Source organism: Trematomus bernacchii, unplaced genomic scaffold (genome assembly GCF_902827165.1).
Source record: "Trematomus bernacchii unplaced genomic scaffold, fTreBer1.1, whole genome shotgun sequence".
Taxonomy (NCBI): Eukaryota; Metazoa; Chordata; class Actinopteri; order Perciformes; family Nototheniidae; genus Trematomus; species Trematomus bernacchii.
In genome coordinates this window covers 1,559,234-1,688,229 of record NW_022987786.1, presented here as the reverse complement: position 1 = coordinate 1,688,229, position 128,996 = coordinate 1,559,234, and the positions used below count along the sequence as shown (strand labels likewise).

General features: G+C 43.2%; 3 protein-coding genes, 1 long non-coding RNA gene and 1 pseudogene across 4 annotated transcripts; 2 read left to right on the top strand and 3 right to left on the bottom strand.

Annotated features, from left to right (window-relative positions):
- Nucleotides 1-815: 815 nt before the first annotated feature.
- Nucleotides 816-3,635, bottom strand: LOC117497569. Its single transcript, XR_004557432.1, has 3 exons — nucleotides 3,515-3,635; nucleotides 2,757-2,865; nucleotides 816-964 (listed from the first exon to the last, which is right to left on the bottom strand). It is a non-coding gene; the product is annotated as an uncharacterized LOC117497569 (long non-coding RNA).
- A 3,754-nt stretch (nucleotides 3,636-7,389) lies between these two features.
- LOC117497562 (gamma-aminobutyric acid type B receptor subunit 2-like) lies at nucleotides 7,390-31,905 on the bottom strand. Its single transcript, XM_034149532.1, has 19 exons — nucleotides 31,660-31,905; nucleotides 28,433-28,574; nucleotides 27,517-27,820; nucleotides 27,349-27,397; nucleotides 27,133-27,234; nucleotides 25,818-25,826; nucleotides 25,491-25,715; nucleotides 23,789-23,849; nucleotides 23,026-23,106; nucleotides 22,747-22,897; nucleotides 22,026-22,146; nucleotides 21,395-21,493; nucleotides 17,668-17,790; nucleotides 17,039-17,149; nucleotides 16,213-16,449; nucleotides 15,166-15,375; nucleotides 14,692-14,770; nucleotides 8,150-8,255; nucleotides 7,390-7,749 (listed from the first exon to the last, which is right to left on the bottom strand). The coding sequence occupies exons 1-19, from the start codon at nucleotides 31,903-31,905 to the stop codon at nucleotides 7,635-7,637; spliced, it is 2,571 nt and encodes an 856-aa protein (XP_034005423.1). The 3' UTR covers nucleotides 7,390-7,634.
- A 5,926-nt stretch (nucleotides 31,906-37,831) lies between these two features.
- Nucleotides 37,832-70,309, top strand: LOC117497561 (protein NLRC3-like). Its single transcript, XM_034149531.1, has 17 exons — nucleotides 37,832-37,965; nucleotides 41,285-41,333; nucleotides 44,478-44,492; nucleotides 45,195-46,658; nucleotides 46,713-47,052; nucleotides 48,617-48,790; nucleotides 49,260-49,433; nucleotides 55,732-55,905; nucleotides 56,377-56,550; nucleotides 64,883-64,926; nucleotides 65,122-65,162; nucleotides 65,812-65,858; nucleotides 66,322-66,539; nucleotides 67,426-67,682; nucleotides 68,129-68,245; nucleotides 68,359-68,500; nucleotides 68,999-70,309. Exons 1-17 carry the CDS (start codon nucleotides 37,849-37,851, stop codon nucleotides 69,313-69,315), a joined length of 3,864 nt encoding a protein of 1,287 aa, XP_034005422.1. The 5' UTR covers nucleotides 37,832-37,848; the 3' UTR covers nucleotides 69,316-70,309.
- A 10,164-nt stretch (nucleotides 70,310-80,473) lies between these two features.
- LOC117497548 lies at nucleotides 80,474-89,063 on the top strand (annotated as a pseudogene).
- Nucleotides 89,064-93,257: 4,194 nt separating this feature from the next.
- Nucleotides 93,258-94,890, bottom strand: LOC117497545. The gene is made up of 2 exons (XM_034149514.1): nucleotides 94,682-94,890; nucleotides 93,258-94,428 (listed from the first exon to the last, which is right to left on the bottom strand). The coding sequence occupies exon 2, from the start codon at nucleotides 94,417-94,419 to the stop codon at nucleotides 93,547-93,549; it is 873 nt and encodes a 290-aa protein (XP_034005405.1). The 5' UTR covers nucleotides 94,420-94,428; nucleotides 94,682-94,890; the 3' UTR covers nucleotides 93,258-93,546.
- Between the last annotated feature and the right edge of the window lie 34,106 nt (nucleotides 94,891-128,996).

Sequence of the window (128,996 nt, the reverse complement as noted above, 5' to 3'; positions counted from 1 at the left end):
CACACACACTCACACACGCACACTCATCACACACTCAACACACACTCATCACACTCATCACACTCATCACACTCATCACACTCATCACACATCACACACTCATCACACACTCATCACACACTCATCACACACTCTGACGTCTCTGCAGGACAGACTGTCTGTTGTTTCCCGCAGAGATCAGGAACACGTCACTGCACAGATTACAAAGAAATGCAGTTTCAAAGAGTCTCAAAAACTTGTTCGAATATTCTATTTCATCTTCCTAATGCACATTACTTTAATTTCTAAGTATATTTGTTTAAATGAATATTTGTACTTTTATTTTCTCTTTTTAATGCACAATTATATTTGTATTTTTTATGTTTAAACACATTTTTTGATTTTATTGGATCTTTTTAATGCACATTTTTCTTTTATCTTTTCAATTGGCATTATTATTTTTATTTCATATGTTTGTATGAATATGAAACCCACATGTTCTTGGGATAGAGTATTCTGAAGTGCCTCTATTCATCTCCAGTTTCTTCTAGATCATAAAGTCTTTGCAGCAGCACTCTGAAATCTAGCAGTACACGTCGCCCCCTGGTGGAAAAACAATCACATGAGAACTTTTTGGAGTCTCCCTTTAATTATCCGTTCATCAGAGGCGTGTTTATTAAAGTGTGTATCAGCAACTTGAAAGAGCTTTACACCAAACACTAAAAGCATCGCCACAAAAGACCCGTTCATTTAAAACACTCGTTAAAGAGCCGAGAGCAAAGCAGAAATGAGAACAAGGTGGGTGTGAAATAAAATAATGGAAGTCAAGGGCAGGGTGACAAATTATGGATCTCTTTATTACTGTCCCATCATCCTCCGAGATGCCAGGTGACAGTTATCGAAGAAGAGGCTGTAGTCGGTGCCGCCGACCCGCCACGAAGTCAGCGACTTTCTTCGTCCCCCGGAAATCCAGCGTCCGAACGACCTGGAAAAACAGGCAAATACTTAAAGAGGCCATATTGTGTTCCCGTCCTGTATTCAATCAATCAATCAATCAATCAATCAATCAATCAGTCAGTCAATCAATCAATGTTTATTGATATAGCCCAATATCACAAATGTTACATCTGTCTCAGTAAAGGTCACCTATCATGCTATGTTTAGGCAATAGCATAGGTCTCAGATATATAAAAATATATAAAAAACATGTCTATGAAGTGTTTTGCTGATACTACCAAACAGATCATTCTAGCCATGCCTCATATCCCTCTATTTCACTTCCTGTTTCAAAAGTGCTGATTTTGGGTATAAAGCTTTAAAAAAATAAATGATAAAAAAGAGGGGCGGAGCTTATGCCTGCTCATGCGGGAGATTCTACCGGCAGATACTGCCGTGATGAAACGCCATATCATGAATTATCAAGGATTATCTCTGAAACAGTATGGAGCTCAAAGGCTTTCTCTCTTGCCGGTTATACCACAAGGTGAGTTCCTTTTTATTTCCTGCTTCTTCACACACATGCTCTCCAGTACAGGTTAGCTCTGAGTGTTAGCGATGCTAATGTAAACACAGACCATATTACGTCCAACACAGTCGGGCATTGTTTCTGATAGCAACGTTTCTGATAGGGCCGTGGGTCCACATTTCAGATATTACGTCATATCGGACGCAAATCTGGATCAGCTCCGTTGTTCCCCCGTTTTTAGAGATTTGGGTACGGAGGAAAAGAGAGGGTTTTATTTTCTGACGCTGCGTGAGTTCCCTGACACACCGGGGACACGTAGTTATGTATAAATACATCAAAAAGTGCATTTTGCATGATAGGTCCCCTTTAAAGTTTGTACAGAATATCAATACGACAATACGCAGAGGTGGGAAATAGTGGAGTACAAATACTTTGTTACTGTACTTAAGTACATGCTTCTGGTATCAGTACTTTACTCCACGACTTGTTTTTCTTGACGACTTTTTACTTTGACTTCTTACATGTTGAACACAAATACCTGTACTTTCTACTTCTTACATGTTGAACACAAATACCTGTACTTTCTACTTCTTACATGTTGAACACAAATACCTGTACTTTCTACTTCTTACATGTTGAACCCAAATACCTGTACTTTCTACTTCTTACATGTTGAACACAAATACCTGTACTTTCTACTTCTCTCATTTTCCAAACAGGCTGGTTCCTTTAGTTTGAATGTGTGTTTGGTGGCGTGATCATTATTATTTAGAGTCATTGCGTGCCTATTGATTTGAACACGATCCGTGTATCCATCATTTCCTGGTCTTCTCTAAAGAAGAGGGACCAATGAAAACGTTGTCATGTTGCCGTTGTTCAGCATGGAAACATTCATTAGCTAACAATGACATTATTGTTCTATTAATATAAAGGGAGGTCAGGTACTCTTTAAAACAGCTGCTAGTTATGGGTACTTTTTACTGAAGTACATTTCAAAGTTCTTTACTTTTACTTGAGTTAAGAAGTTTAGTCAGTACTTCTACTTTTACCAGAGTATTTTTAAACACGAGTATCTGTACTTTTACTTGAGTAAAGGATGTGTGTACTTTTGCCCTCTCTGACAGTACGACCCCCTCTGTCCTCTGACCCTCACATCGAACAAGGAAACACTCCAGAAACCTGGAGGAGCAACAGAGGAGGATCCCTCTCCAGGAGGACAGACGTGAAATAGATGCCGTGTGTAAATTGAAAAGATAATACAAATACTATAAGTGTTAGTGCATGTAAATGGTCTGCAAAGGCTAAAATGTACCTGCCAGGCGGGGCTCATGTGCCGGGCGGCGACCACCACGGTGTTGGAGGAGACGCCGTAGTTTCCTCCCTTATGGACGAGCCACTGGGAGCCATCCGCCAGCGTCACTCTGAGACACACAGGAGAGACCATTATTATACATTCATGTTAATTATTCATCACGCAGCGCGGCAAGCTCAGCCAGCAAGAGAAAAATAATTAAGATTCATTAAATGTAATTAAATTAAAATAGAAAAAGTCATAAATGAACCCTAACACTTATGTTAAGTTCAGTTCATTATAAATGAAATGAAGTTAAGTAATAAATAAAATAAATAAAATAAATAAAATAAATAAAATAAATAAAATAAATAAAATAAATAAAATAAATAAAATAAAATAAATAAAATAAATAAAATAAATAAAATAAATAAAATAAATAAAATAAAATAAAAATTAAATTAAATAAAATTAAATAAAATTAAATAAAATTAAATAAAGAAATTAAATAAAGAAATTAAAGAAATCAAAGAAATTAAAGAACATAATTAAAGTACGTTTAAATGAAAAATAAATACTGAAAACAGGGGGGTGGGGTTATCATCACCATATCATAAAAGGTTCAAATGTGTTGTTGTTGCTCATTTAACATGTATTTTAAAATGTCACCTCTGCTAATAATCTCCATCTCTAGCTCGACTCGTTAGGAGTGGATTCCCCTTGGATTAAATAACCAGTCTGCTGTCTGTAATGAGGGGTGTGAAGAAGGGGTTCCTGACCTGACTCCCAGAGTGGCTGAGGGGCCCGATCCGCACAGACTGTCCGTCCAGGGGCCTCTTCAGACGCTCCGCCATGAACACCGGGGAGTTGTAGATGCGCCGGAGCTCTGACCCGAGAGTGTCGTAGCTGTGGGAGTGTCGTTGCCGCCTGAAACACATCAGTGTTCATCTTTAAAACAAAGCTCGTTCTTTAGAGTTTCAAGTTTCAAGGCTTTTATTGTCATGTGTACATATAGCTACAGTGCAGATATGAGATGGCAAATCCGAGTCCTTGTACGGTCTTCTGAGTCAGTCATTGAAGAGATCCGGATCATACGAGTCCTTCGAGTCATGAGTCATGTAGATCTAATCATATGCCCCCCCACCCCCCCTCTTTTCTCATGGACTGCTTAATCATTGCAGTACTGGTGTTTGTATGTGTTATATTTGTGTAAAGTGGTGTCTTTTGCTTTAATAAAAAAATGTTGATCACAAACAAAAAGGGTTATTTTGCGATTTTGCGAATCTGAGTCTGCTGTTGACTCGTGCATGACGACGAGTCTGGATCTCAGGATCTCTGGATCTGCTGCTATACGGTTACGGCTCTGAGTCCGCACGAGTCTGCTGTGTTTTGCACAGTGAGTCAGGATTTGCGAATCTGAGTCTGCTGTTGACTCGTGCACATAGCCGCGGGAAGTAGCTGCAACACCCCCTGTTGGCGAATGGTGTACATTTGAAAAACTTCATGTTACTGTTGAAATCTCTCCCCACTTTTGGCCGCACCCCCTAAGTAAAATGACTTCCCGCGGATATGCTCGTGCATGACGAGTCTGGATCTCTGGATCTGCTATACGGTTACGGCTCTGAGTCCCCACGAGTCTGCAGGAAGTGAAGGAAGTTCCCTTGATTCAGTGAGTCAGGATTTGCGAATCTGAGTCTCCTGTTGACTCGTGCATGATGAGTCTGCCTGGATCTCTGGATCTCTGGATCTCTGGATCTCTGGATCTCTGGATCTCTGGATCTCGGGATCTCTAGATCTGCTACGGTTACGGCTCTGAGTCTGCACGAGTCTGCAGGAAGTTTCACTGATCCGCGTCCCCTGAGCCAAACGATCACTTCTGGCAGCTATCCTACTTGCTAAAGCCTAGGCAGATGGACTGGGGTACGTTGTCATGTGATTTTACATGTTATAATGAGATCAGCGAGTGACGCAATTTATAGTTTTAATGTGTACGTCACCAGGTGTAGGACTCAAAGGACTCGGGTTAATGGAGAGGGGAGACTCGTCACGACCAGCTCATTACTAGGATCCGGGTTAATGATCCGGATGAATCAGGACTCGCCCATCTCTAGTATAGATATGACAATGAAGATCTGAGGTCACAGGCTCCTCCAACAGAGCAACACAATAACACAGATACAATAGTGCAAGTCAAATACAAGTAAAATAGAGACACCTTTATCCAGGTAGAAGTACTCAGATCTTGTTCTTGAGTAAAAGTAGAAGTACTCAGATCTGGTACTAGAGTAAAAGTAGAAGTACTCAGGTCTGGTACTAGAGTAAAAGTAGAAGTACTCAGATCTTGTACTTGATTCAAAGTAGAACTACTCAGATGACATGTACTCAGATTTCAGATCTGGTAGTAGAGTAACAGTAGAAGTACTCAGATCTTAGAGTAACAGTAGAAGTACTCAGATCTCTAGAGTAACAGTAGAAGTACTCAGATCTCTAGAGTAACAGTAGAAGTACTCAGATCTCTAGAGTAACAGTAGAAGTACTCAGATCTCTAGAGTAACAGTAGAAGTACTCAGATCTCTAGAGTAACAGTAGAAGTAATCCGATCTTGTAGTAACAGTATAAGTACTCAGATATTGTAGTAACAGTAGAAGTACTCAGATCTCTAGAGTAACAGTAGAAGTACTCAGATCTTCTAGTAACAGTAGAAGTACTCAGATCTTCTAGTAACAGTAGAAGTACTCAGATCTTGTAGTGACAGTAGAAGTACTCAGATCTTGTAGTAACAGTAGAAGTACTCAGATCTTGTAGTAACAGTATAAGTACTCAGATCTTGTAGTAACAGTAGACCTCACCCCCTCCAGAGGAAGCCTCCACAGAAAGCCCCAGCAGCAGCAGCAGAGCGCAGAGGAGCGTGATGCAGGAAGACATGTTGGATTATAATCTCAGGACACATTCAGGAGGTTATATACCCTCCTGCCTCTCCTCCTCCCTCTCCTCCTGCCTCTCCTCCTCCCTCTCCCCCTGCCTCTCCTCCTGCCTCTCCTCCTGCCTCTCCTCCTGTCGGCTCTGATCACGCTTTCTGGAAAGTCCCGCTGATATTCCTCCAACATCAACATTTGACTTGGATGGAGGCGAGTTATTTCCAAACTGCTGACAGTAAAAACCAGGATTTCACCACTCTTCTTGGAGAGGATTCTGTACATGCAGGTTTAGTGCAAAGTGAAGGACATACACCGATCAGCTCTAACATTATGAACACCTGCTTAATATCGTGTACGTCTCTCTTTTCCAAAACAGCACTGACCCATGGAGGCAAGGACTCCATTACCTCTGAGTGTCTGTGTTATCAGGCAACAAGACGTTAGCTGCAGATCCTTAAAAGGTCTCCTATTATGCAAAATGCACTTTTTTATGTCTTTTCTACATCAACATGTGTCCCCGGTGTGTCCCCGGTGTGTCCCCGGTGTGTCCCCGGTGTGTCAGGAGACTCACAAAGTGTCAGGAAATAAAACCCCCTCTCTTTTCCTCCGTACCCACATCTCTAAAAACGGGGGAACAACGGAGCTGATCCAGATCCAGGGCTGAAATAGAGGGGGATGAGGCATGGCTAGAATGCATGATCTGTTTGGTATTTTGAGCAAAACACTTCATAGACATGTTTTTTTATATATTTGTATATATCTGAGACCTATGCTATATGCGTGTAGAGGTGTGTGTAGAGGTGTGTGTAGAGGTGTGTAGAGGTGTGTGAACAGGTGTGTGTGTGGTTAACTGTAGCAGCCTGAGCTCGCTCTTTAGCAGATCTAAGGAAAGTAAACATTAAGGCGGTGTGCAAAAGGCCTGCTGCTCTGAAACAAAGAGCTCTACACCCCTGACTTTGAAATATAACTCAATGTATTTCCTGTCATTTCCACACTTTAACAGAACAGTCTGCAATTAAATGGTGGCCCACTTCCTCCTTTGGGCACTGGTAACTTTAATGAGAACTAACCCGTTGGCCCAACAATGTCCCTTCAGGGCCTCCGTAGTATATCAGTCACTCTCGCCCTGTTTCCTTCAATTCTTGGAGAGAACGTACATGCCTCTAAAGTGAATGGATAACCAAAAATAACAGCAACACTCTTGATTCATTTTTATAATTACAACTGCTTTTTGTAGTGTTATCTTTTCCTTCAGAAGTACACACATAATCCTTATGCTGACGACATGCAACTTTATGTAAGTCATTTTTAATAGTTTGCACTAAATGGATGAATTGATGTAAAGTTTTTAAGACACATTTACATTTCTGGCGGTGAGTTCTGCTGCGGCCTCGGCTTGTTGACTGACTGCGGCTCAAAGATCATGTTGACGTGGATTTCATAATACTAGAAATCCCCTGAATCGACCAGATGTTGATCCTGAGAGCAGCTCAACTTCACACGTGATTTAAAATGTCCATCCGTTTGTTTGTTGTCTGTCTGGGGATTTGTTCCTCAGGTCATTAAACAGGAATCATTGTTATAGTGGCCTTGAAGCTGAAACTACAATAAAATGCTGTTTTAGTGTTTAAATATTATATTATTTTCTGAAATGTCATGTTTTCTCTTTTGCCTTAAAAACATTTTGTGTGTGTTTTTGAAATGTTGATGTGTTTTCACCTTCATAAACGTCTGTCTTCTGTTTCATTGTTTATTACAAACCAACTTATCAATCAGACTCACTTTGATGGAGTAAAATACAAAGCCTTTCAATGTATCATTGTTTTTAATCCTATATATAAAATACTATATGCATTTCCATATATGATAAATATAAAAATAGAAACAGGAGCAGTCAGTCCCAGCTGCCACCTGATTGGTCGAACAATGCTGTGGCATCAGGAGAACAGGAAGGGGTCTTCAGGAGAACAGGAAGTGGTCTTCAGGGGAACAGGAAGTGGTCCTGCTGGAAGGTGCTGGAGCTGCTGGCGCTGACGCCGCCCGGCAGGTAGGAGAGATGGAGGATCGGCAGCTGAATGGAGAGACGCCTCTGCACGCTGACAGGAGACACCACACAACTGTTAAAACTACAAATCACACTAAAATACTAAACATCTGCAAAGGATATGTGTCTAACATCCATTCAGAATAGAATGGTGCAGGGATGACCTATTTTTGCAGGCCGACCCGGAGGTAAGCTGTAAGCACACTGTAGTTTATCGTATCATTTCATGTATTTATTGTCATGCGTTTTTTAGGTTCATTTGTATATTTAAATTTAAATCGTAAATAGTTGTTTTCCATGTTTGCAACCTCAAAGCGTATTCCTTGAATGTGTACGTACCTGGCAATAACCTTTATCCTGAAAATAAAATGACTTAATATTGATTGTATGTAATTGTAGACTGAGTGTTTCCTCCATCACCAGGCTATGAAGTGAATGTTCTTTGCACTCACTGTTCTGGGGAGTTGATGCTGTCGGGACTCGAGGGTTTCCCCCCCGAGTTTCTGTCCTCTGAGCACACCTGAGCTGCATGAGTCCAGCGAACACACCTGGCTCGACCTGCCGGAGGAACACACCGAGGAGAACTGTCATTATCACTGGAGAGAACAGTTTCCATCAGGAAGGAACACTGGAGAACTGTCATTATCACTGGAGAGAACAGTTTCCATCATGAAGGAACACTGGAGAACTGTCATTATCACAGGAGAGAACAGTTTCCATCAGGAAGGAACACTGGAGAACTGTCATTATCACAGGAGAGAACAGTTTCCATCAGGAAGGAACACTGGAGAACTGTCATTATCACTGGAGAGAACAGTTTCCATCATGAAGGAACACTGGAGAACTGTCATTATCACTGGAGAGAACAGTTTCCATCATAAAGGAACACTGGGGAACTGTCATTATCACAGGAGAGAACAGTTTCCATCATGAAGGAACACTGGAGAACTGTCATTATCACAGGAGAGAACAGTTTCCATCATAAAGGAACACTGGAGAACTGTCATTATCACAGGAGAGAACAGTTTCCATCATGAAGGAACACTGGGGAACTGTCATTATCACAGGAGAGAACAGTTTCCATCATGAAGGAACACTGGGGAACTGTCATTATCACAGGAGAGAACAGTTTCCATCATGAAGGAACACTGGAGAACTGTCATTATCACAGGAGAGAACAGTTTCCATCATGAAGGAACACTGGAGAACTGTCATTATCACTGGAGAGAACAGTTTCCATCATAAAGGAACACTGGGGAACTGTCATTATCACAGGAGAGAACAGTTTTCCATCATGAAGGAACACTGGAGAACTGTCATTATCACAGGAGAGAACAGTTTCCATCATAAAGGAACACTGGAGAACTGTCATTATCACAGGAGAGAACAGTTTCCATCATGAAGGAACACTGGGGAACTGTCATTATCACAGGAGAGAACAGTTTCCATCATGAAGGAACACTGGAGAACTGTCATTATCACAGGAGAGAACAGTTTCCATCAGGAAGGAACACTGGAGAACTGTCATTATCACAGGAGAGAACAGTTTCCATCATGAAGGAACACTGGAGAACTGTCATTATCACTGGAGAGAACAGTTTCCATCAGGAAGGAACACTGGAGAACTGTCATTATCACTGGAGAGAACAGTTTCCATCATGAAGGAACACTGGAGAACTGTCATTATCACTGGAGAGAACAGTTTCCATCATGAAGGAACACTGGAGAACTGTCATTATCACAGGAGAGAACAGTTTCCATCATGAAGGAACACTGGAGAACTGTCATTATCACAGGAGAGAACAGTTTCCATCATGAAGGAACACTGGAGAACTGTCATTATCACTGGAGAGAACAGTTTCCATCATAAAGGAACACTGGGGAACTGTCATTATCACAGGAGAGAACAGTTTCCATCATGAAGGAACACTGGAGAACTGTCATTATCACAGGAGAGAACAGTTTCCATCATAAAGGAACACTGGGGAACTGTCATTATCACAGGAGAGAACAGTTTCCATCATGAAGGAACACTGGAGAACTGTCATTATCACAGGAGAGAACAGTTTCCATCAGGAAGGAACACTGGAGAACTGTCATTATCACAGGAGAGAACAGTTTCCATCATGAAGGAACACTGGAGAACTGTCATTATCACTGGAGAGAACAGTTTCCATCAGGAAGGAACACTGGAGAACTGTCATTATCACAGGAGAGAACAGTTTCCATCATGAAGGAACACTGGAGAACTGTCATTATCACAGGAGAGAACAGTTTCCATCATAAAGGAACACTGGGGAACTGTCATTATCACAGGAGAGAACAGTTTCCATCATGAAGGAACACTGGAGAACTGTCATTATCACTGGAGAGAACAGTTTCCATCAGGAAGGAACACTGGAGAACTGTCATTATCACTGGAGAGAACAGTTTCCATCAGGAAGGAACACTGGAGAACTGTCATTATCACTGGAGAGAACAGTTTCCATCATGAAGGAACACTAGAGAACTGCCATTATCACAGGAGAGAACAGTTTCCATCATGAAGGAACACTGGAGAACTGTCATTATCACAGGAGAGAACAGTTTCCATCATGAAGGAACACTGGAGAACTGTCATTATCACTGGAGAGAACAGTTTCCATCATGAAGGAACACTGGAGAACTGTCATTATCACTGGAGAGAACAGTTTCCATCATGAAGGAACACTGGAGAACTGTCATTATCACTGGAGAGAACAGTTTCCATCAGGAAGGAACACTGGAGAACTGTCATTATCATAGGAGAGAACAGTTTCCATCAGGAAGGAACACTGGAGAACTGTCATTATCACTGGAGAGAACAGTTTCCATCATGAAGGAACACTGGAGAACTGTCATTATCACAGGAGAGAACAGTTTCCATCATGAAGGAACACTGGAGAACTGTCATTATCACAGGAGAGAACAGTTTCCATCAGGAAGGAACACTGGAGAACTGTCATTATCACAGGAGAGAACAGTTTCCATCATGAAGGAACACTGGAGAACTGTCTTTATCACTGGAGAGAACAGTTTCCATCAGGAAGGAACACTGGGGAACTGTCATTATCACAGGAGAGAACAGTTTCCATCATGAAGGAACACTGGAGAACTGTCATTATCACAGGAGAGAACAGTTTCCATCATGAAGGAACACTGGAGAACTGTCATTATCACAGGAGAGAACAGTTTCCATCATGAAGGAACACTGGAGAACTGTCATTATCACAGGAGAGAACAGTTTCCATCATGAAGGAACACTGGAGAACTGTCATTATCACAGGAGAGAACAGTTTCCATCATGAAGGAACACTGGAGAACTGTCATTATCACAGGAGAGAACAGTTTCCATCATGAAGGAACACTGGAGAACTGTCATTATCACAGGAGAGAACAGTTTCCATCAGGAAGGAACACTGGAGAACTGTCATTATCACTGGAGAGAACAGTTTCCATCAGGAAGGAACACTGGAGAACTGTCATTATCACTGGAGAGAACAGTTTCCATCATGAAGGAACACTGGAGAACTGCCATTATCACAGGAGAGAACAGTTTCCATCAGGAAGGAACACTGGATAACTGCCATTATCACTGGAGAGAACAGTTTCCATCATGAAGGAACACTGGAGAACTGTCATTATCACAGGAGAGAACAGTTTCCATCATGAAGGAACACTGGAGAACTGTCATTATCACTGGAGAGAACAGTTTCCATCATGAAGGAACACTGGAGAACTGTCATTATCACTGGAGAGAACAGTTTCCATCAGGAAGGAACACTAGAGAACTGTCATTATCACTGGAGAGAACAGTTTCCATCAGGAAGGAACACTGGAGAACTGTCATTATCACTGGAGAGAACAGTTTCCATCATGAAGGAACACTGGAGAACTGTCATTATCACTGGAGAGAACAGTTTCCATCATGAAGGAACACTGGAGAACTGTCATTATCACAGGAGAGAACAGTTTCCATCAGGAAGGAACACTGGAGAACTGTCATTATCACAGGAGAGAACAGTTTCCATCAGGAAGGAACACTGGAGAACTGTCATTATCACAGGAGAGAACAGTTTCCATCATGAAGGAACACTGGAGAACTGTCATTATCACTGGAGAGAACAGTTTCCATCATGAAGGAACACTGGAAAACTGTCATTATCACTGGAGAGAACAGTTTCCATCATGAAGGAACACTGGAGAACTGTCATTATCACTGGAGAGAACAGTTTCCATCATGAAGGAACACTGGAGAACTGTCATTATCTCAGGAGAGAACAGTTTCCATCATGAAGGAACACTGGAGAACTGTCATTATCACAGGAGAGAACAGTTTCCATCATGAAGGAACACTGGAGAACTGTCATTATCACAGGAGAGAACAGTTTCCATCATGAAGGAACACTGGAGAACTGTCATTATCACAGGAGAGAACAGTTTCCATCATGAAGGAACACTGGGGAACTGTCATTATCACTGGAGAGAACAGTTTCCATCATGAAGGAACACTGGAGAACTGTCATTATCACAGGAGAGAACAGTTTCCATCATGAAGGAACACTGGAGAACTGTCATTATCTCAGGAGAGAACAGTTTCCATCATGAAGGAACACTGGAGAACTGTCATTATCACAGGAGAGAACAGTTTCCATCAGGAAGGAACACTGGAGAACTGTCATTATCACAGGAGAGAACAGTTTCCATCATGAAGGAACACTGGAGAACTGTCATTATCACTGGAGAGAACAGTTTCCATCATGAAGGAACACTGGAGAACTGTCATTATCTCAGGAGAGAACAGTTTCCATCATGAAGGAACACTGGAGAACTGTCATTATCACAGGAGAGAACAGTTTCCATCAGGAAGGAACACTGGAGAACTGTCATTATCACAGGAGAGAACAGTTTCCATCATGAAGGAACACTGGAGAACTGTCATTATCACAGGAGAGAACAGTTTCCATCAGGAAGGAACACTGGAGAACTGTCATTATCACAGGAGAGAACAGTTTCCATCAGGAAGGAACACTGGATAACTGCCATTATCACAGGAGAGAACAGTTTCCATCAGGAAGGAACACTGGAGAACTGTCATTATCACAGGAGAGAACAGTTTCCATCATGAAGGAACACTGGAGAACTGTCATTATCACTGGAGAGAACAGTTTCCATCATGAAGGAACACTGGAGAACTGTAGCAGTGCATCGTCTGAAGGGTGTAAATGTATTCCTTAAGGCTAGCAGTTTCCATTTCATTGAATACTGCTTTCTATTCCTCCATCTTGTGACTGTGTAACTCCCTCTCTTGGATATCAGCATGTGAAGGACACTGTTCAGGAACTAGTTGATGCTCTGTATGTGATGACTACTTCCATTCTGGAGAGGATCAGAAATACATGGATCATGAGATTGAAGCTCAAGCCGGGGACCAGTACGATATTTGTGCGGGGAACCCCTACTATACATTTCAACACATTCTCACTCCCAACTCGGCCTATGTTGACGTTATGTCAGGGTCCCTGTCGTCACCTTCCAACGCAAGGGGGGGCGCCCTTTAGCGTCGAGTTTCAACTATCAGGGAGTCCCATTGACTTGCATAGAGCTCCCTGAACGTTGGTAATAGACGAGTTGGGATCACGGAGAAATGCTCTCCTCAGATCCATTCTCACAGCGTTTATCAACCTTTTTCTAACTCAATATCAAGCCACACTTATTGTGTTTACTTCTTTATTTTAATTGAATAATGTAGGACTTTTGTTGCTGTCAGTTAGGGGGAGAGTAGGGGCTCAGAAAACTGACATCTGTATTGTTTCATCGTTTTTTCCTTCTAATTTTGTATTCTTTTCTAAACCACACGCTGTTATTTACTCAACAATAACACACAATTATCCTTGTGTTTATTTATTTGTTTGATTGTATAATGTCGGACTTTTGGAGTCCGTCAGGACCGAGGGTCGGAGCAGCTCATAGTAGTTGCTTTAGAGAATGTTACACCCGGAAGTAAGCATTCTCTCCGCTTTGCTCAAACCCCGTGATTAGTCCTCAAGCTCTGTGATTGGATGTTTGAGTGTGCGCCGAGGGTTACGCCGAGCGTCGAACAGCACTTTGAAATGGGATGGAACCACGGCAGACTGTCCAAAACTGGATTTGAACGCACCCCGTCCCCCCCTCCCCCACCCCGTCCCCAGAACTACACATGCTGGCTATTGTGTGTTTCGCAACATGTTCTATGGCACGTCTCTACTGGGAATTGTAGTTTTAAAAGACGTTTTTGTATTTCCCATAATAAGAAGTTCCCAGTATTAAACTGTGTACACCCTGGAGGTTTAGGGGATAGGAAACACTCACATTTAAAACATATAATTAATAAATGGGTAAAAATGGCTTGTGTCCATAATGGGCAGCATTAATATATACCCACATGACAGCTAAGGTCAGAAGAGCTTTATTTAACAGCTGGTCTTATGTCTGTGACCCCTCCTGTTATTCATTGATAAGCCTGAAACATGCACTTGTCAAGGTTCAGCGGCACATTTTGTTCAGTTTTCTGAGCCCCTACTCTCCCCCTAACTGACGGCAACAAAAGTCCGACATTATTCAATTAAAATAAAGAAGTAAACACAATAAGTGTGGCTTGATATTGAGTTAGAAAAAGGTTGATAAACGCTGTGAGAATGGATCTGAGGAGAGCATTTCGCCGCGATCCCAACTCGTCTATTACCAACGTTCAGGGAGCTCTATGCAAGTCAATGGGACTCCCTGATAGTTGAAACTCGATGCTAAAGGGCCCCCCCTTGTGTTGGAAAGTGACGACAGGGACCCTGACATAACGTCAACATAGGCCGAGTTGGGAGTGAGAATGTGTTGTACATTTCTATCAAAAGACTTTGGGGTCTCAATATTTCCAGGTTCGCAGAACTAGACTATCAGTCATCAAGATGAAGTTTGCTCTGGTGTCTGACTCCATGTTTACCGTTGTTTCGGGCAGCGTGCTGCAGCCGGGGCTCAGAGTCTCTCAGCTGCAGGGTGAGGGTCTCTATGTCTGCATCCAGCTGCAGGGACACACATCGCAGGGTTAACACACACACACACACACACACACACACACACACACACACACACACACACACACACACACACACATACCATGTATACATCACTTCAGGGGACATTACATTGACTTACATGCATTTCCTGGAGACTTATCCTAACCTTAACCCTAACCAACACATGCCTAACCCTAACCAAGTCTTCACCCTAAAATTAATGATTCCCCTTATGGGGACCTCCACACACACACACACACACACACACACACACACACACACACACACACACACACACACACACACACACACACACACACACACACACACACACACACACACACACACACACACACACACACACACACACACACACACACCATTTGTCTCTGCATCCTCACCTGAGCCGTGTGACTCTTCAGCTGCTGGTTCAACCTGATCAGAAGCTTCTTATCCTCCTCCTCTTCCTCCTCTTCTTCTTCTTCTTCTTCTTCTTCTTCTTCTTCTTCTTCTTCTTCTTCTGCAGCTTCTTTTTCTTCTTCTTCTGCAGTTTCAATCTGCGTCTCTGAAGGCTTCTGCTGCTCGCTGTTTTTCACACATACTTTCCAAAACTGCAACAAAAAAAAAAATCCACAGGCAACATGTGAAAGGACTTCCTCTGAGGAGGTCCACTCACACGTCTTCTTTCACACTATAGTGGAAAGAAGACCGTACATCTTAAAGTAACAGTACAACAGGAGAGAGAGATGCACAGACCAACTCCAACAAAGTGGATCAAAAGTAGACGAGTTAATAAACAAGAGAGGAGAAGTTATGACGCTAATTTGAAGATAATGGTGATCAACGAAGTCATCAAACAACTGTCGAGCAGAAATATGGAGTTACTGAGAGTAACGTTAGAACAGGGATCACCAACTACATTTGTCCGAGGGCCAAAATTATTCCTAGAGACACTTTCGGGGGCCAGAGATTTTTATATATAGCCCTGAAGTTGGAGGTTGTTGACCCCGGGGGACGGGGGGGTGCTAGCATGCTCATGTACTGTCAACTCGCTCGCAGCCGGGCTACTGCGGAGCGCATAAAGCAGACTCTTCAAGCTAACGAAGGATCACTTCTTCTTCAGGGCAGGGAAGGCTATGCAGTACGCAGGCTACTGTCCCGCGGCTGCTGCCTCTCTGTTGGACTCCGGTACTGCACATTACTCACGAGACGTTGTAAAAAAAAATTGAGTGGGGGGCGAACGCACTAACCACTCCGCCAGCGCCACAGCGCGTGCCGGATGAGAGTGTCAGTTGATGGTCACTGCGTTAGAAGATGGCGAGCCCAATCAGTCATTCCACGGTCCGGAATGAAAAAGGTATTTTTCCAAAAATGAGTCTTGAAAAAAGGTCGTCTTATATTCGGGTCAATACGGTAAGTACACACATATGACGATAAGATGTTCTTACTCTGAGCTTGGGTGTGAACATCAGGCTGAGGATGCAGATGTTGCAGCAGAGGATGATGGCGCTGCGCAGACAGAAGTGCAGTGAAGGATTGTGGGTAGTGAGCAGTGAGGCTGCGGCTCCTGCAACACTGAACAGCGTCAGAGAGAACATGCTGAGCGTCAGAGAGAAACTGCTGACCTCCGACCTCCTGATGACCTCCGACCTCCTGATGCTCCACGCCACGAAACAGCCCAGACCCTGCAGGACACAACATGTAGATTCACTTGAGACTTTACATTTCAAAATAAGAGTCTCTTTATTTAGTTTTTATCTTAATTTGTGACATTTCAAAATAAGAGTCTTTATTTAGCTTTTGACTTCATTTAATAACATTAGACAAGGAGACTTTACATTTCAAAATAAGAGTCTCTTTGTTTAGCTTCTATCAACATTTAGTAACTTTCGACAAGCAACTGTGGCATTTCAAAATAAGAGTTGATTATTAGCTTATATATTAATTTAATAACTTCAGACAGTCAAATGTGGTATTTCAAAATAAGAGTCTCTTTGTTTAGCTTTTATCTTAATTTGTGGCATTTCAAAAATAAGAGCCTTTACTTAGATTCTTCCTTCATTTAGTAACATCAGCAAAGCAAAAGTGGATTTTCAAAATAAGAGTCTAATTCTTTTATATATATTTATTAGTGTCAATTCCAAATAAGAGTGTGTGTGTGTGTGTGTGTGTGTGTGTGTGTGTGTGTGTGTGTGTGTGTGTGTGTGTGTGTGTGTGTGTGTGTGTGTGTGTGTGTGTGTGTGTGCGTATGTGTGTGTGTGTGTGAGAACTGACCATCAGAGGAGCTTTGTACCCACAGAGTGCGATGGTCCACAGCTCCATGTTGGTGCTGGAGCAGGTTTCAGAGAACGGTCGGATCACAATGTCCTGCCCTGAAGACACACTCTGACACACACACACACACACACACACACACACACACACACACACACACACACACACACACACACACACCACACACACACACACACACACACACACACACACACACACACACACACACACACACACACACACACACACACACACACACGCACGCCACTGATGATGGCTGCCGTGTCTTTGGTTCCTCTCCAACTCTGCCTTTTTTTCCCGTATTTTTGTATTTTATTCTATATGTTGCGTTGTTGGAGGAGCTCAGGTCAGAATCATTTCATTGCCATCTCTACACTGAAGCTTATGAGCATATGACAATAAAACCTTTGAATCTTGAATCTTCAGACACTTTTTACTGCAACACAATTAGCCTCTGCAGACCATTGACATGCACTGAAACCTATAGAAAACTCTACAGGAGAGGGAGAACCACAGAAGAAGAACAGGACCTCTTAGTTGTAATTTAACTGAGGGTTGTGAACCCCTCCCTCTGCAGGAACCTGACCCCCCCCTCATGAGTTTGTTACCTGTTCTCCGTACTGCAGCTCCTCCCGTCTGAGGGGGTCCAGGATCTGCCAGGTGGATAAAAGGAAGGCGTCCATCAGGAGGAAGCAGAGCAACACGCAGAGAGAGCTCCTCCTCCTCTGATGCTGAAACACACACAGAGGTTGCCGTCCAATTGTCAGTTTCTCTCAGGAACCTTCCTAACGAGTGAAATGACCCGGCGGTGCCTCATCCATGATAAGAGCCATTTGTTTCTCTAGATCAGCGGTTCCCAACCTTTTTCTACTCAGGGCCCACGTCAGAATCTAAAAAATGTTTTTGCGGCCCACATTCAACCATAAACAATACGGAGACTGAATACAGTTCTGTTTGGTCGTTTCAAAACATGTGACACGTTGTTAATCCAGCAGAACAGACTGCTGTATAATGACCGTTGCTAAGGACTGTAATGACCGTTGCTAAGGACTGTAATGACCGTTGCTAAGGACTGTAATGACCGTTGCTAAGGAGGATCAAGAAAGAGAAAGGAAAGGAGGTTCAAATAAAAATGTGACACGTTGTAAATCCAGCAGAACAGACCGCTATAATGACCGTTGCTAAGGACTGTAATGACCGTTGCTAAGGACTGTAATGACCGTTGCTAAGGAGGGTCGAAAAACACAAAGGAAAAGAGGTTCAAATAAAATAAATCTTAATAATGAAAATGTTTCCACACAAATCATAATGTTTCTGTAATTATTTGGCGGCCCACTTGCAATGCCATCAGGTTGGGAACCGCTGGTCTAGCTAACGATCCGATTCTTTTGAACTCTTGGCTCTTTGATACGAACGAAGGGAACCGAGTCCTACTTGGTGAGAGCCGTTCTTTTTATCGTTGGTTCACTGCCTGCCATAAATCCACTCGCCTTTAAAGGAACTTGCTTTCCTGAATGCCAATTTGCCGTAGATGATGGCATAGCGCATCCTGCTTAAAGGGCCCATGTCATGGCCATTTCCACTGATCATAATTACATTGTTGAGGTATACTAAAGTAGATTTATACTGTGCAATTTTCCAAACTCACATTGGTTTCACATACAGCATCTCTGTCAAGCATGTGTATTCAGCAGTATTCACTTTCTCCACTAAACGACTCGTTGGAGCTCTTGCCCCCCCCTCCCTGTGAGCCTAGTGTGCTCCGATTGGTCAGCTCGGCCACTCGTTCTGATTAGTCAACCACCAGAGAGGCTGCGCCCATGTCAGTGCTTTTCCCGGCTGCTCTCAGCGTAACATCAGTCTTATCATGGCGTCGGTACAGCGGTATATTTTATATACATATATATTTTTAACTGTTGTTATAGAAGAGTGTGACGGCCCCAGGGCCTTTGTCTTACGATGGGATGGAGCTGAAGAGGCTAATCAGCACGATCACGGACACCTCCGGACACAGTCTCTCTCCAAAGCGGCTGCAGGAAGACTAACTCTGCGATCCTCTCAACCACCTATCTTTGCATTTACTACAATAAATGTGCCGTGGTTTTGTAAACTCGTGTATGTCTCCTTGTCTTTCCGTTGTGGCCTACGAGCTACTCTCATAACAAAGAGTAAGTTATTTTTACCCGTTATAAACTACTACTGTTTGATGAGAAATCAAATCATGGTTTGCTATATATGAATTCAGGGAAGAAAGGATAGGCCTACTAAGTATTTCCATTAAACTTTATTTTTAGAAATGTACAAAATGAACATAAATATACATATATACACACGGTATATCATTCATTCCTCCTCCTCGCATCTTGCCTGCGCACAGTCGGTGCGGTGCCTTTTAGCACCCCTCAGTAGTAGTAGAATCCCTTCCCCGTCATGGATTGTCCGCCAGGATCTGGCTGGACGAAATCAAATGCAAATCACAAAATATTAGAGAAACTTAGTTGTTTTAGATTAGTTAGTAGTAGTTGTGTAATGAACAGCTTGCCTGCTAATATGCTAACCTAGCTTTGTTTACCTTGGTAGCTAACACGATATGAACGTTAGCTTGGAGGAAAGGCAACTATAATGCAGTGTAATAAAACTACTATGAACAAAAGCTAGTGGTTCATATTAGGCTAGCAATAACGTGTTTATAATTGCAATCGTATACGGGTATTCTGCTACCATACAATGTAACTTGCATGAATACATTGTTTTGCGCTAGCATACAGCTAGCCTCGTTAGCTACATGCAGTATATGTACGGTCACAATGTACGGTAAATCACAGTACAGTATACTGTATGAGTATTCCGTGTGTGTGACTGCAGACATTCTCCTGCCATGACAAACATGTAAGGCCATCTGCTGACATTGTAGTTGATATATTTAAACGCTAGCAACGTAGCATCACAAAAATGTTTTTTCTGACCGAAACTAGCTCTAGCTCCGTGTGTTAGATCGCTACGCCAGCTATAATGTAATTACGTTTCGCGACTGACCGGCAAATCACCCGGAGTATACTGTCAATAGGTATTTTGTGTGTGAATGCAGACATTCTCCTGCTATGAGATACATGTATGCAAGGCCATCTGCTGATATTAGAGTTGATATATGGAAACTCTAGCAACTTAGTTAGCACTGTGTCAATGGCTTAGCAGTCCAACACAGTTTACACATTTAAACAGTCTTGTTTGATAAATACACAAATAACAATGCAAACTTACAGGTTGTATACCCAGATCTTCCCCTGCTCCAAACGGTCCAAACAAGCTGTGCATATCCGGCCTCAAACTGGGCAATGTTTTGGAAGCTTTCGTCTGTGAAATGCCGGTTCTTCGAACCTCTGGAGGAGGAACACGCCGCTGGTGTGGCCATAGCTCTTCGGGATTGGTCCATTTCGTTCCGGGTACCGCATGACATCATGCGGTACCCGGAAGAATCAAATGGGCAGTGACGTATCTCCAACGAGGCGTTTTGGGGAGGTATTTTCTGTGTTAGAGTTTTACTCGCTACAGGGTGTACTTTGAGGGTTTTGACTCTGCACACCGTTTACATGCATAAAAACCTTCATAACACACAAGGGGACGGGTAATAACCGGAAAAGCATGACATGGGAGCTTTAAGTAGTAGTTTGGCTGAGAGATGTAGCAAGTTATACATTTTCTGTGAGTAAAAGTAGATTTCTGGCAATACAGTCAATCATTATCCTGGTGATTATTTTGCAGATAAACCTATTAACCCCGCCCCCTTAAAAAACAAAACGGCTCTTTTGAACGGCGCTCGGAAAGGAACGGAGCCATAAGATCCGGCTCCCTTCAAAGAGTCGTAATTCCCATCACTATGAAAGGAGGTTTCAAACTTCCTTTATAACCTCCTTTAGCTTAGGAACCACTGGACCTCCCTAACCGAAAGGAGAGGAGAAAATGCTGCCCCACAATGCCTTGCGGCCGCGGCATTTGCCGTCACACAACAGTCGGCCGTTCACGGAAACAACCGATTATGACCGAGAAATGATATCATGAAAGTTACGGTGCTTATTAAGCATTTTAAAACGTATGTGGTAAGTTGCCAAAGTGCTTTGTTTTGAACGTTCATCAGTATTATAATCAAAAGAGAAATACGAACGTTAGTTTTTACTGAAATGATCAAATAAAGTCAACATTTCACAGTCTTTACTGAGCTGTGTGGGGTTTGTTCAACTTTTAAAAGATCTTTGAATGGTGATATACACAGTGATAGATGTTAAGGACTAACGTTATGATAAATCTTGTCATACGTATATGGATCTTGTGGATTACCGGGGGTTTGGTGCTGAGCAGGGAGTAAAGCCCCCAGGATCTGATGAAGAGCACCGCGAGGACCACCGTGTGTCCCAGAGAGAGGATCCACAGACGCACCTGCAGGGGGAGACATCCAGGTAAAGGTGGCATTTCAAAGTAAGAGTTGATCATTAGCTGGTAAATTAATAAGTAATAACTTCAGACAGTCAAATGTGGCATTTCAAAGTAAGAGTTGATCATTAGCTGGTAAATGAATAAGTAATAACTTCAGACAGTCAAATGTGGTATTTCAAAATAAGAGTCTTCATTTAGCTTTTATCTTAATTTGTGACATTTCAAAATAAGAGTCTCATTGTTTAGCTTCTATCATCATTCAGTAACTTTAGAAAGGCAATTGTGGCATTTCAAAGTAAAAGACCTCAGCATGTAGTTCATCAGGTTTAATGAAGACCCTCCCCCCCCCCAAAGAAAATACTATGTGTTAAGTTAAAAATGTCCAACAAATATCTGAAAATTAAGAGTAAAATATGTAAAAAAATCCAAAAGATATATTGTATGTCAAATATTCAAAGATACTGGTTCTCACAGGACGACGCGGTGATGCTTTGCTGCAGATGAGTTATTGTGAAATAGATATTCTATAACTCACGGAGCAGAGGGTCTGGAACACTTCTGGGGACAGCGACGCTCCGTCCAGCCCGGAGATCATGACGGAGGAGGAGGAGAGGAGGAGGCCGAGCAGCAGCAGCTCCTCCAGACACCCAGAGCACCTGCATTCATCAAACAAGAGGGTCGCCAAAGAGGGTCACACATGGAAATGAGGCGTTATGGGAGGCCTAGTTTTGGTGAATTTAGAGGAAATCTACAGACAAAGTTGGTGAAATAAACTCTTTTTTCTCAGTATTTTATTTTATTTTAAGAATTCGATTTTTTTAACTTTTTTTCAGATTTTGATGTTTTGTCAGAATTTGTTTTATTTACACAACATTTCTCAGATTGTGACATATTTTCAAAATATTACTTTTTTACTAGAAATGTAACTTTCTTCTCGGAATTAGATTTTTTTCTGAGAATAGTTTTTTTCTCCGAATTTGAAATGTCTGTGTGTGCGTGTGTGTGTGAGTGTGTGTGTGTGTGTGTGTGTGTGTGTCTGTGTGTGTCTGTGTGTGTCTGTGTGTGTGTGTGTGTGCACGCGCGCGTGTGTGTGTGTGTGTGTGTGTGTGTGTGTGTGTGTGTGTGTAGTTATGTGTGTTTGCGCTGGATGAGGGGGAAGAGGAGGCCGGTCAGAGCATGTGTGTGTGTGTGTGTATATGTGTGTGTGTTTGTGTGTGTGTGCATGCGTGTGTGTGTGTGTGTGTGTGTGTAGTTACGTGTGTGTGCGGTGGATGAGGGTGAAGAGGAGGGCGGTCAGAGTGATGATGATGGTCAGAGCTGCAGCCGAGGACACGATGCCGAACATCAGCAGGCCGACGTGGAGACGCTGCTCCAGAACCAGAGTCCGGTCTCTGGCTGCTGCCGGGCCTGAACAACACATCAGACTTTATATGTGTGTGTGTGTGTGTGTGTGTGTGTGTGTGTGTGTGTGTGTGTGTGTGTGTGTGTGTGTGTGTGTGTGTGTGGACGTTAAAGCCCAAAACAGAGGGTCTGACCTTTGAACCTGAGCAGGTGGTTGATCACTCTGAGCTGCTGGGTGGAGGTGTTGAAGTCTCCGACCAGAACCCCCCCGCTGCCTGCTGATCAATAAACACGATCAAACTCTCTTCGTCTTCTTTCTCCTAATCAATCGTCTTTTCATCAATTAAGCATTTTTTTATTTAGAAAATATAAAGTATGCAAAATATAGAATATTGAAATATAAGGTCGTTTTCCTAAAAAACTAACTTTTTACTAAGAACTTATTGGTCTCTCAGAATTTCACTGTTTCTCAGAATTTCATTTTTTTTTGTTGTTTCACTCGAAATTTCCCTTTTTTCTCAGAATTAGATTTCTTTCTTAAGAATTAGAGTTGTTTCTCAGATTTAGACTTTTTTGTTTTAATTTAACTTTTTTACTCGAAATTTTATTTTATTCTCAGAACAAGACTTTTTTTCTCAGATATTATTTTTGTCTTCGAAATGTCACTTTTTTTAATAAGATTTATCAATTTTTCGACATTTTTAAAATGAGGAATATTTTTTTTAATTGAAGTTATTCCTGAAAACTGAGGTGATATTTTGAAAATGTGATAATACACTTTTTTTTTTTTTTAAGTTTACAGTTTTTGTTATATATAAGTAACATCTGTAAAAAATGTCTTTTTTTAAATGAAGGTTTTGAAAACTAGTTGATTCCTCTGAAACATTTGGGATAAAACACACCTACAATATACACCTGAGATCTGGTCCTTTTAGTTGTTTTGATCAAGTGACTCACCTTGAAACTGAAGCAGCTCGATCGACGCCATCCGCTCCCCGTTCCGGAAGAAAACCGGACCCTGAAATATAGATTCATAAAGAAGCAGGTGTGTGTCTTACAGGTGTGTCTTACAGGTGTGTGTGTCTTACAGGTGTGTCTTACAGGTGTGTGTCTTACAGGTGTGTGTCTTACAGGTGTGTCTTACAGGTGTGTCTTACAGGTGTGTCTTACAGTGTGTCTTACAGGTGTGTGTCTTACAGGTGTGTCTTACAGGTGTGTGTCTTACAGGTGTGTGTCTTACAGGTGTGTGTTACAGGTGTGTGTCTTACAAGTGTGTGTTACAGGTGTGTGTCTTACAGGTGTGTCTTACAGTGTGTCTTACAGGTGTGTGTCTTACAGGTGTGTGTCTTACAGGTGTGTCTTACAGGTGTGTCTTACAGGTGTGTGTCTTACAGGTGTGTGTCTTACAGGTGTGTGTCTTACAGGTGTGTGTTACAGGTGTGTGTCTTACAAGTGTGTGTTACAGGTGTGTGTCTTACAGGTGTGTCTTACAGTGTGTCTTACAGGTGTGTGTCTTACAGGTGTGTCTTACAGGTGTGTGTCTTACAGGTGTGTCTTACAGTGTGTCTTACAGGTGTGTCTTACAGGTGTGTGTCTTACAGGTGTGTCTTACAGTGTGTCTTACAGTGTGTCTTACAGGTGTGTGTCTTACAGGTGTGTGTCTTACAGGTGTGTGTCTTACAGGTGTGTGTTACATGTGTGTGTCTTACAAGTGTGTGTTACAGGTGTGTCTTACAGGTGTGTCTTACAGGTGTGTGTCTTACAGGTGTGTGTCTTACAAGTGTGTGTTACAGGTGTGTGTTACAGGTGTGTCTTACAGGTGTGTGTCTTACAGGTGTGTGTTACAGGTGTGTGTCTTACAGGTGTGTCTTACAGGTGTGTGTCTTACAGGTGTGTCTTACAGTGTGTCTTACAGGTGTGTCTTACAGGTGTGTGTCTTACAGGTGTGTCTTACAGTGTGTCTTACAGTGTGTCTTACAGGTGTGTGTCTTACATGTGTGTGTCTTACAGGTGTGTGTCTTACAGGTGTGTGTTACAGGTGTGTGTCTTACAGGTGTGTGTTACAGGTGTGTCTTACAGGTGTGTCTTACAGGTGTGTCTTACAGGTGTGTGTCTTACAAGTGTGTGTTACAGGTGTGTGTTACAGGTGTGTCTTACAGGTGTGTGTCTTACAGGTGTGTGTTACAGGTGTGTGTCTTACAGGTGTGTCTTACAGGTGTGTGTCTTACAGGTGTGTGTTACAGGTGTGTCTTACAGGTGTGTGTTACAGGTGTGTGTTTACCGGTGTGTGTTACAGGTGTTGCTGTACTTGTGAGGGCCAGGTATTGAGAAAAACTACCTGTGTGGTCAGGACATTTATGGCTGTGAGGTTTATGGGCTTCAGGTGTGTGTTGTGGGAGTGGAACAGGTGTGTGCAACAGGTGTGTGTTACAGGTGTGTGCAACAGGTGTGTGTTACAGGTGTGTGTTACAGGTGTATTAAAGGTGTATGTAACAGGTGTGTTTCAGGTGTGTGTGTGTGTGCTCACGGTGACTCCCTGGAAGTGTGTGTGTTTCAGGTGTGTGTGTGTGTGTGCTCACGGTGACTCCCTGGAAGTGTGTGTGTTTCAGGTATGTGTGTGTGTGTGTGTGTGTGTGTGTGTGTGTGTGTGTGTGCTCACAGTGACTCCCTGGAAGTGTGTGTGTTTCAGGGCTTCCAGCAGCTTCATCTGCAGTTCCTCCTCGCTCGTGTTCTTCTGGACGCCGTATTTCTCTCGCAGCTTCACCGCCTCCATCACCTGCGTCAGGGCAATGGCCGCTGCCCACACAGAGTCGTAGGCGTAGCCGTGCAGGGGCTCGACCTTTGACCCCTCCAAGGTCATCAGGCGCAGGAACTGCTGAGGAGTCTAGAGACACGGACACGATTATCAAACAGGTGTGTGTTACAGGTGTGTGGTACAGGTGTGTGTTAGAGGTGTGTGTTACAGGTGTGTGGTACAGGTACGGGCGTCGCTCTCCTGCAGAACACATTTACATTTACTCTGAATTTAGTTCAGACTCTCCACGTGCCAACCTTTATATATACAGTCCATGGTGCCAACGTGCTGCACATTTATCGTGTGTTTTAGAGTTGAACTGTCCAAGGACTTTGTGTTTTGTTGTTCCTAAACTCTGAGGTAAATTGGTCAAAAAGCAAGTAGATAGCTTTTTTTCAACTTTCTTTTGGGCAACTTATTTTTTTACTTTAATCAGAGTTTTGTATTTAAAGGGGACCTATCATGCAAAATGCACTTTTGTACGTCTTTTCTACATGAATATGTGTCCCCGGTGTTCCAGGGAACTCACCAAGTGTCAGAAAACACAACCCTCTCTATTTTCCTCCATACCCAAATCTCTAAAAAAGGGGCTGCAACGGATCTGATAAAAACTGATCCAGATTTGAACACTGTCCTGACGTCAGGACGGTGGCGCTACGGCTATTGGGCCAACTCCACCAATCAGGAGGAGACAGCCACGGCCATTGCCGTTCGAAAGCGCTGGAGACGCTGTAGTACATATGCCAGGCCTGTAGGTGGTGCTGTTCTCACAGAATCTGCCCAGAGCTAAAAAATGTCAAATTGAGCGAAATGAGGCATGGCTAAAATGCATGATCTGTTTGGTATTTTGAAAAGAAAAAAGTATAAATATGCCTTTTATAGGTATGGTCCTACACTATATTATTCAAATATAGCATGATAGGTCCACTTTAATAATGATAAATATAATAATAATAATAATAATAATAATAATAATAATAATAATAATAATAATAATAATAATAATAATAGATTACCCAAGGGACCCAAGACTGCTTTACATGGTGAACAAACAAACAAGAAGGGAAAATAATAAAATAGATAAATAGCAGTAGTGGAAGCAAGGGGCTCTGATGGGTTAGAGGTCAGCGTTTTGTATCTGCAGCGTTTGGTTTCTGCAGCTTTTAGTAAACGCTGCGCATGTCTCCTCAAGTTGCTGAATGTTCTCTAAACGCTGCATGTGTTGTTGCTGAAGAGGTTTCTTCATGTGGAACCTTTGGGTTTTTATATCTGCATCCTTTCTGAAGCTGCAGCTCCTGATGGAAGAGGTTTGGAAAGCGTGTTTGCACCTGTCGACCACCGTAGAGGAGACTGAGTAGTGCTGCAAGTTCATTTTGTAAGATTCTGTTTAAATATATATAGTATTCATACATTGCTCCTATTCTAATAATGGCTAATATGTGTGCATGCTTAGCTCAAAGGGACCTAGTTAAATATAAATAACATATATTAAACCGTCCTCTGTTACCCTGATCTTCCTGAGGCTGCTGCAGGCGTCTGCAGAGAAGCTCTCGGAGGAAACGACGTGGACATCGGCCTTCAGCAGCTGCCGCGCCAGATCCCTCCTCATCTGACACACAGGGACAACATACACCAAGTGTGTGGGGGAAAGGGAGTGAGACATAGGTTGGATTGATGGGACAGTAATCCCTGACAACAAATCATTTCCCACATGTTAGTTCACCTCTGAGCGCTGGGCCCCCTCCTGAGTGAGGACCCCCACCCGGCTCCACCTGTAATAATAATAATAATAATAATAATAATAGATTACATTTGTATAGCGCCTTCCAAGGGACCCAATGCCGCTTTACATGGTGAACAAACAAACAAACAAACAAACAAACAAACACACCTGTAGCGCTGCAGCAGCTTCACGGCCGCCTGGTTCACAGCGCGGTCTGACGGCAGCGTGCTAAACGTGCCGTACCACTTCCTGTTGGACAAGAGGGGGGGGCGGGGCCGAGAAGGATACCTGAGGACAGGAAGTGAAGCGCAGGTGTGAGTATCTGATTTCAACAGTAAATAATAAGATATTGTGAAGTGAAGGACAGGAAGTGAAGGACAGGAAGTGAAGCGCAGGAAGTGAATATGTTGATCCTGCTGATTGTTACCATGGATGCTCATTGGCTCATGAGGACAAAATGGCCTGAGATTCTCTAGAGCAAAACGTCACAGATTACCCATCATGAGAGCAGAAGTACCCGTATGTAGCTCATAGAGCGCAGTTGAGTTTCACCTTAAGCCCCGCCTCCTGCCATTAAGCCCCGCCTCCTGTCGTTAAGCCCCGCCCCCGATCTCCCACTCTCAGCTCAGTAGAATGAATGGAGAGAGAAAATAAATCTGGATTCAGCTTTTAGTGCATTTTACAACTTTAAGGACCTAATGATTCTAATAAGGGCTATAAGATAGTTCATACTGGGTACTTTATTTAGTTTAAAAAAAGTATCCTCTGATTTACAGACGTCTCTTTCTCCCTGTTAGTCAATGGGAAAAAGTATTTCTGGGCCGGGTGACGTCACGGACTGATACGGAGGTTGTAGTACCGCCGTTTGGACACTAGGAATATTTTCCTCAGAGTCCGGAGCACTTCCTGGGGGCTTGGGCGAGAGATTTAACTTCTTTCAGTTCAAAGTATTTCATTTCCTAGAAACCCTTTTTCTGAAAGGTCAGTTGAATGAACCAGTGTCTCATTTCAGGACTTAATGCCTGGAGGAAAAACCTGCGACTCCTTACGAAGAATAACACGGGTTTGACTCGCTGAGTGTTACCTGCAGCAGGTGCAGAGCTGGCAGAGCGCGAGCGATGGTCCCCGTCACTGAGGGGCAGGACGCCCCCCCCAGCAGCAGCAGGAAGCGAGGCCCCCCCCCACAGAGAGTCAAACAGAGCTTTGAGAGACTCGCCAGAATCACACTGTGGGATGAACAATAACACGTTTATTTAGTATAGCACCTTTCACAGAGATATAATCCACAAAGTGCTTCACAAGAAAGAACAACAGTTCAAATGAAGACCACAGAAACATGAATACAATAACAACACGAGGCAGACATTAAGGTTAACATCAAAACAAAACACAGAGCATGTGGCGTCCTGAAAGAAACAAACACCAGAACAGAACACACACAAGTAACAAAAGCCAATATGAAAAGATGGTCTTCAGTAGTTTAAAAGCTTCTACAGAGACTGTCTATACCATATATGATATAGTATATAGTATATATAATATATGATATAGTATATATGATATAGTATATATCAGTGCTTCTCAAACTGTTGTCAGTAATGTAGCCCCTTTGAAACATTTTCTCAGCCAAGTACCCCCCTGACCGACCCCGAACATTTTTTGATAGAAAACGCCTACTTAAAGGGGACCTATCATGCAAAATGCACTTGTGTACGTCTTTTATACATGAATATGTGTCCCCGGTGTTCCAGGGAACTCACCAAGTGTCAGAAATCACAACCCTCTCTATTTTCCTCCATACCCAAATCTCTAAAAAAGGGGCTGCAACGGATCTGATAAAAACTGATCCAGATTTGAACACTTTCCTGACGTCAGGACGGTGGCGCTACGGCTATTGGGCCAACTCCACCAATCAGGAGGAGACAGCCACGGCCATTGCCGTTCGAAAGCGCTGGAGACGCTGTAGTACATATGCCAGGCCTGTAGGTGGCGCTGTTCTCACTGAATCTGCCCTTGCAAAAACAGAGCTAAAAAATGTCAAATTGAGCGAAATGAGGCATGGCTAAAATGCATGATCTGTTTGGTATTTAAAAAAAAAAAGTATAAATATGCCTTATATAGGTATGGCCCTACACCAGGGGTAGGCAAGTAAGTTTGGCCGTGGGCCAATTTTTTGCTGAGCCACAAGATGGCGGGTCAGAACATAATCAAAGCCTAATTCAAGGAATTGATTTTGGTAACAGGGCGCAGCGCCCCTGTTCCCCGGTTCAGAAAAAACTCTGATATCGCTGATAACCCTCCCCATCAACACTCTGATGCGCAGTCAGATCCGCTGATTGGTTCACTGATGATATAGGCGCCCAATCCAGAGCCTCTGGATAGACCCGCCCAAAGGGAGGCTCGTCGTCTCTAGCCCCATTTCAGTCCCATGTTAAAAGTCAGGGCTATTATCTGTATTTTAACAGACTTATCTTTTAAATTGAGGTGCATTTATTGTTCTCTTCAAAGTTTATTTTTTTCTGAAATTTTAGGGAGGATGGTCCTCCCTTTCTTCAATGGACGAGCCTCCACTGAGTGAGTTATTAACTAGGTAGCAGTGTTATTTAACATACTTTTATTCTGATAAGTATTGTCAAGTTCTCTGGGTTTTTGGCATTTATTTGACCACATTTGAGAGGCTTGAGGGGCAACAGAGGACGCATGGACAACTGGAATCCTTTTTCCTTTTCTTTATTTCAACTTTTCAAGGACACGTTAGGATTCTTTCAGGTTGAAAACCTTTAAAAAAATACAAAATAAATAAATTACAGCATGTTTTGCTTTGCAATTTATTTAATATATTATAACCTAAATTAATCAGTAACCAAGTATTTTACTCAAACTCAATGTATTTAATACTTAAAGGGGACCTATCATGCAAAATGCACTTGTGTACGTCTTTTATACATGAATATGTGTCCCCGGTGTTCCAGGGAACTCACCAAGTGTCAGAAAACACAACCCTCTCTATTTTCCTCCATACCCAAATCTCTAAAAAAGGGGCTGCAACGGATTTGATAAAAACTGATCCAGATTTGAACACTGTCCTGACGTCAGGACGGTGGCGCTACGGCTATTGGGGAATCTGGGGTTGGGCCACGGCCGGCCATTGCCGCTCGAAAGCGCTGGAGACGCTGTAGTACATATGCCAGGCCTGTAAGTGGCGCTGTAGTCTACCACAAAAGCAGCGAAGAAGACTTCCCGCGCATGGTTGCCAATGACTACCCTTCTGTTTATTCTCCGCTGTGGCTTTTGTTCTCCCTCCCCGAGGCAAGCACTGTAATTCTCTCCGGTTAGTCCACCAGCAGATGACAAACACCCACCTCTCCGCCTCTTCCAAGGAACGAGGGGACCGTGCGGCAGAGTTTCAGTTAGGTTTTCTTTCGCCGGTCAAGATGTCCGTTAAAGTTTAAATCTTCCGGACAAAATTAGAAAAGTGCCGGTCAAAGGTCTTCTTTGTTATTTATTGAGCTTTAAAACAAATGAATAACGACTCTATATAATAATATAAGAATAAAACACGGAGGACGGAGATCTCTTTTTCTCCCCCTCTTCTGACTTGATCAGAGCACGCTCCTCTCTCCTGCAGGGGGGCGTGGTCAGCTGCAGCTCACAGTATCAGCCCCCTGCAAAAACAGGGCTGGAGAACAGCAAATAGAGTGAAATGAGGCATGGCTAAAATGCATGCTCTGTTTGGTATTTTGAAAACAGAAACGTATAAATATACCTTATATAGGTATGGCCCTACAATATATCATTTAAATATAGCATGATAGGTGTCCTTTAAATAAGTACTTTAATTGACGTCAGTGCACCCCGCTGCCTGATTGTGCCTGTGCTGTATGTCATTCATTCTCAACATAGATAAAAGTACAATAAGCATTCTTCAGGTGTAGGTAGATTCTCTATTCGGACATTATAGCCTATATGTGCGACTGTCGGTCCTATGTTGTAAAAAAAAAAAAAAAAAAAAAATCTCAAAATATTTTTTTATTTTTTATTCTCAAAATTACGGGCCAAATATTATTGCTGGCGGGCCAACAATGGCCCGCGGGCCGCCTGTTGCCGACCCATGCCCTACACTATATTATTCAAATATAGCATGATAGGTCCACTTTAAATAATAACAATATAGTGTTGTTCCATCAGCGTGTGATTTATTAACTCCTTCGTGCATTACAACAAACTAAGGATCTTTATGCATGAAAAAAAAGAACATAATGAAAACAAATGTTATCTTATCAAAATGAAAGAGGAGGAGGTGACTCTGACCTGAGGGTGGAGCGGGTGCAGCTGCAGCTCGTAGTCTCCCAGGGGGGGGGGCTGTCTCTCCAGGTCGTTCAGAGCGAGGCGCACAGCAGGGGTCATGTTTCCCCCCCCCGCCCCCATCATCCACAGCACGGGGAGCGGGTGACGCACCTGAGCCTCACCCAGCCAACACCCCCCCCCCAGCAGGAGGAGGAGGAGGAGCTCCACCTGATCACGCTGCTCCATCATCTGCAGGGGAAGAGGATGCATTCTTTTTTAATCTAACCTTTTACCGTTTGGGTTACCTGTGTGTTCTCATCCTATCCTATGTTTGATTGTGTTTTTATTGTGTTTTTAGCTCTTCTTAACACGTGGCTTGTAGGGTCATTTATTATTTTATGATTCCTACGATGTTTTAATGTTTTTGTCAAGCACTTTGTGACTATGAAGCTTTCTCATTTCTCTAACTCCCCTCCGTGACTCCTATCCTCGACTCCTATCCTCGACTCCTATCCTATCCTCGACTCCTATCCTTGACTCGCCTCCGTGACTCCTATCCTTGACTCCTATCCTCGACTCCTATCCTCGACTCCTATCCTCGACTCCTATCCTCGACTCCTATCCTCGATTTCTATCCTCGTGTCTTAGTTCCTCAGGAGATGCGAGCGGAGGAGTCGAGGAGGGGAACCGAGGAGAGAGGAGGGGAAGCAGCAGGCGGTTAGAGAAATGAGATGTCCTTCAACATGGCGCGCTGACATCCATATCAGGGTCACTACCGGCAGGACAGAGGAGTCAAGGAGTCAAGGAGTCGAGGAGTCGAGGAGTCGAGGAGTGGAGGAGTGGAGGAGTCGAGGAGTGGAGGAGTCGAGGAGGGGAAATTAGAGAAATGAGAAACCTTCTATAGTATGTCTATGAAAAACATGTAACACAACGATACAACAAAATTATAATAATAATGAAATGAAACATGAGAATGATGAAACCGTACAAACTTATTTAATCCCACCCCCTAAATATATTTCTACATACAATATACAATTATAAATAGATGATATCATTATTACTACAATATATATATATTCATATATTATTCTATATGTCATATTATTATTCAATAAGCTCCTTAGATCACTTTTGATCTTACTGTATTTTCTCCTCGTAGCATGGTGAAGATAGAGAAGACGTTGTTTTTAAAGTGTGCTTTCTAAATGAAATGTATTATTATTATTATTATTATTATTATTATTATTATTATTATTATTATTATTATTATTATTATTATTATTATATATCCAGCTCATGTTCAGGTTAATATTATAAATATATACTGTATAAATGTTCTGTTTTATTGGACTTTCTTATATTGATATACATATTTACAATACAACAATACATATACAACACCAACCAGATAAACCAACACTAATCTAACCCAGTGTTTCTCAAAGTGTGGTCCGTGAGCGACCCCTAGTGGTCCGTGAGTATATTGGTAACATTTCACATTTGAAATAAATAAATTACAAATTCAAAGTGTTTCTCAAATTGTTTAAAAATGAGTAGTATCGGAGCAACAGAGCCACGCAGTCAATGAGTGCGTAAACAATGCTAAATAAATGGAACCGTGTAAATAATGAACTTAACAGCAGAGGTTAATGTCGTGCAGTCGAACTACATGCATTTTATTTGGCATTTCTCTCAGTAAAACGATCTGTGAGTCAGCTGAGTTGCCTCGGACATAAACTCCGTAATAAATGTAGTCTACATTTCATAAGAGGTGTAAAACCTGAGAGCATTTTAAATCACATGCTTGTAGAATCTGTAGCTGTATTTGTATTGTTGATTTAATGTGTGAACGATAAAGAGAATTATTGTCATTGTTAGGCTGTGATGTGTTATAAACTTAGGAGTGGAAAGCAGGCCGTGTGTTTCTGGATGTTTGGGGAGTCAGGTGATCCGTGTGTGCTTTTCATTGGTTAAGAGGTCCTTGGTATGAAACCGTTTGAGAAACACTAATCTAACCCTCAATACTCAAATAAAGCTCCAAGTAAATGCATTTCAGGAAGTTTCCCAGACATTCAGCCTTTATTAAGACGCCTTTATTAAGACGCCTTTATTAAGATGTCTGTATTAAGATGTCTTTTAAACACATTGTTCATTTAACTGTGGCAAAGCTAATGCATATACACTCACTTCCTTTCCTTTGGTATTCTAAACCCTCCATATGTTCCTGTCTTTAAGCTCATTGATATTAAGGTTTTAGACTGTAATCTAACTCTGAAGAGAACTCTACCTCGACACGCAGCCAGAGACGTCTCCGTGAGACAGGAAACTCTTTAAGAAAGCAGATAAAGACACATGACATCAATCTATAAAGACATCAATCTTACCTTTAAATACATATTTAAAATACATCAATACATTAACCAAGTAAACAAACACTAATCTAACCCTAAATACTCAAATAAAGCTCCAAGTAAATGCATTTCAGGAGGTTTCCCAGACATTCAGCAAGTTAAGACGCCTTTATTAAGATGTCTTTTTAACACATTGTTCATTTAACTGTGGCAAAGCTAATGCATACACACTCACTTCCTTTCCTTTGGTATTCTAAACCCTCCATATGTTCCTGTTGGGAGTCTTTAAGCTCGTTGATATTAAGGTTTTAGACTGTAATCTAACTCTACCTCGACACGCAGCCAGAGACGTCTCCGTGAGACAGGAAACTCTTTACATTACAAATATATACTGTATATATTTTCTATTTTATTGAAGTTAAATGCATCAATCTGGTGCACTTTGAGGGCAAAATTAAGAGATTTATGGATACAGCTCTCAACACTCATATGAAACAGAACTGTTATAATAATGAAGAGAAACTATGAAATAAGAAATTAATCAAATTAAAATGTAATTATCATATCATATATTATATAGTGTATTGTATTATTAAGTAATATCATACATTAACCCCATTATAGCAGATGCCACATTGAATGGATGAACACATTTATGCACTTTCTTATATTTAAATACATATTTACAATACAGCAATACATTAACCAAGTAAACCAACACTAATATAACCCTAAATGCTAAAATAAAGCTCCAAATAAATGCATTTCAGGAGGTTTCCCAGACACTAAGATGTATTTTTACGCATTTTCCATGTTATATTTAAGGTTTTAGACTGTAATCTAACTCTGAAGAGAACTCTACCTCGACACGCAGCCAGAGACGTCTCCGTGAGACAGGAAACTCCTTAAGACAGCAGATAGAGACACAAACCTTAGCTGTAGAGCGTGCTCTCTGACGCTGGCCTTCTTTCCTTTAGGAGATGCTTCCTCGTCTCCTCTCTCCTCCTCCACTCTGCAGGAAGCTGTAATCCTCCCTAAGCAGCTGAGCAGATAAAAGGATCAGCGGCAACACAAGATGTCACCACAGGCTGCACAAAGGGGCCAACAAACACAACAACAACAACAACACAACACTACATGTACTAAGCAGGAGGAAACAATATCAAGAAGTACTTTAAAAAACATCAACTTTATAACACGTGGGTAGCAGACATGTCACTCAGCATGAACAAACACATTCAAATAAAAGTAATTTAATTTGAGTAAAACCTTAAATACACTTACTTAAAGAGGCCCTATTCTGCTTTCTGTGGTGCTCCCTCCCCTGTAGTGTGTTCTATAGGTTTTAGTGCATGTCAATGGTCTGCAGAGGCTAAAATCCCAGTGTAAATCCCCCTCCCCCCCGCCTGAAACGCTTCCATTGGACTCCTTTGATTACTTACGGGACAAAGTGACATCATTATGGAATCGAGCGCTCCAACACATAGGTATGTGAGAGGCTAAGGGGCGGGACATCTTTGAGCGGTCGACCAATCACAACAAAGCCGACCAGCTAACCAATCAGAGCAGACTGGGCTCTGGTTGCAGACAGAGGGTGAAAAGAGGTGCTGCAGTAGAGACACTACATACTGATAAACACCTGAACATCAGCAGGAGAGGACTCTTTAAAGTAGAGACACTACATACTGATAAACACCTGAACATCAGCAGGAGAGGACTCTTTAAAGTAGAGACACTACATACTGATAAACACCTGAACATCAGCAGGAGAGGACTCTTTAAAGTAGAGACACTACATACTGATATACACCTGAACATCAGCAGGAGAGGACTCTTTAAAGTAGAGACACTACATACTGATATACACCTGGACATCAGCAGGAGAGGACTCTTTAAAGTAGACACACTACATACTGATATACACCTGAACATCAGCAGGAGAGGACTCTTTAAAGTAGAGACACTACATACTGATATACACCTGAACATCAGCAGGAGAGGACTCTTTAAAGTAGAAACACTACATACTGATATACACCTGATCATCAGCAGGAGAGGACTCTTTAAAGTAGAGACACTACATACTGATATACACCTGAACATCAGCAGGAGAGGACTCTTTAAAGTAGAGACACTACATACTGATATACACCTGGACATCAGCAGGAGAGGACTCTTTAAAGTAGACCACTACATACTGATATACACCTGAACATCAGCAGGAGAGGACTCTTTAAAGTAGAGACACTACATACTGATATACACCTGAACATCAGCAGGAGAGGACTCTTTAAAGTAGAGACACTACATACTGATATACACCTGGACATCAGCAGGAGAGGACTCTTTAAAGTAGACACACTACATACTGATATACACCTGAACATCAGCAGGAGAGGACTCTTTAAAGTAGAGACACTACATACTGATATACACCTGAACATCAGCAGGAGAGGACTCTTTAAAGTAGAGACACTACACACTGATATACACCTGAACATCAGCAGGAGAGGACTCTTTAAAGTAGAGACACTACATACTGATATACACCTGAACATCAGCAGGAGAGGACTCTTTAAAGTAGAGACACTACATACTGATATACACCTGAACATCAGCAGGAGAGGACTCTTTAAAGTAGAGACACTACATACTGATATACACCTGAACATCAGCAGGAGAGGACTCTTTAAAGTAGAGACACTACATACTGATATACACCTGAACATCAGCAGGAGAGGACTCTTTAAAGTAGAGACACTACATACTGATATACACCTGAACATCAGCAGGAGAGGACTCTTTAAAGTAGAGACACTACATACTGATATACACACGTGATTAATCGCATTGTTTTGATATGTGGATGTTGTGTCTCCTATGGATGATATGTGGATGTTGATCCACAGGAAGGTAGGGACGGGTTAAAAAACACCTTTCTTTGGAGTTTTATTTTGAACATTGTAAACAGATCTGTGATTAATTTTGAAAGCATTTTATTCTTCCTTTATCAGAAACATTTCAATACATTTTATTTCACTTCTATTTCATACATTCTGTAAGTAATTGTATTTTCTCTGATCTACATGTTTTGATATAAGAATACACAATTATTTTCCATGTTCCTAAGTTGTGGTCCTGTGTGTCATTGTGTTGGCTGCAGGTCTTAACTTGTTTATAGAGTTTGCTAAACCAATATCCTAAACAAACCTAGAATTAGAGTTAACCTTTATTGTTCATTTTGAGTTTGGGGTACCTTAGAGATTTAGACACTATAGATACTAAACTCATTATTGATATAATAGATCAACTACCACCAGGGAAGGTTCCATAAAGGGTTGAACATGAACCTGTTCAGCTGGTAATGAAACAAAGGGAGGAACTGCAGACAGGGAGGACGGTTGAAAATAGGAAGTCAGACTGCCAGATGCCATTTTACACTTCGACAGAGCAGGAGAACAACAGGGTGAGTGTTAACACCAGGATCTGCTTTTTAACACACTATTTACTCTGTTATACTGGATGTCAGAACATAATGTGTCATAAATATATATATTTCCTAGAGTCCAATGAGAACTCTTCAAATGTTGTGAACTTTTTTTATTTCCTGGTTTTTGAGCCTTCAGAGTTTCATAACATGTGACAGGAGAGCGGCCTGTCTGAAGTCTGACTCATTTAATGTGTTTTAACTTTTAACCAAGTTTATCATTTTATGATTGAAACAAGTGTGTGTGTGTGTGTGTGTGTGTGTGTGTGTGTGTGTGTGTGTGTGTGTGTGTGTGTGTGTGTGTGTGTGTGTGTGTGTGTGTGTGTGTGTGTGTGTGTGTGTGTGGTTGGTTTATCTTTCAGACGGGAGAAGATGAGTGATTTAACAGATGAGGAAGAGGATAAATCTCCAGTCTCCAGCTGTCTGTCTCTAAAGAGTGAGCGGTCTAAAGAGGACCCTCCAGACTTCAGTAATGAACCTGGACCCTCAGACACAAAGTAAGAGTTTCTACTGTAAACTGACCTGGGGCCTCATTTATAAAGGGATATACGCTCAAAAAATTGCGTACGCCAGTTTCTACGCAATGTTTGCGATTTATAAAATATTAACTTGATGGGGAAATGTGCTGTCCTCCACGCAAACTCTAACCCATGCGTACGCAATAAGCACAACAACGGGAGATACATATGTGGAAATAATACCATAAATAAAATGTTACCTCTCATTTATCAAATATGAAGAATTCACTTTCAAACATTGATTAAAGCCAATCTTAAAATGATTAAACAAACGCCTGTTTGAGACTCCTCAGTGCACACAAAAACATAACTTGGAGAAATAAATAAATACCGAAATGTTATTGATCACCCCTCGATTATGTTCACTTGTTAAGAAATGTATTCTCATAAAGGATGAGGTAAACGGAAGGATATAATTACTTTTAACTGACGCCGTTTTGCATTTCTATAGGTTGTAGATACGAGCATGGTTTTATATACTATCACGTTTAATCGTGTTTTATGCCGTTTGCCAAGACTTGATAAGTCGCTCGTAAAACACATGAGGTATGGAAACTAAGAACACCATATGTGGTAAATTGTACAGCTAATATAACACAACACATTGTATTTCCTTTAACTGGTGGATTATGGATATATAGTTGCTGATCGACAGCTGGAACACAAACCACCCAAATACAACAAAATAATTCAGATCCAGTCGTCATGACTCCACTCCGGAGGGATTCCCCCATCATTTCTTACAGTTTCTCATCAAGGGGGGGTGTCTCCTGTCCCCGGGACAAACACACTGCCTGAGGAAGGTTATGTGTATTATTTTTGTCATTAACCTTTTTCGGACCACTTATTTATTTATGTTGGTGACGATCCGACCTCCATGCTGCTACTCTGGTTCAAACTGCATCCACCAAACAATATGATTTATCTCGACCTCCCCACAATAACCAAAATCTGACACGGTGTGAGATGTCTTTTTTAGCTGTTCTGTTGTAATTTCCTGCGATCTTCTTCATGCAGTCAGTCAAAATGAATGAATGAATGGGCGTTTCTTTGACTATGTATAGGCAAATATGGGCGTTACGAGTCGATTGTGATTTATAAAGGGAAACAGGCGTAGGAAGTGCCGTACGCAAAATGTTTTGTGAATCGGAAAATGTCGGAACATTTATGTACCTATTTTTTTGCTTTGTACTACGTAAGCAACCTTCCTACATCAATCCTACGCAAGGCTTTATAAAAAGGCCCCTGAAGAGGATTCAGTTTTTAAATAACCTGATCATTTAAACTGTTCTTTATTATCATGTGTAGGGCTGCCCATGAATAAAGATTATTGTAGTTGACCGATAGTCGTCATTTCAGGCGATTATTCAACTAATCTTCTTAGATACCTGTTTGAACCAGAGACTGTCTATGGTACTAACAATTAAGGCTGCCCCCAAATAGTCAATGAATCACTAGTCGACTAATTAGGTCTTAATCGAGCCATTTTTCCTTAGTCGATTAGTTGAACAAAAAAATGACTATAAAGAAAAAAAAAAAAAGCTCCATACGCGTCAGCCGGAAACCCTCAGACTTCATTCAGAGTGGAGCCTGGTCATTAAGTTAATTTGGTCGGGCAGGACATCTAAAGTGTGGATCTTTCTGAGCGAGTAAAGGACGAGTCCCACAAGGTGACATGCAGACTACGACGACAACAAGTCTCCTCTATTTCCACGCCATCAGAGCGCAGCTTCCTGAATGCCGGCTTCTTAACAACACAGAGCTTCATTATCCCGCAACGTGAGTTACTTTCTCAGACTCGGAGGAAAACAGCTGCAGAGAGTCAGGCAGCAAGTATCAACATATATAGACCTATAATATATAATCATTCTGACCTCAGGAAACCATAAAGCTTTAATTTCAAGATGAGGGCTTTTTGCCGACGCTCATATTTTCAGTGTTTCCGTTTCCTCTGTCGTATTTATTGGGTTGTTATATTCCGAAAACTAAACTAAAGACTAAAAACTAAATGTCCTCTCTGCTTGTCCACACACACACACACACACACACACACATACACACACACACATACACACACATACACACACACACACACACACACACACACACACACACACACACACACACACACACACACACACACACAAAATAAGAATCCTTACCGGAGCTTCTGCTGTTTACACCGCTGCGTCCGTGTGCTTTGACTCTCATGCTCTCTACATTTAATTTATATTTCAAGGTTCATTATTACAGTTTTATTTTACATTTTATGAGAAGCACAACGTACCATGCTGTTATAATAACGCTCTTTATCAGCCTTTGAAACTGAAACCATTTTAAGAAAAAAAGAATAAGAAAATATATATATTTATAATCATAATGTATCATAAACGTGCGACGATTAGTCGACTAATCGCCTTAATTGACGACTATTGGTCGACTAGAAAATCTTTATTTAGCAGTGTTAGCCTAGCTTTAATCAAACCAGTTGAGAAAACATTTAAAATGTTTTTATGCTCATTGTGTTGGAGACAGAGCTGACAAAGCATTAACTCAGGCTTTTTACGAATCACTACATTACATTACATGTTACTTGTTAGATGCTTTTATCCAAAGTGACTTACATACTCAATACTGTGGACAATCCCCACAGGAGCACTTTGGGGTGAAGTGTCTCAGGGACACAACGACATGTTGACTGCAGTGGGGTTTGAACCTACACCAAGGCTCTATCCACTGCGCCACACGCCTCTCACTATCATGTTGTTATTTCAGCATCCTTTCCATATGTTTATTGTAATTAATTCACAGGAAGTTCTATGTGAATTGTGTTTATAATGCTATAGTGCACCAGGTTAATACAGCTGTGTGTGTCTAGTAGAGACAGGGAACATGTGCTCCTCTGGGTGATGAATCCAGACAGGATGAGGTTTGCTTTTATAATAATGTGAAGTGTAAACTATCTACCTGATCACTAAGATATATTATATCGAGATATAGACCTTTTTAAATGTTAAACTAGAATGTGCCACCTTGTTGTACCTTTGGTGAGAATCAGCTCCACTAATGTAAAGTGCTATAAAGAATGTGTTCATCTCCACAGAGGGAAGAGGAAGAGTGGTGTTCCTGTGGAGGAGCAGCTGTCCAGCTGTGCTCTGTGTCAGGACGTCCTGAAGGATCCAATCTCTACCAGCTGTGGACACTGGTTCTGCAGACAGTGCATCACCTCATACTGGGAGCAGAGACCTCCATCAGGAGACTCCTGCTGTCCCCAGTGTGGAGAAAGATCCAGAACCAGAGCTGGCCTGCAGACAGCCAGTCAGAACAGCTCTGTACGAGGTAAGAGGCCGTACACATGCAGCCTCTTTAGATCCGTCAGGGCGCTGGGTCTCTACTCTTGTATGAACTCTCATTGGCTCAGAGTGTCATCTGGTCTTCTTCCAGGCATTGTTTTCTGAAGTGTGTATTAAAACAGACAGCAGTGTTTTCCTAAGTAGAAACTCCTACTTAGTAGGCCTCCTGTTCATCTTCTTCTTCGAGTCCGTAGCAATCTCAGATGTCGTTCTGCCAGTATCGGGCACATGTCACAGCTGATGGGGTAGGTTCTGCCAGGTCTTCTGGACTGCACCGGGGGGCATCGGCACATTCCAGTAAGTGTCTTCTGTGGTGTAGTTCCACACTTTCATCAGTGCTTTGCACCTCCCCTGTTCCACACGCAGTCTATTAAGTGACTTCCAGGTAGTCCAGCCAAGGTCGTGGCCACTACCGAGGCTTTCCGTTGGTGTGATTCCTCTGTCCAGCCATTCAAGAGCTCGTGTGTCATGTATTTGCCATTCATCTTCCCAGATGTTGGTCCTTGCTGCTTGTTTGGTTGTCTGGAGGGGCAGGACTGTCTGCACAAAACTGGCTCTGGATCGGAGCCTGCGTGGGGGTGCTACGTGGCCATGCAAGGGGTGTCTGATGTCTGTCTCCTGTGTTCTCCGTTCATCTTGAGCGATACCCAGTCGTCTGATGTGTGGGGGAGAGATGCCGGCTAGCGCATAGAGGCACGGGACAGGTGTTGTCTTAACGCATCCCGTGATGATGCGGCAGGTGTCATTCAAGGCTGTGTCGACCAGTTTGGTGTGACGTGATTGGCTCCAGCTTGAGCAGGCATACTCTGCTGTAGAGAAACACAGGGCCATGGCAGTTGCACGGATTGTTGGTGGATCTGCGCCCCACTTGGAGTTCACTAGTTTGCGCAGGATGTTGTTGCGGGTGTTGATCTTGGCTTTGGTGTTCTCCAGGTGTTTCTTGAAGGAGAGTGTCCTATCCAGTGTAACACCAAGATACATGGGATGCGTATGGTTGGACAGTTTGTGGCCATCCCAGGTGACGCTCAGTTCTTTTTTAGCGTCTCGGTTCCTCAGGTGGAAGCTGCATAGTTGGGTTTTTGATGGGTTGGGTTTCAGGTGGTTGTTATTGTAGTAGCTTGACATTTCTTGGAGGGCACTTTCAAGGACAGGCTCAATCTTCTGGAGGTCTACTTGTTGGGTGGTGATGCAGAGGTCATCTGCGTAGATGATACGCTGGCATTCTGGGGGTAATGGCTGGTTGTTTGTGTATATGTTGAACAGGAGGGGGGCCAGTACGCTACCTTGTGGGAGGCCGTTCTTTTGGGCTTTCCACTTGCTCCTCTGGTCATTTAACTGGACGTAGAAGCGCCTGTTGTTGAGGAGGCTTTTGATGACTTGACACAGATTCAGGTCACCAGTCATGTCCAGTAGTTTCCTGACCATTGTACGGTGTTGGACAGTGTCATAGGCAGCAGAAAGATCTATGAATGCTGCTCCAGTTATTTGTTTTCCTTCAAACCCATCCTCAATGTGTTGGGTGAGGTTGAGTAGCTGTCCAGCACAGGAGCGGCCAGGACGGGAACCAGCTTGGTCTTTAGTCAGCTTGGTGTCTATGAGTGGCATGAGCCGTTGGAGTAGCAGCCTCTCGTAGAGTTTGTAAGTGATGCAGAGGAGGGAAATGGGTCGGTAGCTCTTTGGGGATGATGGGTCTTTGCCAGGTTTGGGGATTGCAACCACTTTGGCCTTTCTCCAGACAGGAGGGATGGTTTTTTGTGCCATACATGTGTTCAGCATCTCCAGGAGCCAGGTCTTTGCGTTAGGTCCCAGGTGCTGTATCATTTCTGCCAGTATGTCATCAATCCCTGCTGCTTTTCCGGGTTTCAGCTTACCCATTGCAGTTTCGAGTTCTTCTATGTCGAAGGGTTTGGTGAGAGGGCTGGCTGGTTGTGGTTGGTCTGATACCACTGTGCGATGGTGTTCTCCTGTGGGTTGGCGGCGGTGTTGGTTACGGCCGTTGGCCACCAGCTGTGATGCAACCGAGTTTGCTGTGACCGTTGTGATTATGGGTGGTGTGGTGTGGTCTTCGCCAAGACGGCGGATTGTAGCCCATGCCTTCCTGCTGTTATTTGTCATATTGGTGTTCTCTATCATTTCCTTCCAGACTTTCCTTTGTTCTTCTCCAACTTCACTGATTAGGGTCTCTCCAAGTTCCATGGTGGTAGAGGAGAAAGGGTCCTTTTTATATTCCTCATAGTAGGCTTTCAGCAGGTCGCTGGATGTTTCTGATAGCCCAGGAATATACTGTGTCTGGCATCCCCTGGGTATGTGACGTCTGGCTGACCTTTTTACCAAGTCTGTGAAGTTGGAGTAGTTATTGGGAAATGGTGGTATGTTAGATATGGAACGCTCTATCTCCTGTTGGAATGACAACCAGTCGGCTTTCCGTAGGTTGAACCTCCTGCGGAATGGGACGGTGGTTGCTTGGAGAGCGGATCTAACGGTGATGGCAATTGGCCGGTGCTGGGTATGGGTGATAGGGTCCAGGACTTCCTTCTCAGTTCTGGATGCAATGTCACTGCTTACGCATGCGAGGTCTGGGTTGTATCCTCGTTTCCATCTGGCGCTGTGGAAGGATTTGGGTAGTTTAGCGTTATGGATTAGGGTCAGGTGCTTGGACTCAAGCCAGGTCTCAACTTCATCTCCATCTTGGTTGTTGTTCTCATAGCCCCATGATGTACTGTGGGCATTGAAGTCGCCGATGCTGATATGGAATCTCCTCTTGCATATTTCTGGTAGTTCTGTGTACAGAAAAGGGGTTGCGGGTGGTTTGTAGACTGATGTGACAGAGACATTTGGGAGGGCAACTGTGATGGTTTCCATGTTTCCTTCCGTAGTGTGGGTCCAGACTTCCTCAATCTTGAGGTTTGGTCTGCTGAAAACAGCTGATCCATACTGTCTGTGTCTGTCTCAGCGACCAGTTTTCATTCCATTCATTTTTATAACTATTATTATTTTTGTATTGCTCATGCTCTTATTGTTATTATGTTATTATGTTGCATTGTTGGAGAAGCCTGTGACATACGATTTTCAACTGCATAATTACTCTGTAGCTATGTCAGATTGACAATAAAGAACCTTGAACCTTGAGGGATGGTAGGTCGGTGTTGTGCAGGGCCGATGTGGGTTTCCTGCATGCAGAATGTATGTCAAAACGATTGGCCATCATTGCCAGTATCTCTGCCTTGCATCCGGAGAAACCTTCGATGTTGATTGAGACGATTGACAGTTCGGGTCCAGAGAGGGGCAGGTATCTGTGACGCTGTCGAGGCATCTTCATCATTTGATTGCGTAGGTAAGTATACAGAGATTGGCCTACTGGCAGTATCAGATTATATCCTCTTGGATGTATATCTCATTCAACCAGCGTTTCCCAGGCTGCACCACGGGGAGGTTTCTGTATGTGCAGCCCCTCCTGTTCATAGCCTGCTGTGAGTGAAGACAACTGTCTCCCCTCTTTAAACAGTGACACCCATAGTGAAAAACTATAATAGGCCTTAAACTCAATTTACCAAACCACTTATGTTTGTATATACTTTTATTATATTCATTGTGGGTTATACAAGAATATATTTGATTACATTTGATTATATTTGATTATTGAATTGAATTCAATATTAACTTTCGTTTTCATTATTCAACTTAATATGGAAACCTCAACAAGGTATAGTGTTTTAGAGCATAGACAGTGAGCTGTTTTATAAAAATGTTAAACTCTGTCTGTTTTTATTGCTAGATTCTCAAAAGCATTTTCTTATTCTCATGTTTCCTTCTCTTTCAGCAGATAGTGGTCTGCAGGAGGTTTTAGATGAACATAGGCTCAGTCTGAGGAGGAGATGTGAACGTGTGACTGAAGGAACTGATGAAAGTGAAACCCTCCTCAACAGGATCTTCACTGAGCTCTACATCACACAAGGCCAGAGTGAAGAGGTTAATACCCAACATGAGGTGAGGCAGCTGGAGACAGCTTCCAAGAAGAAGACCCTTCATGAAACTCCAAAGACCCTTCATGAAACTCCAATCAAGTGCCAGGACATCTTCAAAGCCTTACCTGACCAACAGACTCACATCAGAGCGGTCCTGACCAACGGAGTCGCTGGAGTTGGAAAAACCTTCTCAGTGCAGAAGTTCACTCTGGACTGGGCCGAGGGTTTGGAAAACCAAGATGTCAGTCTGGTGATCCCGCTCTCCTTCAGGGAGCTGAACCTGATCAAAGGTGAGCAGTACAGTCTTCTCAGGCTGCTCCATGTTTTCCATCCAACCTTACAGAAGGTCACAGCAGAGCAGCTGGCTGTCTGTAAAGTGCTGCTCATCTTTGACGGCCTGGATGAAAGCAGACTTTCTCTGGATTTCAGAAACAATGAGGTTGTGTCTGATGTCTCACAGCAGTCCTCAGTCAACATGCTGCTGACAAACCTCATCAGGGGGAAGCTGCTTCCCTCGGCTCTCGTCTGGATAACTTCCAGACCTGCAGCGGCCAATCAGATCCCTCCTGAGTGTGTGGACAGGGTAACAGAAGTACGAGGCTTCACTGATGCCCAGAAGGAGGAGTACTTCAGGAGGAGATCGAGTGATGAAGACCTGTCCAGCAGAATCATCTCTCACATCAAGAGCTCCAGGAGCCTCCACATCATGTGTCTGATCCCAGTCTTCTGCTGGATCACTGCTGCAGTTCTGGACCACATGTTGACTACAAACCAGAGAGGAGAGCTGCCCAAGACCCTCACTGACATGTACTCACACTTCCTGCTGGTCCAGACCAAGAGGAAGAAGCAGAAGTATGGAGAGGGACATGAGACGAGTCCACAGCAGCTGACGGAGGCAGACAGGGAGCTTATTCTGAAGCTGGGGAGGCTGGCATTTGAACATCTGGAGAAAGGAGACATCATGTTCTACCAAGAAGACCTGGAGCGCTGTGGTGTTGATGTCACCGAGGCCTTGGTGCACTCAGGAGTTTGTACACAGATCTTCAAAAGAGAGAGTGTGATCTTCCAGAAAACAGTCTACTGCTTTGTTCATCTGAGCATTCAGGAGTTTCTGGCTGCAGTCTACATGTTGCACTGTTACACCAACAGAGACACAGAGGTACTGAAGGACTTCCTGCAGAGAGACTATAACAACAGGTATAACAGTGATCAGGATTACCCATCCCTGGATGTCTTCCTGAAGAGCGCCATGGAGAAATCCCTCAGAAGTGAAAATGGCCACCTGGACCTGTTTGTACGCTTTCTCCACGGCCTCTCTCTGGAGTCCAACCAGAGACTGTTAGGAGGCCTGCTGGCTCGCACAGACAAGCGTCCAAAAATCATCAAGAGACTCTTAGGAGGCCTGCTGGGTCACACAGACAACCGTCCAGAAATCATCCAGAGAGCCATCAGCAACCTGAAGGAGATGAACAGTGATTATATCTCTCCTGACAGGAGCATCAACATTTTCCACTGTCTGACAGAGATGAAGGACCACTCAGTACATCAGGAGATCACAGAGTTCCTGAAGTCAGAGAACAGATCAGAGAAGGAACTCTCTGTGATCCACTGCTCTGCTCTGGCCTACATGCTGCAGATGTCAGAGGAGGTTCTGGATGAGTTTGACCTGAATCAGTACAAAACATCAGATGAGGGACGACGGAGACTGCTTCCAGCTGTGAGGAACTGCAGGAAGGCCAAGTAAGTCCAGATGTGATTAACTTTACAAACTAATGTGGATCAGAAGTTTAATTATTCAAATAAACACTAACATTTCTGCTGTTTAAATACTGTGAGAGCAAAATAAACCAAAACTGCTCTTCCATTTATTTATAATAATAGTTCAATTGAAACATTTCTCTCTTCATATTGAAGACTTTAGAGGTTTCTCAGCATGTGATCACACCACACAGCAGGACTTACAGTTATCAGAGAAAGCTGTTATTATTACTTTCTAGTAGTTTCTTTATCATTAATCAGATGCACATTTTTATCACAATGTATTAGAGTTTAAAATAATATCTATATCATTTCCCAACAATAAAAGAGTTATGTCTTAATGCTTATATACTGGGAACATCTGATGGTTTTCAGTTGAAAATATTGAAAGTTTATTGGTTTGTTAATTGTGTTTCTGTATGCAGTACATTTTCAGATGCTCAGAGAACCCAAAACATCCTTCATCCATCACATCCAAATATTTATTAACATTTAAATATGTACATCTCTAATATTGTCACGTTATTTAATTAATTTATGTTTCTTTGGTAACAGTCACTGACAGCAGGAGCACAGACATGTGATCAGATCACACTGACAACACATTCAACTATTATAATACATTATTATATATAATATTTAGGGATGCTCCGATCGATCGGCCGCGATCACTATCGGCTGATATTCACTCTTAACAGTGTGCTCTATAAAGGCCGATCAGAAGAGCCGATCAGATGGCGCAAAATACATGACACTTTTCTCTGTGCGCGGCAACAAGCTCGCCAAAATGGCTTCACCGGTCTGGCAGTTTTTTAAGGTGTCCGAAAAAGACAGTAAAATAGCGGTGTGCAACGTGTGTGTGAAGCAGAAATCCTGCAGCTCCGCCCGCTGTGACGGACCGGTGAGCGGAGCAGAACACACACTAAGAGTTAGACCTAACACACTTAGCTATTTGATCTACCTCTGGAACAAGCTAAACTAGTAATACATATGTTTATTCTTCACTGTCGGGTCACTCATTACTGGATCAGTGAGCTGCAGGAGATACTGACGGGCTGTCAGGAGAGGGAGAGAGGGGGAGAGAGGAAAAGAGAGCGCTTCCGCTAATTTCTCCCATGTTATTATCCAAAGTTAATGTAAACTTGAATAATGTACTTAATTTGAATGTAATAATTATGTTGTTGGTTGTTTGTGGAAGCGCATCATTTATTGAAAAAATGAGTCTGAACTTTTCGATCCATTACGATTGTAAACTGGAGCAATATAAAAATGAGCCCCATTAACTGAGTTTTAAACATCACTTTAAATGGAAGATCCCCATAGACCCCACCCACCCTATCATCGGATCGGCGATCGGTATCGGCCGATACTGATTCCGGTGATCGGCGATTGGCCCCAAAAACCCTGATCGGAGCATCGCTAATAATATTGCATGGACTAACAGAAAATGTCTATCAGAACATGTCAAATATTTTATCCTCAAATGCTTGAGGTTAATATGTTTCCTCTTTTTTAACACATGTTGTGAATATATGTGTCATTATAGACTTTCTAACTGTGGACTCTCAGAGACTGAATGTGAAGTCGTGGCCTCAGCTCTGAAGTCTGACCCCTCCCATCTGAGAGATCTGGACCTGAGTCGGAATAAGCTGCAGTATTCACGAGGGAAGCTGCTGAGTTCTGGACTAAAGAGTCCAAACTGCAGACTGGAGACTCTCAGGTCAGTTCACTGACTGCAGTTCATATAGATCTGTTTGTGTTTATGATTTTCTGAATTTGCCTGAGAACAAATACATTTTAATTATTATTCTCACTTTTGCTAATGACTGAATATTTATCAGAATAACAGAGAGAAGGTGAATGTGTGAGGGAGAGTGTTTGAGCTTCCACAGATTCACACTGTGCTCCATGAGTCAGTGGAGATGCTGTCAGTACTGATGAGCTGTGAGGGAGATTAAGGAGTTGTTAAAGATCTGATCAAAAGTTAAAGTTCCAGATTATCAATGGATTGTTTCTACATCATCACTGACATTAAAACCCTGTTTAACTCTGATCAGATTATTAAACCTGGAGTTATTTCAAACAGGAACATTGTTTTCTAAAATTACATCATGTTTTCTTTATTCAGACCTGAACATCTGACTGGATTATAAACATATTTTTATCCCCATCATGTTTTCTTTATTCAGACTGTGGGCCTGCAGTTTGTCAGAGATCAGCTGTTCTGCTCTGATCTCAGCTCTGAAGTCCAACCCTTCCCATCTGAGAAATCTGGACCTGGGTGAGAACGATCTGAAGGATTCAGGAGTGAAGCTGCTGAGAGATCTTCTGGAGAGTCCAGACTGCAGACTGGAGAATCTCGGGTCAGCTCTCCATCTTTAACTTCTGTGCTGAGATCAATATGTATTTATCAAAGTGCCGCTCGAGCACCGGAGCGATGTTTGCAGCTCGCGTTAGAGGCTGTACACGTGCCGGCTCTCTGCTGCTTAAATCCACTGCTGTGATGAACAAGCTCCCAGAATGCAACATGGCTGCGCTCAGAGTAAAAATAACAAAACAGATGGAGCATGATTTAACTTCAGGAACTAATTGTCCATACAAGTCTGGTTGGTTTGGTGGGAAAGTTTGAATATATGTAACTGGCGGTACTTTATGAATATGAAGTGTTTATCGTCTCTCTTCCACTGTCACATAGAGTAGTTATACAGCAGAGACAGCACTACAGCGCTCTGCTGACCGGACGTTTACTGACTCTCCTGCTGAATCTGACTGGCAATAGTTTATTACAGAGATGGAGTACTCGAGTCCTGGACTCGGACTCGAGTCGGACTCGAGTGCCGATTTTCGGGACTCGTGACTCGACTCGGACTCGCGCACGATGACTTGGACTCGGACTCGGACTCATGAATTCTCGCGTACGCTGACTTGGACTCGGACTCGTGAATTTTTCCCCCCACGATGACTCAGACTCGACTTGTACATTGACGCTCCGACTTGGACTCGGACTCGAGCAAGTTTTCTCTGGAGTCTGATGTCCTCTATCCTGGCATGTGCACCTGTGAGGCGAGTTCACGTACTGGGCCCCGCTATTCCAGTCTAAAGATGTCTAGAGACACACCCTGCATCGTGCTGTATGCTTTCACACATTCTGCTTCCACATTGGAAAAGAGCAGCGCAAAATGCTCGTTATGTGGAAACAATATTGAAGAGAAGGCTCCGTAACACATTACTCTAAGGATCGAGTTCAGACATATAGGCTGTCTTGAACACTATCATCAGAGTAACGTGATCTAATCAATACATAAAGATTCAGCCGATAACACGAAAGCACATGGCTACTTAACATGCAGAATGACGTAATTTTGCATGCTAAGTAGCCATGTGCTTTCTGGGGCTCAATCTTTATCAGTAAACCGATTTAACCGGTAAAAGTTCCTTCAAAATAAGAGTCCCGATCTTATTACTATCAAAATAAAAGTGCACAACGAAAACGTTACCATAGGAAAATATTGGCATACAAATATAATCACTTCTCTAAAAGGTAACTAATTTTAAATATAGTTAGACATATTAAAGGTCATTTACAATAATAATAATAATAATAATATTAGTAATAAGCTTTATATTTGTATAGCACCTATTACAAGACTTGTAGCCAAACTCGCTTCACAGCAGTTCAATAGACACATTAGTATAACATGACAGGATAAAAGCAATGTAGAGGAGCAGCTACATTTCAACACATTTATCCATGAAGATTAATACATGAAGACTTGTGACTCGGACTTGACTTGGACTCTTCTTAGGTGACTCGGACTTGGACTCGGACTCGAACACAGGTAATGATGACTCGGACTCGACTCGGACACTCCTTGGGTGACTCGGACTTGGACTCGGACTCGAACACAGGTAATGATGACTCGGACTCGGACTCGACTCGGACACTCCTTGGGTGACTCGGACTTGGACTCGGACTCGACTACGACTCTCCCTTGGTGACTCAGACTTGGACTCGGACTCGAAGAGTGGTGACTCGAGAGTGACTTGGACTCGTGAATTGGTGACTTGACTACAACACTGGTTTATTAACAGTGGTTGGATTTCCTTTCAAACGAGCCACAGCAGCGTCAGAGGAACGCTTCAGCACAGACCTCACTACAGACAGCGCCTCGTGGTTATGTAGGCTGACATTTCTCAATGAAATATTAATATACATGCCTTGATGATGTTATTCTTTATAAAGCCTCCCCCCACGTTATTGAGCGAGGGCTTTTGTTCTTCATTATCTTCTGAGAGTCCCTTCCCTCTCCCCAAAGATAATTTGATCATTTAGTAAGACCAAGAGCAGAAACTAAAGAGCCTGCAGTCTCCTCTCTGTTCACTGGTTTAACAAATAAAACGATTTAAATAAAAAAACACGGACTATCAGCTCGATTTAACTTTTTCTGTCTTACAGTTTTTAACCTGTTAAGCCCTGAGCCTGTTTTTCAGGTCTCAGGCTCGAAAATGACATTCCCAGAACAAATGACCATATCTTCCCTTCTAAAAGGGTTAAATTAATAATCTTTTTTCTCAAAGTAATGATAAACCTGTGAGTTGGATGTAGAAAAGTCAGAATCAATATAGATGTTTTTTATTTTAAAGAAAATTCAGATTTTACATAGTAAAAAACTGTAAATTATAGTGTCCGTCCAAAAATTATTTTTTACTTATAGTGAAAACTACCCTTGGATGATGGGTTAGTAGACTAAAAGCTTTAGGAATCCAAAGTACAACATATAATAAGTACCCTGTATCAAGATTGATGCAAAACAAGTGACATTTGACCTTTTTAGAGAGGTTTAGCCAAACAAACCCACTTCTGGGGTCATTTGGGTGGATTTGACCTATCTCTGGCCCCCCTTGCTCGATTTTGATGAATGAAATCTCTTTAGCCGCGTTCACACCGGAGTACTTTCACCGTACTTTTCGCGTTTTAGTTCCGTAAGTACCCCTTATGTCGCGTTCACACCAAAAATCGTACTTAATCTCGGGTACTTTTACCCCCATTTTTAGAGCCGGCTGAGAGAGCGTACTTTCCTGAGGGTGCAAAGTGCCCCAAAAGTGCCCCAGTGCTGATTGGCTGGGCGAATTGCAAACCACGCCCGTACAACTGTGAAAAATGTTGTGTGGAGACGCCATTGTTTTCCCTCGCTACAAAATCCCGACGGAGCGTTGGGTTTGTTTTTGAAAGCAGTTATGGCAAGCATCAAGAAATGATGAGGAGGTGTCGGCGCTTCTGGAGATCTACGCCGAGGACGTGACCCAGCGAATGCTACTGAAGCCAGTTCAGTAGCTTTCACTCAACCTGGGAATGAGCACAGCCCCACGGCACACACCGGCTAAAAATAAAGAAACTCGGGCAGGACTACAAACGGCGGATTCAGTGGCCAACGATGACGACCACGACAAAGGTAAAATCAACTACATGCACTGGGGTTTTAATCTGCACAATAATGGTCTCAGATGTACTTTTATTTGCTCAGTAGATCAAGCTAGCCATGCTAGGCGGAATAGGCTAACACCGGCCCCGAGCTAGCTACATCTAGCTAGCTAGATATTCTCGGCTGTATGAAAACGTTTTGACTTGTGAATAACTGTGTAGTGTTTCTGTAATTTGCTTCACTAACTCATGGCACTAATCGTCTGTTTCAGGCGAGGATGGACAACTCTCGGGATTGGAAACAAGCGAGCTTTGCATTCTAGATCACAGCGCTAGCTCGCCCCCCTTACCAGCAACCAAACGCAAAGGTACACACACTGTAACTTTGTCTTGAAAGAACGTTACGCATCGAACTGATGTTCACAATCATGTTTATTTCCTTCTTGGTACAATTATGAAACAGCGTGAAGACCAAGACCGGCATTTACAAATGTCTCACACAAACATTGTAAACATCAGGGCTAGAGGTCACATGACTTCCGGTACGAAAACTTGCCTCAACAACATTAAACAAAATTCAAGCATACATGAAGCACAATCCTCCGTGTTTGAACCTCTTAAATCGCTGCATAGCCGATTTATTTGGACTGGATTATCCCAGAGAGGCTAAACATTCTTTATAACACAGTTTGAGATTTGTGAAACCTTAATTCTATTTGGGAAAATACAAAAAAGGGAGATTTCAGTGCTTTTTCGCATCCTGGCCACATTAGACCAGGTCCTGATCTAAAACCACTATACCTAGACTCATCAAATCTGGACTGGATTATCCCAGAGAGGCTAAACATTCTTTATAACACAGTTTCAGATTTGTGAAACCTTAATTCTATTCGTGAAAATACCAAAAAAACATTCCTAGTATGTTGTAAAACTACATGGCGACTAAACAGATCTTGTATCTTACTTATTTTCCCCTCTTAGGAAAGCGGACACGGGATGCGAATTTCTTTGACACCGTCCAGGCGTTGGAGGACCGGCGTGCCGTGGTGAAAGAGTCGATGCACGGAGATCAGATGGTGCTGTTCACCAAGGCCCAGGAAACGGAGGACAAGATGCTCACCAGTTCATTTTATATTATTGTTATTACTGTTATTATATAGTCTTGATACAACTGACACTTTATTTTATATTGATAATGTTAATTTACATGTACAACTTCTATTTTATTTACATTAAAAATGTGAACTTCTATTTACTGTTAAACAGATCCTGTATCTTGCTTATTTCTCCTGACACTTTATCTTTAGTGACCGTAGCATCCTATACATCACATGTAAGTGATTATTCTGATACCATCATGTTTCATCGGTTATAAACTGGCAAAGCTTTATTTGTCATTTATTTATCATCAATGTTGCAACCTTGTGGAGGAATGGCAGGGGCACATACACAAATATGATCATTTATATCCCCCCCCCCCCCCCATTTTACACAACACAAAATGGAGTCCACTATGGGCCGAAACTAACATGTATGTTTCCATAGTGTTTATGGCAGACGGATGCAGTGGGTCTCAGGAAGATATATATATACTAATAACGGTGGGTTTGCTGCTGAGCCTATTTACTGTGCATACAACACACCTGGCACAGTTTATTGTTATTATATTGCCACACTGTACACTATTGTAATGTTGCCTGTCTTGACTGGAAAATAAAAGAGAAACATTGTCAAAATGTTTACAATGTACACGCTGTTCAGATGCCTCATAAAGCTGGGTCGCCGGTAAGGCAGTCCATTCGTCCCTGTACTCATTACTTTCACAAAGGTTGTGTAATATGCAACATGCTGCCACCTGGATTGTGATCTTGTAGTCGTTTCTTTTCATCAAGCACCGCCACCTGCCCTTCAGTCTGCCAAAAGCGTTCTCCACCACCACTCGTGCTCGGCTTGCTTTGTTATTGTACGCAAGTTGCTCAGGCTGCATTAACTCAGTTAAAAAGCTGTATAACATGAGCACAAACAGCACAACTTCAGTCGACTCCATCTCCATCATGTCTGAGGTCGGAAGGTAAACAACAGACGCCTAATGTACAGCGAGTGGGTGGGCGTCGCAGTATACGCGGGAAGGTTTTCTTCTTCTTCTCTTGTTTTGTAGCGGATTGCAAACAACTTTAAGGTGCATACCGCCACCTACTGTACTCGCCGTGAAGTGGTTTGTGGCCTGCCAGTAAAACCAAACCAGAAGAAGAAGAAGTGACGTCAGCGGCTCATTTGCGTAATCTTCCCTCAGGGAAAAGTACTCCGGTGTGAACGCGATCTGTACTAAGTGCCCTGGGGTTAAAAGCGCCGGGGCTCTTAGTGCCGGAACTAAGTACAGGAAAGTACTTGGTGTGAACGCGGCTTTTATAACCGCTAGAGCCAATGGAATCGAGGGAAAGTTCTATACACACCAAAACGTTTACAAATAAGGAGTGAGAGTGACGCGTAACCAAAACCGGAAGCTGCATACACTCTGGTGGCTACCATTAGCAGCTAACTTTTCCGCTCCGATTTTTACATAAAAATGGAATTATGGATTATAAATAATTTTTTTAAAGGCACAGGTACATTATCAATTTATGGATCAACAGTTGTAGCATTTTCTTTTTAGTTTTAATGCCATTGAACACGTCTTTTGACCTAATTGACAGCTACGGTGAGACGATCTGCCGTAAAAGCTCCGTAAAGATACGTGTTGTGATGTCTGTGTTTGCTTCCCCTGTCGCAAGTTTCGGATCGCTCAGTGATGATACTATACCTAAATAATCTGTGGAGTCTCAGCTTTAATCGGATATATTGTATGTGCAGCTACGATAAGTAATAAGGGTATCTTTATCTTGAATTGTGTGCCAAAGTCAGTTTGCATTTTTTCGCTCAGCGGTCATTTAGACGCTTCTTATGAGACTTGTGTTTTGTTTTGGTAAAAATGGTTCATATCTTCAGTTAGCTGAGATTCTTCCCGTTAATCTGGTGCTACACATTAATAGTTTCATAAATGTTAAGAAGCCCTGAGACATTGTCTCGAAAAAGAAAACGGTGGGAGGGGTCCAATGGGGGACCGCCATGCTTAAGAGGTTTTAACCTGTTTGGAGTTTCCACTTTCTAAACTTCTTCAGCTCTGAACAGATTATTAAACCTGGAGTTATTTTAAACGGGAACATTGTTTTCTAAAGTTACATCATGTTTTCTTTATTCAGACTGGAGAGCTGCAGTTTGTCAGAGATCAGCTGTGCTGCTCTGATCTCAGCTCTGAAGTCCAACCCCTCCCATCTGAGATATCTGGACCTGAGTTGGAACTATCTGCAGGATTCAGGAGTGAAGCTGCTGAGTTCTGGATTAAAGAGTCCAGACTGCAGACTGAAGACTCTCAGGTCAGTTCACTGACTCTCTGTTACTGCTGGAGATCTCATTGTTTCATTAGTTATTCAACCTGATTCTTCATCATACATATATTACATCCATAAGTTTGTAAATGTTGTCGTAACAGTAGATTGTTTCCAAAATAAACTATTATTCTTCCACTGTTATTTGTTAAAGTAAATGTATATTTTTTTAGTAAATGGTCTGCATAAAGAAGGTCCTCTGAACTAATATTAGTTTTACGTAAAGTTTACTTTCTGACATAGAAATGTTTATGTTCCGGTCATTTAGACGTGTTTTCACAGATAAACAGAAGGCTGATATAATGATGATCCACAATAACAGAATGACAGTCACTGTAATTCAGGCAATAGCTCATTGATTAGGAGACAGTAATGATAAGCTGCACATTTCAGACCTGAACATCTGACTGGACTGGATTATAAACAGATTTTCATCCTCATCATGTTTTCTTTATTCAGACTGAGTGGCTGCAGGTTGTCAGAGATCAGCTGTTCTGCTCTGATCTCAGCTCTGAAGTCCAACCCCTCCCATCTGAGAGTTCTGGACCTGAGTGCCAACGATCTGCAGGATTCAGGAGTGAAGATGCTGAGAGATCTCCTGGAGAGTCCAGACTGCAGACTGGAGACTCTCGGGTCAGTTCTCCATCTTTAACTTTTGTGCTGAGATTAATATGTGAGAGTTGTGTTGACTCTGAGCTGCAGACATCAGGCTGATATTACACTGATCCACACTAGGGCTAAACAAACGACTAATTTGATAATCGATTAATCTATCGATTAATGAAACAATTAATTGACTATTCGGATTATGCACAATTTCTCAAACGCTCTTATTTAGCCATCAACTTTTAGATTTAGCATGAGGTTGTTTTAGGCATTTGGAAACTAATGATGAAGACAATAAAGATGAATACTCAATTCAAAAATAAATATTTTATTAAACTTTCTGCTGAAAGATAAATAAAAAATCTGTCCGTCAACATGTTAAACCAAGGATAGCAAATCAGATCAGATAAAAGATGACCTTTTTCGCGTTGTCAACTAGGGATGGGTATCGTTAAGGTTTTAATGGTACTACTACTTTTATCGATACCGCTTATTGATCCGGTCTTTTAACGGTACTCTTATCGGTTCTTTAAAAAAAAAAAAGGTACATGAACCAAACAAATTGTGAACAAAATTAACATTGCTTTTTATTTAAATTAAATAAATAATATTTCACATCAAAAGAAACAACAATGTTTTAACAAATCGCATTAAATAATGTGATGACAGAACTGTAAACAGAATAGCTGAAACTTTAACAAAATAAATATCTTAGTTACCTCTAATCATTAACCATGTTTGTATAATTTAGTTAACTCCGTGTGTTGCTGCTAGCATACATAACACCTGACGTGGAAATGTTACTTGTGGATGGTGCTACAGAGCTACTAGAAAGACAGTTGAAAACGGTGCATTTCTCCATGTGAATGTGGTGCACTTTTGCAAGATGTTTAGTCAAATTGCTCATGTGACCGCCCTTACATGCTAAACTATTATTGCACTTTTGGCAACGAGCATTGCCCACATCGAGACGGGTAAAGTTAAACCACACCTTGGAGCGCTTTCTCTCCACCATCTCCGCCGTGTGTGTGTGTGTGTGTTGCATGCATGTAGCAGCCGCGTGTGTGTGTGTTGCATGCATTTAGCAGCAGCGTGTGTGTGTGTTGCATGCATGTAGCAGCAGCGTGTGTGTGTGTGTGTTGCATGCATGTAGCAGCCGCATGTGTGTGCACTGCCCGGCCCCCTCAAACACAGACGGGGGAGAGAGATCTCTCGTCTGGATTGGAAAGATCAAAAATACATCATAGACACATTTTGTAGTCTTATTGCATGTTAGAAACGGTGTTGGCGAAACTAAGACTGCAATATAATGTTTATGTAGCAATAATACATATGACATATATTTTTTAAATGTCTCCAGTAGGGATAAAAAGACCGATAACGTTGGAGCTTAACGGCGCGTAAAACACACGTGATGTAATGTAATGACGTCACCAACAAATCGACGACTGAATTAGTTGGCAACTAATTTGGTCATCGATTTTAATCGATTAAGTCGATTAGTTGTTGCACCCCTAATCCTCACTGAGCATCTTAATGCTAGAGTCTACTTTCTTCTTCTGTGGTTTAGTTCACTGACTGTGGCAGAGCAATGTTGATCTTTACATTTAAACATACAAAAAAAACCTTCACTGCATAATTCCCTCTGAACCTTTAAACACCTGGTATACATCTTATTTTCTCCATAATGATTTTAACAAATATTTTGAAATACAATAATTAAATATGTTTATTAAAACTATAAAACACTAACAAGTATTTTCAGTTCTTTCTGTTTCCAACGTGTTTCTGAAGCTACATGATGCTTTACTGACTGAATAGTTTACACTGAAGATGCTGTGATTTGATGACTCCACTATTCCTAAAATAAATATTCTGGATGTTTCTTCACATTTAAAATGCATCCTATTTGTGATCTTTGTAAACGTAGGGATCTTGAGCTGAATCAGTTTCTGAGGGTTTGTGTTTCTCCGGCTGCACATCATGAGTTAGTGTAGATGGAGCAGAGTCTCAGATGTGAAGTAGAAGCACGTTGTGTTTAATATTAATGAGAAGTCTGTGTTCCTTCACTTTAATGGTCTTTCTCTCTAAAACTATTCAATAAAAAAGTGACTGAAGGCCCTTTTTGTATTTTACTAAAAGCTCATAGCTGATCATAGTAGCGAGGGGGGGGGGGGGGGCAACCCCCAGAAGTCCTTTCAAAACAAAAGCCCAGGTCTGGTGAAAGACACTTGATGCTAGATAAATGTGTTCAGGTATCTTTGTAATCACACAAGAGGAAGTGAAGGGCTCGTTGAGACAGTCCTTAATGTTACATTAGACTAGAGGAGGGATGAGGGCTTTCCTCTGAAGCGTCACTGAAGCCTTGTCTGCTTCAGCTGATCAGCTGTCAGCTTTAACAGCTCTACACACTTTGGACAGTTTGCTGACATGTGCACTCTGCTCATACTAATATAATGCTCTCAGTTATCATGAAGGAGCAGCAGTGTGTTACCTGTTTAACACACACCTGCCCACCATCAACCACTGCTTAGCAGCACAAGATGCATCTAACCTGGCAGAAAGTGTTCATCTTAGCCTACCTATTAATTACCCGCGTCTGTACTCAGGGATATTCTGATCGTGAATTAATGATTTATTAACCCAGAATAAGATCGTCTTTTTAACGTTTCACTAAAACTATTCAATAGAAAAGTGACTGAAGGCTCTTTTTGTATTTTACTAAAAGCTCAAATGATCATACTATCGAGGGGCGGGGGGTTAGGGTTGGGAACCAAAACTCGGTTACAGATGAGAACCGATAACAAAATGCTGGGTACCGGGTACCCATACAAAATCAATATTTTGGGTTCTGCTTAACGGTTCCTAAACGCGGTACACTAACCCTTTATTATTGCAAAGAAAGCCTACATATCTGCACTGACGTAGGCTACGTAGCTATCTGGAAGGACCTGTATAGTAACGTGACGATGTCACGCATCAACGAACAGCAGCCTGTGATTTGATTTGTTTAGATACCAGCATGCACGGCTCAGTCACTTTATAACACTAAAGATGGATCGCGGTCACTGCTCTAAAGTGTGGCTCCACTACACAAAAAAAGAAAAATACAAGGCACAGTGCAATGCCTGTGGAAAGTTAATAACTTGTTCGTCAGGTTGCACTTCTAATTTAAGCAAACATTTAAGACAGCACGGCATCGAGATAAAATAATGTACAGTCTTTGATGGCTTGCGGGCTCCTAGCCCGAGTATGGCATCAATAGCCAGCACTAGTAGCACCCCGGACCCGCCGCTTGCATGTCCAGAAGTGCCAGGTACAGCTAGACCAACTGCTACCGAGGTGTCCCTGAGCAAGGCACCGCTCCCCGGGCACCGTCCACGGCAGCACACTGCTCCTAACACTAGGATGGGTCAAATGCAGAGGAACAATTTCGTTACATAGTACCTGTACTGTGAAATGACAATAAGAGCAATTTATAATTTATTTATTAAGACGATACTATTCATTACCTGCGTCTGTACTCAGGGATATTCTGATTGTGAATGTATGATTTATTAACCTAGAATAAGAAGTTTTTTTAACTCTGGAGATGACTTATTAGGGTCTGAGAGCAGAGGTCAGCGAAGACCCTATTGACCCAGCTCGCTACATTACTGATATCGATAGGATTATTATTATTATTATTATTATTATATATATTATACTTATTTTAATGCGCTTATCAAAAGTGCGGAGACAAACCAAAAAGCCTTTGGAGGTGTATAAAAAAACCTACAGGAAGTCGGCCATTTTGAATTTGGCGTTGGAAAAATGTTCGACTGGAGTTTCCACTTTCTAAACTTCTTCAGCTCTGAACAGATTATTAAACCTGGAGTTATAACAGGACCATGTTTTTTTCTAAAGTAACATCATGTTTTCTTTATTCAGTCTGAGGCACTGCAGGTTGTCAGAGATCAGATGTTCGGCTCTGGTCTCAGCTCTGAAGTCCAACCCCTCCCATCTGAGAGATCTGGACCTGAGTCTCAACGATCTGAAGGATTCAGGAGTGAAGCTGAGAGATCTTCTGGAGAATCCAGACTGCAGACTGGAGGCTCTCAGGTCAGTTCTCTGACTCTCTGTTACTGCTGGAGATCTCATTATTTCATTAGTTATTCAACCTAATTGTTCATCATACATATAATACATCCATAAGTTTGTAAATGTTGTCGTAACAGTTGATTGTTTCCTAGAGAAACTATTATTCTTCCACTGTCGGTTGTTAAAGTAAATGTATGATTTCTTTAGTAAATGTTCTGAATAAAGAAGGTCCTCTGAATTAATATTAGTTTTACGTAAAGTTTACTTTCTGACACAGAAATGTTTATGTTCCAGTAATTTAGACGTGTTTTAACAGATAATAAACAGAAGGCTGATATAATGATGATCCAAAATAACGTTGGGTTACGTATGGTAACCCTTGTTATATTAGCACAGCGGAGCCCTCTACTGGACTCTATGGGTACTCCCCTGTATCCTATTCATGCACGCATTCCTTCACTGAGACTTCCATAGACGTAGCAGGCCCCTGGGCGGGCCTACCTGAATGCGCGCGCATCCACCGCATAAGAGGCAGCCTCGCCCCCTCACTGCCATCCCTTTACTTTCTCTTCAGCTGAGTAGCATAGGACAGCAGTGCTTCCATGAGTAGAGGGCTCCGTTGTGCTAATATAACAAGGGTTACCATACGTAACCCAACGTTATATCTCTCACAGGCTCCGCCCTCTACTGGACTCTATGGGTACAGGGGCGGAGCCCGATGTATACCCGCTCTGCTGTCTTGCGAGAACACCGCTCCAACACCGCTCCAACACCCTGTTTTGGACCGGCTTTCTGTCTCGCAGCCGCTGCGCCTCCCTTAACTCTCCCTCGGTCATAACCGAGGAGAGAAAGAGGCTGCGGCTGGCCGGGCACACCCTGACGCGCTTACCCCACGGAGGTGTGCCATGACGTAGAGGATTTCTTCCCCCTGTCTTAATGCAGGGGAAAAAAAGAAACCTCCAGCCCCTATGGGCCCATGTGTGCGTTACATCCCCCGGGGCCGGGGGCCCGGGAAGCGTAAGCACATTACGTCCGGGGAGGGGGTCAGATGCCTACTGACCCACAGCCCCCCTCTCCCTCCTCACCAGTCCTGTGTTGCCCCAGCAAGCACAGACGATGAAAAGGAGCCAGACATGTCCAAGAGATAAAACTTAATGAGGGGACCTGGTGTTGACCAAGATGCCGCCGTGCATATGTCCTCCACACTTACGCCATTAAATAAGGCTGTTGACACAGCCATGGCTCGTGTAGAGTGTGCACGGACCCCCGCGGGGAAGGTTCTCCCCACCTGTCCGTAGGCATGTGCAATGCACTCGCAAAGCCAGCCTGCCAGGCGTTTCTTGGACAAAGCTTTTCCAGTTACCCCACCGCCGAAACACACAAACAGCTGTTCTGTGTGTCTAAGGACAGCCGTGTGCTCTACATAACATGCCAGCGCACGCACCGGGCAGAGGAGGTGCAATTTAGCCTCCCTCGCCCCACTATGCGGGGGAGATTAAAACCCCCCAACTGGATAGCCCTCGACCTGAAGATACTCCTTAGGCTCTTGGGCACAAAGGAGGGGTTCGGTCTGAGTGTCGCCCCGCTTCGGTCACCCCGGATGTTTAAACAACTCGGGTGCACCGATAAAGCGGTTAACTCAGACACTCTTTTGGCTGACGTTAAGGCAAGCAGCAACGCTGTCTTCTATGACAATGCTTTCAGGGAAGAGAGCTCCAGAGGCTCAAATGGTCCCGTGACCAGAGCCTCGAGCACCAGCGGCAGGTCCCACTGCGGGGCAGAGGCGCGCACCACTGGGCGCAGCCTCCTGACCCACCGCAAAAACCGCGACATCAGCGGCTGGGCAAAAACTGACCTGTCGCCAAATCCCTCATGGCAGGACGAGATGGCTGCTGCATACACTTTCACTGTGGAATGAGCGAGCCCTCTGTCCACCAACAACTGTAAGTACGAAAGAAGAAGAAAAATCCCAATTTACAAGATAGGGGCTCTATTTTCCGCTCCTCACACCATCGTTGGAATCCCAGCCACTTTGGCCTGTAACAGGCTGTGGTGGATCCCACTCTAGCTGCCCGGATAGACTGAATAACACTGTCAGACAATCCACCCTGCCTTAGCCTATCCCTCTCAGGAGCCAAGCCTGGAGAGGGTGGTCCAGAGTGGGTAACGCCCCGATTGCAAACTGCTGCGTTTCCCATTCCCATAACACTGTGTTAGGGGATGTGCAATCAACTGTGGGGCCCCAGCAATAAAGCTGTGGTAATCTCTGGCTACCTGCCCCGCCGCAAAAACTCCCCGTGACGGGAAGCTCTGCCCATGGGGGGTCGACACAGAAAAGGGCCGACTCTCCACTGAGGTCCATGAACGCACCGCGGCGCACTCCCGTGGGAGCGCATGCTCCGCCATGATGTTTTCACCCAAACAGTGAAAAAAACATCAATCGGAGTTCTTACACTTGGCGTTAATTGTTTCCCAACCCCGCTACGCCGGCCATAATGTCCCTGTACCCGCATAGCGCGGTTATCACTCTCACCCGCGCATGCGCACTAGCTGCCTCCTTTACTGGAGTTACAACCTGGGCAGCGAGTGGGGAACTGTACTGTCAACATTACGTGGCCGTGTGGGTGTGTGGAAAGAAGAGACACACAAACTGGAATACATTTTATCTTTTTTTATTTTGAAAAGAAGACTGGGACACTCGGTGACCGAGTGGATTCCAGCCCAAGTAGCCATCGGAGCCTTCGTTCTCAGTGGCTGCCGCCACACGGCCTCCACATACCGCCGGATGTCTGGCAGGGGGGGTGAAACGAAGGCCGGCTGTGCTGGACGAGCCGGGCCGTAAAAGCCCTGACGCATGCGGCTCACCGGCCTCAGTGGCAACGGTGAGGGGAGCGGCAAGCCTGCACGCTCCGCCGCCATAGCCATCACCGCCGAGAAGTCCCGTCGTGCAGACCCGCTCTGCTGATGGCCTTCCTGGTGGTCACCGGAGATCTCGGACGACGAGGAGTCCTCATCATCGTCCCTCTCTCCGACGCTCGGACCCGTCCGACACTGGGATGGCGAAGACGCAGAGCACTCCCTGCTCGAGGTCCTCCATCTCCATCACGTCGAGCTCTGGGTCCTCCACCGGCGAGACGTAGCACCCCTCGAACACCGCCACTCTGTGCAGGTGGCTGGATCGAGTTAATAGCCGGCTGGCGCTGCAGACTGCTGATGGAGGCAGGTTAGCCGCCGCGTGGTCAGACCCCAGACACTCGATACACCGAGTATGGGGATCGTCACCCTCGATAGAACCCGGACACGATGGACACGGGTGCTCCGCTGGTGAGTCGTGTTTGGTTTACTACAGAAAAACGTTCTTCTTTGTCCGTCTCTCTTCACTCAGTTACTCGCATGCTGCTTAGCTGAAGAGAAAGGGATGGCAGTGAGGGGGCGAGGCTGCCTCTTATGCGGTGGATGCGCGCGCATTCAGGTAGGCCCGCCCAGGGGCCGGCTACATCTATGGAAGTCTCAGTGAAGGAATGCATGCATGAATAGGATACAGGGGAGTACCCATAGAGTCCAGTAGAGGGCGGAGCCTGTGAGAGATATAACAGAATGACAGCCACTGTAATTCAGGGAAAAGCTCAGTGATTAGGACACAGTAATGTTGAGCTACACATTTTAGACCTGAACATCTGACAGGATTATAAATTGATTTGTATCCTCATCATGTTTTATTTATTCAGACTGAGTGGCTGCAGGTTGTCAGAGATCAGCATCTCTGCTCTGGCCTCAGGTCTGAAGTCCAACCCCTCCCATCTGAGAGTTCTGGACCTGAGTGACAACGATCTGCAGGATTCAGGACTGAAGCTGCTGATAGATCTTCTGGAGAGTCCAGACTGCAGACTGGAGACTCTCTGGTCAGTAAGGGGTCTCTGCTGGTTCAGCAGTATTGTATTAAACACAGGGAAGTGTTTCTCTCACTGGGGAATCAAAACAGATTCTTCCATCAACTATAGAAGGCCAGCTGAAAATGCAAAGCCAAACTTTAGTAATCAACTTTCTAACAGACATATGGGATTTTACAGAAGAGTGGAAAAGGTAGTCTGTTTTGTTCCATCATGTTTTTAGTTTCTAATGACTGGTTACTTCCAGTAATGCAGCTGAGAGACGTAGTGTTTGCAGAGAAGATATGATGGGATGTAAAGCATGAGATCAGGAATCTGAAGCTGACTCAAAGAACAAACACTTATTTTAAACTGGATCTAAAACTGTTGGATTGTGTTCATCCCTGCAGGATCAGAGATGATGAGATAATCAGAGCCAAGATCCAGAAGACCTGTGAGTACTGAAACCATATCCTCCATTCATCAAGATATTGTACATTAAATCTGATCTGAAAAGGTCTTTATAGAACAACAACAATATATTGTAATTCCAGTTTGTTACAGCTCTATCAAATCATTTTGGCTGCTAATGTTTCTCTTTGTTCAAGTTTAATTATTATTTTTCTCTGTCACCTCTTCTCTCCATCAGGTGACTCCGATGTGGAACAGGAAGTGAAGACAGAAAGAAAGGTGAGAGAGGAGCAGTTGTACAGAGTGAAGTGTATTGATTTCACCACTGAATTCAAATATAATTGTTAGGGCTGTCAAGTTAAACGCTATAACGCTCGCAATTGATCGAAATGATTTAGGTATTCGATTATGAGTTATGAATATTTCTATTTAATTTGTTTTTTTTTAATGGGAGGTGTGCCTTAGAGGATTACATGTCACCAAGTTGATTCAATAAATGTATATGACGATGTCATTTAAAATATCTCGATCCCCGACGAAATGGGAAATATTCCTACTGGCTAGTACTTCTGTTCTGTGATTGGCTGGTAATACTGTGCTGTGATTGGCTGGTAATACTATGCTGTGATTGGCTTGTAATACTGTGCTTTGATTGGCTTGTAATACTGTGCTGTGATTGGCTTGTAACACTGTGCTACTATTGGCTTGTAATCCTGTGCTGTGATTGGCTTATAATACTGTGCTATGATTGGCTTGTAATACTGTGCTGTGATTGGCTTGTAATACTGTGCTATGATTGGCTGGTAATACTGTGCTGTGATTGGCTGGTAATACTGTGTTTTGACCGTTTGAAATTGACGATGAACTCAGATGATCCAGACTAATTAGCATTTTTCAAACAATAAATAAATAACTTTGTTTGTTCCAGGCTCCTGAATCCTTCTCACCTGAAAACACAACTGGATCTTCATACTGGTAATGCTATAACATGACCAAACATTATTTAACCCCTTCAAAATATATATTTATTTTATTGTGTTTAATTTCATGTCTTTCACCATGACGTATTGCATCCAATCTCTTTCTAACAGATATAAATAAAATAATGCTTCTGTGTGTAGGATTGTTTTGTTTTTGCACACATCCACATACATCCTGATGCATGTGGACACATCTTCAGTGATGTTCCTGTAATCATCAAGTGTTTCAGATCTTTCAACAAACTAACCATGCTTCTGTGTATAGGATTGTTTTGTTTTTGCACACATCCACACACATTCTGATGCATGTAGACACATCTTCAGTGATGTTCCTGTAATCATCAGGATCTTTCAACAAACCCTCCTCCAGGTCAGACTCCAGCTGGATGAACACCTGTCAGTCAGAACACAGGCCAGTGAAGGCTTGTTGTAGTAACTTGTCCCCTGTGTGTCTACAGGTTCAGGTGTCCTGGTCCAGGTGAGTTCCAGTGTGCTTCGACTGGCCTGGTGTTCGTCATGGCTCAGGAGGCGGAGCTTCTGTACAGGACGGTCCCTTGGGAGGAGAGCCTCCTCCAATCAGCTGGCAAGCAGGCAGCAGGGCCGCTGTTCGACGTGAAGAGTTCTGTTGAAGCTGCCGTCGTCCAGCTCCACCTGCCACACAGTGAGACAGAGGAAGGTAAAGACATCTAGTGTTAACAAATACACACTTATATAATGTTTCTGTGGCACCATTTAATATCCACTACCGTTCAAAGGTTATGAAGCAGCTTTATTAAACTAGTTTAACAAAGATAACAACAGACACCAAATATATTCTTTACATTCAAATAGTTTTATCCCCAAAAGAAGAAAATTAGATTATGAAAACGTCCATTTAGTCGATGTATTGCATGACATTATTGATCATTATTGAAGCAGATGATGCAATGCAGCTCTAAATACTGAGTTGGATTGTCTTTGGGCCCTCTGCAGTCTCCTCACTGTAATATTAAAGAGATGTAAACTGTGATTGGTCAGTCCACAGCATGCTCAGCTGCTAACAGTGCTAACTCAACGCTAACTCTCTGTTACTGTTGTGATGCTAAGCGAGCAGTTTGAATAATTCTTACTTTGTTATCCATCTGTTGCTCTTTCTGCTCTTTACATTGTCAGTCTGGCTGAACCATGAACAAAACAAAACAACAGACAACAACATTTATAAGTTAGACTTTCTACGCCCTGAAAGCTTTAGAAAACTCTTCACACATCTAGAGAGTCACTCAGACATGAGACCGGACGCAGTCAAGCTGTTCTGGCAAACATTTCAGCATTCTTATTAATACAAAAATAATGAATAAAGTTTATGCATAACAGTAAATGCTCACCTCCAGAAAGATCACGGGACAGAACAATAATGAAACATTAGAATAAAAGGTGGAGGATATAAACTGGAGCATCCTCGTGAGGCTCCAAAGTGAATGACATTAGATGAACATTAGCTCTGAACTAAAGTGGTGTGACATTGAATATGATGAAGCTGTTTCAGCAGCAAAGCAACAGATGACCAGCTCTTTGCTCCACAGCGCTGCTCCTGGACGGCCTGTTGTCTGTCGTCCACATCACTGATGAAGGCCTGAGCATCTTGGAGCCGCTGGAGGTCACACGCACTCACGTGGTGGTGAAGGTGCCTCACCTCTCTCTTTTTGGCCTGGTCTGGGATATCATAAAAAGGGTTCTGCTTCTTCGGATAAAGGGCCAAGTTCTGGTTTTCCTTCAACCCCCGTTCAGAGAAGATCAAATACTGGATGTATTTCTGCTGCAGAAAAACGTCCCCAAGGAGGTAAAGCCATGTGCTCACCATCAGACTAAACACTGGTTCTAAACTAAAGCTGTTTCCACACACACTGCTCCTCTTCTCAAACCTCAGATCTATCTGAACTGTAAATCTTCAGATCACTCTTTGTGGTTTTTGTTGGATTCTCTCAGCATGTCTTTCTGTCTGCTGATACAGCGCTCGATTTTCCTGCTTTTTTAGCCATGCAATTAATGGTAAACATAGCAGGAATTGGTAGTGTGATTAAATGCATTTTTTTATTGCGTCACGGAGTGTTGGTGTGGAACTTCATCCAAAAATATTTATCTTACTCTCTACTTAATTTACTCACAATATGTCCTCATAATGTTATTCTTAAGTGATTGTAATTCTTATCTCTCTGTATATTAGCTCGGTCAACATATGTTGTTTTTAATGTGTTTTAAAGTGATACAAATGTCCTGTTACTGAAGGTTGTTAAACAAGAAGGACATGCTGTGCACATCAAAATCCCCCGTGACTGTGAGCTGGAACTGTATAAAGGTTACAGTGTGCACTGTGAACCTGAGGGCTTCCATATACAGCCTGAGGTGAGTCACTGATACTCCTCTAAAGAAACACAATGATCATTAACACACATGTATCTGCATTCACAATCAGGAAAGAAACTGATAAACTTTTAACTTCTGCTTCTGGTTTCCAGCGTCAAGAATTTGACTCAAGTTTTGGACCAGATTACAATCCAACATTTCAAGTTTTCGTGAAGACGGGCACAGAGAGAGTGGTTTTGAAGGTCAAGGACCAAGATGGAAATATAGTCTGGAATTGTCTCGTGCCACTGGAAGGTAAAGACTCCATCTGAGCTCAGACCCAGTGATAGACTGGATAACTCTAAAGATCCATCTCATAGCATTCTCTATCAAGGCTCCATGGCAGCGCATCATTACGACATTAAACACACAACCTGTAATATTCTAAAACCATAGTAAAAACTAGTGTGGTGGTGAAACAGCGTGGCATCATGGGAGTTGTAGTCTTCAGCTTCTCATGGTTAAGTGGATATGGCGCCATTACAGGAGACCGTGATGAACGTACTGTTACCTTGATTAAAATTACACGTCTCTCTGAACCATTTGGGATAATGTACGTACACAACTCAACAAAACATGAATAACATCGGTGTAGGAGTTTTTATACATTTTAATGAGGAAATGTTACATATTATAACTTTAAGTGAACAGAAATCCAGCTCTGGGAATGCTGAGTTACTTTAATGTTTAAGAGATCTGTTTAATGTGATTGTTGGTTATTCAAAAAATGTATTTTCCCTGTTTGTCTTCCAGTTCCAAGACATGCATTGTCCCAGAGAAATGTCCGAGCAGAGAGCAGGGACCCAGCAGACCAGTGGTTGTTCTCAGTTCGGATAGAGTTCAAAGAAAGAGTGTCTCAAACTGTGCTGAACGACCTTCTGGATAAACTCTTTCAGTCTAAAGTGATCAGTAAATCTGAAATGGATTCAGCCAGAAACAAATCCCGAAATGACGGAGCACGAGAGGTGGTGGACGTGGTGCGAAATAAAGGAGCTGCAGCCAGCAGGGTTCTGATCAATGCTCTCCGTGAGCTGGACCCGTATCTTTACGAAGAGCTCCACTCGAGCTGAACCTCGTGGAGTATGTGTGACAGTTGAAATCTAGTCCTGTGTTTTGTTACCTGTAACTATTTCCCCTTGTCCTTGAAGGTAACACAGATTCTGAGCGAAGGCTACTTTCCTTCTCCCCTTTCTCCTGGACTCCCTCCTGAGAGCAGCTACCCGGGCTTGTTCTTATTTTACCATTTGTACTGACTTCTGGGTCAGATTTGGGATTTTGGGGCATTTGGTACCTCGGCGTGCGATTGGGAGTTCTGTTTGTTTTGTGTGATCAAACTGCAAAGACCTGTACCTGTTGGTGACTGTAAGTATAATATATATATATATATATATATATATATCTTAGATGGTGAATTAAACCTACGTGGCAATAGTGAACAAACTTTTTTCCCGAAGTATAAAGAAAACCAAGTCCATGCTTTGGATGTCTTTTAACCTGACTGTTCTTTCACCTGCACTATTTCTATTCAAATCTATGTGCTCTGTTTCATTGCACTGTTTTTATTTTGGTGTTATCACTGTATTTTTTGTCCTTTATATAATATGTTGCACTGTTGGAGGAGCTCGGGACCTAAGATGTTCATTACCATAACTACACTGTAGATGCTGTGCACATGATAATATAACCCTTGAGTCTTGAATGATTGCATTGAGTCAGAATGGGGACATCTGCTAGTCTACTCTTGGTATTGCATACACGTAGACGGCATAAAAGAAATGTACAAATATAAGTGAACTTTTCTGTTAACATTTAATCTTCTTGAAATTTAACTCGAGAAGCGGCATTGGATATTTTAGTGCTAACAGTGAGTGGTGCAGGAATGTCGTATTTCTGTGTTGGTCCCTGAAGGCAGCATCTCCCTGCTCCAACGTTGACATAAACATCTTTCTCAGCTCATGAATCCATGAATTGGTCCAATAAATCTTTGTCCTATAAACGTCCCAGGTCCCCTACAGTCTGCACTGCTTCTTCCAATATAATAATAAATCAACAAACTCCATGTAATTGTATTTTTTTATTGAAAAACTAAAAAGGAAACCCTTACAGAGAACGGGCACTGAGATGTAATCCTGTTCACTGATGTTCTGCAAAGCTGGGTGTCATTGATCCACTTTAGCGAGGTGGTGATGGATGATTGAAATGTTAACGAGCCCCGCTTCAGTTGATCTGATTCACAGAAGTCACACTAAACAACAGCTGTTTCATCCACTGTGTGAAAGAAGGGCGGCTAATCCAACAAACCAAACCATCCTTTACTAAACCGACCAGTGAGTATTCATCTGTTTCACCATAAAGAATCAAACTCCGAACAACAAGGAGCAGATATATTCACTTCAAGCAAGTCATACCACAGTTACTGCTGCTGAATCAGAGATTTAACATCCATGTTCTTGTAGATATTACTGTGTTAATGTCTTACAAAGGATGCCCACACAGAACAAGATGTATATTGAAATCCTCTAAGCTCTTCATATTTATCATTAAAACCTAAGACTCATCAAACTGTCACGATCTGTCTGTGTTGTATTTTGTCTTGTCTTTTTCTGTCTTTGGTTTCCTGTTTTGTTTTGAAAAGTGTTCATCCCGTCTTGCCTGTTGCTTCCTGTCTCTGTGTTCCCTCCTGCCTGATTGCCCGATTGTGTTCACCTGGTGCCCCTGTGTTTTCTCCTCCCTCCTCACCTGTGTCTTGTTTGTGTGATTGGTCTTGTGTGTATTTTAGTTCTGGTTTTTCTGTCTGTCATTGTTGGTTCATTGTTTGTATTTGACTGTGTGTCACAGGGTAGTGTTCTGTGTTCTACTTCGTACCTTGGATTAAAGGAATATACTTGGAAATCTGCATTTGGGTCCTGCCTGCTTACTCAACCCTAACAGAATGAACCAACCACCTTTGGACTCAGCAGACTCAGATCGTTTTGCTCGACAGGCAGAATGTCTTGGGTACTCTCTGGAGTACATTTTCTATACTTGGAAAGGCGCCTCTTCTAGACGTGGTAGAGAGGCTGCGTTGAAGGAGGCACGTCAGGAGGTTGCTCGCCAGCCCTGGCTTAGGAGCATGTTGCCTGAGTGGCTACAACTTTTCACAAGTAGTCCTGAGGACTTGTCCGAAGCCTCTAACCCTTTCCTGGGGTATGACCAGGCCTTGGGAGGCCCACAGATCCTCCAGGGAATCTCTAGGAGGCGCAGGGCCAGGGTTCCGGCCCGTGCCCCAGCAGCCATGGTTCCGGCCCCAGTTCCGGCCCCAGCAGCCATGGTTCCGTCCCCATTTCCTGCTCCTGTCCAGGAGCCGTTCTCGGGCACTCGTCTGGCTTTTGGAGGTCCACGGAGCCTCCAAGAGGCTCATAAGAGGAGTCGCAAGTCCAGGCTAGCAGCCCGAGCCCCAGAAGCCATGCTTTGGGCTTCAGTGCAGGCCCCAGCAGCCATGGTTCCGGCCCCAGTTCTGGCCCCTGCAGCCATGGTTCCATGCCCAGCAGCCAGGGTGCCTGCTCCAGTACCGGCCCACACAGTCATGGTTCCATGCACCAGTACCGCCCCACACAGTCATGGTACCGTGCTCCAGTACCATCCCACACAGCCATGGTTCCGTGTTCCGGTTCCGTGCCCAGCAGCCAGGGTGCCTGCTCCAGTACCGGCCCACACAGTCATGGTTCCAGCCCCAGTTCTGGCCCCAGCAGCCATGGTTCCGGCCCCAGTTCCGGCCCCAGCAGCCATGGTTCCGGCCCCAGTTCCGGCCCCAGCAGCCATGGTTCCGGCTTCAGTTTCGGCTCTAGTACTGGCTCCCCGGCCGACGCCAGCCCCCCGTGTTTTGTCAGTGGTTCGGCCCACTCCAGCCCCTCGTGTCCTGTCGGTGGTCCGGTCGACTCCAGCACCTCGTGTCCTGTTGGCTCTACGGCCGACGCCAGCCCCCCGTGTTTTGTCAGTGGTTCGGCCCACTCCAGCCCCTCGTGTCCTGTCGGTGGTCCGGCCGACTCCAGCACCCCGTCTCCTGTTGGCTCTCCGGCCGACGCCAGCCCCCCGTGTCCTGTTGGCTCTACGGCCGACGCCTACCCCATGTCCTGTACCGTTGGAGGTCCCGCCGACTACTCTTCTGCCGGGGGTCCTGCCAACCCTATGTCCTGTGATGTTGGAGGTCCCGCCGACTACTCTTGGGACCCCAATGGGACAGGACATGGAGTTGGCAAGACTCCCGGCAGGACAGTAGTCGGTGGGACCTCCAACAGCACAGGACATAGGGTTGGCAGGACCCCCGGCAGAAGAGTAGTCGGCGGGACCCCCAACGGGACAGGACATAGGATTGGCAAGACCCCCGGCAGAAGAGTAGTCTGCGGGACCTCCAACGGCACAGGACATAGGGTTGGCAGGACCCCCGGCAGAAGAGTAGTCGGCGGGACCTCCAACGGCACAGGACATAGGGTTGGCAGGACCCCCGGCAGAAGAGTAGTCGGCGGGACCCCCAACGGGACAGGACATAGGATTGGCAAGACCCCCGGCAGAAGAGTAGTCGGCGGGACCCCCAATGGGACAGGACATGGAGTTGGCAAGACTCCTGGCAGGAGAGTAGTCGGTGGGACCTCCAACAGCACAGGACATAGGGTTGGCAGGACCCCCGGCAGAAGAGTAGTCGGCGGGACCCCCAACGGGACAGGACATAGGATTGGCAAGACCCCCGGCAGAAGAGTAGTCGGCGGGACCTCCAACGGCACAGGACATAGGGTTGGCAGGACCCCCGGCAGAAGAGTAGTCGGCGGGACCTCCAACGGCACAGGACATAGGGTTGGCAGGACCCCCGGCAGAAGAGTAGTCGGCGGGACCCCCAACGGGACAGGACATAGGATTGGCAAGACCCCCGGCAGAAGAGTAGTCGGCGGGACCCCCAATGGGACAGGACATGGAGTTGGCAAGACCCCCGGCAGGAGAGTAGTCGGCGGGACCTCCAACAGCACAGGACATAGGGTTGGTAGGACCCCCGGCAGAAGAGTAGTCGGGGGGACCTCCAACATCACAGGACATGGGGTAGGCGTCGGCCATAGAGCCAACAGGACACGGGGTGCTGGAGTCGGCCGGACCACCGACAGAACACGAGGGGCTGGAGTGGGCCGAACCACTGACAAAACACGGGGGGCCGGAGTCGGCCGGACCACCGACAGGACACGAGGTGCCGGAGTCGGCCGGACCACCGACAGGACACGAGGTGCTGGAGTCGGCCGGACCACCGACAGGACACGAGGTGCTGGAGTCGGCCGGACCACCGACAGGAGACGGGGTGCTGGAGTCGGCCGGACCACCGACAGGACACGAGGTGCTGGAGTCGGCCGGACCACCGACAGGACACGGGGGGCTGGCGTCGGCCGGGGAGCCAGTACTGGAGCCGAAACTGAAGTCGGGACCATGGCTGCTGGGACCGGAACAGGGGGCGGAACCATGGCTGCTGGGGCCGGAACCATGGCCGCTGGGGCCAGAACTGGGGCCGGAACCATGGCTGCTGGGGCCAGAACTGGGACTGGAACCATGGCTGTATGGGCCGGTTCTGGAGCCGGAACCATGGCTGTGTGGGCCGGTACTAGAGCAGGCACCATGGCTGCTGGGCACGGAACCGGAACACGGAACCATGGCTGTGTGGGATGGTACTGGAGCACGGTACCATGACTGTGTGGACCGGCACTGGAACACGGAAACATGACTGTAAGGTCCGGTTCTGGAGCAGTGACTATGGCTGCTGGGCATGGAACAGAAGCCTGGACCCTGGCTGTGTGAGCCAGGTAATGGAGCACGGAAGCATGGCTGTGTGGGCCGGTACTGGTGCACGGATCCATGGCTGTGTGGGCCGGTACTGGACCACGAGCCGGCCTCCCGACCTTGCGTTTCTCCGAGGCCCCCTGGAGGCTCCGTGGACCTCCAAACGCCAGGCGGGATCCCAAAAAAGGGCCAGAGAATGGAGCTGGAACCACTGGAGCACGGGCTGGAATCTTGGTCTTGCGTCTCCTAGAGATTCTTTGGAGGATCTGTGGGCCTCCCCAGGCCTGGTCATACCCCAGGAAAGGGTTAGAGGCTTCGGACAAGTCCTCAGGACTACTTGTGAAAAGTTGTAGCCACTCAGGCAACATGCTCCTAAGCCAGGGCTGGCGAGCAACCTCCTGACGTGCCTCCTTCAACGCAGCCTCTCTACCACGTCTAGAAGAGGCGCCATTCCAGGTATAAAAAATGTACTCCAGAGAGTACCCAAGACATTCTGCCTGTAGAGCAAAACGATCCGAGTCTGCTGAGTCCAAAGCTGGTCGGTTCATTCTGTTAGGATGGCGTGGAAGGGTAGGACCCAAATGCAGACTATCAAAAAGCTAACAGGTCTCGTAACAAAAAGCGAGCTTTATTTTAAAAGCTGATCAAAACAAGGCATGAAACAAATGGGTTGTACAAAAAACTGACCGTGACCCACATGGAGGGAGACAGGAGAGACAACCGTGACTGACATGGAGGAAGACAGGAAAAACCAACAATGAACCGACAGGGGAACACAGGAAGAGACAAGACTAAATACAGGGAGGGGTAATCACAAGACAAGACACAGCTGGGGTAAGAGAGGCAGAAACACAAGGGCAACAGGTGAACACAATCAGACAATCAGACACACCAGGGGAACTAATGACAGGAAGGCAAACACAGGAAGAAGGAACAGAGAAGACACAAGGAGGAAAACATTTCAAAACAAAAGGTGGAAAATGAAAACATAAATACAAAACCGTAACACAAGGCACTTTGCACATCAATGGATCCAGATTGACCCTGTTCCAGAGTGATGGGGGCATCAGGGATCCAGATTGACCCTGTTGCAGAGTGATGGGGGCATCATGGATCCAGATTGACCCTGTTCCAGAGTGATGGGGGCATCATGGATCCAGATTGACCCTGTTCCAGAGTGATGGGGGCATCATGGATCCAGATTGACCCTGTTCCAGAGTGATGGGGGCATCAGGGATCCAGATTGACCCTGTTCCAGAGTGATGGGGGCATCAGGGATCCAGATTGACCCTGTTCCAGAGTGATGGGGGCATCAGGGATCCAGATTGACCCTGTTCCAGAGTGATGGGGGCATCAGGGATCCAGATTGACCCTGTTCCAGAGTGATGGACACTGAACAGGCTGTTGTCCATCATGGATAACCCCACCCATCCTCTCCACCTACAGCTGGACAGTCAACGGAGCTCCTTCTCCAACAGACTGCTGCAGCTCCCCTGTCACAAGGACAGATACTGGAAAACATTCCTGCCCACTGCAATAACTCTGTACAACAAATCACCTCTGGCTGGAAGAGAACTCTCTGCTCCATAGTTTCTCTAGAAATAAAACCACCTTGTACATTTTACTCACACATAATCTGTTTCATATTTAATACTCCATAATTCCATATATTTTGAATATATATATATTTGTATATTTGTATATATATATATATATATATATAATATCTGTATGTATATTTTCTATTTTGTATTTTGACATGTATATTTTATATTTTATTTTATATTTTATTTTATTTTATTTCTATTCTTGTATATTTTGTTTTATTGTAAAATGCCTTTTATGCTGCTGTAACAAAAACAATTTCCCAATTTGGGATCAATAAAGTACGATCTATCTATCTATCTATCTATGGGGGCATCATGGATCCAGATTGACCCTGTTCCAGAGTGATGGGGGCATCAGGGATCCAGATTGACCCTGTTCCAGAGTGATGGGGGCATCAGGGATCCAGATTGACCCTGTTCCAGAGTGATGGGGGCATCAGGGATCCAGATTGACCCTGTTCCAGAGTGATGGGGGCATCATGGATCCAGATTGACCCTGTTCCAGAGTGATGGGGGCATCAGGGATCCAGATTGACCCTGTTCCAGAGTGATGGGGGCATCAGGGTGAGAAGAGAGGCGGAGGAAGTGATGCACCATCATGCCCACCGTGCTTCAGAAGCTCACAGCTCCTCCAGGAAGTCTGCAGGCTGAAACAGGAAGCAGACATCAAACAGACGTTCAGTCGACGGCAGAACATTTGATCTTCAATCATCAGAGTGAAATCCACCAGCAGTCCATCAGGTGTTCTAGATCCTCCCTTCAGTCCTTTAATATGGAATATAATCAGATTAATGCTGCCTCTAACAACTGTTTTCATCATTCATATTTAAAATATCAGAACATTTTGAAACGTGCATCCCAGTTTCTCCGAGTCCAAAGAGGTGCTTTTAAAAGTCCACAGATATTCACTTTAATATAAAACAAAGGGAAGAAGCAGATCTTCAGATTAGAGAGAAACTCTGCATTTATCTTTCATTATGGATTCATGGACTGACTGATTGTTGATATTTATTAAATATGGATTAACCTGTTACGCACCCTCCGCCCAAACGCGTCATTTACAGGAAACAACGTCTAAGGAATCTTAATATTTAATAAAACTATGAATGTTTTATATCCATGTAACGGGAAGAAACTCAGCTAACTGATCTTTTTAATTTTTTTTTCCATAAAAAACCCACAATGTTAACACTCAGCCTCTGAATTAGCCACGAGCGAAAAACTTTAACCTAAAACGGCACCTAAACTCACTCATAACTCCCTTATTACTTATCCTACATGCACAGCCAACCACTCGTTTTTGGTGTCCTGGAGACACAGAATCTGGGGGTGCCCACCTCAACACTCAGTGATAAACATTTGCGACGCTATAAACGAAAGCGTACATCATAACATGTGGAGCTAAGTAGCTAGAAACGCTAACATGGCTTACCTTGGTCAAAACTGGTCTTCAATGGCATTAAAACGATAAAAAAACGATGCTGCAGTTAATCCATAGGTTCATCCAATGTATCTGTGCCCTCTTTGAAATGATTTCTGATAATCCATAAACAATAAAACTGCTTTTTTGTTTCCAAATGCCAGAGCTAGAATGTAGCTCCACTCTGCTTTACATTTACATGCGCACAGCCCCCACCTTTTCTCTTTACAATGTGTGTGTGTGTGTGTGTGAGCCTCCCCCTTCGATTCTATTGGCTCTAACGGTCAGAAAGAGGTGTCAACCATCAAAATCGAGCAAGGGGGGCCAGAGATATGGAAAAAAAAACATTTTCACCCAAATCACCTCAGAGGTGGGGTGGTTTTGGCTAAATCTATCTAAAAAGCTCAAATGTCACTTGTTTTGCATCAATCTTGATACAGGGTACTTATTATATGTTGTACTTTGGATTCCTAAAGCTTTTAGTCTACTAACCCATCATCCAAGGGTAGTTTTCACTATCTGTAAAAATGTTGGACGGACACTATAATTTATAGTTTTTTACGATGTAAAATCGGAATTTTCTTTAAAATAAAAAACATTTATATTGATTCTGACACTTCTACATCCAACTCACAGATGTAACCTTGCTTTGATAAAATAAATTATTCATATAACCCTTTTAGAAGTTAAGTTGTAGTCATTTGTTTTGGGCATGTCATTTTCGAGCCTGAAACATGAAAAACAGGCTTGGTGCTTAACAGATTAACAAATGGACTCGATACATTATCAGCTGTAGATCTGACACCTTATTAATATTGTGGTAGAGCTGTGTCCTCAGTCTGGTGGAGCTGCTGTGTGTTTTAGGAACCAGCAGATGGCGCTGCAGACTGGTTGGAAACAACGTGAGGAAAATATGGTTTCATGTAAATGATGGAGATTCAGTGTTAGAATAAAAACGACATGTTAATAAAGAGACAGTAAAACCTGCTTCAGGCTAAAAGAGAGAGAAATGAGGCAGTTTGAAACGTTCTCTGTCCGTCAGAGTGTGGACAGTTTTAATGTTTGTAAGGGAAGTGGTTAATTTATTTCATTAAATGTGTTAAAAGAAGTGCAAAAAGAGGAAATTATGACATTGTTTTCAGCACGGACACGTTACTGTTTCCCTGCAACTTAACTTTTTCTCATGAGAATTTATTCTGAGGTTCTGTTACCTCTGAGGCAGCTGCAGCTCCTTACATCACCAGCTTTAAAGAGTCAATGCTTCATCAGCAGAGAGGGGAAGTAACTAAGTACATTCACTAAGTACTGAACCTATGTACTATACTTAGGTACAGTACTGAGGTACTTGTACTTTACTTGAGTATTTCCATTTCACGTTAGTCTGTACTTTTCCTCCACTACATGTATTTAATACCTTTAGTTACTTCACAGATGTGGATGAATGATGTGAAATATAATCAAGTGTTAAATCAGACTTTAGTTCCACCTGGAGTAAATCCACAAGCTACCCTGCAGTATACAAAGTCATTCAAACTAGCTGCACCTTTACCAGCTTTGAGAACACTTTCATGATCAATCATTATAAAACATATCATATATATTATTCTGAAATGGACCAATGCACAATGACTACTTTTACTGTTGCTACTTTCACTATATTTTGATGATAATACTTTTCTACTTTCACTTGAGGAACATTTTGAATGCAGGACTTTTACTGTAACAGAGTATTCCTACACTCTGGTACTTCTACTTTTACTCAAGCACAAGATCTGAGTACTTCTACTTTTACTCAAGTACAAGACCTGAGTACTTCTACTTTTACTCAAGTACAATATCTGAGTACTTCTACTTTTACTCAAGATCTGAGTACTTCTACTTTTACTCAAGTACAATATCTGAGTACTTAATATCTTCTACTTTTACTGATGATTTGAGTACTCTTAGTGAAGATATGAGTACTTCTACTGAAGATGTGGGTACTTCTACTGAAGATGTGAGTACTTCTACTGAAGATGCGAGTACTTCTACTGAAGATGTGGGTACTTCTACTGAAGATGTGAGTACTTCTCCCTCTGTTCTTCAGGAGCTGCCATACTAACAGGAAGTGATGATGTGAGTACTCTTACTGAATATGTGAGTACTCTTACTGAAGATGTGAGTACTTCTCCCTCTGGTCTTCAGGAGCTGCCATACTAACAGGAAGTGATGATGGCAGCGCTCAGAGAGACTCCATGAAGACGTGCAGGTTAAATATTAAATATGTACTTAAAATTAAGTCTGAGTTCGAAATATATCTCAAATAATGTATGCACTGTCATTTCCTCACGTAAACATAACAGTCAGCAATGAAATGGTTGTCTCCTGTGTGCTCCACTTCCTCCTTGGCGCACCGGTAACTTTTTCAAAAAATAAAAAACCTGCAAAAGCATGTCCCTTTAGTGGCTCCGTACAATAACACTGTATAACCCATGATTTAAAATCGCTGGATTTCAATATCCTTGAAATACCGTAGTTTTAACTCTGATCTTTAAATATCGTGGAAAAAAACGGACATTGCAATCTCTTTGATTTATTTTGCAATGTGAACAAAAACTGGATATTTATCGTAGATGTTCTAGGTTTCATTTTCTTAAGTTAAATGCATGAATAAAGGGGAAAGTTAAGGGGCTGGATGAGCCAGATAAATAGAGGAACATCTGGAAGAAGACGTGTTTAGGTGAAGAGACGTCATATATTTAGGGTTTTTTCAAGTAGAAATATTAATACTGATGTTTAGATGCATCTTGAATCCCTCCACTGTCTTTATTGGGGATGTTTTGTGTTAATATACCTGTTGATGTTCTGTTTATTGGATCAGGGGTCGAGCTGAATATTAAATCCTGTCTCTCATGTTTTAATGTTCTGAACACAGTGAATATATGAGTGTAGATTTAAACAGAATGAACCCTGCTATGGATGGAAGAAAGACGTGAACATTTTTATAATTTTTCATAATTTAATAAGAAGATCTTATTGTTTCAGTTAATTGTCTTTACAACCACTCCCCCCCCGTCTCAAATTAAAAATGTAAAAAATCACTGTTTTGTTTTCATTGTTCCTCTTTGTCCCGCCACTTGTGTTATTCTAGCTGTGCGTCCTTTGTGTGTTTTACTGATATCTGAAACATCTGCAGTTTTTAAACGTTGACGTGTTTTTCTCCTCTTTCTTGTACACTTTATTTCACCATCAAATTATTTAAAAAATGCATGTTTGAGGATCTTTGAAGTAAAAAGGTGTTTTTATATCTGTGATTATATGATTAAAAACACTCAGTAGAATATGTGTTGTTATAATTCCAGACTCGTTCTCAGGTCAGGAGCTGACTGTCTCTTTAAGGAAAACGGACTACTTCCTCCACCTGGTTTGCTTGAGTGCTCTTATTTTGTAGGTGTGACCCGGATGTAGCATGCTGTGAAAGCAGCTAGCTGTGTCTCCTCTGTCAGCAGGTTTGTTCTCTTTCTCATGTGTTTCTGAATAGTTTATTCCTATCTTTTTAGCTGGAATGTGTTCTTTAAATGTTTATTAAAGATACCCGCTCTTTGTGGAGTTATAACCCCGCGGAATGTAGATTTAAAACGGGGTTTAGGGTTAGCTAAAGTTAGCTCTGTTTAGGGTTAGCTAAAGTTAGCTCTGTTTAGGGTTAGCTAAAGTTAGCTCTGTTTAGGGTTAGCTAAAGTTAGCTATGTTTAGGGTAAGCTAAAGTTAGCTCTGTTTAGGGTAAGCTAAAGTTAGCTCTGTTTAGGGTAAGCTAAAGTTAGCTCTGTTTAGGGTTAGCTAAAGTTAGCTCTGTTTAGGGTAAGCTAAAGTTAGCTCTGTTTAGGGTAAGCTAAAGTTAGCTCTGTTTAGGGTAAGCTAAAGTTAGCTCTGTTTAGGGTAAGCTAAAGTTAGCTCTGTTTAGGGTAAGCTAAAGTTAGCTCTGTTTAGGGTTAGCTAAAGTTAGCTCTGTTTAGGGTAAGCTAAAGTTAGCTCTGTTTAGGGTTAGCTAAAGTTAGCTCTGTTTAGGGTAAGCTAAAGTTAGCTCTGTTTAGGGTTAGCTAAAGTTAGCTCTGTTTAGGGTAAGCTAAAGTTAGCTCTGTTTAGGGTTAGCTAAAGTTAGCTCTGTTTAGGGTAAGCTAAAGTTAGCTCTGTTTAGGGTTAGCTAAAGTTAGCTCTGTTTAGGGTAAGCTAAAGATAGCTCTGTTTAGGGTTAGCTAAAGTTAGCTCTGTTTAGGGTAAGCTAAAGATAGCTGTTGATGTTTACTGTTCAGTTAGAGAAGGGAGAAGTACTCAGATCTTGTACTTGAGTAAAAGTAGAAGTACTCAGATCTTGTACTTGAGTAAAAGTAGAAGTACTCAGATCTGGTACTTGAGTAAAAGTAGAAGTACTCAGATCTGGTACTTGAGTAAAAGTAGAAGTACTCAGGTCTTGTACTTTAGAGAAAGTAGAAGTACTCAGATATTGTACTTGAGTAAAAGTAGAAGTACTCAGGTCTTGTACTTTAGAGAAAGTAGAAGTACTCAGATCTGGTACTTGAGTAAAAGTAGAAGTACACAGATCTTGTACTAAGTGGACCTTTTAAGATCTAAAAAGTTTCACAGGTCAAATATATTTATATTAGTTTCAAAAATGTTCATTATTGATTCACTCTTTAGTCAAAATGCCATTTAAGCCGATAGTAAATTAATATATGAAATAATCTTGAAATAGTTAAACACACTAAATTAACTTATTTCATGTCATATTTATTTATTATTGGCTTTAATTAAACTTCCAAACTTTTTACACAATTTCCATATCCCTAAAAAATGATTGTATTTGTGTTTCTCCTTGTGTATTTCAAATACAAATATTTGTCAGTGAAATGAGTGAATCTGAAACGCCATGAAATGTAATATGAATGCAGGTCTCAGCTGGTGCAGCATGGAGCGAGTGAGGAGGGTCCTGGTTCACTTCTGTAAGGACGGAGCGGCTCAACCAGCCCACTTTGTGCAGGTCAGCAACGCTCACAGAATACAGCTTGACCGTCATCACTGCAGTAATAAACATAGTCACACACATAAAAGCAGAGGTAGCAGCAAAGACAATGCTATGTGGCAATGCAATACAGTTACATGTCAATGTACATTGTGCAAAACGACAAAGATGTAGTGTGTGTGTGTTCATCAGTGGCGCACCGTGGGGCTTTAGACAGGGCCGCCAGTAAACAATTGAGAAGCACACACACATTTAACACGTCTCTGTTCCAGCCAACGCAGCCATGATCTAATGATGCGCACATTATGCCAAACAGTCTCCCAACAATATGACAGCTGATCAACAATCACTACAGCTGGTCAACAATCACAACAGCTGGTCAACAATCACAACAGCTGATCAACAATCACAACAGCTGACCAACAATCACTACAGCTGATCAACAATCACAACAGCTGGTCAGCAATCACAACAGCTGGTCAACAATCACAACAGCTGATCAACAATCACTACAGCTGATCAACAATCACAACAGCTGATCAACAATCACAACAGCTGATCAGCAATCACAACAGCTGATCAACAATCACAACAGCTGATCAGCAATCACAACAGCTGATCAACAATCACTACAGCTGATCAACAGCTGATCAACAATCACAACAGCTGATCAACAATCACAACAGTCTCTCAACAATACGACAGTAAGCTAGATAAGGGTTAAATGCAGACGACATGTCCCAACATTGATCAATGAAGTAATCTATTATTAAACTTGTGTCATTGTGCACTCTCACGTCGCTCTAAAATGACGTGAATAGTAACGTGCTCACCCGTCACTTGTAAATAAAGCCGATGCTACGAAGGAAGTTCATGACAGACGTTTAGCTCAGGACACTGTCATTGAACATCAGCATCTGATTGGCTGATGAATCTGTCACTAATGCTTATTACCAATCAGATGTGTTGTCTTTGAACAAAAGGCTAGCAGTATCTGTTGTGCCCCCGCCAACTAAAATAACTGTGAGGCGTTCAAGTGACTTTTTGATGTAGGAAATCCCAGTTCAGCCTCAACAAAACCTTACTTAATTTAGTAATTCTGAGGATATTATACTATTAAAACTTATAACTAAATACTAATTGTTTGATTATTGTGTAATAGTTTAGATTCATAAATCAGACTGCAACTGTTCTGGGATGTTGTAAACTGAGACTTTAACAGAACTGATTTGTTTTTGAAGACGTTTTTAGTCTCTTATCGGATATATCTTATTTCATTTGTATTTATGTATTTGATATCCTCTGATCTATATGTTTCAAATATCAATCAAATCAGGGTTTTTATAGAAAGATATAGTATGAGGGCGCTGACGTCACTTCTGGCCAAAATTACAGCCCCGCCCACTTTCCTGTGAAAATACTGCATCAGAGCGAAGCTGGAAATAATGTGTCTTCATGTCTTAAAGCTGCTGAGTCATATATTGCATCTCAAACAACAAACAAATCCAGAGGTTTCTTTACTTCCTCTACGGGAAAAAGAAGTCTCAGTTTCAGTGTCAGAGACCCACCGGACATCCATCCCATAATTATTCTCTGTAAAAACAAAGCTGTCTCTGCCGCCTGACGCTCTGTGTGATACTCATATCTCTGGAGAACAGAAATATAGTTTTCTGGCATCACTTTTATATTCTACGGGAAACCTGCATTCTGGTTTGAGGCTCCTGTTACCCGGTTTAAACAAAACCCTGACAACTATTCCATATTTGTTCTAACTCGTTGTCCTGTGTCGTATTGTGCTGGCTGGAGGTCTGAACTCTGCTTAGAGACTTTGCTCAAACCAATACCTTTTATTGTGCATTATGGGTTTAGGGATACCTTTTTTAGAAATGTAGATATAGACACCGTAGATGCTAAACCCAGCGTGTGCATTATAGACCGCCCACCACCAGGTAAGGCTACACGAAGGGTTACACTTTAGATTTCTTCTTCATGTGTTTGCAGAGTATAACGGGTCACTTCAGTGAGGGCGGAGAGGACGAGGTGGAGGTCGGCTGCTCTCTGGAGAGAAACCGGCTCATTCTTCACCGAGCAGACGCAGGGCGGGGGGTCACTCTGAAGGTCAGACACGCCACATGTTAAATACAAATCATGACAATTCATTTGACCTTTATCTTTAATATGACCTAATATTGTCCTTTTCCCCCTCCATCTCTAACCACCCTGTTGTCCTTTCCCTCCCAGAGGCACGCCTTCTGCCCCATCAAGCACCTGTCCGTCACGGAGAATGCTGCGCTCCCATTGGACGTTCAGCAGCGAGGAGTGGACGTGGGCGTGGCCATCATCCTGCAGACAGCCAATCAGAAGGTGTTGTTGACACGGCGTGCGAAGGAGCTCCGGATATTTCCCAACATCTGGGTTCCTCCAGGTCTCACACTCATCTGTTACAGGGCCAGGTGCATCATGGGAAATGTAGTGAAGCAGGGTTTTTGGATTAAAATCTCAACATTTAAATTCTGCTTTTAATTTCTCTTCAGCTCTATAGTGCAGTACTTCAAAGTTAGCACTTTCACACACACATTTATATTTATGTGTTTTTTTGTTTTATTTTAACGTGTGTTTTATTTTTATAGGAGGCCATCTCGAGGGATGAGACCGGTGAGGTCATCCTCGTTATGAACATGGGATTTGATATTTCTTCTTCGTCTCTCTTGACGGGAGTTGAGTGGGGGAGATTGGCTTGTTATGATGGGGGCTGGGTCGGTTAGGGTGGCTTGGAGCGGGCTGAGTGCTTGTCTTCGTATATTCTTCTTATGCTGCTTTTATTAGTGCTCGTTCTTATTTCTTCTTCTTCTTGTTTCTTCTTCTTCTTCTTCTTCTTCTTCTTCTTCTTTTTTCTTCTTCTTCTTCTTCTCTGATTAAAGTGTGGTTAATGTAAGAGAATGTGTGCAGCTGCTGGACGCCGGTCTCAGGGAGTTACAGGAGGAGGGAGGAAACGGGGGCTGAATGCCAGAGGAAGTTCTCCCAAACATCTGGGACTGGGGAGGTGGGCAGGACTCTTAAAGTTAGAGACACTACATACTGATATACATCCCTGAACATCGCAGGAGGAGGACTCTTTACAAGGTAGAGGCACCACATACTGATATACACCTGAACATCAGCAGGAGAGGACTCTTTAAAGTAGAGACACTACATACTGATATACACCTGAACATCAGCAGGAGAGGACTCTTTAAAGTAGAGACACCACATACTGATATACACCTGAACATCATCAGGAGAGGACTCTTTAAAGTAGAGACACCGCATACTGATATACACCTGAACATCAACAGGAGAGGACTCTTTAAAGTAGAGACACCGCATACTGATATACACCTGAACATCATCAGGAGAGGACTCTTTAAAGTAGAGACACCGCATACTGATATACACCTGAACATCATCAGGAGAGGACTCTTTAAAGTAGAGACACTGCATACTGATATACACCTGAACATCATCAGGAGAGGACTCTTTAAAGTAGAGGCACCACATACTGATATACACCTGAACATCAGCAGGAGAGGACTCTTTAAAGTAGAGGCACCACATACTGATATACACCTGAACATCAGCAGGAGAGGACTCTTTAAAGTAGAGACACTGCATACTGATATACACCTGAACATCAGCAGGAGAGGACTCTTTAAAGTAGAGACACTACATACTGATATACACCTGAACATCATCAGGAGAGGACTCTTTAAAGTAGAGACACCGCATACTGATATACACCTGAACATCAGCAGGAGAGGACTCTTTAAAGTAGAGACACTGCATACTGATATACACCTGAACATCAGCAGGAGAGGACTCTTTAAAGTAGAGACACTACATACTGATAAACACCTGAACATCAGCAGGAGAGGACTCTTTAAAGTAGAGACACTACATACTGATATACACCTGAACATCAGCAGGAGAGGACTCTTTAAAGTAGAGACACCACATACTGATATACACCTGAACATCAGCAGGAGAGGACTCTTTAAAGTAGAGACACCGCATACTGATATACACCTGAACATCATCAGGAGAGGACTCTTTAAAGTAGAGGACACCGCCATACTGATATACACCTGAACATCATCAGGAGAGGACTCTTTAAAGTAGAGACACCGCATACTGATATACACCTGAACATCATCAGGAGAGGACTCTTTAAAGTAGAGACACCGCATACTGATATACACCTGAACATCAGCAGGAGAGGACTCTTTAAAGTAGAGACACCGCATACTGATATACACCTGAACATCAGCAGGAGAGGACTCTTTAAAGTAGAGACACCGCATACTGATATACACCTGAACATCATCAGGAGAGGACTCTTTAAAGTAGAGACACCGCATACTGATATACACCTGAACATCAGCAGGAGAGGACTCTTTAAAGTAGAGACACCGCATACTGATATACACCTGAACATCAGCAGGAGAGGACTCTTTAAAGTAGAGACACTACATACTGATATACACCTGAACATCAGCAGGAGAGGACTCTTTAAAGTAGAGACACTACATACTGATATACACCTGAACATCAGCAGGAGAGGACTCTTTAAAGTAGAGACACTACACACTGATATACACCTGAACATCAGCAGGAGAGGACTCTTTAAAGTAGAGACACTATATACTGATATGCACCTGAACATCAGCAGGAGAGGACTCTTTAAAGTAGAGACACTACATACTGATTTACACCTGAACATCAGCAGGAGAGGACTCTTTAAAGTAGAGACACCACATACTGATATACACGTGAACATCAGCAGGAGAGGACTCTTTAAAGTAGAGACACTACATACTGATTTACACCTGAACATCAGCAGGAGAGGACTCTTTAAAGTAGAGACACTACATACTGATATACACCTGAACATCAGCAGGAGAGGACTCTTTAAAGTAGAGACACCACATACTGATATACACCTGAACATCAGCAGGAGAGGACTCTTTAAAGTAGAGACACCACATACTGATATACACCTGAACATCAGCAGGAGAGGACTCTTTAAAGTAGAGACACTACATACTGATATACACCTGAACATCAGCAGGAGAGGACTCTTTAAAGTAGAGACACTACATACTGATATACATCTGAACATCAGCAGGAGAGGACTCTTTAAAGTAGAGACACTACATACTGATATACACCTGAACATCAGCAGGAGAGGACTCTTTAAAGTAGAGACACTACATACTGATATACACCTGAACATCAGCAGGAGAGGACTCTTTAAAGTAGAGACACCACATACTGATATACACCTGAACATCAGCAGGAGAGGACTCTTTAAAGTAGAGACACTACATACTGATATACACCTGAACATCAGCAGGAGAGGACTCTTTAAAGTAGAGACACCACATACTGATATACACCTGTTTGCCTCTGTGTGTCAGTCGGTGTTTCCCGCCCTTCTCTCCAGAGGTCTTCCTCAGAGACATCACATCGTGGTCTACCTGCTGCTGCGCTCGCCCCTCTCTCACCTGGAGCTGCAGGTACGTAATGAGACATAAGACAATAAAACTCATTTTAAAGAACAATACAAATAAGTGAGATAAGCAAGAAGAAACAGAGGAGAAAGGATATATTGTAATATACAGGGTGCGTACGGGTGCTGGAAATCCTTGAAAATGCTTGAAATTGTACGAGGTGTTTTCAAGGTTTGAAAAGTGCTTGAATTTGGGATAAAGTGCTTGAAATTGTAAATGCTTTACTTCGATTTTTAGATTAAAAGAAAATAAAGAAGTCAGAGCGTGCTTAATTGCTTCGTTTTTACATAAAACAGCTCCGCTCCGCGCAATGCTGTGAGGTAGGGAAATAATCATTTGAGTATAAGTATGTGTATATAAACATGTAATTTACAACAGCTGTAAGATGCTTGAAAAGCTTGAAAATGCACCTTGAAAATGCTTGAAAAGTGCTTGAATTTGACTTTGGAAAAGGTGTAAGAACCCTGAATATAAGTATATGCAGGAGTTAACTAAATACAAGTAAAATATAATTAGATTGGCTCAAGATGTAAAATGAAATGCTCTGAAATAAAACAATGCTCATTGTATTTATAGATAAATATGTGAGGTGGTTGTTGGTGTGACATCTGAAATGTGAAAGTCACCCTGCAGGCGTCTCTGAGCCCGTCTCCGGCGGAGGTCAGCGCCTGTCTGTGGGCCGACCGCCAGCTGGTCAGCGCCGTGGTGTCCGACCCGGACGGAGAGAATCACGACCTGCAGCGCAGCGTCAGGTAACAACTCCTCAAAACCAGATTCCTTATTTTCTCATATTTTGGTTTTAGTGAAACATTATTTGAAGTAACGAAATCTTTACATATAATTTACATCATTTTTATACATGATGACAAGAAAACAACTTGAATATTCTCTGAGATTTAACATTTACAAAAAACACTCAAAAATGTATAGGCAAAAAAACGTTACAAATGTACGAGGAAAAAGTAAAATGTGTGAGATTAAATGAGTAGATTATCTAGAAGAATCCTTTTAGTGTTAAATGTCCTCATGAAATGTGTGTGTGCATGCAGTGTGTCTCAGGTCTCTGCAGATGGCGCTCTGAGCGACTCCTCGCTGCCTCTGGAGGTTTTCCTCAGCCGGGCGCCAGTCAGCGGCCCGGACGTGGAGCGGGTCAGCAGCGGGACCATGTTCGCCCTGAAGCTGTGGCTGCGGAGCCTGGATGACCTTTGACCTCTCATCGTGCGGAAGTGAGCGTGGTCAAATCTCAACTGGGTTGTAAAATGACAGCGACCTCCGACACACGAAGGCATCAGGAATCATCCCTAATTGATCTCATCTTAACTAATGTTCCCCATAAATACTCATCTGTGGGAGTGCTTGCTAATGATGTGAGGGACCACTGTGCTGTAGCCACAATCAGGGACACTCAGGTCCAAAAGGTTAAACCTCGCATTATAATAAAGAGAGACACAAAACATTTTGTGGAGCAGGGTTTTGTTCATGATCTGTTTGGCTTTGATTGGGGTAAAATCGATCTGTGTGATGATGTAGAAACTGCATGGTCTTATTTTTATCTTGGTTTTATGGAAATTATTAATAGACATGCACCCCTACGTACTTTTAGAGTAAAGGGACGAGACAATCCCTGGTTTCCTGCTGAACTGTCTAGGGCTGCTCGATTATGGCAAAAATGATAATCACGATTATTAAATACGATTATTCATTGACTTTGTGCACTGTCGCAACCTAGCAAAGCAAAATAATCGTTTTTTTCGATTATGTTGTTTTCGTAATTGTGGCAGGCCAAAATCGTAATTGCGATTAAAATACGATTAATTGCACAGCCCTACTGTCTAGTCTCCTGCATGAGAGAAACAAGGCCTGGGCAAAGGCTAGGCAATCAGGCTCAGAGGTAGGCAGCTAAGAAATAGCTTCACATCTCAAATCAAAAGTCTAAGTATTATCTGTCAGTTACCACAGAAAACCTAAATAATCCTAGAAAATGTTGGAAAGCCATAAAATCGTTATCCACCGGTGAGATCCGTAATGAGCTACCTCCGTGCCTTACCACAGCATCTGGCTCTATATCGGACAGGGCCACCATGTTACATTGCTTTAATGAGCATGTTGTGTCCTGTGGCATATTGCTCCACCTCTCACTTCTCCTTTTAACCTCTCCCTCAGCACAAACACAATTCCAAAAGTATGGAAGTCAGCGTATGTCCTTCCTCTGCTAAAAGGAAGGGAGGCCACTTTATTAAATAACTATAGGCCCATCTCTAAATTATCAGTTCTGGCTAAGGTTCTTGAACGCCTACACTGTAAAAACTGTTGCTTTGGTAAAACTTAAAAAATATGTGTCAAGCGATTGCAAGCAATTTTAAGAGTTTAGTCAACTTTTGCAATTTTTGAGCTGGTGAAATGTACTTTTTTTTGTTTTCCTCTACTCAAGAATGTGTTACTTTGCTAAAACTTAAAAAATATGTGTCAAGTGGTTCCAAGCAATTATAGGAGTTGGGTAAACTCACTAATGTGATTTTCTCTGCATATGAAAAGATGAGATGAGCCTACAATTAAAAGCCCAGATATTAAGTGTAACCAATGCAAATAACAATCTGCTAAGAACCACACGAGAATAAAGTAAATTATAAAACACAATTGAGTTGCCGGAACCTATATACGACAAACTCTTCCTGATTTCAATCCAACCCTTTAAATATTTGATAGCATTGAAACATTGCAGATTACACAAATAAATAAAAAAAGGGAACGTTATGGACATGTTAATACATTTTATTAAAATTTGATTATTTCATATTTGATTAAACAGTTGTCATAAAAGAGTAACAAGTTTGTTTAAAAGCACAACACATTAACATACATGGAGACACATGGTTATTACTTGATGGTTATAACTGCATCTGGCTCTTGGGCAATGTATCACTTCATGCTGTGCATCACGAGCCTGTTGCACTTCGACCTCTGCTGTTCCCTGTAAATACAAACAAAACACTAAATTGAGTACAAATCAGGACACACCATGTGTTTTCCTCAAAACAAAAATCAAATCCGTCTTGAAATCATAACGAGCCAGTTTACATTAGCTGTTAACAGACGGTAACAGAGGTGCTATTCACATGCATTACAAGGGGTTTAAGCCATCAAAAAAAGGCTGGTTTGCAAGAAAATGAACCAAATAGTCATGATATTGATATAGTTCATAAAATGTCCAACTACTTCTTTTTAACCCCACCTCATGCTCAGAGATGTATATAAAGTGGCACATGGGTCCTAGAATAAAAAGAACAGACGATTATTTCAACTTTTATCTTGATAAGTGAGAGCGCATGCCAGTCTACATGAATGCAGGGCAAGGCACGTTTCTGTCCAAAGGTTCCACGATGGAGTCGATAATGTTTTAAAATATCACTTTGAGTGGTGACACTAGTGCTGCATAGTTAACATCTCCATCCCATCTGTGATTCAAAAAATAGAAATGGGTACGTTTACCTGATGCTCATTATATTAGTATGTAAACATAACACGTCTTGAATTAACCTCTGAAACAACAACTCTGACACACTCAAGGGCTTACCTAATGTGAACCTGAAGTCCATAGCAGGAGGCTAAATGTCTTCAAGAGGAGGTGTGACTGTTTTCTGGGGAGGCAAATAAAAGAACAAAAATAGTTACATGATGACAATGTAACAATCATTTCAGTAGAATTCATTAAAACATATTTAATTCAATTAATGGAATCAAACATTAAAACACAAGTATCATTTAAAACGGTATTGTATTTATATACATTTATAAGGATGGCATTGTTAGATACCAGTACAATTCCATGATTCTCTACACAGCAGATCCTAATTACTTCAATATAAACTCCTTTATCTCGTTTGCATACTGTCTATATCTACTTTATGTTGTAGTAAAACATCTCCTTAATAAAACTGTATTTATTGATATTTCTCGCTAAAGACTGCATTTTACTGGACTACATTGAACACATCTTGCTGACGTTATACATGCCTCCTCGCCCAATACACACTTTTACTGAATTGCGCCTGAATGCACCACTCTCCTGCAGATTCCAACATGGATGTGCATCTATAGCGTTGCATAAGCATGAAAAATATAGTTTGCACTTAATTTTGTATAATAACAACTCGATGCTGTAACTGCAGACTATGAGTTTAAATTGGGTACACGAAAATTATAGAAAGATAATTCATTGCTCACAGTAAAACAAATGGCGAAATACATACAGAGGAATTAATATCAAATAGCCGCATTAGTAACTTACTCTTACATAACCGCTGGGTTATAAAGTAGTAGGGAATAGTTTTAACGGAGGTATTTTACCGCACAACATGCACGGCAGGAGAGCCTCTGAGCCCCGCGGCCGCATCACGGTGCCCGGGCCAACGCTTAGAGCGGCACAGGGGAACAGTTTGCGGAGTTGATTCTTAATGTTGTCTTAATGTACATTATTTCATTTCACATTCTGTTCTTGTACATATCATATTCTATTGACATGTATAGAGACTTCTATTTGTATTTTTGTATGTTATTATATATGTTGCATTGTTGGAGGAGCTCATGCTGACCATCTGATGAGAACACCTTTGAGTCTAGAATCTTTTGAGTCTTGTTACGATAGCATCAGTATACACAGTAATTCAAAGTAGCTCCACCTTCACCAGCTGTGATGAACACATTCATAATAAATAAAATAATCCAGAGATTAAATATCTGATAAAAGAATGGGCCATTACACGCAATGTTGTACTTTTACTTAGTAAGATTGTAAATGCAGGACTTTTACTTGTAACAGAGTATACTGTTGTATTTCTACTTTTACTTGAGTCAAATATTAGAGTACTTCTTACACCACTGCTTATTGGTAAATGATAGCATGCTAACATGCTAAACTAAATGGAAGAACATGAAACGTGATATCTGCTGAATGGCAGCATGTTAGTTTTGGGACATTGGGTGTCAAGTCATTGAAAGGGTGTTTCTAGGTTTCATCAAACCACAGCACTGAGACTGCTTACAGTCTTCATTTTATGAGATATCAGTGCTAGAACAACTTGGGAGGACTTTCTGAAACAGCTCTAAACCCGGTTTGAATCCTGTTCACAGAACAAGGATTATCTTGTCCATCTGCAATTATCTGATCTCCACTCATCTGTTCTACATCTACATGCTTATGCTAAGGTTACGGAAAACACAACCAAAACGTAACAAGTATTTTGCAGATGACAGAGATGTAGGTAACAATAAGGTGACAATGATCCCATACAGGAAGTGAATTATTGAACAAATGTTGCCTTTTATTCAATTCAATTTGAAACTACTCATTATTATAAAGTAACTGCACCAAGTTATTGTGTGAGTTGTGTTGGTATACATATTGTAGTGTTGGCTCATACATCTCCAAAACCAAGGTAAGCATGCTGTGCCTTCAGACTTCACTTAAGTCGTCATTTGTTGCTTTTTTAACCATTACTTCTGGACTTGTACCGTATCCTCTTTATACGTCCTGCGGTTGCTCTTAGTCTCTATAAAGCTAAATATGACACTTTAGGCAAATTGTTTAACATCGGCTCTGATTTGTTGGAATGATAACATTGATGGGAATAAGATTAAGAAAACAAACACATTTCACATGCAAAGGTTTCTTTATTGAGAGCAGACATGTGCAGAATAAGTGAAACAGTGCCTTAAGATTTAATCATTCGTTCAGATTATATTTGAAAAACAGACATTTGGAATAGTTTGATTTCATTGACAGGGAGATTAACAGAAGAACGCATGACATATTCATACTTTCTATTATTACTAGTAGCACTGATTTAAAAAGGAAAAGAAAGTGGCCATCACCGAATGATTTAACAAAATGCTAAGATGCGTTCCACTTCAGTGAGTGTTGAGAACTCTCAGCTCTGACTTTACTGATAGACATACAGGTACTCAGCCAAGCCCTTGTTGCCCTGGTTGAGATTTCTCAGGATAACTGTGACACGGGCTTTCGGATATTCTTTAACCGCATCTTCGTTGAGAAGCAGGCCGATGGCCTTTATTGGGTTGGATCCTTCTTTCTTGTACCACAGGAACACGTTTTTATCTTCGGTCCCTTTGTTCAGGTCAACATCCACTTGCTGGTAACCTTGCTTCTCATAGTCATCATACTGACCCTTATTGATGGAGACTTGCAGATCTTTGAGTGCCTTCTCGGGGTCGGCGGTCTGACGGTACCAGATGAAGACATTGGCTTCTCCTGCACCTCTGTTAGTATCTTCATCCACACGGATGTAGCCATCCTTGAAGCGCTTGATGTCTGACATAGAGGAATCAGCGGCAGTGAGATCACAGATGTAGGTTTGTTCCTTTCTCTTCAGCCACAAGTGGATCCAGTTCCCCTTAGCCTCGCGGTTCAGATCACAGGACACTCTCTCCCAATCACTTGCAAACTTCTCACCTTCATTGGCTGCATCTGTAGTGACACTAATGTCCACTATGGGAGTATCGAACTCTCCGGACCCTTTGAAGTACCAAAGGAAGAGGTTACTACCTCCTGTTCCAGCATTGAGATTTTTGGCGATCTTTTGGTACCCTGCATTGGACAAACCATGAGTCATATCAGTGTTGAAGGAAACTTGAACCTTGGTGATCGCCTCTGATCCATATTTGTACCAAAGATAGATGGGATTTCCTTCTGCTCCTTCGTTCAGATTGACATCGATCTTTCTGAAGTAGTTTTTTTTAAGCTCTTTCTCCTCAGCTGCATCCAGGGACACATCAAGCTCTGAGATGTAGCTCATTGTGGGTTCCTGCATTAAAGAAAGACACATCATGAGTAATCACAATTGTAGTTAACTGAATCAATCTGACTTTTCAGCTGAGCTAGAATATAATCCTGACAAATTCAACCATCAGGAGTTACATTTTGAAAACAACAATGACATCTAAAACAAATTCAAGTAAATGTATACTGCACAGAGTTCTGAAAAGTATTGATTACAATGTTTGTGAAATACAAAAAAGATATTACAGCAAGAAAATAAGACCTTGTTGAACACTTACGTGTGTCTGCTGACAGCGAATGATAGGCAGTAAGAAGTCAACTGGTGTGCTGAAGTCTGTTGTACTGACCACAGGTCAGCTGCATATATATAGAGAACTGAGATGCTGTGGGTCATTGTGCAATCGTTACCTGGGAGGAGGCATATTCCACGGAAAATGATACTGAATTCATGCCAAAACAATCCCCAAAGCCAAATGAGTGCCCGCATCAAGTGTGTTTATGGGTGTGAGTGTTTGTGTCAGTTCTGTGGAAGTCACACACACACCCACACCCACACACACACACACACACACACACACACACACAGACACACACACACACACACACAGCGCGCGCGCACGCACGCACGCACGCACACAAACACACACACACACACACACACACACACACACACACACACACACACACACACACACACACACACACACACACACACACACATACAGTACCAGTCAAAAGTTTGGACACAGCTTCTCATTCGAAGGTTTTGATTTATTTAGATTATTTTGTACATTGTAGATTAATACCGAAGACATCAAAACTATGAAAGACCATAATGTGGAATGATGTGGTAAACATAAACCAGTATATGATTTGTATTTTATATTTCTCAGAGTAGCCTGCAACCTTTGTCTGCTGTGCTCTCTTTGTCTCCCTGCTCCTGCCTGCTGGCGTCAGCTGATAGAGGTGTTATAGTGCTTTCTCTTGTTATGCACAATGTTGATTCTTCTTTCAGAACTAGCTAAACACATGGGTAAAGGTTCTACTTGAGCCCAATTTGAATACCATGAAGAAAGTCAATTAAAGCCAGCTCAAGCTAAATGTCAAATGTATTTCATTAATGTACAGTTGTTTTGATTGATTTTAAATTCTCCAGTCGAGCTTCCTTCGAGTTCAGTCTAAGCAACAAATAGTTTCTCCGGGGGGGGGGGGGCTGGTTCGAGGGGCCCCCAGTGAATGTTTGGTTCCCTAGGGCCCCCACAGACTCTAGAATCACCACTGCCCGACAATAAATAATAAGCATATGTATAACTAGTATAGCTAGTTCCACAGTAGTTCAAATAGCTAAGTGTGTTAGGTCTTACTCTTATGGCGCGTTTCCACTACAGCGCGGAGCACGGTTTAAGAGGGCTGTGACGTCAGCGGCCCGTTTTTGGTTGCGTTTCCACTTGGCCTAGTACCGGCCGGCGGATCCTAATTCACAGTTTTTCTGGCCTCATAAAATCGTGGGTCTAGGGCCAGAGACAACCGGGCTGAGTGTGTGACGTCAACACTCTCGGCTGCTGATTGGTCGGAGAGAATCGTCACAATCGGCGCGCGAGATAATCCATTTTTACAAACAGCATTTTTGTTAACAGAGGAGCTACAACAATGGCAAAGAAAAGCACACCATGGTCGGTCGAGGAAGTGACGACGTTCCTCCATTATATTGCAGATGATAAGGTCCAGCGGGTGCTCGACGGGACAACTCGCAATATCAAAGTGTTTCAGGAGGTCTCTACACAGACACTGGACTCTCCAACGGCGTTACTGGAGTCTGCATGGTACGTTTTTGCTAACGCTGTTATTTGCTTGAAAGCTTTGTGTCCCTGCTTTGTGTCCCTATCTGTTCTAAAGCTCACTTCTAACAAATAAGTCTATTTTATCCTTACATTTATGTTCGACAACCCATGCTTTTATGGAGCCCCGAAGGCTAGCTAGCTAGCTAAGGCAGATAGCATTAGCTAGAGCTATTGTTGGCTAACACCATATGTGCCATTGTTTACGTTCAGTTTGTCTTTTCTATAGTTGCTGTTGCTATTTATAGTATTGTGCTGCAGTAGTTTGTGGAATTTACAAGTCATGTTTCTGTTCTAGATGATTACATTGGGACTAGCGAGGAGGAACAGTTCCCAACAACGTCCTCTGCATCAACAGCACAAACTCCAGCTCGAGCACAGACACCAACACGAGCACAGACACCAACGCCGAGTGCCAGCTCGACACCGCGTGTGGTTCTAGGTAAGAAATAGGCTGGAATTGTGACTTTTAAAAAAAAAACTTTAGACCATCCATCGTCAGTAAGTAAAATAAGCTGTACCACTGTGTGGGAATGCTCTGTTACAAGTAAAGTAACTAGCTAGTAAGCAGCTAGTATCTAGGGCCAGAACTTTCTTTAATTCATCCTTACTGTTGTTCTGTTTATACATTTTATTCTTATCCCTCTTAGGTGCCTTACAAACAATGGACGTCCGCTCTCGGGAGTGTCGGAGTGGTGCGGTCACCCTAAGTGACAGACCTAAAGTATCCGGGATTCAGGCACCTTCCCTGGCTTGTACATTTTTGGTGATGCGCCCTGGAGATATCAGACTATTTTAAACAACTTTTCCCCGCCTTTCAAACACTTATTCCGGGGTTTTAGTCAGTCATTTTGCACGATATCATTTAACATTGACGCTCTCCTGAAAATGCACATATTCTGTGCATTTTCAGGAGAGCGTCAATGTTAAATGATTTCGTGCAAAATGACTGGCTAAAACTCTCTTCCAGACATTTAAAAATACTTTCCCCGACCATTTAAACATTATTTCTGGCTTGTAAAGTGCAGTTATGTGCCCTGGAGGTATTATACTATTTCAAACAACTTTTCCCCGCCTTTCAAACACTTATTCCTGGGTACAAGTGTTATCTTTCCCCCCCTGGGTGTGTGTGAGACAAGTGAACTGAGCCAGCCTGCTAACAACCACCAGTCTGCTGTCATTTGAAACATGTTCCCCGACCTTTTAACACACTTTTTATCCATATTATGCGCCCTGGATGTATCAGCCTATTTTAAACAACTTTTCCCCGCCTTTCAAACACTTATTCCGGGGTTTTAGTCAGTCATTTTGCAGGATATCATTTAACATTGACGCTCTCCTGCAAATGCACATATTCTGTGCATTTTCAGGAGAGCGTCAATGTTAAATGATATCCTGCAAAATGACTGGCTAAAACTCTCTTCCAGACATTTAAAAATACTTTCCCCGACCATTTAAACATTATTTCTGGCTTGTAAAGTGCAGTTATGCGCCCTGGAGGTATTATACTATTTCAAACAACTTTTCCCCGCCTTTCAAACACTTATTCCTTGGTACAAGTGTTATCTTTCCCCCCCTGGGTGTGTGTGAGACAAGTGAACTGAGTCAGCCTGCCAACAAGCAGCACCGTGCTGTCATTTGAAACATGTTACCCCACTGTTTAACACACCTTTACCCACATTTTGAGCACCTACTGCTGGGTCAATGTGTCCTCTTTCTCCCCCCCTGGGTGTGTGTGAGACAAGTGAACTGAGTCAGCCTGCCAACAAGCAGCACCATGCTGTCATTTGAAACATGTTACCCCACTGTTTAACACACCTTTACCCACGTTTTGAGCACTCTTTCCTGGGTTGAAAAGACATGTGCTGTAGCCTGGTTCTCTCCCAGTACTGGGTACTAGTTAAAGCCACTATCACCACCACATTTAAACCAGATGAACTGGTAGTTATCCGGGGTGCTGCAGAGTCATTTTCAGGCTCCTCTCCACAATTGTCCCCCTAAAATGATTTTAAATCATTATTTTTGCATTTAAATGCATTTATTTTATCATTTATATGGTTCCCCAACACAATGCACATAGTCTGGAGCTCACTGGGGTCCTGCATATAATTTAATCAGGCGTTTTAACACTTTTTCCCATGAAAATGATTTTTAATCACTATCATGGGGCTATGAAAATAAAATTCCGGGTAATGCAGAGCACAAGTGCACCTTTTACTATTTAAATGTATTTGTATTATATATATTTGGGCTAGAAAGGTGACATCTCTGGGTGATTTAGTCAGTTTATGGAGCTTAGCCCAAATATCCTGGATGATCCAGGCCGAATTTGGGTGCTCATAGGCGGCCTGCCAGGCGCCCCCACCCGTGGAAAGCAAAGAAAAGTGAAGAAAACGGTTAATTATATCTTAAAATAATAAAAAATGAAGTTTTGAAAAATTGTCAAAACATTTCTAAGTGCTAACAGGAGAAGTGGCCAGGTGTTTGGCGCTTCGGGCCGATTTTTGCCCTTCTCCGATGGTTGGTGCAACGGAGAAGGGGAAAAAGTCCCCGGGCTTCATTTCCACTTCTCTGGCAAAAAGATTCATCCATACTTTTCAGACTACCGTCCGCACGAAATCGGAAACCCAGTTTTTGGGTGCACTCAGAAAAAAAACGGCTGTTGGAAATCATGGAAGAATGTATCCGCTCACCAAGCACTCTGAGTGGGCCTAATTTTGTGCCTCAAGACCCCCCAGCCTGGTTCTCCGAATACTTTAAGTTCGACATGGAGGAATGTAGGTCACTTGGCAGGTGACTCTACCCGATTTTGAGGCACTATTTTGGGATACAATTTTCTCATTTTCACCCCTTTGGCCGGTTCTCCCAAATAGTTTAAGTTCGACATTTTGAGACATGGAGGAATGTAGGTCACTTGGCAGGTGACTCTACCCGATTTTGAGGCACTATTTTGGGATACAATTTTCTCATTTTCACCCCTTTGGCCGGTTCTCCCAAATAGTTTAAGTTCGACATTTTGAGACATGGAGGAATGTAGGTCACTTGGCAGGTGACTCTACCCGATTTTGAGGCACTATTTTGGGATACAATTTTCTCATTTTCACCCCTTTGGCCGGTTCTCCCAAATAGTTTAAGTTCGACATTGTGAGACATGGAGGAATGTAGGTCACTTGGCAGGTGACCCTACCCGATTTTGAGGCACTATTTTGGGATACAATTTTCTCATTTTCACCCCTTTGGCCGGTTCTCCCAAATAGTTTAAGTTCGACATTTTGAGACATGGAGGAATGTAGATCACTTGGCAGGTGACTCTACCCGATTTTGAGGCACTATTTTGGGATACAATTTTCTCATTTTCACCCCTTTGGCCGGTTCTCCCAAATAGTTTAAGTTCGACATTTTGAGACATGGAGGAATGTCAGGGCACTTGGCAGGTGACCCTACCCGATTTTGAAGCACTATTTTGGGGCCTAATTTTTACTTTTTCACCCCTTTTCCCGGTTCTCACAAAAGTTGAGTTGGATGATTTTGCCCATGGAGGATTGTCAGGGGAGTCCGCGGGGGACTCCTGCGGGGTCATGAGGCACTATTTTGGGGTACAATTTTTCCATTTTGACCCCTTTTCCCGGTTCTCACAAAAGTTGAGTTGGATGATTTTGCCCATGGAGGAAAGCCATGGGAGTCGACAGGGGACTCCTGCTGGGTCATGAGGCACTATTTTGGGGTACAATTTTTGCATTTTGACCCCTTTTCCCGGTTCTCACAAAAGTTCAGTTGGATGATTTTGCCCATGGAGGAAAGCCATGGGAGTCGACAGGGGACTTCTTCTGGGTCATGAGGCACTATTTCCGGGTACTTTTCTTTCATTTTCACCCAAATTTCCCTGGATGAAATATTTTTTTGTTTTTTTTGTTTTTAGCCCACTTTTGGCCACAGCGTTGCCTGGAGGATAGGACCGAGATATGACAGACTCTCTGGCCGCCTCACAAGTCACTATTGTCGGACACTTTCTTTGCTTTCCCCCGGTTCTATCACTCTTTCCTCCTTTGACCATACAACCCGTTTCCTGCTGGGGTGGTGCCTGGTTCCGGGGTACCCCAAACCCTCTCATGGTCGGGGCACCATGTATTGATGCATCGGACCCAATGTTGCCATCACCAGCCCCGCGTCGTTGCGGAGGTGGGACCATCTGACCCGGTGGTAACCCAATACCTCCCTTGGTCCATGCACCATGAATTGATGCATCGGACCCAGTGTCGCAACCACCGATCACGCTAACGCATATAAACGGAGAACTATAACATCATTTTGATCAAATTCATTGTGTGTGTTTCAGTAAGGATGTCATCTGAATGCCCGGTGTGCAGACTCTTCTATCTGGCATTGAACAAACACCTTAAGCACAAGCATGCAGTGCGGAACTTGGAGGAGAGGGGAATCCTCCTGAAAATAGCCAGTGGAAGGATAAATGTTCGGACCAAACCCTGTCCCATCGCTGGGTGTTCGTACACTGGGAAGAGACTGGACCGTCATGTAAAACATGACCACCCTGAGTTGTCCCGACATGAGGCACAGCAGGTCATGGCAAGGCTGAAGCATAGTGTGGCACTGCAGTTGCTCCATGACCTCCGTGAGACTAACCCCATCATTGGAATGGCTACATCATTGGATATAGACAATGAGGAGGAATACCCCGGGCACCCTCCACCCTTCTCCCCACATACCGAGTGTGACAACGAGGACTGCAGGCAGGTGATGCTGGAAAATGTGGCATTGAGGGCTTAGAAGGATGCCCTCAATGATGAGGTGAAGACCCTGCGCTCCAGGCTGAAAAAGGAGCTAAAACCCAGGAAGCAGAGTGCTGCTGTGCTTGAGGAAGAGGACGAATGTATACGATTTAAGGGCCTGGCAATCCCAAGTACCTCCGGCATAAACACAGTAGCCTCAGGCAGCAATACCCCTGTGAAGAGCCCAGTGAAGACTGTCATGCAGTCCCCAGTAACCTCCGGTAGCGGGACCCCTGTGAAGAGCCCGGTGAAGACTGTCATGCAGTCCCCAGTAACCTCCGGTAGCGAGACCCCTGTGAAGAGCCCGGTGAAGACTGTCATGCAGTCCCCAGTAACCTCCGGTAGCGAGACCCCTGTGAAGAGCCCGGTGAAGACTGTCATGCTTGCAGTAGCCTCCGGTGGGAAGAGACCGGTAAAGAACCCTGTGAAGAGCCCAGTGAAGACTGTCATGCTTGCAGTAGCCTCCGGTGGAAAGAGACCGGTAAAGAACCCTGTGAAGAGCCCAGTGAAGACTGTCATGCTTGCAGTAGCCTCCGGTGGGAAGAGTACGGTCAAGAACCCTGTGAAGAGCCCAGTGAAGACTGTCATATTACCAGTTTCCTCCGGTAGCGAGACCCCTGTAAAGAGCCCGGTGAAGACTGTCATGTTTGCAGTAGCCTCCGGTAGCGAGACCCCTGTGAAGAGCCCGGTGGAAACTCATGTTTGCAGTAGCCTCCGGTAGCGAGACCCCTGTGAAGAGCCCGGTGGAAACTGTCATGTTTGCAGTAGCCTCCGGTAGCGAGACCCCTGTGAAAAGCCCGGTGGAAACTGTCATGTTTGCAGTAGCCTCCGGTAGCGAGACCCCTGTATGCCGGAAGACCCGTGCCTCTAAGCTGGCTAAGGACTTGCCCTCTCCCTCAAATTACTGGTCCACTGGGTATGGACGGGGGAATACCATGCGTGAAATCACGTTGCCTAGAAGCATGGAGGCGTACCTTCAGACATACTTGGATCATTGTTTGGGTGTCGCTCCGACAGTAAAACAGAAAGACAATGTTGTGTCGAAGATCAGCCGGATAAAGAACTTCATAGTATACATGGCCCATGGTGTTAACCGCCTGTCAGACTGGCTGTTCCTAAGAAACATGAAGATGATCCGTGGCTGGAGCGGGTATATTGTAAAGCCGGGCCGGGCAGTCACAACATCAGAGTTCTTCCTGAAGAATGTGCACCAGTTCATGGGGTACATGTCTGAGTCAAAGCCCCGGGGGTGCAGGTTCACCCAGTCTGATATGACCCACATAATGAGAGAGGTGAAAGCCAACATGAAACACTTGAATAAGGCATTCACTCTACATCAGTTTAAGGTGAAGAGGAACAAACTGGATCGTCTGCCGAGCCAGGCGGAGCTTCTCGTCGCCATGGCGGCCGCTGAGAAGCGCATCCCGGAGCTCCTCGACCTGATGGCCGGCACGCCGACCTCAACCACCCAGAAGCTTCTCTATGGCTATCTCACCCTCCATTGGAGCCTCCTGTATGGCCACCGTACGGGCGTGTACGCAAACATGAAAAACAGTGAGGTCTTAGAGGCAGCCATAAGGGGAACTGCTGAGGGCTACATCATCCATGTGCAGGATCACAAGACGGCCAAGACATATGGCGAAGCACAGCTGGCGCTTACAGTAGAGGAGTTTAGCTGGGTCATGCGGTGGATGGGGATTAAAGAGGCATTGCTGGGTCCTCAGAATGAATTCTTCCTTTTCACAAGGGGGAATCGGGCCTCCAAGAACCTGAACGCTCACTTGAAGAGGGCATGGGCTGATGCTGGGCTAGAAACAGCCGTCACCTTCACAATCCTGCGCACTGCCCTGGCTGACAATATTAAGCATCACCAAGATCCAGAAAGCCGCTCGATTCTCGCCAGGTTTATGTGTCACAACGTAACCACGGCGGACCGGTTCTACGCGAATGCGCCAGGAATAAAGGAGGAATTGAGAATCCGCTCCATGTGCAGGGCGTCATCAGATGCGGCAGCAGCTGCATCATCATCAGAAGGATGTCTACCGCTGTCAGATGGGGAGACCTCCGAAGAGGGCTGCTATAACAGTACTGCTTCTTCGTCTTCACCTGATGGGTCATTGGCGCGGCAGCAGCAGCGGAAGCGGAAGCGGGAGGGAAAGAGGCCAATGAAGTCGGGACCGGGGCTGGTTGACACTCCTGATGATGGGGCAGGGGCCGTGGACTCAACCTGTTTGCCCTGGTGCGCCGTACGAATTAGACGCCTAATTTGGTCCCCTGAATCCCGCTAAACATTGTGAATATGTATACCGTGTATATAATTATTATTATAATCCTGTGTATACATTTTGTAAATAGTGCAATAACTCCAGGGCGCATAACTGCACTTTACAAGCCAGGGAAGGTGCCTGAATCCTGGGCATACATTTTGTTAATAGTGCAACACCTCCAGGGCGCATAACTGCACTTTAAAACGTAGGGTAACAAATGTAGTAGTACTGTTATAGCAGCAGTACTGCTACGTGTAAATAGTTGATGTTTTAGGCTGTGTGTACTGTGGTTTTTGTTAAAATAAAAAAAACAATAAAAATAAAACAATAACCTTGATGGTTCCCAGGGGCAGATAAAGTGCCACTTTCCATCAGCACCGGGGAGGCACTCTCCTTGGTGCTGAACCCTGTGATGAGCGCTCAAGTGTTGGCGGAGGAGGTGTAAGCCAGAGGAGGGTGAAAAAAAGTTAAAGTGTTTGAACCTCCAGCCCAGAAGGGGGGTGGTGCTGCCAATAAGAAGGCCGAATTTGGATGCTGATGGGCGGACATAAAAGCACCACAAAATCCACCCCCTTTAGGGTCACCAGGGGCACGAGAATACCCTCCACAGAAGGGGGGGTGGTGCCGTGAAGAAGGACGAATATGGATGCTGATGGGCGGACATAGAAGCACCATAAAAACCACCCCCCTTGTAGGGTCACCAGGGGCACGAGGTTCTGGTGGGTGTGAATACCTGTGTTTAGTCCGTGGGGGAGTGCTTAACTGTGGGGGCCCGGGGACTCACGGTGTGCAAGGTTATGGAGGTGCCACTGTTAGGGACTGCTGCTGGAGGTCTCTAGTCCGTCCTTCGGGGCTCTGTGAGCGGGCAAAGATAGGTGGATTTCCCCCTGGTCTCTCCTGGAGGTGTGAAATAAACTGAGTCCCACTGTTAGGGACTGCTGCTGGAGGTCTCTCGTCCGTCCTTCGGGGCTCTGTGAGCGGGCAGAGGGAGGTGATTTTCCCGGTCTCCGCCCTGGAGGTGTGAAATAAACAGAGTGCTACATTTTGTAAATAGCAGAATACCTCCATGGCGCATAACTGCACTTTACAAGCCAGGGAAGGTGCTTCAATCCTGGGTATACATTTTGTAAATAGTGCAATACCTCCAGGGCGCATAACTGCACTTTACAAGCCAGGGAAGGTGCCTCAATCCTGGGTATACATTTTGTAAATAGTGCAATACCTCCAGGGCGCATAACTGCACTTTACAAGCCAGGGAAGAGGCCTGAATCCTGGGGTAAACATTGTTTAATTGTTTAAGTGTTTTTAAATGTATGGAACAGTGTTTTGTCTCTTTCAAAACTCTCCCGCCATTGGCCGGACACATGGGGACGATTTTATATTCACTATGGCCGTTAATATTCCAGTGAGACGAAGTACGTCCGGTGACGGGAGTGATCCCATGTTAATTTTGTCCAAAAACCAGAGCATTCCCTCATCCCTCTGTGACCTGTACCTGTCCTGTGTTTTTCATTCTTATTGCTAATTATTATTGCTATAATTATCTTGTCACCCAGGCAAGAGGAACCGAGGAGGAGAGGATCTGGCCCTGCAGGAACGGCAACTGGCCCAGCAGAATCAATGCCATGTCTTTTTATGCTGCTGCAATACAAACATTTTTCTTTATTTGTATTGTACAATGCCATGCCTTTTTTATGCTGCTGCGCTGCAACCAACATTTCTTATTTTTAAGTTACAATGCCATGCCTTTTTTATGTTGCTGCAAGAAAACACTTCCCAAATTGTGTTAAATAAAGTACTTCTTTGACTTATCTTATTGCTTGTTGATAAATAATTGCACCCACCATCGATCACACAGAAAGATGGCATCATCTAGGCGTCCCTCTGCAGTCAGAAATATCATAAACACCATCGTCCACAAAGCACTGTACAGGGGTTTATGGATTTAAGAGAATACTTATCACAGTGAAACCTTTATCATCTGTTGCAATTAAAGCAAATAAGAGAATAAATACTTGGTTAAATAATACATGTTAACTCTTTAGCAGGACAACTCTGCATACTGTTTGAAATTGAGTTTGCTAGCTTGAGGTCCTCCTCAAAAACATAACATTACATATTTTGTAATGGTATTAAGAATACATGATAAATAAATACATGTAGTAAAACTTACTCAATTGTAATACCATAGTTGTGCTAGACTCCAGCACATTGTGTATATATTTCAAAGAGAAGAGAACAAAAGAAAACACCTATACAAAGAGAGCGGTGCACAGCGCTTAATATTTACTTGCACTATATTTCTGTTGATCTGGGTTATTGTGTTGCACTGTTGGAGGAGCCTGTGACCTAAGATGTTCATTGTCATAACTACACTAGCTATGTTCGTATGACAAAATAAAAAACCTTGAACCTTGAGGCTGTGTCTTTCAGACAAACCATCATAATCATATTATTTTATGCTGTGGATACTTTAGCCTCCATCCATGTTAACAATTTTTTACACTTGCATTTATGAATATAGTTCTGTTGTGTTTTACACTTTTGTATTTATGTTTATAGTTTGCTTTGATATTTGCTTAATTTATTAGATTATTATTATTATGGGGGCAGTACTGGTGCTTGAAATTCAAATATTTACTAAATAGTCAATTCTGATAACATTTTTTTGGTTTAAATAATTTGACAAACACATTTATGTGAAAAAGAAAATATGTATTTATGTTCAATACAATACAATGTATATTTAGGTATTACATTATCCATTCTAGGTATTCAGGTAGCGCATCAGACCCTCTCGTATGTCCCTGCCCTCCTCTGCACCTTGTGCCACTGCTACCCCTGGTAGACGTAGGTTTCCTCAGGCATCCTGAAGTTCTCCACCCACTGAGTGTGTGTGAAAGATGGAACAATCACATTCCACCACTCGGTAGCTCGGTCGAGCATCCAAACACATGGTCTAAGGCGGCGACCTAACTTCTGAAATACACGCAACTTCTGAAATACACAAACAAAAGCATACATATTTTAATACGTAAAAGTGGTAGCTACAATTAATTAAATACTTGAAATACTTTGGTCGGCTAGGGAGCGTGAGCCTAAACACATTGCTAGTTAGCGAACGTTAGCTTACCAAGTAGCATTGTAGTTAGTAGTAGGGATTCGAGTCGTCCTGTAGTCTCTGTGGCGTAGGAGGACTGCCCGAACTCTCGCGTCAGCTTCTTCTATACCTCGTCTTGCTATACGTCGCCTCTTTCGAAACAACTCTTGCCTACTTCTTGTGAGAATAAACCACACAGCAAGAAACAAGCAAACGATCGCTTTCACATCTCCACATCCTCCATTGTTGTGTGTTGTGTCGCATTGAAGATGACGTCACGGCAGTTTTAAGCAGCGTCGCTCCGCCTACACTGCGTTACTATAGATACTACCCCAGTTCCTAAACTGTAATGGAAACGCGCCATAAAGTGAGCTGGTCCTAACGAGGCCAATCGCGGCCAAGCGAGGCCGAGCGAGGCCGAGCAAGGCCGTGTAGTGGAAACGCGCCATTAGTGTGTGTTTTGCTCTGCTCACCGGTCCGTCACAGCTGTGATCCGGTAGAGCTCTCTCTCTCTCTCTCTCTCTCTCTCTCTCTCTCTCTCTCTCTCTCTCTCTCACCCGCACAGGTATACTTCACTCGCGTTTATGTCCAAATCAATCCATCAGATCTAGCTAGTTCTAGTTAATTTTATGACTGCCTGCTTTTCAAAGGACACCTAAACAATAAGCTTTGGGTGTGGCCGCAAAGTATAGTGCAGCATTATCCATAGGCTATGTTTATATGAGGGGTCAAAATCCAGTCTGGCGGTTACAGGTATAAATGCTCATATATATTTTTCTCTGCATTCCCCATGCCCCGAAATAAATCAATAAATATACCAATTTTAGGAAAAGTAACTAAGTTTGAGCAGTGTGGGTTTTATATGAACAGAGTTACACATATTTCAAAACACAAAGTGTAATAACTGCAGTTTGCCTCCCTGTCAGAATGACAAAGATCCTCAGTGAAGCACAAGCCCATGTTTCTCACTACATTGTAAGTTGCCATTTCAAACTTTAGAGCGACCAAGAAGCTAAGAGTTCTTCATCATTGCCTTAGTGGGAGAAGTTGGGAAATGTTGACCTCTCAGGTGTTCAACAGGTTTACCCGCTTCATACCAGACAATAACTGCACACAATGTTAATGTATGGGAACTCTAACCAGAGTGCAGTGAACACCACTCCCCACAATACTTACTCATACAAGCTAAATTGTTGAAATCATTAATGATAATAATAACTTATATTTATAGAGCGCCTTTCAGGGGGCCCAAGGTCGCTTTACAGCAAGACACTGGAGTAAAGCATTAAAACCCTTATGAGAACATGGAAACTGCTGTACGTATCATTACTTTGTGAATCTAAACCCAATGTGCATGCTAAGCATCACTTGCTTTGGTGGAAAGTAGAAAGTAAAAGTAGATTTGTGTATAAAAGGTTTCAAGAATAAGAATATTGTCCTAAACATCCTCTTAGCAACTTGTGTATTTATGGGGAAAGTGTTGCAGTCCAAAAACCTTGGAAGTTTAATATTCATTTAGATTTCACAAAACAACATAATTAAACTATAACATAATATTAAACACTTTCTTAACATATGACTAGTTAGAACAGTGACAACAGGCCAGGATGAGGTCAACACAGCTTGTTGTATGTATTGGGGAAACAGTAACGTGCACAACATCACACGTGCACAAATTGCTGTAAAAAGGATCTCTGTTTTTAACGTCACAACGTCGGGAAACAAGCTGCTACACATTTGATCTGTATTGATGTCAAATATGGAAAGTAGGTTTCCGAGTTGTACTTCCTTGATTACTCTGACTACATTATGTGACAATTATATTTCAGAATGACAATAACATCGAGGCATGTCACCCTCTACCCAGGCGGAAGGACAGCGACAATCCGGCTATCATACTGAGGTCTGTGAACAGAAAACACAAGACCTGCTAAAACAGGGAAGAAAGCTGAAAGGATCAGATGTCTCTATGAATGATCATTTAACTAAGAGCAACGCTGACATAGCTAGAAAAGTGCGCTACCTAAATTATGGTGCAATTAGTATAAAAACACACACACACACACACACACACACACACACACACACACACACACACACACACACACACACACACACTCAGTACCAGTCAAAAGTTTGGACACAGCTTCTCATTCGAAGGTTTTGATTTATTTAGATTATTTTGTACATTGTAGATTAATACCGAAGACATCAAAACTATGAAAGACCATAATGTGGAATGATGTGGTAAACATAAACCAGTATATGATTTGTATTTTATATTTCTCAGAGTAGCCTGCAACCTTTGTCTGCTGTGCTCTCTTTGTCTCCCTGCTCCTGCCTGCTGGCGTCAGCTGATAGAGGTGTTATAGTGCTTTCTCTTGTTATGCACAATGTTGATTCTTCTTTCAGAACTAGCTAAACACATGGGTAAAGGTTCTACTTGAGCCCAATTTGAATACCATGAAGAAAGTCAATTAAAGCCAGCTCAAGCTAAATGTCAAATGTATTTCATTAATGTACAGTTGTTTTGATTGATTTTAAATTCTCCAGTCGAGCTTCCTTCGAGTTCAGTCTAAGCAACAAATAGTTTCTCCGGGGGGGGGGCTGGTTCGAGGGGCCCCCAGTGAATGTTTGGTTCCCTAGGGCCCCCACAGACTCTAGAATCGCCACTGCCGGACAATAAAGAATAAGCATATGTATAACTAGTATAGCTAGTTCCACAGTAGTTCAAATAGCTAAGTGTGTTAGGTCTTACTCTTAGTGTGTGTTTTGCTCTGCTCACCGGTCCGTCACAGCTGTGATCCGGTAGAGCTCTCTCTCTCTCTCTCTCTCTCTCTCTTTCTCTCTCTCGCCCGTACGGGTATACTTCACTCGCGTTTATGTCCAAATCAATCCATCAGATCTAGCTAGTTCTAGTTAATTATATGACTGCCTGCTTTTAAAAGGACACCTAAACAATAAGCTTTGGGTGTGGCCGCAAAGTATAGTGCAGCATTATCCATAGGCTATGTTTATATGAGGGGTCAAAATCCAGTCTGGCGGTTACAGGTATAAATGCTCATATATATTTTTCTCTTCATTCCCCATGCCCCGAAATAAATCAATAAATATACCAATTTTAGGAAAAGTAACTAAGTTTGAGCAGTGTGGGTTTTATATGAACAGAGTTACACATATTTCAAAACACAAAGTGTAATAACTGCAGTTTGCCTCCCTGTCAGAATGACAAAGATCCTCAGTGAAGCACAAGCCCATGTTTCTCACTACATTGTAAGTACAACTTATTAAAAAGATCAGTTCAATGTAACTAATGTCGTCTTAGTGTTATTGCATGATGTTAAAATTGGTTTGCTATGAATGTAGTGATGGATTGTAATCATTTGAAATGTAGCATTTAAGTGTTTCTCAGTTAATGTTGTTGTTTTAATAAATCAGATTCTGATGGTGCAGCGCTGTACTGTGCCTCTTTGTATAGGCATTTTGCCCCTAACAAATAGTTGTTGCGCTGATCAGGGGGTACTTGGCTGACATTTCTTTTCAAAGGCGGAACATTATTAAGTTGCCATTTTAAACGTTAGAGCGACCAAGAAGCTAAGAGTTCTTCATCATTGCCTTAGTGGGAGAAGTTGGGAAATGTTGACCTCTCAGGTGTTCAACAGGTTTACCCGCTTCATACCAGACAATAACTGCACACAATGTTAATGTATGGGAACTCTAACCAGAGTGCAGTGAACACCACTCCCCACAATACTTACTCATACAAGCTAAATTGTTGAAATCATTAATAATAATAATAACTTAGATTTATAGAGCGCCTTTCAGGGGACCCAAGGTCGCTTTACAGCAAGACACAGGAGTAAAGCATTAAAACCCTTATGAGAACATGGAAACTGCTGTACGTATCATTACTTTGTGAATCTAAACCCAATGTGCATGCTAAGTATCACTTGCTTTGGTGGAAAGAACTGGGGAAATCAAAAAAAGATATTTACAAAAACCCAACAAGAGCAAACTAAATCCCACGTTGAGAAGCAGCAGCAGTTATCGCTCTGGAAGCCGCTCCCTTCTGCTGCGGAGATTAAGGAATAAAGGTGCAACCCTTTTCCTCAGAAGCTAGGTGCATCTAGATAAGCAATACAGGAGGGGGGGGGGTCCTATTGATAAGGAAATAAGTGTATTATGAAATACCCAGCACTTATCAACACTGTCATATCAAGGTTCAAGGTTCAAGGTTCTTTATTGTCAATCTGACATAGCTACAGAGTAATATGCGTAGATTTGTGTATAAAAGTAGATTTGTGTATAAAAGGTTTCAAGAATAAGAATATTGTCCTAAACATCCTCTTAGCAACTTGTGTATTTATGGGGAAAGTGTTGCAGTCCAAAAACCTTGGAAGTTTAATATTAATTTAGATTTCACAAAACAACATAATTAAACTATAACATAATATTAAACACTTTCTTAACATATGACTAGTTAGAACAGTGACAACAGGCCAGGATGAGGTCAACACAGCTTGTTGTATGTATTGGGGAAACAGTAACGTGCACAACATCACACGTGCACAAATTGCTGTAAAAAGGATCTCTGTTTTTAACGTCACAACGTCGGGAAATAAGCTGCTACACATTTGATCTGTATTGATGTCAAATATGGAAAGTAGGTTTCCGAGTTGTACTTCCTTGATTACTCTGACTACATTATGTGACAATTATATTTCAGAATGACAATAACATCGAGGCATGTCACCCTCTACCCAGGCGGAAGGACAGCGACAATCCGGCTATCATACTGAGGTCTGTGAACAGAAAACACAAGACCTGCTAAAACAGGGAAGAAAGCTGAAAGGATCAGGGGCCTCATTTATAAAGGGATATACGCTCAAAAAATGGCGTACGCCAGTTTCTACGCAATGTTTGCGATTTATAAAATACTAACTTGACGGGAAAATGTACGGTCCTCCACGCAAACTCTAACCCATGCGTACGCACTAAGCACAAACACGGGAGAGACGAGAAACTGCGACACCGTTGGCAGAAGGAAGAATGGAGAGAAATATGTGGAAATAATACCATAAATAAAATGTTACCTCTCATTTATCAAATATGAAGAATTCATTTTCAAACATTGATTAAAGCCAATCTTAAAATGATTAAACAAACGCCTGTCTGAGACTCCTCAGTGCACACAAAAACATAACTTGGAGAAATAAATAAATACGGATATGCTATTTAAAACCACCTCGAATATGTTGTGTTAATGTTATGAAATGTTTTCTCATAAATGATGCGGTAAGCAGGAGGACAGAATTACGTCTAAACTGACGCCGTTTTGCATTTCTATAGGTTGTAGATACGAGCATGGTTTTATATACTATCACGTTTAATCGTGTTTTATGCCGTTTGCCAAGACTTGATAAGTCGCTCGTAAAACCCAGGAGGTATGGAAACTAAGAACACCATATGTGGTAAACAGCTAATATAACACAACACATTGTATTTCCTTTAACTGGTGGATTATGGATATATAGTTGCTGATCGACAGCTGGAACACAAACCACCAAATACAACACAATAATTCAGATCCAGTCGTCATGACTACACTCCGGAGGGATTCCCCGATCATTTCTTACAGTTTCTCATCAAGGGGGGTGTCTCCTGTCCCCGGGACAAACACACTGCCTGAGGAAGGTTATGTGTATTTTTTTGTCATTAACTTTTTTCGGACCACTTATTTATTTATTTTGGTGACGATCCGACCTCCATGCTGCTACTCTGGTTCAAACTGCATCCACCAAACAATATGATTTATCTCCACCTCCCCACAATAACCAAAATCTGACACGGTGTGAGATGTCTTTTTTAGCTGTTCGGTCGTCATTTCCTGCGATCTTCTTCATGCAGTCAGTCAAAATGAATGAATGGGCGTTTCTTTGACTATTTATAGGCAAATATGGGCGTTACGAGTCGATTGTGATTTATAAAGGGAAACAGGCGTAGGAAGTGCCGTACGCACTTCCCTCGCTGGTACGCAATGTTTTGTGAATCGGAAAATGTCGGAACATTTCTGTACCTATTTTTTTGCTTTGTACTACGTTCCCACGTCAATCCTACGCAAGGCGTTATAAATGAGGCCCCAGATGTCTGTATGAATGATAATTTAACTAAGCGCAACGCTGACATAGCTAGAAAAGTGCGCTACCTAAAGAAACAGAGAAAAATTCAAAACACTTGGACTTCAAACTGTAAAATATTGATTAAACTAAATGGAACACCAGAGGAAGCAAAAGTGCTGGTCATCAGGAACGTCATGGATTGGGACAGATACCAGTGATCATCATCATACACCGGACTGTGAGGTAACACGCACACAAAGCCATGGCGCACACTGACGACACCCGCTCATATACATCTGAAGTCAATAGGGACATAACTCAGAGGATAAAGGATAATGATCAATTGGAACTAAAAACATTTGAGTACACTGATCACAAGCTACATGACTTGGAACATGAAACTGATCCGGACAATCACTTTTTCGTCAACAACAACATCTGTTACTACTACACTGATGAACAACACAACCAGAACATCGAATAAAATGGCAAATTATCAATCATCCATTTTAATAGCAGAAGCCTGTATGCAAACGTTAACAACATCAGAGAATACTTACATAAATGTACTAATCCATTCAACATTATTGCTATTTCTGAAACCTGGATCAACACCGAAAAGGACATAGACTTTGAGCTGGATGGATATGAGCTCAGATACAAAGATTGAAATCTACAAGGAAAAGGACTGGCAGTGGTTACAGACCCCACCATTCAGACTTGCAGTGGTTACAGACCCCACCATTCAGACTGGCAGTGGTTACAGACCCCACCATTCAGACTGGCAGTGGTTACAGACCCCACCATTCAGACTGGCAGTGGTTACAGACCCCACCATTCAGACTGGCAGTGGTTACAGACCCCACCATTCAGACTGGCAGTGGTTACAGACCCCACCATTCAGACTGGCAGTGGTTACAGACCCCACCATTCAGACTGGCAAATCAAATCAAATCAAATCAGGTTTTATTTATAAAGCACATTTAAAAGCGATTTTTGGTCGAGCCAAAGTGCTGTACATGTAATAAAAACACATTTCTACAAAACACAATAAACGAAAATAAATTACAACAGATATAACTTAAAAAACAAAATAAGAATAAAACACACGGAAAAGTCAGGAGTCGTGCTCCGCTCTAACTAGAAAGCCAGAGAGAAGAAGTGTGTTTTTAATGTAGATTTAAAAACCCCTAGGGTCTGGGCCGACCTCACATGGAGGGGCAAAGTGTTCCAGAGCCTAGGGCCAGCTGCTGAGAAGGCTCGGTGCCCTCAGGTTTTTAGCCTGGTCTTGGGCACTACCAGCAGCAGCTGGTCAGCAGACCTTAAAGCTCTGGCTGGGGTGTAGCGCTGGAGGAGTTCAGCTATATAGGCCGGAGCCAGCCCATTTAGGGCTTTAAAAACAAATAAAAGGATTTTAAAATCAATTCTGAACCGAACTGGAAGCCAGTGTAGTGAGGCCAGAATTGGGGTGATGTGGTCGCGCTTTTTGTGACCAGTCAGCAAACGTGCAGCAGCGTTTTGGACTAGCTGTAAGCGTTTGATTGAGGCCTGGTCCATACCCACATACAGAGCGTTACAATAGTCCAGTCTCGAGGTTACAAAGGCGTTGATAACCCTTTCTAAGTCTTTAAAAGATAAATACGACTTGGTTTTGGCCAATAGTCTTATTTTAAAAAAGCAGGATTTTACTACGGTGCTGACCTGCTTGTCAAATTTAAAAGTGCTGGTGAATGTCACTCCAAGGTTCATGACCGAGGGGAGGATGTTTTTTTTGATAGAGCCCAGAATATCAACCGGAGAGGCTGGAGGTTGGGGTCCAAAAAAGATGACCTCAGTCTTGCTCTCGTTGAGGTTGAGGAAGTTTTTGCTCAGCCAGGATTTTATCTCTGCTAAGCAGTCCATCAACTGCTGTAGTGAGTGTGTGACATTTGCTTTGAGAGGCAGATATATCTGTACATCGTCGGCGTAGCAGTGGAAGGGAATGTTATGTTTTGTGAGTATTGAACCTAGGGGCAGTATGTACAGTAGAAAAAGGATGGGGCCCAGTGGTTACAGACCCCACCATTCAGACTGGCAGTGGTTACAGACCCCACCATTCATACTGGCAGTGGATACAGACCCCACCATTCAGACTGGCAGTGGTTACAGACCCCACCATTCAGACTGGCAGTGGTTACAGACCCCACCATTCAGACTGGCAGTGGTTACAGACCCCACCATTCAGACTGGCAGTGGTTACAGACCCCACCATTCAGACTGGCAGTGGTTACAGACCCAACCATTCAGACTGGCAGTGGTTACAGACCCCACCATTCAGACTGGCAGTGGTTACAGACCCCACCATTCAGACTGGCATTGGATACAGACCCCACCATTCAGACTGGCAGTGGTTACAGACCCCACCATTCATACTGGCAGTGGATACAGACCCCACCATTCATACTGGCAGTGGATACAGACCCCACCATTCAGACTGGCAGTGGTTACAGACCCCACCATTCAGACTGGCAGTGGTTACAGACCCCACCATTCAGACTGGCATTGGATACAGACCCCACCATTCAGACTGGCAGTGGATACAGACCCCACCATTCAGACTGGCAGTGGATACAGACCCCACCATTCAGACTGGCAGTGGTTACAGACCCCACTATTCAGACTGGCAGTCATATGCAGCCACACTTTAGATTTTCTAAAGTGACTCGTTTGGAGGGTTAGGGTTAGGGTTAGGGTTACGTGGAGCTAAAGCCATGTCCAGACATTAACCCTATCCTGTGGAGTGAGACTATGGAACAGTGTGAATGTGGAGCTAAAGCTATGTCCAGACATTAAACCTGTGGAGTGAGACTATAGGCGCGTTCACACCAAGTACTTTCCCCACAATAGTTCATGAGAACTCAGCTCATGAGAACTCTTTTAGTTCTTTTAGAACTAAAGCAGATCGCGTTCACACCGAAATGTGTTCCTTGGGGTGGATTAGGCAAATGAAGCCGCTGACGTCACTTCTTCTTCTTCTGCTTTGGGTTTACTGGCAGGCCGCAAACAACTTCACGGCGAGTACAGTAGGTGGCGGTATGCACCTTAAAGTTGCAATCCGCCAAAAACTGAGAGAAGAAGAAGAAGAAAAACCTCCCGCGTATACTGCCACGCCCACCTGCTGTATATGAGGCGTCTGTTTACCTTCCGACCTCAGACATGAGCTTCGTCTGAGTTATTTAAGCAAACACAAATACAGATCGTCGACCAGTCAAATGCAATAGCAATGCTGATTCGGAAGCGAAGGCGGTTAAGAAGGATTGACAAAAGGATTGGACGACGACATGCACACGTATGCACAGTAAATAGGCTCAGCAGCTAACACACCTTTATTATATATCCTCCTGAGAGCAACTGCATCCGTCTGCCATGAACCCTACAGAAACCTACGTGTTAGTTGTGGCCCATAGTGGCCTCCATTTGTGTCGTGTAAAATGGGGGAAATCAAAAGTTAGCAAATCCTGATGTCATGTTTATAAAAACATTTAGTTTTAGGTCAAATAATGATTACACTGCTCTGAAACTCACTACACTAACTCCTAAGATGTTCCCTTACTATAATTAATTAAAATATTGAACTCACAACACTGGTAATTACAAACTTAACCATTTCTCTTTCTATAAATAGTGCTTGTGTTGATGGACGCCATTTTGAAATACAATGAAATGATCTTTTTCAAAGCCACATATTTGGGGTGGGACACAATAAATAAAGCTTCGCCAGTTTATAACCGATGAAACATGGTGGTATCAGAATAATCACTTACATGTGATGTATAGGATGCTACACAGGTCACTGTAAAGATAAAGTGTCAGAGGAGAAATAAGCAAGATACAGGATCTGTTTAATCGCCATGTAGGTTCTCTTTTATTGCACACTCAAGACAATATCAATAACGGCATCACGCTGTCCCAGGTGTGTTGTATGCATGTAAATACAAGTTAAACGTTTTAATGTAAATAGAAGTTAACATTTTCAATATAAAAGAAAGTGTCAGTAGTATCAAAACAATATATATATATATATATATATATATATAAATATATATATATATAATAACAATAATAGGTAGGCTCAGCAGCAGACACACCTTAGTGCAAAGTGAAGTGTCAGTATTAATAACAGTGGCATATATATAATCACAATAATACAAAATTAACGGTCCCAGGTGTAGGCAATTTGGGGTGAGGTGTCTTGCCCAGGGACACAACGACATGCTGACTGCAGTGGGGTTTGAACCTGCGCTCCCCTGATCCGAACACCAACGCACTCACCCACTGCACCACACGCCTCCCAACAAGTCTTTGTACAGTTTATCAATGACGACAAGTTTTTATTTTTTTATTGAAGGCCTGTTGGATTTAATCAGCTCGCTTAGCACTGCCAGAAGCCCAGCCTGAAAGGTATTTTGTTTGTCCAACACGACACCTCCACCTGGCGCGCAGCCTGGCATTGGAGCTTGGAGTCAGCCTGCTAACAGTGTTAGCTAGCATGGCTAGCTCGATCTACTGAGCAAATAAAAGTACATCTGAGACCAGTATTGTGCAGATTAAAACAGTGCAGTGCATGTAGTTTATTTTACCTTCATGACTTTGCGCTGTGGACGGTTCCCAGGTCGGCTAACTTTGCTGAACAACGGAAACTGCCTTCAGTAGAAGCTTCTGGATCACGTCCTCCTCGTGTGTGTGTGTGTGTGTGTGTGTGTGTGTGTGTGTGTGTGTGTGTGTGTGTGTGTGTGTGTGTGTGTGTATGTGTGTGTGTGTGTGTGTGTGTGTGATGAACTACATAACAGATGACATATACGAAAATAAATAATAGTAATAATAATATTCCAAATAAAAGAATGAATACATGATTAATACTCAGGTAAACATGAATTATCTTCATTATACTTTTCTATACTCGACCCATTTCTCCCACCTTTCCTCAAAGATATGCATCTGGTTTCTAATTCTCAGAGTTTCTCCATTTCATACATTTCATTTAAGTTCTTCCATTGTGAGTTTACTAAGTTATTGTCTTTTAGTAAATGCCTTGTCATTTGTTTAATGATCTTTATTCTAATAACCAGAAATAGGTAGGAATCTGTTTCTGTATTCCCTCTGGTGTTTCCCCCAGTAAAGGGTTAATGGGTTCTTGTTGAGAGAAACACCAAAGAGATTGGACTTTTCAGAGATAGAAAGATATCATTCTAATATTTAAGACTGAACCATTTGAGCTTTTTATTTGTCTTGTCACACAACAGTAGATCAACTAGAAAACAACTTGAAAAATGTGCATTTCAGAGGAAAACCCCACATATGGAGACGTTTGTTTACTAAATGAAAGGGATGCATTTAGAAGAAAGAAAACCTGAGGCGTTGATGTACTCTGGGATTATAATCTCACACATTACTGATGATTTACGAGAATGAAATGATGAGGTGGATCCAGCATTGCACATCGCTAAAAATATACTTTTCCAGGGTTTCATTTTTCTTTAATTTGTGAGTTTTTCCTTTTCACTTACATTGGAGAAAATAACAACGTTTTTTTCCTGTACATTTTCAAATGTCATATTTTAGTTTTTTGGTTTATTATTGGCTTTATTATCTCAGAGAATATTGAACTTTTTTCACCTTAAAGTTGTGTTTTTGCTCGTAAATGTACCAATTAAATCTCAGAGAAAGTCATTAATGTTCCGTACATAATGGGATTATATCTGACTTGCTGATCAGTAAATGGGATTTAAAACCTTTCACTGCTCCCAAAAACAAACAAGATCATTTGACTTGTTCCTAATTATCCATTGAACATTGATCGACTGTCACCGTGTGAGCAGCTGATTCGTTTGTGAGTGTTGTTGTTGTTGTTGTTGTGCTGAAAACAGGAAGCAGAGTTTAATATTCCTGACGCCTCCATCCTACTTTAGTCCAGTTTTGTCTCCAGATTGGGTCATCTTGTGTTGGTGCCAGACACATCGTGCAGAGAACTCACTGATCCTGGAACAGGCAGAAACAGGCTCTAAATGTCAGCGTTTACACAAGCTGCACATTTTTAACCCAGTCTGAACTCGAGGGTAAAACTTCTAGAATCTGCTGCTGCTGAAAACCGTCTAATTTAACATTAAATCAACTAAGTCTCACATGTCTGATGTTTGTTATAACCACCTTTATTTTGGTTAAAAAACCTTAATTCAATTCTACATTATGTCGAAATCTATATAGAACATTTTTTTAAAAGCTAAATAAAATGGAAGGAGCCAAATATTTAAAAAAAATTAAATGCAAATGTTTTATATGATATAACAACATATTTTAAATAAAAAAACATATTTTAAATCCATAAAAAAACCATTAAAAAAACAGGAGAAAACTATATTTTTTAGAATTCTAAATTCTAAATTTAAAAAGTCAGGATAGCAACAGGCAGTACAAAAACTAAAAAATATTTAAAATGTTGTGGGTCCATGCTCAGTATTTTGTGTTCCAACGTTTATTTATCAAAATCAGAAATCAGGTCAAGTTTCTGTCCATAGTTAAATAATGAAAAAGCTTCCTTTACCTCTGAGCTCTGCATCAGATTTCATTATTCGATCCGCTGGCGCCCTCTGGTGTCTGCTGAGTGAACAGCGCATTTATAAATAAAGCTTAAACATTTCAGTTCAGTTATCTCACAGATCAATGCAGCCTAAGCACTTTATTTTATTTTATTTTACACACACACGCGCACACACACACATACGCGCAAACACACACACACACACACACACATACGCGCAAACACACACACACACACACACACACACACACACACACACACACACACACACACACACACACACAGCAGTATTTGTTCCGAGGATGTCATATCTGCATAATGGGAGGTTATTTTATACTGATTACACACTGATCTAACTGATAAGTGTGTGTGTGTGTGTGTGTGTGTGTGTGTGTGTGTGTGTGTGTGTGTGTGTGTGTGTGTGTGTGTGTGCCTCGGAGGTCTGCTCATTAGAACAGAGCAAAGTAAAGATGGATATAGAAACAAAGGCTTTTTCCTTGTTGTCTTTTCACAATGTGGATTTAGAGTAATTCAACAAAGTGACTCTCACACACTGATGCCTCAATAATTATAATCCAATTAAATCAGATACAAATGCAAAGCCAGCCTCAATTCGCCCAAACCTTCCCAGCGTTCTTCACTAATGATGGTGTTTTATTCGTCCATCTGCAGCTCCATAACACTGTAAACAAACCGGGGTTTTAATCGATCACGACACGAGGAATAAACAAAGCTGAGCAGTTCATTAAACTCACATTATTGTTAATAATCAATCTGAGCGTTTCTGCAGAAACACAATCTGCTGCTTTACCGACGCTCTGATCTGAAACACCTCCATTACAAACTCATCATTGCTCTCACAGACAAACTTAAGAAAGTGTCATCTGTTTTATAATAATCATTCAAAGGTCATAACGATGGTGTCCTTATCTGACACCAGCAATGGGAGAAACTACATTTCCCAGAAGCCACCACTCTCTGGCTGTGTGCTGTTCAATGAAGGAAATGAGAAAGGGGAAATCTCTCAATTTATTTTCCATATTAGATCGTTTGCTCACGGAAATTCATTTCTTTTAAACATACAGGAACATAATTTAAAATATAATCTGATAACACTGTTTTACTTTTATTCAGGGATTTTTTTATTTATTTCAGTTTATTTTCTATCAATTTTCTTTAAATAAAAAGAAAATCTCCATTTCAGCTCATTCAGATTGTTGAGAGGAGAGGCGTGAGATATCTGTGACTGGAAACAAAAGAAAACACAGGATGTAAATTGGAAGAAAACATGTAATCAATTATTTCTTCGTCTAAATATGTAGATTCTTCAAAACGAGTTAACAGAGCAGCAGCATTATATATATTTATAAGTATTATTATCTATATGTTGCAGCTGTGTCTGATGCATGTGTGTGCTTATTGGTTTCCTCTCTGTAGTCGTGCAGCTGCTGATAATCAGAAACTCAAACAGCGTTCATTATCGATCAATAACTCAATAATCTGCAGCTGAAATGTTAGTCACGGTCTTATCTTTCATCTCTTTGTTTTGCTCCTCTGGTGTTCTGCAGAATATAAAACATGGAGAGTATCCTCAGGTGAGCACTGACCCCTGGTGGAGGCTGCTGGTACTGCAGGGACACTTTGTTTTAGAGTGCGTCAGAGACCTCATTAATAACAGATTAAACTGCAGGTGATATAACGACAAGCTAACACCGAGAAATACTTCATCACTGCTTAGTAACTGGACATCATCTTCATCATCATCTTCATCAGAAACACTGACTTTAAACACACAATGAGAAGCCGTGCAAACACAAGCAAGCTGCAGCATTCAAATAGGAGGATGATGAAGATATAAAGGTCAGTGTTACCATGCTGCGTCACTGAAGTAAAGCACTACTCTGTCTTAGGTGCCTTACAAACAATGGACGTCCACTCTCGGGAGCGTCGGAGTGGTGCGGCCACCCTAAGTGACAGACCTAAAGTATCCTGGATTCAGGCACCTTCCCTGGCTTCTACATTTTTGGTGATGCGCCCTGGAGGTATCAGACTATTTTAAACAACTTTTCCCCGCCTTTCAAACACTTATTCCCGGGGTTTTAGTCAGTCATTTTGCACGATATCATTTAACATTGACGCTCTCCTGAAAATGCACATATTCTGTGCATTTTCAGGAGAGTGTCAATGTTAAACGATATCGCGCAAAATGACTGGCTAAAACTCTCTTCCAGACATTTAAAAATACTTTCCCCGACCATTTAAACATTATTTCTGGCTTGTAAAGTGCAGTTATGCGCCCTGGAGGTATTATACTATTTCAAACAACTTTTCCCCGCCTGTCAGCCTGCCAACAAGCAGCACTCTGCTGTCATTTGAAACATGTTACCCCACTGTTCAACACACCTTTACCCACATTTTGAGCACTCTTTCCTGGGTTGAAAAGACATGTGCTGTAGCCTGGTTCTCTCAGTACTGGGTACTAGTTAATGCCACTATCACCACCACATTTAAACCAGATGAACTGGTAGTTATCCGGGGTGCTGCAGAGTCATTTTCAGGCTCCTCTCCACAATTGTCCCCCTAAAATGATTTTAAATCATTATTTTTGCATTTAAATGCATTTATTTTATCATTTATATGGTTCCCCAACACAATGCACATAGTCTGGAGCTCACTGGGGTCCTGCATATAATTTAATCAGGCGTTTTAACACTTTTTCCCATGAAAATGATTTTTAATCACTATCATGGGGCTATGAAAATAAAATTCTGGGTAATGCAGAGCACAAGTGCACCTTTTACTATTTAAATGTATTTGTAATATATATATTTGGGCTAGAAAGGTGACCTCTCTGGGTGATTTAGTCAGTTTATGGAGCTTAGCCCACAAATCCTGGATGATCCAGGCCGAATTTGGGTGCTCATAGGCGGCCTGCCAGGCGCCCCCACCCGTGGAAAGCAAACAAAAGTGAAGAAAACGGATAATTATATCTTAAAATAATCAAAAATGAAGTTTTGAAAAATGGTCAAAAAAATGACAGAGTGCCAACGGGAGAAGGGGCCAAGTGTTTTGCGCTTCGGGCCGATTTTTCCCCTTCTCCGATGGTTGGTGCAACGGAGAAGGGGAAAAGGTCCCTGGGCTTCATTTCCCCTACCCTGTGAAAAAGATTCATCCATACTTTTCAGACTATCGTCTGCACAAAATCGGAAACCCAGTTTTTGGGTGCACTCAGAAAAAAAACGGCTGTTGCAAATCATGGAAGAATGTATCCGATCACCATGCACTCTGAGTGGGCCTTATTTTGTGCCTCAAGACCCCCCAGCCTGGTTCTCCAAATACTTTAAGTTCAACATGGAGGAATGGAGGGCACTTTGCAGGTGACTCTACCCGATTTTGAAGCACTATTTTGGGGCATAATTTTTACATTTTCCTGGTTCTCAAAATACTTTAAGTTTGATATTTTGAGCCATGGAGGAATGCAAGGGCACTTCGCAGATGACTCTACCCGATTTTGAAGCACTATTTTGGTGTATAATTTTGACATTTTGACCCCTTTGCCCGGTTCTCCCAAAAGTTGAGTTGGATGATTTTGACCATGGAGGAATGTCAGGGGAGTCCACGGGGGACTCTTGCGGGGTCATGAGGCACTATTTTGGGGTATAATTTTGACATTTTGACCCCTTTGCCCGGTTCTCACAAAAGTTGAGTTGGATGATTTTGACCATGGAGGAATGTCAGGGGAGTCCACGGGGGACTCTTGCGGGGTCATGAGGCACTATTTTGGGGTATAATTTTGACATTTTGACCCCTTTGCCCGGTTCTCACAAAAGTTAAAATGGATGATTTTGACCATGGAGGAATGTCAGGGGAGTCCTCGGGGGACTCTTGCGGGGTCATGAGGCACTATTTTGGGGTATAATTTTGACATTTTGACCCCTTTGCCCGGTTCTCACAAAAGTTGAGTTGGATGATTTTGACCATGGAGGAATGTCAGGGGAGTCCACGGGGGACTCTTGCGGGGTCATGAGGCACTATTTTGGGGTATAATTTTGACATTTTGACCCCTTTGCCCGGTTCTCACAAAAGTTAAAATGGATGATTTTGACCATGGAGGAATGTCAGGGGAGTCCTCGGGGGACTCTTGCGGGGTCATGAGGCACTATTTTGGGGTATAATTTTGACATTTTGACCCCTTTGCCCGGTTCTCACAAAAGTTGAGATGGATGATTTTGACCATGGAGGAATGTCATGGGAGTCCACGGGGGACTCTTGCGGGGTCATGAGGCACTATTTTGGGGTACAATTTTCTCATTTTCCCCCATTTTCCCTGGTTCTCACAAAAGTTGAGTCTAATGATTTTGCTCAACGAGGAATGTCACGGGAGTCCACGGGGGACTCTTGCGGGGTCATGAGGCACTATTTTGGGGTACAATTTTCTCATTTTCCCCAATTTTCCCTGGTTCTCACAAAAGTTGAGTCTAATGATTTTGCTCATGGAGGAATGTCACGGGAGTCGACAGGGGACTCCTGCTGACTCATGAGGTACTATTTTGGGACACAATTTTTTCATTTTCCCCCATTTTTCCTGGTTCTCACAAAAGTTGAGTGTGATGATTGCTGACTCATGATGCACTATTTTGGGGTACTTTTTCCTCATTATCAACACGGACTAGAGATGGCTCGGAGATGGCTCGGACCCCACACCCTGGTTCTATGTAACCCTGGAGGATAGGACTGAGAGATGACAGACTCTCTAGCTGGCTCACGAGGGACTATTTTGGGACACAATTTTTTCATTTCCCCCCATTTTTCCTAGTTCTCACAAAAGTTGAGTGTGATGATTTTGCTCATGGAGGAATGTCACGGGAGTCGACAGGGGACTGCTGCTGGCTCATGAAGTACTATTTTGGGGTACTTTTTCCTCATTATCAACACGGACTAGAGATGGCTCGGAGATGGCTCGGACCCCACACCCTGGTTCTATGTAACCCTGGAGGATAGGACTGAGAGATGACAGACTCTCTTGCTGGCTCACGAGGAACTATTTTGGGACACAATTTTTTAATTTTCCCCCATTTTTCCTGGTTCTCACAAAAGTTGAGTGTGATGATTTTGCTCATGGAGGAATGTCACGGGAGTCGACAGGGGACTGCTGCTGGCTCATGAGGCACTATTTTGGGGTACAATTTTCTCAATTTGACCCCTTTTCCTGGTTCTCACAAAAGTTGAGTTTGATCATTTTGCCCATGGAGGAAAGCCAGGGGAGTCGACAGGGGACTCCTGCGGGGTCATGAGGCACTATTTCCGCGTACTTTTTTTTCATTTTCACCCACATTTCCCTGGATGAAATATATATATTTTTTGTTTTTAGCCCATTTTCACCCAGTTTTGGCCACAGCGTTGCCTGGAGGATAGGACCGAGATATGACAGACTCTCTGGCCGCCTCACAAGTCACTATTGTCAGACACTTTCTTTGCTTTACCCCGGTTCTATCACTCTTTCCTCCTTTGACCATACAACCCGTTTCCTGCTGGGGTGGTGCCTGGTTCCGGGGCACCCTAAACCCTCTCATGGTCGGGGCACCATGTATTGACGCATCGGACCCAATGTTGCCATCACCAGCACCGCGTTGGTGCGGAGGTGGGACCATCCAACCCGGTGGTAACCCAAGCCCTCCCTTGGTCTGTGCACCATGAATTGATGCATCGGACCCAATGTTGCCATCACCAGCCCCGCGTTGGTGCGGAGGTGGGACCATCTGACCCGGTGGTAACCCAATACCTCCCTTGGTCCATGCACCATGAATTGATGCATCGGACCCAGTGTCGCAACTACCGATCACGCTAACGCATATAAACGGAGAACTAGAACATAATTTTGATCAAATTCATTGTGTGTGTTTCAGTAAGGATGTCATCTGAATGCCCGGTGTGCAGACGCTCCTATCTGGCATTGTACAAACACCTTAAGCACAAGCATGCAGTGCGGAACTTGGAGGAGAGGGGAATCCTCCTGAAAATAGCCAGTGGAAGGATAAATGTTCGGACCAAACCCTGTCCCATCGCTGGGTGTTCGTACGCTGGGAAGAGACTGGACCGTCATGTAAAACATGACCACCCTGAGTTCTCCCGACATGAGGCACATCAGGTCATGGCAAGGCTGAAGCATAGTGTGGCACTGCAGTTGCTCCATGACCTCCGTGAGACTAACCCCATCATTGGAATGGCTACATCATTGGATATAGACAATGAAGAGGAATACCCCGGGCACCCTCCACCCTTCTCCCCACATACCGAGTGTGACAACGAGGACTGCAGGCAGGTGATGCTGGAAAATGTGGCATTGAGGGCTCAGAAGGATGCCCTCAATGATGAGGTGAAGACCCTGCGCTCCAGGCTGAAAAAGGAGCTAAAACCCAGGAAGCAGAGTGCTGCTGTGCTTGAGGAAGAGGACGAATGTATACGATTTAAGGGCCTGGCAATCCCAAGTACCTCAGGCATAAACACAGTAGCCTCAGGCAGCAATACCCCTGTGAAGAGCCCGGTGAAGACTGTCATGCAGTCCCCAGTAACCTCCGGTAGCGGGACCCCTGTGAAGAGCCCGGTGAAGACTGTCATGCAGTCCCCAGTAACCTCCGGTAGCGAGACCCCTGTGAAGAGCCCGGTGAAGACTGTCATGCTTGCAGTAGCCTCCGGTGGGAAGAGACCGGTAAAGAACCCTGTGAAGAGCCCAGTGAAGACTGTCATGCTTGCAGTAGCCTCCGGTGGGAAGAGAACGGTAAAGAACCCTGTGAAGAGCCCAGTGAAGACTGTCATGCTTGCAGTAGCCTGCGGTGGGAAGAGACCGGTAAAGAACCCTGTGAAGAGCCCAGTGAAGACTGTCATGCTTGCAGTAGCCTCCGGTGGGAAGAGTACGGTCAAGAACCCTGTGAAGAGCCCAGTGAAGACTGTCATATTACCAGTTTCCTCCGGTAGCGAGACCCCTGTGAAGAGCCCGGTGAAGACTGTCATGTTTGCAGTAGCCTCCGGTAGCGAGACCCCTGTGAAGAGCCCGGTGGAAACTGTCATGTTTGCAGTAGCTTCCGGTAGCGAGACCCCTGTGAAGAGCCCGGTGGAAACTGTCATGTTTGCAGTAGCCTCCGGTAGCGAGACCCCTGTGAAGAGCCCGGTGGAAACTGTCATGTTTGCAGTAGCCTCCGGTAGCGAGACCCCTGTGAAGAGCCCGGTGGAAACTGTCATGTTTGCAGTAGCCTCCGGTAGCGAGACCCCTGTGAAGAGCCCGGTGGAAACTGTCATGTTTGCAGTAGCCTCCGGTAGCGAGACCCCTGTGAAGAGCCCGGTGGAAACTGTCATGTTTGCAGTAGCCTCCGGTAGCGAGACCCCTGTGAAGAGCCCGGTGAAGACTGTCATGCAGTCCCCAGTAGCCTCCGGTAGCGAGAACCCTGTATGCCGGAAGACCCGTGCGTCTAAGCTGGCTAAGGACTTGCCCTCTCCCTCAAATTACTGGTCCACTGGGTATGGACGGGGGAATACCATGTGTGAAATCACGTTGCCTAGAAGCATGGAGGCGTACCTTCAGACATACTGGGATCATTGTTTGGGTGTCGCTCCGACAGTAAAACAGAAAGACAATGTTCTGTCGAAGATCAGCCGGATAAAGAACTTCATAGTATACATGGCCCATGGTGTTAACCGCCTGTCAGACTGGCTGTTCCTAAGAAACATGAAGATGATCCGTGGCTGGAGCAAGTATATTGTAAAGCCGGGCCGGGCAGTCACAACATCAGAGTTCTCCCTGAAGAATGTGAACCAGTTCATGGGGTACATGTCTGAGTCAAAGCCCCGGGGGTGCAGGTTCACCCAGTCTGATATGACCCACATAATGAGAGAGGTGAAAGCCAACATGAAACACTTGAATAAGGCAGTCACTCTACACCAGTTTAAGGTGAAGAGGAACAAACTGGATCGTCTGCCGAGCCAGGCGGAGCTTCTCGCCGCCATGGCGGCCGCTGAGAAGCGCATCCCGGAACTCCTCAACCTGATGGCCGGCAAGCCGACCTCAACCACCCAGAAGCTTCTCTATGGCTATCTCACCCTCCATTGGAGCCTCCTGTATGGCCACCGTACGGGCGTGTACGCAAACATGAAAAACAGTGAGGTCTTAGAGGCAGCCATAAGGGGAACTGCTGAGGGCTACATCATCCATGTGCAGGATCACAAGACGGCCAAGACATATGGCGAAGCACAGCTGGCGCTTACAGTAGAGGAGTTTAGCTGGGTCATGCGGTGGATGGGGATTAAAGAGGTATTGCTGGGTCCTCAGAATGAATTCTTCCTTTTCACAAGGGGGAATCGGGCCTCCAAGAACCTGAACGCTCACTTGAAGAGGGCATGGGCTGATGCTGGGCTAGAAACAGCCGTCACCTTCACAATCCTGCGCACTGCCCTGGCTGACAATATCAAGCATCACCAAGATCCAGAAAGCCGGTCGATTCTCGCCAGGTTTATGTGTCACAACGTAACCACGGCGGACCGGTTCTACGCGAATGCGCCAGGAATAAAGGAGGCATTGAGAATCCGCTCCATGTTCAGGGCGTCATCAGATGCGGCAGCAGCTGCATCATCATCAGAAGGATGTCTACCGCTGTCAGATGGGGAGACCTCCGAAGAGGGCTGCTATAACAGTACTGCTTCGTCTTCTTCACCTGATGGGTCATTGGCGCGGCAGCAGCAGCGGAAGCGGAAGCGGGAGGGAAAGAGGCCAATGAAGTCGGGACCGGAGTTGGTTGACACTCCTGATGATGGGGCAGGGGCTGTGGACTCAACCTGTTTGCCCTGGTGCACCGTACGAATTAGACGCCTAATTTGGTCCCCAGAACCCCGCTAAACATTGTGAATATGTATACCGTGTATATAATTATTATTATTATTATAGTCCCACTGTTAGGGACTGGTGCTGGAGGTCTCTAGTCCGTCCTTCGGGGCTCTGTGAGCGGGCAAAGAGAGGTGATTTTCCCCTCGTCTCTCCTGGAGGTGTGAAATAAACAGAGTGCTACATTTTGTAAATAGCAGTGTTTTTAAACCAGTGCATTCCCTCATCTGTCAAAAAGATTCATCCATATTTTTCAGACTACCGTCTGCACGAAATCGGAAACCCAGTTTTTGGGTGCACTCAGAAAAAAAACCGCTGTTGCAAATCATGGAAGAATTAGGTTAAGACATTTAGTAGTACTGTTATAGCAGCAGTAGTACGTGTAAATAGTTTATGTTTAAGTCTGTGTGTACTGTGGTTTTTGTTACTGCAACGTGTAAATAGTTGATGTTTTAGGCTGTGTGTACTGTGGTTTTTGTTTAAATAAAAAAAAAATAAAAAAAACAATAACCTTGATGGTTCCCAGGGGCAGATAAAGTGCCACTTTCCATCAGCACCGGAGAGGCACTCTCCTTGGTGCTGAACCCTGTGATGAGCGCTCAAGTGTTGTCGGAGGAGGTGTAAGCCAGAGGAGGGTGAAAAAAAGTTAAAGTGTTTGAACCTCCAGCCCAGAAGGGGGGTGGTGGTGCCAATAAGAAGGCCGAATTTGGATGCTGATGGGCAGACATAAAAGCACCACAAAATCCACCCCCTTTAGGGTCACCAGGGGCACGAGAATACCCTCCACAGAAAGGGGGGTGGTGCCGTGAAGAAGGACGAATATGGATGCTGATGGGCGGACATAGAAGCACCATAAAAACCACCCCCCTTGTAGGGTCACCAGGGGCACGAGGTTCTGGTGGGTGTGAATACCTGTGTTTAGTCCGTGGGGGGAGTGCTTAACTGCGGGGGACCGGGGACTCACGGTGTGCAAGGTTATGGAGGTCCCACTGTTGGGGGCTGGTGCTGGAGGTCTCTAGTCCGTCCTTCGGGG

What these genes read in the sequence shown, in the direction of transcription:
- LOC117497545 (XM_034149514.1), bottom strand. Translation starts at nt 94,419, where the DNA reads ATGAGCTACATCTCAGAGCTTGATGTGTCCCTGGATGCAGCTGAGGAG.
- LOC117497561 (XM_034149531.1), top strand. Translation starts at nt 37,849, where the DNA reads ATGAGTGATTTAACAGATGAGGAAGAGGATAAATCTCCAGTCTCCAGC. An exon ending in TGCAGACTGGAGACTCTCAG is followed by an intron (nt 48,791 to 49,259) that starts GTCAGTTCACTG and finishes TTCTTTATTCAG; the next exon opens with ACTGTGGGCCTGCAGTTTGT. An exon ending in AAGTGAAGACAGAAAGAAAG is followed by an intron (nt 65,163 to 65,811) that starts GTGAGAGAGGAG and finishes TGTTTGTTCCAG; the next exon opens with GCTCCTGAATCCTTCTCACC.
- LOC117497562 (XM_034149532.1), bottom strand. Translation starts at nt 31,905, where the DNA reads ATGCATCCTCTTCCCCTGCAGATGATGGAGCAGCGTGATCAGGTGGAG. An exon ending in TGTTCCAGACCCTCTGCTCC is followed by an intron (nt 21,494 to 22,025) that starts GTGAGTTATAGA and finishes CTCCCCCTGCAG; the next exon opens with GTGCGTCTGTGGATCCTCTC. An exon ending in TGTTCACACCCAAGCTCAGA is followed by an intron (nt 15,376 to 16,212) that starts GTAAGAACATCT and finishes TTTTTGTTGCAG; the next exon opens with TTTTGGAAAGTATGTGTGAA.